This window comes from Dama dama, chromosome 31 (assembly GCF_033118175.1).
Source record: "Dama dama isolate Ldn47 chromosome 31, ASM3311817v1, whole genome shotgun sequence".
Taxonomy (NCBI): domain Eukaryota; kingdom Metazoa; phylum Chordata; class Mammalia; order Artiodactyla; family Cervidae; genus Dama; species Dama dama.
Window position 1 is genome coordinate 49,456,508 of NC_083711.1, and position 143,374 is coordinate 49,599,881.

The 143,374-nt window shown below is 41.4% G+C and overlaps 4 protein-coding genes and 1 pseudogene across 7 annotated transcripts; 3 read left to right on the top strand and 2 right to left on the bottom strand.

The window, feature by feature from the left end:
* Positions 1-5,298: 5,298 nt before the first annotated feature.
* CEP97 (centrosomal protein 97) lies at positions 5,299-28,675 on the top strand. Of its 4 annotated transcripts, none has more exons than XM_061134382.1 (12): positions 5,299-5,464; positions 7,351-7,464; positions 7,667-7,809; positions 8,549-8,707; positions 9,615-9,716; positions 11,116-11,229; positions 11,778-11,944; positions 16,089-16,253; positions 17,144-17,268; positions 17,933-18,710; positions 22,022-22,097; positions 23,751-28,675. In XM_061134382.1, the coding sequence occupies exons 1-12, from the start codon at positions 5,422-5,424 to the stop codon at positions 24,453-24,455; spliced, it is 2,691 nt and encodes an 896-aa protein (XP_060990365.1). In that variant the 5' UTR covers positions 5,299-5,421; the 3' UTR covers positions 24,456-28,675. The 4 variants fall into 4 exon arrangements, with proteins under 4 accessions (XP_060990365.1, XP_060990367.1, XP_060990366.1 ...); XM_061134383.1 differs by lacking the exon at positions 5,299-5,464 and adding an exon at positions 5,620-5,813; XM_061134384.1 differs by lacking the exon at positions 7,351-7,464 and having other exon boundaries at positions 5,303-5,464.
* An 8,642-nt stretch (positions 28,676-37,317) lies between these two features.
* On the top strand, positions 37,318-106,284 carry NXPE3 (neurexophilin and PC-esterase domain family member 3). Its single transcript, XM_061133938.1, has 7 exons — positions 37,318-37,447; positions 41,763-41,941; positions 45,821-45,991; positions 83,230-83,984; positions 87,104-87,177; positions 99,462-99,668; positions 102,742-106,284. Exons 3-7 carry the CDS (start codon positions 45,899-45,901, stop codon positions 103,290-103,292), a joined length of 1,680 nt encoding a protein of 559 aa, XP_060989921.1. The 5' UTR covers positions 37,318-37,447; positions 41,763-41,941; positions 45,821-45,898; the 3' UTR covers positions 103,293-106,284.
* Positions 47,460-47,895, bottom strand: LOC133050062 (non-histone chromosomal protein HMG-14-like; annotated as a pseudogene).
* LOC133049890 (ubiquitin-ribosomal protein eS31 fusion protein-like) lies at positions 71,588-72,052 on the bottom strand. The gene has a single exon (XM_061133909.1). The coding sequence runs from the start codon at positions 72,050-72,052 to the stop codon at positions 71,588-71,590; it is 465 nt and encodes a 154-aa protein (XP_060989892.1).
* A 22,897-nt stretch (positions 106,285-129,181) lies between the features above and the next one.
* Positions 129,182-140,390, top strand: NFKBIZ (NFKB inhibitor zeta). Its single transcript, XM_061134337.1, has 12 exons — positions 129,182-129,592; positions 131,780-131,919; positions 132,412-132,442; positions 132,559-132,668; positions 132,766-133,541; positions 134,342-134,447; positions 134,946-135,092; positions 135,288-135,351; positions 135,641-135,810; positions 136,726-136,836; positions 136,964-137,131; positions 139,003-140,390. The coding sequence occupies exons 1-12, from the start codon at positions 129,304-129,306 to the stop codon at positions 139,054-139,056; spliced, it is 2,166 nt and encodes a 721-aa protein (XP_060990320.1). The 5' UTR covers positions 129,182-129,303; the 3' UTR covers positions 139,057-140,390.
* Positions 140,391-143,374: the final 2,984 nt, after the last annotated feature.

Genomic DNA, 143,374 nt, shown 5'->3' on the forward strand with positions numbered 1-143,374 from the left:
CATCCTAACAGAAATCAGTCCTGAATATTCATTGGAAGGACTGATGCTGAAGCTGAAACTTCAATACTTTGGCCACCTGATGGGAAGAACTGACTCATTTGAAAAGACCCTGATGCTGGGAAAGAGTTAAGGCAGGAGGAGAAGGGGATGACAGAGAATGAGGTGGTTGGATGGTATCACCGACTCAGTGGACATGTGTTTGGGTGAACTCTGGGAGTTGGTGATGGACAGGGAAGGCCTCACATGCTGCAGTCCGTGGGGTCACAAAGAGTGGGACGCAACTGAGCAACTTAACTGAACTGAAGTCACAGGGAAATTTATAAAACATATTACATGAAAATACCAGCCCCAAATCCATGTACAATATATATCCATTTTTGTTAAAAAAAAAAAAATACAGAGGCAGGGAGGTCAGTGGATAAAAATAGTTTAAAAGGAAACACACTAACATGTTACCAGTGACTATCTCTGGATAGGGGAATTATGGAAGATTTTTGTATTTACTTTTTGCTTGCCTGCATTTTCTAAGATTTTTACAGTAAGTTTTTTTTTCTTTAAAGCTGATACATGCTACATTGTTTTAAAATAGAAAATATATCCTGAAGGACAAAGAGATCATCTAAAGATATATTTAGGTTCCTTTGGAGGTTATTTTTTGCACACTTTTGAAAATTTTTGCAACATTCTGAGCTCAAAACAACTATGTAGGAAAGCTAGTCCGATAATTACTATAGCTAGATCACTTATATCAGCAACACTGGCATATGCTGTATGTGAGAGACACATAATTTACGGTTACTCTGGATTTTCTTTCTCTTCAGAGGAATTTTTTTCTGAATTGGCCAAATGTGTCCTATATCTGGCTGATGTCAATGGAACTCCAAATGAGGTGGACCCTCATATATAATTACAGAATGAAGACTTAAATATTTAACATCTAATTGGTGGTTGAATACTTCTCTCTCCCCTTTACTAGTCAGGGTTCTCCATGTGCACAAATATAGGAAGAGGTTTCTTTTTAGGAACTGGCTCACGTGATTATGAAGGCTCGTGTTTACAGAATCGGCAGGGCTGGCGGGCAGGTTGGAGAGCAGGCAAGGAGCCAGTGTTGCAGTTCAAGTCCAGAGCCTGTCTGCCTGAGAATTCCACGCTGTTCCTGGGAGGTCAGTCCTTTGTTGTAAATATTTAGATCTTCAGCTGATTGGATGAGGGTGACCCACATTATGGAGGACAATGTGCTTTACTTAAAGTCTGCCAGTTTAAATGTAAAATCTTATCCCAAAACACTCACAGAAGGCACCCAAAATAATGTCTGATCATGGGCACTATGGCCCAGCCAAGTTGACATGAAATTAACAATTACACCACTTTAAAAAAAAATGAATTAAGTTGGGAGGGAGGGATAGAAAGTAAAGCTACCACTCTTACAGAAATGAACTTTTTGAGCTTTTAAGACCTTAGTCTTCCAAGTATAAATTAAAATTACATTTTATTTAAACATTTGCTTAATTTTCAACTGGAAATATGATAAATCACTTACATAAGCTTCACTGCCTTTTAGAAGCACTTCAAAAGAGATGATTAAATAAAACTGTCAAGGATTCCTTAATTATTCTTTAAAAAAAATTTTTTTTTTAAGTTTATTATTCTTTTCAAGAAAAGTCAGCTTCTTCCCAGTTTGGTAAAGGCACCTGAAAAGTATATCACAGTGACTTTATTTTTGAAATTTATACTTTCACCTCTTTTTCTCAGATTTTAGCTGATATGTTATATGGGAGGAATAAAAGTATTTACTATCTCATCAGATGGCAAACTCTTCTACATTATTTTAGCCCTGATATTTCATGCTATTTAGGACTGATGCTTTAAGACTGCTCTGATAGCCTTCCTGTAATCTCACTGCTTTGGAGAATGGTGAGCTGGCAATCATTCACTGGTTCTGAAACTGTGTAAATCAGATTGGGACTTGAACCCATGGTCTTTTAACTAAGACCACACCTGGTCTCAGGACATAATGAACCTCAGGTTCTTGATGTCTCATTGCATAAAGAATTCAGTGTGAGACAAAGTGATAAGTAAAACTTTATTTTCTTGGGCTCTAAAATCACAGCAGAAGGTGACTGGAGCCATGAAATTAAAAGGCAGTTTGCCTTGGAAGCAAAACTATGAAAAACCTAGATAGTGTATTAAAAAGCAGAGTCATTACTTTGTTGGCAAAGGTCTGTATAGTCAAAGCTATGGTTTTTCCAGTAGTCATGTACAGATGTGGGAGTTGGACCATAAAGAAGGCTGAGCACTAAAGAACTGATGCTTTCAAGCTGTGGTGTTGGAGAAGACTCTTGAGAGTCCCTTGAGCTGCCAGGAAATTAAACCAGTCAATCCTAAAGGAAATTAACCCTGAATACTCTGTAGAAGGACTGATGCTGAAGCTGAAGCTCCAGTACTTTGGCCACCTGATGCAAAGAGCTGACTCTTTGCATAGGAAAAGACCCTGATGCTGGGAAAGATTGAAGGCAGGAAGAGAGGGGACGACAGAGGATGAGATGGTTGGATGGCATCACCGACTCAATGGACATGAGATTGAGCAAGCTCCAGGAGGTGGTAAAGGGCAGGGAAACCTGGCGTGCTGCAGTCCATGGGGTCACAAAGAGTCAGACACGACTGAGCGACTGAACAACAAACCTTCACATAAATCACAAAAAATCACATTAAAAAAACATAACTCAGATTAAAAGCTTTTTATTGTAAAAAAGGCACATTTTCAAAATTTTTACAGTGTCAAAATTCTTTAGATTAATAACATCTTAGTTTTAAAACTTTGAAGTTGTTATACTTACTTCTTTCAAATATAAGTTCTCACCCCAATTAGAAAATCTCTTTTGTTTGTCAAGAGAAATGGCACTATCCAAAATGTTGTTCCAGTTTTTTGTCTGCCTAGTCTCTTAACTTTGTGTTATATAAACTTGTACATAATACTCTCCTGAAACTACTCTGGAAAAGGTTACCATCTACTATTCCAACAGTCTCCTTCCTACCACTACTCTGCCTTTCAATTCATCCTTGTCATATGAGCAGTTTAACCTTTCTGAAACACAAGTTTCATTTTGCCAGTCCCTCAATCAAAAGCACCAAGTGAAAACTAGTGGCATGAATAGTGGGAAGAAGGGTCAGGCTAGGTTATGGTTGCCCTAGAAAGTTACATTTCCAGAGGGAAGTTTTTGAGGAGGGGATCAATATGATAAAAGGTGTTGTTTTACTTAGATCATGCTAGTAGCAATGGGTAGGTGAAGAGAGATGGGGAAGATGAGTCAAGGCAATCAGCTGTTGCAGAGATCAAGTATACTGCGCTGATAGGAGGGAAAGTCTCTCTTGTGGTGTCTGGGCCGGCCAAAAAATGCTGCCTTGTTGAGAAGTTCATGGAGTTGTTCAGTAGAATTCTCCAAATTGCCTGGAGAATGCAGTGCAGGGTTTAAGGAATACACAAAATGAAGCAATTTAGTTAAAGTGCAGCAATTTGATTTTGGATGCAAAGGCTGAAGTACAGAAGTGTCTGTGGTATGATTATAAAGTGTTGCTGGTTCACTTGGGCATGTGAGACTATGCCCAGGGACTATGGCTGCTCTCTTTAAGACCTAGGACTATACTCAGTTAACCCCATAAAGTGAGTTCTTTGGCCCTTTTCTCAGGAAACCAGGTCAGACAAACCAAACAAAACTCTGGTTCTGCTATTTCTGTAAACTAGCAGAAACCTGCAGTCCTCAAGTACCTTCTGGGCTTCCAGGAACCCCCTCCCAAGTCATTACCCTGCAAAGTTGGAGAGAACTGTAAACCCTTTCTCGTTCCCTCCCTAGAGACTCGCCTCAGACTTCACCAACTGTTCCAGGGAACAAAGGTTAGTAGGAGAAAGAATTCAGGCTTACATTTTTCTTATACCTGTATCGTAAGACTGTGCTTTCTACATAAGGGGGTTCTTGATTAGAAGGAAAAAAATTCCTAGTCTTAATTCCCTCTTGAGAGCTAGGAAATTTGTCTTCAGACTAACACAGTGGGAAACAGGGTTTATTTATTTTAAGTTAAAGCAGCTGTAATCAGAGAGAAGGAGGATCCAGGAAGGAGGGAATGCTCACAGAGTCAATTGCCTGGAAACCTAGGAGCATGAGTGACGGGGATTTTTTTCAAACAGAAATTATCAGAGATGTTGGACACGGCTGTCTCAGAAAGACGAAATTCAGAATAAAGATTGCAAGAGGGGGTGAAGGAGTGGGTAGTGGGAATTGGAAGCGCCACATTGTCGGGCGCTATCAGATTAGCTTCATTACCACCTGTCTGCACCTGCAGTCTGTGCTGTCTTTTCATCTTCTACTTCAGAACTGTTTAGAGTCTACCCATCTTTTAAGCCTTAGCTCCATTTCACTTCCTCCTTCAAGTCTTCTCTGAAGATTATAGTTTCTGTTTCTTTCTCCATTCCCTGAAAGCTTATTGAGTTCATAGTTACAGTCACACTAGTTAGCATGTTAATAGTCATATAAAAAGTGTAAGCCTACTCCCTTACAGTAAGGCGGTGTAATTTTTTTAGTTTGGAGACTGTAAACTTCTTTTGTATACTGCTTGGAAAAATTCTGGGTTTTATACTTATTAAAACCGGCTTCCATGGTGGCTCAGACGGTAAAGCATCTGCCTACAATGCCAGAGACCCAGGTTCAATCCCTGGGTCGGGAAAATCCCCTGGAGAAGGAAATGGCAACCCACTCCAGTACTCTTGCCTAAAAAATTCCATGGACAGAGGAGCCTGGTGGGCTCCAGTCCATGGGGTCACAAAGAGTCGGACACGACTGAGTGAGTTCACACTCACTCACTCAATACTTATTAAATACACGTCTAGGTCTAAAGTTCTGTCAACTATTCAAGAACAACTACTTAAATATTTGATACTGTATAAAAGCTTCTATCCCAACATGCTTTAACTAAATTTTCATATAAGATGTATCGATTTTGACTATCTCAACAAAATCGCCTGTAGCAGAGTTGAACACTTTGAATTTATTCAGAAATGTCAAATAAAGGGGGCAGCACCTCCCCCCCCCCCCCATAAGTCCTCAAATTCGGTCTGCATTGAGTAGGGACCTTATAATCATTCCGATGATAAAAGTGTCAAATTCCGAAAACATCTAGAAAAGAGAGTGAAATGATCATTTAATAATAGTTTGCCTCTCTGCCAAATTAAGGAGTTGACCAGGTTTCCCAAACTCACTGCGACTCAGATTCTAACCCGGGTTTCGCATCATTAGCTGCAGGCAGCCAATTGGGCCGTTTGGGTGCCGTGCATCCTGGGAGCTGTAGTCTCAAGCTCGCTCCTCCCGACCACTAGCTCCGCCGAGCAGCCGGAGGACGGTTGCCTGGTATCATCAGCAAGCGGGAAGTATGGCGGCGGCGCGTGCCGCCGCGGCTTTGCCTACTGGAGAAGGTAAGGCGATCCCCATCCTTGGGTGCCAAGGTTTACTCCAAAGAACTGAATTAAATAGTTGCCAGGTGGCGAGAAGAAGACTAGGTTTAATGGATTCGGTTCTGGACCAGTTCTTTTGATGCACAGTTGTGGGCTTCGCGGAGGCGCGCTGCCCTCTGGGAGTTGTAGTCCCTTAGCCGCCGCCTCGCTCTGCGGCGTCGCGGCGCGGTCCAAGCAACGGACTACAAGCCCCCAGAGACCTTAGCGCTACCCGGCGCCGCGAGTCCCGCGCTCCTGAGGATACCTGGTCTGCGGATTTCTGGCTGCGGTGACCGTTCTTGGATGTTTACGTTGAGTTCTGGGTGCCCAGGTGAAAACTGTAGGATCTCCCCCTTTCTCTCAGTTCCTAGAACGTTCAAGAAGCCCTCTATCTAACAGTTCCCTAGATTGACGTTGGACCCTTTCTGGGAAGTGTCCCAATGGCCGAGATAAAATCTGGGGATTATTCAGAGCCCGCAGTTCACCACCCCTTGTTACGCAGACGGGATTCTGGGATCTAGTTTGGGCGCTGCCCAGCGCAGCGCGGGGCGCGGCTGCTTCCGTGGGTGCTGTGTGAGCGGAGCGCCTTTGTTTTGGTTACGGCTCGGAAGCTCTGGGTCACAGGCAGGGCGGAGGGTCGAGGCCCTTTCCCACCGCTTAGATCTGGCTCATTATGTGGGAGAGAGGGTCGAAGAGGTGTTTCGATCCCTTTGAATTGTGTGCGGAGGCTCTGCATTTTCCTGGGACGGTATATAGCTTTCATCAAACTCTTAAATACAATGACCACCTGTCCCCCCAAATGCTAGAAGCCTTTAGACAATGGAAAAACGTTGATATCCTTCAGGAGAGCTATCTTGCATAATTATTTCCCACGGTAATCTTAATCTGGGTAGAAATTTGAAATTGGCAGTTTCTCTGGCCCCTCCTCCCTCAGATATCTGCTACTCTTAAACTCCACCTCCCCAGTCCACCGAGGCAGTGAATGTACTGATGATAATAGCAGTTAACATTTATAGAGCACTTTTTATATGAGCCAGATTATGTTCTGAGTGTCTTTTTTTTTTTTAAACATTATCTCATTTTCTCTGTAACAACATTATAAGGCAGGTATTATTATCATTCCTATCTTAGCAGAAAAGTGAGCCCCAAAGAGATCGATAACTTGCCCAATAAACCACTGTGTTTAGTGGAGCCAGAATTTGAACGTCTGTTAAGTATACCAAATCATGTTATTGAATGCTGTGTGCCAGGAATGGGGTTGAGTGCTGTTCATAGGGTTTCGGTTTTCATCTCCATATCAATGTAATGAAGTAGGTATATTATTCCCATCTTGTAGATAAGTCAACATAACTATACTTTGATTTTCAAAATAGTTTGGGCACTTTATGGTATACTGGTAGTTAGACTGTAAGCAGGTTGATCTCTATCAAAAGATTAGTTACATCTAAAAAAAATACTGTCATTACTTAGGCATAAAATATGGAATAATAGTTCACATTTAAATGTGAAGAAGCCCAGAGTATTTAATAGCATGCAAACTTGAGTTGTTATTCTTCACTTGCTCAGTCGTGTCCCTCTCTTTGTGACCCCATGGACTGCAGCATGCCAGGCCTCCCTGTCCTTCACCATCTCCCAGAGCTTGCTCAAACTCATGTCCATTGAGTCGATGATAGCATCCAACCATCTCCTCCTCTGTCCTCCCCTGCTCCTGCCTTCAGTCTTTCCCAGCATCAGGGTCTTTTCCAAGAGTCAGTTCTTCCCATCAGGTGGCTAAAGTATTGGAGTTTCAGCTTCAGCATCAGTCCTTCCAGTGAATATTCAGGACTGATTTCCTTCAGTTTGATCTCTTTGGTTTGATCTCATTGCAGTCCAAGGGATTCTCAAGAGACTTCAACACCACAGTTCAAAAGCATCAATTCTTTGGCGCTCAGCCTTCTTTATGGTCCAACTCTCACATCCATACGTGAATATTGCAAGTCTAGGTATAATTTGATACTTCTAAGGGAAAGGGAATAATTCATTCTGTAGTCACTTAAAAATTGATTGCTTTAGTTTTAAAATCTTGATATTTATTATGCCCTAGTGTTTTCTAATTCTAAATGTTTAAGATTTTATGAGTATGATTTTATCTCTATGCTCAGCATTGTATTTGTGTTTTCTAATAATTCCCCTTCTCTTTTCAAGGGTCAGTGGTCAATTGGTCAGGGCAAGGGCTACAGAAATTAAGCCCAAACTTACCCTGTGAAGCTGATATTCATACTTTGATTCTGGATAAAAATCAGATTATTAAATTGGAAAATCTTGAGAAATGCAAACGATTAGTACAGGTAGGTATTGCTATGTGGGGGAAATAGTTATATAAGACCTGTTTATTATTATACAAAATAAAGCAGTAAGATAACAAATGTAACTCTGTAAGCCTAGAAAGTAGTAGGTATTGCCTTAAATTAAAAACAATTAATAGCTACAGTAAATTTAAAAATAAAATAAGTTAGTAAAAAATTTAAAAATTAATTTTTACAGGATGACTATTAAATGATAATTTTAAAATTTCTCTGGAAGATTAACATATTTTTGCCACCTTTAAAGTAGACTATACAAAGAGCATTTGTTAAAAAAGAAAACATTTTATGTTGGCTAAATAACATAACGTTTTATGTTACACATGGTGGACGTAAAGAGTTGATTCATTCGTTCTTTCATCATTTATTCGACCCTTCTTATGTGTCTGACATTGTTCTAGATTTTGATGGAGACAGTGTAAGGACTCCATTGTTGTGGAGTTTACATTCTCAAGTAGTTGCTGTGTTGAAGATATTTTCTTTTAGTACTTGGAAGAGGTGTGGGATTGTTCAACTTTATCTGTATTTTCTATTGCTTAGGAGTGACAGCAATAATAAATAGTTACACTGCAGAATATTTAGACAATATATGTGAAAAGTACAAGCTGAGTTTATATATTTGGGAATGTTTGACCATATAAACAAATCTTTTTAACCACCCTAATAAGAAAGTAATATTTATATTTTACTCCTAAGAATAATGATATGTTTTTTCTTTCCTCAGTTGTCAGTGGCTAATAATAGGCTGGTGCGGATGATGGGTGTGGCCAAACTGACCCAACTCAGGGTGTTGAATTTGCCTCATAATAGCATTGGCTATGTGGAAGGCCTAAAGGAACTAGTTCATTTGGAATGGCTGAATTTGGCAGGAAATAATCTCAAGGTGAATTCTTTCTTTCTTTTTTAGCAGTTTTTTTTTTTTTAACTTCACAAAAGTATTTGCTATGAAAAAGGAATTTAAGCAGTAGAGAATTCAGTAAAATACAAAATGAGAGTATCCACTCCCATTCCCCAGAGATAATTTCAGTTACCATAAACTAAAAAAAAAAAAAAACTCATTTTGAAAATTCATGCAGAATTAAGCTCTGTGTGCGTGTTTAATGGTACAGTGAGGAATATACTGTTTTAAAAGTCAGGAGCTCTCAATTCTGGTCCTGCTTCCACCACTTAGTAACTATCATTTTGGGTAAGTTAATCAGTATTTCTGTGTCTTTTTTTTCTTTGTATTTTTTGTTTTCTGTGTCTTATTTTTTGATACTGTAGACAAGAGAACTGTATTAAATGAAGAGAACTGACTTATCAAGCATGTAAGGTTTGCCCTTCTAACCACCTTCCCTGTTTTAAGTCACTCATGACAGCCTATAAAGCAGGTACAATCTTTATATGTGCTATATAGATGAAGAAGCTGAAGTGCAGAGAAGTTAAGTAACTTGCCTAAGCTCACACAATCAAGAAGTTGCTGAGCCAGGGTTTGAATCGAGGCAGTTTAGCCCCAGCGTTAACTTGTAAACTCTATGCTATATCAGGGGTCATGTGTCATCCCTGCTTCTTCAAGCTGTAAGTATCTGGCGTGATAGGATCGCCTGCTCTAGAGGGGTAATGAAGGTAGAAACTTGCTCTGTGACAGTATGCCAAATTCTGCTGTCACTGCCTTGTCTTTCTCTTGCTAAGCCCTGCTCCTCTGCTTCTGACAATAAGAAAGAAGGAAGAGGGTCAGCTACAAGGAAGTAGGGAAGACTTTCATTTTTTGATTTTGTGTGCATGAAATAAATTTCCTTTTCTTGTCATAGGCCATGGAACAAATCAACACCTGCACCTCTCTACAACATCTCGATTTATCAGACAATAACATACCCCAGATAGGTGATCTGTCTAAATTGGTATCACTGAAGGTAAGTGTGTTTTCTATGTCATTTCTGAAATTTTATACTAAAGTGCCAAGAGAAAGTGATCTAATTGATCTGTATATAGATCTGCAAGAATAAATTGTGTTCATTATGATAAAAATTCTATTAGTGTACCAGAAATTAAGTATGAAACTTTGTGTTGTTAATTTCTATTACTGATTTACTTTAGCTGAAACTGGTCATTGTAGTTAAAGTTAATGCTTATTTACTGTTCAACAAACAGGATGAAATTCCCTTCATGCCTAGTCTGTCATCATTAGTAGCTTTAGTTGTATAGCATCAATAGTGCATAACATGTTGGTGGGGTTGAGAGTAATCAGTCCTGTTTGACACTGAAGATGGTTGTTTCCTTTTAGTGGTAGATACTATTAAATTATCAAAATCTAACCTCACTTTAGAAAATTATAGCCTATTGCACTTTTTATGGAGGGGAATGCAGTAAAATAAATATGTAACAGTTGGAATCAACAGCTTCATAAAACATGAGTAGGCTGTTTCCATATTTTTACTCCTTTGGATATCATTAGCATGAGATGAATTCATTAAGCCTCAGAAATAGTATTATTAGCTCAACTTTTGCCATTTTTTTAGCAGAAATCATTTTTAGCAACAATTACTCTTAACAATTTGATGTAGTCAGATACTGAGATAATTCAAATGAACTAAAGATGATTGAAAGTTTTTTTTTTTTTTCTGGAACGGAGGCATGATTACTTTATCAGAATCCTGGTGTTGAGAGTCTTCAGTTTATTTTTCATTGTTGCTGTCTTAATTTGAATTTGAATCAGGTTTATCCAGTACCTTCTACCTTCCTCAAGAGAATATAGTTGTAAATCATAGTTTTTGGGTTATCTCTCGCTTGTGGAAAATTTGCTTTCTACCTGATTGTTTCTCTTTGTGTTGTTGTTTTGGCGGCACTCATGATATCTTATTTCCCTAACCAGGGATGGAACAGGTACCCTCTGCAGTGGAAACGGAAGCGCAGAGTCCTAACCACAGGACCACCAGGGAATTCCCTGTAGCTTTTTGTTTCAGTGAATGTTTTCTTTCACTTTTCTCACCCTCTATTTTGATGTTTTAAAAGGAAATGAACAAGTATGTTGAAAGTTGCTCAAGTTCAAATAACTTGCAACATGCCTTTTGCTAAACTAAGCATATGTTCTTTGGCAAATCTTTAAACTTTCTTGAACTTAGAATAAGGATGTGAAAAGAGAGCTGGACCAAATGGCCACCTAGGACCCTTCTAGCATTAACAGTCTTTGATTTATGTGTGATGAGAAGTTATAATAAAATCACTTTCCTTTTGTATACATAATTTTGGTTTTATCAAAATAGACCAGTTTGTCTATTTCTGTTTGTAATTCATTGCATTTTTACTTTCAAGACCCTGCTTTTACATGGAAATATCATCACCTCTCTTAGAATGGCACCTGCTTATCTACCCAGATGTCTTGCTATACTTTCTTTGGCGGAAAATGAAATCCGTGACTTAAATGAGGTAAAATTTGAGGGTATCTTATGGGATCCCGGGAGCTGGAAACTCAGGAGAGATGCAGGAAAAGGTGGTGAACTCACTTTAGATGAGCATCTTGGAGGAAACTGCTATCAGGATGAAACACTTGGCTCCAGAAGACCATTATTTTTCTTTCCACTTTTATTTACTGTCAGTAGGTTATTAAGGCTTAATTTCATTTGTAATGCTGCACTCTTCACTCCACTGGGAAGTGATTGTTGGTGGAGGGACATCTACATTAAAGCGGTTAATAAGGCCTACTCTGTACCTTTTTCTGGCTTCTATTATGTTTTCAAAATAGGGTTCTCTTTGCTAGGAAGCAGTGCTTTCTAAAGGACTTTGTGCAGCAAGAACAGATGGCCATATTGTTGGAATTTTTGGAGTCAGTGGATAATATGAGTGTTACTTGTCACTTTTCAAAACAAGAGGGAAATTGTTGCATTCTCAAACTGCCAGAGATGTGTAATCAGTGGAAGCCCTGTGCTTGCCACTGAGTAGTCCGTTTCATTCAACAAAGATGTCCTTTGTTGCAGGTCTCTTTTCTGGCATCCTTAACTGAACTGGAACAGTTGTCAATCATGAACAATCCATGTGTGATGGCAACACCTTCCATCCCAGGGTTCGACTACCGGCCATACATCGTCAGCTGGTGCCTAAGTCTCCGAGTGCTAGATGGATATGTGATTTCTCAGAAGGAAAGGTGAGCATGACCCCTTTAACGTCGCCATTTATCATGGAAATTAACTGACAAGCTCAATTCTAGCTTGCTACAAATTAAGAAGCTGAATATTGCTTGAAATATGAATTTAGAAATTAGTCACTAGTGCAGTTATATCTAGACTCTGTGCTGTTCATGTAGGATTTTCTATCTTTTCTAAAAAAGGATAATAAATAAGTATCAGTCTTAGAGGTTGGGTCTAGTGAGTTTAATTTCATGCCCCACATACAACAAATTGAGTTTTAATTCTTTTGTTATTCAGTTGTGTGGGGCTTGGAGCATTTCTGTATAGAAACCATGTTATGGGTGCTGTGTAGGATTTTAGATCAGTCCCACGGAAACCTGCATCCATCATATTGTAAAGGCACTATTAATAACACCTTGGGACCCAACTACTCTTTATGAAAGTGACTGTGGGAAAATGCATGCAGAGTTCCAATTTGGAGCTGGTAGCAGACATACTGATTGATCCTCACCTTCTAGCTATGAAGCAGCGAAAGTGGGAATCCCCTTTCTTTAGATCATTGATGATTTCTTCAGCTCAGAACTGGGAGCCCTGCATGATGAGGTTTCTGGAAGCTGGCACATGACCAGTGGGATCAGAGCTATGGGGGAGGTAAGGATCAAGGTTGTAGACAAGAAGCGGTGGAGTTAGAGAGGATAGTGAGAATCGAGATGACTTGATCCTCATCACTGCCTCCTTCCACCTCCTCTTTTCACTGCATGTGTATGTGCGTTCATAGGCTCAACACACGTTGTACTCTTCCTCACAGTATTGTCCTTCTGTTGCAGAGACTGATAGTCACTTGGCGGGGTTTCCGACAGGAGGAGGAGTGGTAGATACTGACAGGGTTTTCCTTGTCTTTCTCCGTTCTGTTTTCATCTCGTTGTGAACAGGGTGGGGCAGTGAGGAATGGCAGGCAGGAGCTACACCGTGGAGGTGCTGGGGAAGGCTGGTGTATGTCAGCTCTAGTTTGCCTGCGCACAAGTGTGGCTTTTCATTTTTCTTTCAGTGACTGCTGCTGTGTTCTCAAACACCTTGTTTTGTTTCAACCTTGGTTAATTCTAGAGCTGGGATATGGATTTACTTGGATTTTCTTTTAAGAGAAAGACGTTACCAGATTTTTCTAGGGGAATAGGACTGGTAACATTTTCATATGTGGGAGGTATCAGGGTGAGATGGGCCGAGAGAGTAGGACTGGTAACATTTTCATATGTGGGAAGTACCACGGTGAGATGGGCTGAGATAAGGGTTTGGCATAAAAAGAGACCTGGGAGGAGAAATGAGACCTGGTCAGGAGAGACAAGGGAAGGCTTCACATCTTTCCCTACTACCTGTTAGCTGTGTGGCCTGGGCAAGTGCCTTAACTTCTTTGATCTTTAGTTTTCTCATCTGTAAAATCTGGTACCTAACTTTCAAGTATGCCCTGAGGATTAAAGATTGAGGATTAAGGATAAGGATGCTTTAAGGATAAGGATTGAGGATTAAGGATAAGGATGCTTTCCCAGCATCAGGGTCTTTTCAAATGAGTCAGTTCTTCCCATCAGGTGGCCAGAGTATTGGAGCTTCAGCTTCAGCATCAGTCCTTCCAATGACTATTCAGAACTGATTTTCTTTAGGATTGACTGGTTTGTTTTCCTTGCTGTGCAAGGGACTCTCAAGAGTCTTTTTCCAACACCAGAGTTCAAAAGCATCAATTCTTCAGCGCTCAGGTTTCTTTATAGTCCAACTCTCACATCCATACATGACTACTGGAAAAACCATAGCTTTGACTAGATGGACCTTTGTTGGCCAAGTAATGTCTCTGCTTTTTAATGTGCTATCTAGGTTGGTCATAACTTTTCTTCCAAGGAGCAAGCGTCTTTGAATTTCATGGCTGCAATCACCATCTGCAGCTATTTTGGAGTCCAGAAAAATAAAGTCAGCCACTGTTTCCACTGTTTCCCCATCTATTTGCCATGAAGTGATGGGACCAGATGCTGTGATCTTAGTTTTCTGAATGTTGAACTTTAAACCAATTTTTTCACTCTCCTCTTTCACTTTCATCAAGAGGCTCTTTAGTTCTTCTTCACTTTCTGCCATAAGGATGGTGTCATCTGCCTATCTGAGGTTATTGATATTTCTCCCGGCAATCTTGATTCCAGCTTGTGCTTCATCCAGCCCAGCATTTCTCATGATGTACTCTGCATATGAGTTAAATAAGCAGGGTGACAATACACAGCTCTGATGTACTACTTTCCCTATTTGGAGCCAGTCTGTTGTTCCATGTCCAGTTCTAAGTGTTGCTTCCTGACCTGCATAAAGATTTCTCAGCAGGCATGTCAGGTGGTCTGGTATTCCCGTCTCTTTAAGAATTTTCCAGTTTGTTATGATAGCATGTAATTTAGAAATAGTTTAAATGTAGTATTTTAGAATATCTGTACAATCACCATTGAAAAGAAGACTAGAATGTAACCAGCACTGCAGAGGTCTTCTTTGTCCCACTCATCATAACTCCCCTCCCCACTATAGTGACTTTTTGATAATTTAGAAAGATTATTTTTTTTCCTTGTTATTGTGGAGGTCCTGCCAGAGTAGCTAAAATTAGAAGAGCAATATGTTTAGTTTTGATGGATATGTAGAGCAATTGGCACTCTCATTAACTGTTCTAGAAGTATAAATCATGCAGCCACTTTGATAAACTAACAGTATTTACTGAATTTAAATGTATAAATACCCTATGACTCAACACTTTGACTCTGCTATATACCCTAGAGAAATAGGAGCTTATGTATGCCAAAAAAAAAAAATGCATAAGCATGTTCATAGCAGCCTTATTCATAATCACTCCAAACATAATCACTCCAGCCTTATTCCCAATCACTCCAATTTGGGAGCTATGTGGGACATTTAGGAAATGTCAGTCTGTAAAGAAATAACTACAGTAGTGTTATCACATCTCAAAAAATTTAACAATAATTCCTTAATAACACCAAATATTAAGTGCTTACATTTAGTCCTCATAAATGCAGTTTTTAAATAGAGTTTTGGAAACTGGTTCCAAATAAGGCCATACATTGTAATTGCTTGACGTATTTAAAATATTTCTTTCTTGCTCTCTTTTTCAGTATCTTAAAAGTTTACTGTTTATTGCATGCTGCATGGGTTGGCTGTGCTGATTTGGTCGTTCTCGCTTGGGGTCTTGTGGTGTGATCACAGTCAGGGCTGGAGTCATTTGAAAGGTCAGCTTGGCTAGAGGTCCGAGACGATGCTTTCAGATCTCCCTATGGGCCCCCTGTCTCTTTGCTTTCTTTTCTCTTTTTGGTTATTGAAGAAGTCAGGTTATTTGTCCTGCAGAGTTCCTACTGTGCTTATTTTGCCATTTGCTGCGTCCCCACGTGCTTTGACATACTCTCCCCTTTTGTGTTTTCTGTAAATCGGTAGTTGGAGGTGGAGGTTTGATCAGACTTTTGTGGGGGCGAGGACAACTTTTTGGGTCCTGTTTCGAGGCACATGGTATCTGGTTGTCTCTTATGTTATGAGTATCTATTAACGATCAATGCCTAAATCCATTAATTCATTGAGAGTTGCAAAATGGTGAAATTTTAATTCTATCATTCATTTTTAAATAAGCTGGAATACTTCTATGAAGTAAGTATTTGGCTACTCATTGATATAGTTTGTATAGGAAAGATGGAATTAGTAATATTTAATTCTCCCCCCTTATCAGTTTTTAAAAATAATGAGATGGTAGCTCACTAGCATCCTTCAACTGTGACCAGTTGGCTTTAAAAAAAACTATCATTATGAACTAATGGATTTAAACACAATTTATGTATTTAGGTACTTCAGTTTGACAGTGAGTGGAGGGAATAGTTATTGCTTCTTTGAATGTAATTTAAAAATATTTGGAACCATTTAGTTCAAATCATTGGAAGTGCCCCTAAGCAAGAAAGAACGTTTAAAACACTACAGGAGTAAGGAGAGTGAAGCAGAGGATAATTTTTCTTTTTGACTTGAATGTTATTCATGAAAAACATCTGTTGATGCTGGAAAGGCAAATTAAGAAGTTAGATCATTATTGCTTGAAAATGTATCTTGTCTACCCCAGTGCCAGCCCTTCTTCTTTCTGTCCCCCAATTCCAGTTTAAAAGCTGAATGGCTGTATAGTCAAGGCAAGGGGCGAGCGTATCGGCCTGGCCAGCACATCCAGCTTGTCCAGTATCTGGCTACAGTCTGTCCTCTCACTTCTACACTGGGCCTTCAAACTGCAGAGGATGCCAAGCTAGAGAAGATTCTGAGCAAGCAGAGGTAAGCGTGTTGATCCGTAGCGGCTGATGAGACCTTCCTGCAGAGTTAGTAGGATTGGCGCGAGTGCTGCAGCCGCGTTTCTGGATCCCGGGGGCCCTGGTCACCGCAGCAGTCCTGCGGAGGAGCCAAACCACGCAGTGCCATCTGGCTTCCTCCCCAGCAGCTGCATTGCTTGCTAGTCATTTCCTGAGTGGGGGAGAGCCTAGCAGCCTGGCAGCCTGGGATTTAAAATAAGTTCACTTGTTCTTTTAACGTGGGTGTTTCACATGGACTTTAAAACACTCAGGTTGTAGAGACTCCCCTGGTGGTCCGGTGGTTAAGTGTCCGCCCGGCAGTGCAGGAGACACAGGTTTGATTCCTGGTCCCGGGAGATGGCACATGCGGTGGAGTGCTCAGCCTGTGCCACCACTGCTGAGCCCGAGCTCTGCAACAGGGGAGGCCGCGTGCAGCGAGCAGCCTGCGCCCCAGGGCAGAGAGTGGCCCCGCTCACCACAACCGGAGGAAGCCCGAGCGCAGCAACAGAGCCCCAGTGCAGCCAAAAATAAACGATAGCTAAAACTCTTAGAAAAACCTTAAAACAAAACACTAACGTTATATAGCTAGAAGCATTTTTAGTAGTCATTTCTTTCATCAGAGATCCTGTCTTTGAAGGTTTGTGTGTGTGTGTGTGTATGCTTGTGATGGTGTCTGACTATGTGATTTAAAAATAAACTGCTTAACACTTTCTACCCATGAGACTTTGTAATTTCAAGGTCATTAAAGGTATGTACTTTGAAAACCTTGTAAACGTCTCCCTTCTTGACATTGTTTTACCTGTCGAACTGTTGAAGGAAGCAGAGAAGCTTTCCTTTTTGATTTGTGTTAAATCACATGAGGTATTCTGATTTTAGATTTCACCAGAGGCAGTTAATGAACCAGAGCCACAATGAAGAGTCGTCTCCTGTTGAATCAAGGGCATCCCTTGTGCCAGAGCATTCCAGCCCCATTCCAGATGGCCAGGTGGTCCCAGAAAGCGGTAAGAAGTTAACTGATTTCCTGTCCCTTTTTGTTTGATCTATTTGGTATCATAAAACAGGAAACAGTACATATTTTCAGAATGTTTTATTTTTTAGCTCAAGTGAACATTTGGATCTTTTATTTTACATATAAATGTATATTACACAAACGGCAGCTTCCCTTTTGGCTCAGTGATAAAGAATCCGCCTGCCAATGCCGGAGACGTGGGTTCAACCCCCGGGTCGGGAAGATCCCCTGGAGAAGGAAATGGCAACCCACTCCAGTAGTCTTGCCTGGAAAATTTCAGGGACAGAGGAGCCTGGGGGGCTATACAGTCCATGGGGTCATGTCGCAAAAGAGTCAAACACGACTTAGTGGCTAAACAACAACAATATACACAGACATGTATAACTATTAAGTGTCTTAATTTTTGAAAACATTCAGAGGACTGCCACCTTTTGACTTGACATAGTACTTTGATTATTTTTATGATTATTGCAAGAATTAAGTTTCTTAAAAATATTTGGTTTGATATTTTAAGGCATTTTGGAAGAAATTACTGAAAGGATTTCACTGTCTTTTACTATATTTCAGGGATTAGATTTCATTAAAGGGATACAACTGAAAAAAAATCCCTCGTTAAATACTTAATGTTTCCAATGATACTCTGTTGATTGTTTTAGAACCCGTCATCCAAGTCAATTCTTGGGTTGGGACAAGTAGTCATGATGACCAGTCACATGCTGTTAAGAATAACTTTCCAACCTCTGTACACACTGCAAGATACTCTCGAAATGACCTGCACCTGGAAGACATCCAGACCGATGAGGACAAGTTAAATTGCAGTCTCCTCTCTTCAGAGTCTACTTTTATGCCAGTTGCGTCAGGACTTTCTCCAGTATCCCCTACAGTGGAGCTGAGGCTGCAAGGCATTAACTTGAGCCTAGAAGATGATGCTGCTGCAGATGAATCTGTGAAAGGGCCGGAAAACCAGGGCTTATCAAACAAGGAAGAGGAAAAGGCGTTGGGGGCTGCAAATGAGAATTCTGTTCAGATGACAAAAAGTGCAGTTGGTACAGAGGTAAATGAGAAAGATGGACTGTTGCCGTGTCCTCAGCCAGCGGTCACCAGTGCCGGCTTGAAGGATCACACCCACAATCTTACGTCTTTTTCTGAGTCAGTTGGGCACAGTGTCTTCCATATGCAGCCAGGCAGTGAAGAAGCCAGGTCTCAAACAGCTTCAGAGAAACTTCCCTGCAGGGTGTTAACCCAGAAATCTGTTCCTCTGGGACAGGATAAAGTTGCCCTCCAGAAATTGAATGAAGCAGCCACCAAGCTTCAGGCCTGTTGGCGGGGCTTTTATGCCAGGAACTACAACCCACAAGCTAGAGACGTGCGCTATGAAATCCGTCTTCGCAGGATGCAAGAGCACATTGTCTGCCTAACCAGTGAAATAAGGAGGTGGGTGAGAAGTCTGTTTTAAGGCTTTTACTGTGAAGGTGCTGTTCCGTTGGTCTGGGGGCGTCAGACTCTCAGCGTTGATTCAGAACACTGAATCACCGCTGTTGTGGCTGGGACACTTCCCGTAGCATGCTGCCACCCCAGGTTTGTCTCTGACACGGTCCTGAACGCAGCTTGAGAGCAAGCACTGCAATATGAGCCTGCGTATCTAGTGCCGAAACTGGAACATGGATGCAGCGTAGCAGTAAATGTCGGATGAGATCCATGCCTTCTGGACGTCTATGTACCTAAACACAAAAGCTACAGAAAATGTAGAAAAACCGAATGAGTGTAAAAATGAGAAGATGAGGATGTCTCCATAGAACCCAGTAGATGACATAAGAGTTAAGGAAAATAGTAGGAACTTAGAAGGGGTTAAAATTTGGGGGCTATGGTGGAAGTTATGTGTTCATTCTGTGGCTTACAAGCTATCATGACTGTCCCCCAGGGAAATGAGGATTTCCTAGATTTATTCTGAGTATCAGCACTGCACCTGTCAGTACTGACTGATGTTATAAGTGGGAGAGGAGGAAGAGTCAAAGAGACTGAGAAGGGACGGCCGGGGTGGGAGGAGAACTGGGGGAAAGTGTCCCAGCTCCAGCAGGGCCCTGTTTCAGGAGAGAGGAGAGGTGCTGGAAGAGGACCGAGAACTGTTAGGCTAGATTCAGCAACCCGCGGTGACTGTGTGTGGAGGGCCCCCAACACTATCCCCAGGTTTGATTTGCAAAAAGGACTCTTGACTCAAAAAAGCTATTCTTTATGTTCCTGTGTATTATGGTTGATTGGAGTGAAAGGAAATAGATGACAGTCAGCACAGGAAGGAGACACACAGGGCAAAGTTCAGGAGACCAAGCAGAAGCTTCTAGCTGTCTCCTTCCAGTGCCGTTTTACACGTGGGCTCAGTTCTCGAAGCAACAGTGTGTGAAAACATATGAAGTATCGCCAACCAGGGAACTAGCTCCAGCCTCGGCATCTGGGGTTTTTATTGGCGGCCAGTCACCTGGGTCAGTCCATATGACTGACCTTAACTCCTCAGACCTCAGGCCCCACCCAAGGTCAAGCTGATGCCATTGTAGCCCAGGGTCTCAGGTGAACCAAGCTGGTATTCCCCATAAAGCACATGGCTGGCATAAACCAACGGTCTCAGAGGTACAAAGGTGCTCTAATCAGGCAGGCTATTCCAAAGGTTTAGAGGTTATCTCATTTCAGAAGCTGGACAAGGCCAATCCTGTCTTTTGTTTGCACATTTCTGTCCTGCTCACTTATCCCTTTCCTGCCCAGTGAGCTTGCTAAGAGCAGCTTCAGCGGGTTAGTGGGATGCAGTCAGTTTGGAAAGGACCGAATAATGAAAGAGAGGTGAACAGTGAGCACGACCCGCTTTGGACGAGGGCTGCCGTGAGGAGGAGAAGGGAGCAGGTGGTTGCCAGAGGAGAATCTGGAGTTACGAAGATTATTTTTTAAAGATGGGAGACACAGAGGAGGTTTATGTGTTGGTGCAAGTGACTCAATAAGGAAGGAAGAACTGATGGTGCAGGGCAATGAAAGAAGCGCAGGACGGAAGTTTTTTGGGAAGATGAAAGAAGAGGTTCCGTGCACAAGCGGAGGGGGTGGCCTGAGGCAGGGCAGGCGAGGTGGGAGGTATCGGCGGTGGGGGATGGGGAAGTCCTGTCGGATGGGCGCGCCTCTCTTCTCAGTAATATACAAGATGCGGTCAGCACTTGGAAATGAGGGGGTGAAGATGTGAGGGGTTGAAGGAGAGAGGTGTGAGTATGGAGTATTTATCTTAAAAGTGAACTTACACAGGGAATGGAGAGTTGCTGGATAGTATGAGGAAAAACTTAAAAGTGTAAAGCAATAAGTCAAACTGTGTGATTTTTATCAGCAACTCTCAGCTGTTCTATTCTGACTTTGGACCCGGTTCAGCCAGGAGTGGGTTTTTTCCCCAGGTGAACATGGTAGGGGAGAGAGGGAAGATCAAGGGAGCTGCAGACATTTTGAAGGGAGATGATGATAGTGATAGATCTTGGAATTTGAATGAGGTAAAAGGAAAGACAGGAGAAAGACGTCGTTTGTATGGTGGTCATAGATGAGGACTGGACGTCCAGGTTGTTGCAGATTGTGGCAAGAACAAGTGAACTGAGAGGTTTGTGTTGGTGCTTGAAATCGTGTTTTTAAGTGGTGTAGTCAAAATACTTGAGTCTAGAGTGGGACTGACATGACTTAGCAACTACACCGCCACCCCTACCAGAGTGGGACTGAAGATGATTGTTAAATAGAGCATCCGTGTGAATGTCAAGGGCGCCAGAAACGACCAGGGGAGCAGGGCAGAGGAGAATACTAGTGCTGAGGCTTCAGTGGATGGAGGCCGCTAGTGGGGGGAGCTCAGTGCTTGAAAAAAGAGTTTGGGGAAATTTAGCAGGATGGCTGGAGTTCTTGGAGGAGGAAGGTTAAGAGTCATTTGTAAACAGCAGTGGGAAGCAGTGTTCTGACCCTGATGTGTAAGTGAAAAAAATAGCTGCCACTTGAGAGGGCTACAGTGCCCTTGGAAGTGCGTCTGATTTGGTCAAGGAAAAGTTCAGAGAAGAAGCTGAGTGTATATACAGGGGTTTGCTGATTTTAATTCAGGAGTCCCACATGGCGCAGTAAGAAGTCTTGAGGGGCTGGAGAAAGTAGGTCAGAGGTTCAGAACAAAATGGGGTGACTTTGAGAGATACTGGACAGCTAAGGGAACCCTAGGTTTGTGATAAGTTTTAAGTATGGAGGCGGGGACAGTGGGCCCACAGTGAAACTTTAATGAATGAAGGGAAGTTATGCACAGGAAAGTCTGTTGGTGATAGCAAGGAGTGTGTCAGGGCCTGGAGCAAACAGGGGTGTGAAATTTGATGGGATTAGTCCTGCTGGTCTCTTCAAAGAGGAGGCCAGTTCTCTTCTCTTTGAAGCTGTGATCCTGATCTTTTCTGCTGCTCTTGCTCCTTCTGTGTGTTTGGCTGCGAAATTGAGGCCAGATAAAAAAGAGCCATTTAATATTTTATTTTTCAGTACTGGCTGGCAATACTTTGTAGAATCAGTATAATCTGAATTTCAGTCACATCTCATTTGGCTTCTATGTTGAGTCATAGTTTAAAAGTAACATTTCACTTAGATACTCTAAAAGTGGAAAGCACTTATTAGATTATTAATCTGTTTACACTGTATATGTTTATTTGTCATAATAAGAAATATAATTCAAAGCCCCCTTTCTTGTGTCGGTAATGGACTTTGAATTATTGTAGATTAAGAAAAGAAAGAGATGAAGAACGGATTCAAAAATTTGTTCAAGAAGAGGCTGTCAGATTCCTTTGGAACCAGGTAAGCCCCTTCCTGCTGACTTACCTACTGTGTAAATGAAGAAAAATTCTAGATTTACTGAGATAATCATAGAACAGTTACAGGTAAGGTAGCACCCTTTCTCAAGGTTAAGGATGTGGTTTGTGTTCACTGCCACTAACTCTGAACTAGGACAGTGAATTTTGTTACATTTTATTTAATCTGAACAAAAATATTTTCATAATTTTGACCAGAAAGATAAAGAACTATAACACTGATGGAAAGTGCTAAATTGAAGGATATTGGACAACTATCCAATAGATATAAAAGGCCCAATTTAAGTTTCAAGTAGCTGTCTTGTTTTATCTTTTAAGACTATTTGAATGAAAGATGATTGAAACAGTGTGTGATGGCTACAATATGCATGTCCTAAAAAGTCCACATGACTTCCAGGTAGAGAGTTTGAATCCTGAAATAGCATGCTATGGGGACAGTTCAGACATCGGTTTTACTACTATTGTATTGTTCTCGATGATTATTCCTTGGAAGTATTTTTAGAAAAGGATTTGTTATAATAGGATTTTACCTATACTGTTATTTTTGAAAATACATAGTAAAAGGTCTGGGAAGATACATATCAAACTACTATCAAGGATTACCTTGAAGGATAGTCTAAGGGAAACTAAAAAATTCTCTGTATTGCTTTCTTGTTGCAGACGTTACAGTAAAATTCTGAGGTTCTAAGTATACTTTAAAAATGTAAAGGTCCGGGAACCCCTGACAGTCCAGTGGTTAGAACTGCACCCTTCCACTGCAGGGCCGCATGTGTTTGATCCCTAGTCAGGGAACTAGGATCTCACAAGCTGTGTGGCGCGGCCCAAAAAAAAAAAGAAAAAGAGGTAAAGGTCGTATTATCAAGAACTCCAGGAATTTTTAGGTATTTTAGAGTTGTGTATACTTCATTGTTAGGTTTTCTTTCCCTCTCTTTTTAAAATAATTAGTTTTTGGTGGTGCTGGGGCTTCCTTGCTGCAAGAGGGCTTTCTGTAGTTACAGGAAATGGGGGCTGCTCTTCATGGCGGTGCCCAGGCTTCTCATTGACGTGGCTTCTCTTGTCGCAGGGCACAGGCTCTAGGCACCCCAGTTTCAGGAGTTGTGACACACGGCCTCTGTGGGGTGTAGAATCTTCCCAGACTAAGGATTGAACCTGTGTTGCCTGCATGGGCCGGGGGATTCTCATCCACTGTACCACCAGGGGAAATCCTACATTGTTTGTTTTTAAAAACTCTTATCCGAAATGGGTTTCTAGCATGAGACTTCCATTTTCGAGAATCTGCTCATATTAACAGGTTCTATTGTTATCTTGCTAAATAGACTTCAGTGTATTGAGAACCTTATAGACCCCTTAGTCAGCTGTATGTGCGTTATTGTGCTTCTCATTATCTTTGTAGTAGGAGCAAGTGAATTGCTTTGGCCCATCCCTGCTTTCCTGCTTTCCAACAATGTGAACCACTTTTGCCAACCAGGTCTAAGCTAGGGGGGCTGTGGAAAGGATCAGGGGAGTCAGGACATTTCTACCTCCAGTTTTGCCATCTGCCATTTACCAACTTCCTGAGTGTAGGAAAAAACCTCAAAGGACAGTTGTAAAGTAGGCATGATTTATATTTTGTAGTGAAACTGTATCCTTTGGTTTGCAGGTAAGGTCTCTACAAGCTTGGCAACAGACTGTGGACCAGCATCTGAGTTCCTGCCATATTGACGTTCCCCCTATATCAAGTACTCTGGTGCCATCAAAGCCTCCTTTATTCACCCAAAGTCAGGAGCCATCTTCTGATCAGAATTCTGATTGGTTCATTGCTCCTGATGAAGCTCCTCAAGAGAAATCCTTACCAGAATTTCCAGACTCTGGTTTTCATTCCTCCTTAACTGAACAAGTTCACTGTTTACAGGATTCTTTGGATTTTGAAAAAAGTTCCACAGAAGGTAGTGAAAGTTCCATAATGGGGAATTCCATTGACACTGTCAAGTACGGCAAAGAGTCAGTCGTAGGGGACGTTAGTGAAGAACATGGTGAGTGGAGTAAGGAAGGCTCCAACAACGAGCAGGATAACAGTCTGCTTGAACAGTATCTAACTTCAGTTCAGCAGCTAGATGATGCTGATGAGAGGAGACATCTTGATGAAGGGACGGGAGATAGTAAGCTTCACCTACCTCGCTCCCCTGAAAAGCTAGACGTCTTATCTAATAGCGCTTCTGCAGATGTCGCTCGTGGCGTATCTCCTGCTTTGCAATGTGAAGTCAGCCAGACACCAGAGAGCTGTGAATTGAATGCGGAAATACAGGGGCAGCAATCAGAATGTGATTCTGCATTCCAGGTGTTGCATGTTGGTGTTATTGTGTAGCATGTCTGGTTGCTTGAAAAGCAGAAGTCTGTTTAATTAAAGAATATTTTCAGTTGGCTTTTTTTGGGGGGGGAAGAAGAATATTTCTCCCAATTTTGTTACTATTTTATTCCCCCCCCCGCCCCCGCAACCTAGGTACTGAGCTAAATCTTCATTTTTATTTTGTTAACTTTTTATTTAGGTATAATGTATCAAACAATATTTATATTGAAAGCCACATGCACTTTATTAACAACTAAATTGCATCAACAGTGTTCCTATGTTTTGATGTATTCATTTCCTTTCAGAAATAAACTAGAATACCTTAAAGGAGATAGAAATATTACCTTAAAGATACCAATAAGAGAATTTTAATTCTTCTGTATGTGAGAAAGTTAATTATGTAGTGAGGAATGCAATTTGCTACAGTAAATATAAATGACAAATACGAGGATTGTGAACTGTTGAAATTTGCCAGCCTCTTTGGGGAAAGAACATGTGTTTTTAAGCCTTTTTCCTCCCTATGAATCCACGAAAGACTTCTTGTAAGCAAATAGGAAGAAAAGGTAAGATGGTAGGATTTTTCAGTGGGGATAATTGTTTCATGGAAAACTGTAATGTTATGTATCAATTTTAACATATGAAGCAGAGTTTTCTGTCCAGAATTAAAGTGAAGCTTGTTTTAAAGGCAACACAAGAATTTCTGTAAGGTATAGACTCCATTCACTGGGGATAATATCCCAGCAAACATTTATTATCTTTTCATTTAGTGATTTTTTCACCCCATAGATAAGCATTCCCTGGTGGCTCAGTTGGTAAAGAATTCACCTGCAATGTGGGAGACCTGGGTTCAATCCCTGGGTCGGGATGATCCCCTGGAGGAGGGCATGGCAACCCACTCCAGTATTCTTCCCTGGAGAATCCCCATGGGCAGAGGAATCCGGCAGGCCACAGTCCTTGGGGTCACAGAGTCAGACGCAAGTGAGTGACTAAGCCCATGCCCAGATAAGCGTTTATGTGCCAATATATTGCCAGAAATTAATGTACACTTTCTTTGTTCATGCTTTATATTTGCTTATATATTTCAGCAGAGGCCCATGGTCATTTACTTCACTCTTGACCTCATAGAAAAGAACATTTAAAATAATACCAGTGGTAGAATAGGAATGACATTTTTTATAAGGACTATTTTCCATCTAAATCTGAAAAAGTGCCACATTTGGAAGACAGCTTAATGGTGGTAAAGAAAAAATAAACCTCATTTATTTCTTTATTCATTAAAAAGAGTATATATCTGTAACGCCAGGAAGAAACGATAATATTGTGTTTGAATGTTAATAAATGCATTTGCAAATCAAGGATAATTTTTGGAAGCGTGAGATTCTAATCTTTGAGAATGTTCTGATATCACTGAACACACATACCTGACCTCCCCCCAGTCTGTGTGTGCAGTGATTTAAAACTATGGCAATAATTAAGTGCTCTCTAAATTTAGGTGCTAATTATGTATTCATTATTCAGTTACAGTCACTAGGTCCCCTTCTTTGAAGTTACATAAAATAAAAGCTGATCCTTCCAAGAATAAAGAATAAAGGGATCACATGTTATACAATGTTGAGAGTTAGAAACATTTCTTCACTATGGGTAAGATGTACTTTTCTCGGTTTTTAAATATGTAGCACTCAGGTTGAGAAGACTTGGATTTCATTCTCAGAAATCCAGAATCTCTTGCAAAGGAAAGATTTTCTGTCTCTTATACACAAGCAGCAGTCTTACATTCAAAAGATTTTCCCTAGTGAAGCATGTGTAACATTGATGTGTGTTAAATAAAAACAGAATTTTTAACTTTGTGAATAATGCTGATTATCTTTTGTAAATGATTTTTAATTTCTTCTTAAATCTCCCCTATTTTTCTATTTTATAGTTAAGAGCCTCATTTGCTGCCCGTAGTTGGACAAGGGAAAACCAACTTGCACTGCACTAGTACCAAAGTGCTGCTTCATGGTGCATTAACTACTTGTTAATTTCTCATAAAAGCTCCTGAAATGCTGTGGTTCAGTATTACCTAGTAGGTTTCTGCCACCGTCTCCGCCCTCTTCTTTTTTGTTGAGAAATGGCAAAACACAACTGAATTCATTTGAGCATTAGCATTTACAAGCAAGATTCCCTTTTTTTTACCATTGCCTTGTTTTTCTAGCCCATAAATGGTATTCAGCATATTTTTCATTTGAAATTGGCAGAATATGATAATGACTAATATCCTACTCTTCATTCTGTTTAACTTTACTAGTGTTTTGAAGTGCAAGAATATTAAGTAGCCCCCAACCTTAACTGTACAGATTATCTTGAATGTAAATAGCATGAAAATAATGTATATTCGAATGCAGGAAAACTGTGGCATAGATAATATATTTTAATAGGTTTAAAGTGTAATTTAAAATAATTTATTTAACCAAACTTATTTGGTTTTAACTCTGTGGGCTTTTCATTGGTCTGGCTGAAGAGGGAACGGGCCTCGTATGGTTTGGGGAGTTGAGCTTTACCACAGTATTTGTGTTTTTCTAATAGGTGTTTAGTTCAGCTGTGCTATTTTTAATTCAACTCTCTTGATTTATGGCCAATTCAGTATATCAATTAAATATTTCTTCAGAAGCACAGAATCATACCATGTGAGAATTTTAAGGACCTTAGAGATTGTCTATTCTAATCTCTTTGTTTTAAAGATAAAACTAAAGCACAGAGAACTTAGATGACTTCTCTGAGGTTATAGCTAGTTTATAGGAAAGGAAACTGTGGGAACTTAAAAGTTACTGTATTCCAGAACTTCTACACGTTCTATTATTCCTTATTTTTAGTAAGTCAGTAGAAAGTCTGTACATATTTTTCATTTTCTTTGAAAGCGAAAAACTACTTCTAAGAGAGCTAGAGCTCTACCACTCAAGGCAGAGTTGCTTGTAGAAAACAACTGATTTGTTCAGAACCCTGAGTGAATTTTCTCCAAGAAATGTGATTTGATTAAAGTGGTTTTTAAAGAGTAATGCAGTAGAAACTAACATTTGGAAAGAATAATTACATCTTGGAGTCTATTTCATTGAAGACAAGAAGTATAACAGATTGCTGAGATATATAAAATTTTCTAGTGAAAAGCTAGTTTGATTATATTTCATCTTCAGTTTCTCAGAACAACAGATGTTAAAGTTTAACTCTCCTGATATGCAGAAAGCTTCAGTCATGACAGTTGATACATAAATAATATAGTTTGGTTTTATAAATTCAATTATAAAAGGCTTTATAATATGCATGTTTTTAGGAAAATATTTAGCCACACAGTTGTTAGTATATATGGAGAACACTTTATTCTTGAATATGTGGGTGCCATTCTTGAGCGTGTATTTATCTTTTGTTTTGGATTATTTTAAATGTATAAACACCATAACAGTGTATTTTCCTGTTAATCTACTTAAGATAGGTCTAGCTCCACTTTTAATAAGTATTTTCAGAAACAACATGGACTTAAGATATAACTGTCTCCCTTTAGTTAGTTAGTTTTTTTGGCACCAATTCTTCGACTTGGATTTATAACAATAATATAGAATATAAAAAAATTTTTTTTCTGGAGAATTAGGACATAATAAAAAGGGAAAATATAAAAAGAGTCTGGTCAGTTTCCCACTTGCAAGTGAAAAGTGAAAGACTTGATTATTTATTTTGCCACATATTTATTGTAATATTATAACTTTTAAATATATGACCTCCTGATTTATGAAATAAAACAAAAATGGTCTGTAAGGGACATTCTAAGCATTTTTAGTGATATGTTTTCATTGACCACACCTATTGTGCCATATTAAATTTAAAAGTCAAGTAAACAGAGTAATCCTCACAGCCCTGGAAAGAAACAGATAATTAGTTGTCTTTTAAAAATGAGGTGCTTTTTATTTGTGAATGAGTAGAAATCATACTATAATTTAATTTCTTAATTGATTTTAGTGGATCGCAGGAGTCACTCTGGAGAGGCTTTGTTCATTTTCTGATTAAGTTTGAGTGTTTTGTAATCATTTTACTGTTAACAATATGAGTTTAAAAATAATTTGACTTTTCACTATTTTTAGGTTTCTCTTTAATTTTATTGTAGAAATAGTAGATGATTTAAAGTGGTTGTGGATTGTTCATGAAGGTTTAATTTATATTGTACTTAATTTGTATTTGAGTTTCTAATTCTAAATAAAAATTTGCATATGCGTTTGAGTGATTCATTTGTTTGTTATAATGATTAGTTGTGTGGTTGTAAGAAGAGGAAGAGACTCGAGATTTTTTTCTTTTGGGCATGTCCAGCAGAAAGGCCATTTGAAGACACAGTAAAAAGGCGGCCATCTGCGAGCCAGGACGAGAGGTCTCATCAAACACCAATCCTGCTGGCACCCTGATCTTGGACTTCTAGCCTCCAGAAATATGAGGAAACAAATTTAAGTCACTCAACCAGTGGAATTTGTTTAAGTCACTCAGTCAGTGGAATTTTGTTATGGCATCTTAAACACTATGATATAGTTGGTTAATTAAGAATTGATTTGAGCAAGAAATAGTAAAAAATGATATACCTTAACATTAAAAAGTTCTTTATTGAAATATAATTGATATAAAAGGAACTGCATAAACAAAGGATTAATCTCAAAAATATACAAGCAACTCCTGAAGCTCAATTCCAGAAAAATAAATGACCCAATCAAAAAATAGGCCAAAGAACTAAACAGACATTTCTCCAAAGAAGACATACAGATGGCTAACAAACACATGAAAAGATGCTCAACATCACTCATTATCAGAAATGCAAATCAAAACCACAACGAGGTACCATTACATGCCAGTCAGGATGGCTGCTATCCAAAAGTCTACAAGCAATAAATGCTGGAGAGGGTGTGGAGAAAAGGGAACCCTCTTACACTGTTGGTGGGAATGCAAACTAGTACAGCTGCTATGGAGAACAGTGTGGAGATTTCTTAAAAAACTGGAAATAGAACTGCCATATGACCCAGCAATCCCACTCCTGGGCATACACACTGAGGAAACCAGATCTGAAAGAGACACGTGCACCCCAATGTTCATCACAGCACTGTTTATAATAGCCAGGACATGGAAGCAACCTAGATGCCCATCAGCAGACGAATGGATAAGGAAGCTGTGGTACATATACACTATGGAATATTACTCAGCCATTAAAAAGAATTCATTTGAATCAGTTCTAATGAGATGGATGAAACTGGAGCCCATTATACAGAGTGAAGTAAGCCAGAAAGATAAAGATCATTACAGCATACTAACAAATATATATGGAATTTAGAAAGATGGTAATGATAACCCTATATGCAAAACAGAAAAAGAGACACAGATGTACAGAACAGACTTTTGGACTCTGTGGGAGAAGGCGAGGGTGGGATGTTTCGAGAGAACAGGATCAAAACATGTATATTATCTATGTTGAAACAGATCACCAACCCAGGTGGGATGCATGAGACAAGTGCTCGGGCCTGGTGCACTGGGAAGACCCAGAGGGATTGGGTAGAGAGGGAGGTGGGAGGGGGGATCGGGATGGGGAACACATGTAACTCCATGGCTGATTTCATGTCAATGTATGACAAAACCCACTACAATATTGTAAAGTAATTAGCCTCTAACTAATAAAAATAAATGAAAAAAAAAATGAACTGCATATATTTAAAGAAACAATTTGATGCATTTTGTCACATGCCCATAAAACCATCACAACAGTCAAGAAAATGAACATACTCATCACCCCTGAAAAATTCCTCATATCCTTCATAACTCATCCTTCTGCTTTGGTTTCTTTTACTCAGCATAATTATTTAGAGATTCACCTGATAGTTCATTCCTTTTTATTGCTGAGTTGTATTCCATTGTATGTATTTGCTGTGATTTGTTTTTGAGTTCTTCCAACCTTAAAAGTTTTCCTCCAGCTTTATTGAGAACTAGTTGACAGAACACTGTGTGAGTTTAAGGTGTACAACGTTTTCACAGTGAGGTTAGTTAACACATCCATAACTTCACAGTTAGAGTTTTGCGTATGTGTGTATGTGTTGAGAACTTTTGAGATCTATTCTCCTGGACTTTCCTGGGGCTGCACTGGTTAAGAATCTGTCTGCCAATGCAGGGGACATGGGTGTGATCCTTGGTCCAGGAAGATCACACATGTTGCCAGGCACTAGACCAGTGTGCCAACAACTACTGAGCCCATGCACCCTGGGGTCTACTCTGCAACAAAATAAGCCACCTCAATGAGAAGCCCCAACAGTGCAACTGGAGCGTAGCCCCTGCTTGCTGGAACCAGATAAAGCCTGCACGTGGCAATGAAGACCCAGCAGAGCCATGAAAGTGAAAGTCGCTCAGTCGTGTCCAACTCTTTGCAGCGCCATGGGCTACACAATCCATGGAATGCTCCAGGCCAGAGTTCTAGAGTGGGTAGCCTTATCCCTTCTCCAGTGGATCTTCCCAACCCAGGGATTGAACCCAGGTCTCCCACATAGCAGGTGGTTTTTGTTTTTTTTTTAACCAGGTGACCCACATGGGAAGCCCAGCATAACCATAAATAAATAAGATCTGTTAGCAAGTTTCAAAGAGTTTTATGGTATCATGTTTTAACGTTTGAGCTAATTTCAAGTTAAGTCATTTTGAGTTAATTTTTGTGAGTGGTGTAAGATAGGGCTTTGATTTCATTCTTTGGCAAGTGGATATCCAGTTTCCCAACATCATTTATAGAAGAGACTGACATTTTCCTATTGAGTATTCTTGGTTCTCATCAAATCTTAGTTGACTGTATATGCATAGGTTTATTTCTGGCCTCTCAATTCTGTTCCATTGTTCTATATGTCTTTTTATGCCAGTGACATACTGTTTTGACTACCACTGCTCTGTAATCAGGAAGCATGATGCCTCCTCCTTTGGTCTTTTTTTCCTCAGTTTTGGCTTTTGGGGTTCTTTTGTCGGTCCATGTGACTTTGGGGATCTTTTTTTTCTATTTTTGTAAAATAACACCATTGGAATCTCATTAGGGATTACAATCTGGATGGCTTTGGGTAATTTATCATTTTTAATATTTATTTTTCTTTCTTTATTCGGCTGTGCCAGATCTTAGTAGCAGCATGCAGCATTTTCGATCTTTGTTACGGCATTCAGCATCTTTAGTGGCGGCCTGTGAACTCTTAGCTGCAGCATGTGAGATCTAGTTCCCCAACCAGAGATCAAACCCAGGTCCCCAGCATTGACTGCGTGGAGTCAACCACTGGACCACCAGGGAAACCCCGGGGATACATTTTTAATATTGTATATCCAATGAGAAATTTTCCTAGTTATGGTCTTTATTTTTTTGTTACAAAGCATTTAGTTTCTGGCATATTGTAAGAATTGACATTTCAAAATTAAATTATTCCATGGAACTTTTCTGGTGGTTCACTGGTTAAGAATTTGCCTGCCAATGCAGGGGGAAAGGGTTTGGGGCAGCTAGGCCCGTGCGCCACAACTACTGAACCTGAGCTGTCGGGCCCCAGAACCACACCTACTGATGCCCACATGCCCTAGAGCTCATGCCCCACAACAAGAGAAGCTACCACAATGAGAAGCCTGCCCATAGCAACTAGAGAGTAGCCCCTACTCACCACAACCAGAGAAAGCCTTCACACAGCAATGAAAGCCCAGAGCAGCTATAAATAAAATAAAAAATAAAGAAACCCAAACCTATACTGCACCATTTCAATTTTTATTTCTCTAAAGTGGAGACCCTAAAAAGCTCTTATAAAACCATTCAAGTACAAAATATGTCTGAATAATTTCTCCCTGTAATCTTCGATAATTTTCTTATCCATACCTAACTCAATAGCAGTTTTTTGTTTTATTCTTTTAAGTAATTCAATTCTGAGTCTTTCTAAAGCACTCAACTATTTGTTTTCCAAATATATTTTCTTTTTACACTTGATTTCAAAGGTTCATATAATAGACCTCTATATCATATCATTACATTGCATATATTTTAACATTTTAAGTGTCATAAACTGGTTGAGAAACCAAACTCAAGTTGGTGAAAGTGGAAGCACATGTTCTGGAGAGAGGACCAAAAGCAAACGGCAGAATAAGATTCTTCCAGATTTAGATTAACTAACAGGGCTGAGAGGATATCCTTTCAAAATGCAGTAAATTGAAACTGACTCTCAATTTGGTGATTATGTGGACATCGGTAATTGTTTTAGACATATCTGAATCAATAAGTGTTGTTGTTCCGTTGCTAAGTCATATCTGACTGTGACCCCATGGACTGCAGCGGTTTCCAAACTTTCTGATAATCAAAATATTGGGGGGGGGGCCAGTTCATATTGCATGATTCTACAGATATGACATTCTGAAAGAGGTAGCATTATAGGGAAAGAAAAAAGGATTTGTGATAGCCAAGAGTGTGGGGGGAGAGGGAGGCTGCAAGTGGGAATTTTTAGATAATGAAATTATTCTGTACGGTACTGTGGTTGTGGATACATGATTCTAGATATTTGTTAAGACCTCTACAGTAGTACACAAAGACTGAAGTTTCACTCTGTGCATTTTTTCCCCACTATATGCATATTTTACTCCCCAAATCTCAACGAGGATATCGGGGAGGGGGGTGTCTCAGGATGAGACAGGATGTAAAAATCTCACTGTATTATAGATGAATGACATAAACTCCCTGAGAGAGAAAGAGGGAAATGACGTAAGTAACTTCGGAAAATTGTTTTGTGTAGTGTAAATATCTTAGTCTGTTTGGGCTGCTATAACAGAATACCACAGACTGAGGACCTTATAAACAACAGAAATTTATTTTTCACAGTTCTGGAGGCTGGAAATACAAAAACAAGGCATTTAGTGTCTGGTGGGGGCTAGCTTCCTGTTTCACAAATGGCTATTTTCTCACTATCATCACATGGTGGAAGGGGTAGAGGAACTCTTTGGAAAGAGTGGAATAAAGGAATGGATGTTGAGTCTGAAAAAGGGAAAAAATATTCCCAAACAAGGCAAAAAATTGAGCTGAAGCTGTAAGCTTTTATTTCTTGGAAAGGAAGTGTTCCAAGCCAAAGCTTCATGTGTGAAAGACTGCCCTTCCCAACAAGAAGTAATTAAGGTTAAATGAGGTCATAATGGCGGGGCCCTAACCTGAAGAAAATGGTGTCTTTATAAGAGAAGAAGACACCAAAGAGTTCTCATTCTCTCCGCCATGTAAGGACACAGGTGTTTATTGTGTTTATCCATAAGCCAGGAAGGGAACTCTGACCAGGAACTGAATCAGCTGCATCTTGAACTGGGGCTTCTAGCCTCCAGAATTGTGAGAAAGTAAACTTCTGTTGTTTAGGCCACTCAGCCATGGTATTTTACTGTGGCAGCCTGAGCAGATTCATACAGGTACCAAACACCTCTTCTAGTCTCCTACCCGCAACATCCTCTCACTGTCCACGGTGTTTTGGAATAGGGTGGATGGTATCCAATGTGACAGCAGTCACTTATTTTGAACAATGGCTTGGTGGCTCTTGATGCCCAGCTTTTATGCACTTGTTCAAAAGGGGGAAGCACAACAAGTGAATTAGGAGCTGACGTGGGCTCAGAAGGACTTATGCTGCAAGTTTCTAACAGTGCGTTTCCAACTCTTCGTGACCCTATGGGCTGTAGCCCACCAGCATCCTCTTTCCATGCAATTTTCCAGGCAGGAACACTGGAGTGGGTTGGCATGCCCTCCTCCAGGGGATCTCCCCTACCCAGGGATCGAACCTGCACCTCTTACATCTACCTCACTGGCAGGCGAGTTCTTTACCACTAACACCATCTGGGAAGCCCCAGATTTGCTGGTGAAAATATCAGCAAATCTTGAGGGACCTCAAGTTAGCTGCATCAGAAACAGGCTTAATTTGCTTTTGTTTACCTAAATTTAGGCTCCACTCTTTGTTTCACTTAGAGAAATAAAGTTTAGTAACTAGCATCTAAACTGTTTCTGCAGGTAGGTCAGAAATGACTAGGTCCTTTGCTTTCATATCAAAAATACAAACGTTATGTTCTCATTTTTTTCACAGCTCAAAGTTAGATTATCATAAATTCAACATTTTGAAATTCCCTATGCTAGGTCATAACCTGAGATTAGGGAATTCAAGAGGAAGAGATTTGGGATACTCTCCTAGGTACTTTTCATTTGTTTTCTCACTTATTTCTAAGAGCACATAGTGTTGCGCCTAATTTACAGTTGAGGAAACAAACTCAGAGAAATTAAGTAATTTGTTTGGCATGGCAATGCTTGTAAGAGACAAAGCTGTGAATTAGACTCATACAGGCTAGGATCCAAAGTGTGTGTTTTTTGGTACAGTGGGATTCTGCCTTACACCCAACTAAACGCAGAGTTCCAAAGAACAAGGAGAGACAAGAAGGCCTTCTTCAATGAACAGAGCATAAAAATAGAGGAAAACAACAGAAGGGGAAAGACTAGAGGTCTCGTCAGGAAAATTGGAAATATCAAGGGAAACTTTTGCCCAAAGATGGGCATAATGAAAGATGGAAACAGCAGAGATCTTGTAGAAGCAGAAGAGATCAAAAAGAGATGGGAAGAAAGCATGGAAGAACTGTACAAAAAAGATCTTAATGAACCGGATAACCACGATGATGTAGTCAGTCACCCAGAGCCAGACATTCTGGAGTGTGAAGTCAAGTGGAACTTAGGAAGCATTGCTCTCAATAAAACTAGTGGATGCGATGGAATTTCAGTAAAGCTATTCAAAACCCTAAAAGATGATGCTATCAGAGTGCTGCATTCAATATGTCAGAAATTCTGGAAGACCCAGCAGTAGCCACAAGACTGGAAAACATCAAGCCTCATCCCAGTTCCCAAGAAGGGAAGCACTAAAGGATGTTCAAGCCATCGGACAATTGCACTCATCTCCCATGCTAGTAGGTCATGCTTAAAATCATGCATGCTAGGCTTCAGCATTATGTGAACCAAGAACTTCCAGATATCCAAGCTGGGTTTAGAAAAGGTAGAGGAACCAGAGATCAAATTGCCAACATTTGCTGGATCATAGAGAAAGCAAGGGAATTCCAGAAAAACATCTACCTATGTTTCATTGACTATGCTAAAGCCTTTGACTGTGTGGATCATAACAAACTATGGAAAGCTCTTAGAAGAGATGGGAATACCAGACCATCTTACCTGTCTCCTGAAAAACCTGTGTGCTGGCCAAGAAGCAACAGTTAGAACCCTGTATAGAACAATTGATTGATTCAGGACTGAGAAAGGAGTACAGCGGGGCAACTGAACAACAGTTCACCAGTTCTACATTGGGAGTATGGTGACTTTGCCGTCAGAGATCTTTTAAGAATCTAGTAGTGCCGGACAGGCATCTCTGGTCCTTCCCACTCTTTCTTCTGTCTGTAATAACTGTAAAATACTGTTGTTTTTAGCTGCTCAGTCGTGTCTCTTTGCGACCTCTTGGACAGCAGCACTCCAGGCTTCCCTGTCCTTCATTATCTCCGGGAATTGCTCAAACTCGTGTCCATTGAGTTGGTGATGCCATCCAACCATCTCATCCTCTGTCGTCCCCTTCTCTTCCTGCTCTCAGTCTTTCCCAGCATCAGGGTCTTCTTTTTCAATGAGTTGGCTCTTTGTGTCAGGTGGCCAAAGTATTGGAGTTTCAGTTTCAGAACCAGTCCGATTTTCCATGTCTGATTCTCAGACTGTAAAACATAAGATAACTCAAATGCCTTGGGGTTATGAGTGCCTATGTGATTGGGGGTTAATAAAGATCACTAAGGTGGTCCCAAACCATCTAGAAGTCAGTATGTCCTGTTTAAGTATTAATATTTGCCACTTGCCAGATAGCCAGACTGGGAAATACAGGCGTCAGGGAGTCCATGTATGGAACACAGGACTTAATCAGAACAGAAGTCTATCACTTTGGGCCGTGGATCCTTAGGCACAGAGGAAACGGAAATCACCTTTTATGAGTACGAAAGGCTGATTCTTGAGAAAGAAGAAAGAAATGGTTCCTCCAGAAGAGGTTGCCTCATGTAGAACCTCCTTTTATTTCAGCCATACGGGTCACTCATGCATACAGGCCTGCCTTGAAAACTTTTGAATGAGCACATAGAGTTCACTGTGGTCAGAAAATGTCAGATATTTTGACCTTGAGACAACAGTCTGGGCAGTCCGCTTTTGGAGCCTGCCTTTTGTTGGGATGAACTTGGTTAACCCCACAGCCCTGTGCTTCCAGCCCTGAGGAATACAGCGCAGCCCCGCCATCCCTTCGGGTTTCTTGAGCAATTGCTTCTGTCTTCGAAGCACTCCTTTCAGTTCGAGTTTCACAAAGTTGCTGCGGACGTTTTATGGCTTAGAAGAAAGTCCAAAATAGGATTACGTGGTTTTTCGGTGGGGGTGGTAGTGGTGGTGGTTAGTATTCAGGCCTTTTCGCTAGGTCACGTACAAGGAGAGTAAAAAAGAAAATACGTCGACTAATTTCAAGTAAGGGAAGATTCAAGGACCAGCCTGCTCTGTGCCCGAGCTTGGCAAACCCGTGAAGGGAACAAAACATTGCGCCGCTGAGCGCAAAGACGGCCCACGTAGGGGCATCTCCAGTTGCTCCCTGGGACACTCTGATGTCCGAAGCCGACAGGAGCCGGGTCCCGACAGTGGGCAGAGCTCAGATCAAAGGCGACAGCAGCAGGACGCCCTGGAGAGGGACGAAAGTTGCACGGGGCTCCGCGGAGGTCACCTCGGCGTCCCGGCTCTGGGGGACGCTCCGCGCTCGGAGGCCGCGGCTGTCAGTCAGCACCCTCGGCCCCGCCCCTCCCAGAGCTGGACCAATCGCAGCCGGGGGTCGGGGGTGAGGCGACGCCGCGGGGCCAGGAAGCCAGCGCCGGGCGGCCTGGTGCTGCGGCTGTTGAGCTGGGTGTCCGGGTCCGGGGCAGCTGGAGAGCGCGCGGCGGGAGGCCGGACCTGGATGGAGGTGAGTGCCGGCCTGCGGCTCGTGCTCCAGCGCCGGGATGGGCCCCTGCCGCCCGAGCGAACCACTGCCTGGCTCCTCCCGGACGCCTCTCGGCTGCTAAGACCCTTTTCTCCGCGCTTTGGCTCCCGAGCTCCCGGCCCGATGCAGACGAGCTGCAGCCCCTGGGGTCTTGGCTGGGGTACCTGAGCCTGGAACGCGAGCCTCCGGCCCAAGGCACGGTAGACTTGGGGCTGGTCCGGAGTAGCTCGAGCAGCAGCCGGTCCCGGGGCGGGGCAGGGCGCTAGCATCTCCATCCTCGGCTTTCTAGACTTGCCGCAATACCCGCGGGAGCAGCCGCAGCGCGGCGGAGCCCAGACTTGGGGGCAGCTGGAGACCCTTTCCCCTGACACCTTTTCTGAGCGAGTACCGAACACTTGGAGACGGCTCCCTTCTCAGCCCCTGACTCCAGTCTCATCGCTGCTTTGAGCCCCAGCTGCCTTTTGGCTGGGTGTCTTCTCAGGCGTTGGATTGTTCTGGTTTACTGTCGTTTTGGGACATCAGATTTATTTAGGTCGCTTGGGTAGAGTGTGACTTTAACAAGGTGTGATGTGGAGGCTCAGCCTGGCGTCTCCACCTGATCAAAGACCACCAGGGTGGTGGTAAGAGGGATTCTCAGGCAGGATTCATATAAAATTTGTAATTATAAAATTTCCCTTGTTTTCGTTATTTATTCTAAGGGAGGATTGTTGCCGCATTTCCTAAAAATAAAGGAGCACACTGTTCTGACGGGTCCCCCTCCTTACTGGGGTTAATTATCTGTTGGAACATCAGCGTGTGTTGAAGCTGGCGGCTCTCCCAGACCGTGATAATCAATTGTCTCAATCCACACAGTAAAAACAACACAGTGTTCCTCCATAGCGTTTGAGCTCCGCTTTCCTTTGACTGTGTTTAATACCTTCTTTGTGCCTGTTATCCTCACAGTCTCTCTGGGCCTAATGCAGTGCTATTATTTGTTTCGAGAAAGAAAATGAAGGGACATATCACTAAAGTAGGGTTGGCTGTCCTGCCAACCTGCCCCAAAATTGAATTGTCCTGGAGGGACGATGTAAGTTACAATCGAAACATCATTTCAGAAAGGCCATCCCGGACAATTTGTACAAATGGCACCCTCTGGCCACTCTGTACCAGTGATTCCCCTACCTGGCTGTGTATTGTAATTATCTGCAGATCCTAAATAAAAAGCTGTTTCTCTGGCCCTACTCTCATGGATTCTGATCCAGTTGATGGAGTGTTGTGCAAGCATTGGTATTTGTATAAGCTTCCAGATAATATTAATGGGCATGCAAGATTAAGGACTACCATGTTTTAATAGGGCATTAAAAACATGCCCTATTTTCTTCTTACAGCGTATATAGCTTTGTGACTTATTTGATTTGTGTACTTCTCTGTCCTGTGGTTACCCCCACCACCACCCCCCCTCCCTCCCAGAGAATTATGAAAGCATTAGTGCTGCTTTAAAAGGAGAAGAGAAGGCCTAGGTGAATCAGCATTTTGGACATGTGAAGTGGGGGTACATGGGAGAGAAAGGGGTCCGTGGAATGAAATCAGGAAGCAAGTCCTGTAGATGTCTGTCCTTGTGCAGACTTCTGTCTCTGCTTCATTTTTGTTCAAGGACGATCTCATTTGGTTGACCCATCATTTTCATGGTCTTGGATGAGTCTCCAGTTTTTTCTCTAGACATTGCCCTGTTAAGTTTCAAAGTCTTACTCAGTACCCTATGAAATACAGCTGCTCTTTGGAGAGTCTGAGCTAGGAGAATTCAAATATAGGTATATTCCGTGTAAGTTGTCTTTTGTATGGGCGTCCTTGTATTCCAAATTCTATTTCCAGATATCTTGCTCTGATAAGTACATTTATGTGGCCAGCAGGTCAGAGTATTTAGGATGAGGACTGTCCCAGAAACTGGATGTGTGGTTGTTCAGTAATACACTGTTTTTGTGAAATGGTTGTCTAAGAACATTTGCCCTCTAGAGTGTGGGGTTGCTGCCTCATTTTCTTTTTAGTACCAAACTCAAGTATTTCATTTGTGTGACTGACGATTGTAATTCCAAGTGAGATGGGAGTAGGAAGTCAGATGTCATTGTTGTTCAGTTGCCAAGTCATGTCTGACTCTGGGACCCATGGACTGCAGCACGCCAGGCTTCCCTGTCCTTCACCATCTCTTGGAGTTTGCTCAGATTCATGTCCTTTGAGTCAGTGATGCCATCCAACCATCCCATCCTCTGTCGTCCTCTTCTCCTCCTGCCTTCAATCTTTCCCAGCATCAAGGTCTTTTCCAATGAATCAGCTTTTCCCATCAGGGGGCCAGATTACTGGAGCTTCAGCTTCCGCATCAGTCCTTCCAATGACTATTCAGGGTTGATTTCCTTTAGGTTTGACTGGTTTGATCTCCTTGCAGCCCAAGGGACTCTCAAGAATCTTTTCCAGCACAGTTTGAAAGCATCAGTTCTTTGGCGCTCTGCCTTCTTTATGGCCTAACTCTCACATCCGTACATGACTACTGGAAAGATGATGCTGCTGCTGCTGCTAAGGCACTTCAGCTGTGTCCGACTCTGTGCGACCCTGTAGACGGCAGCCCACCAGGCTCCCCCATCCCTGGGATTCTCCAGGCAAGAACACTGGAGTGGGTTGCCATTTCCTTCTCCAATGCATGCATGCATGCTAAGTCGCTTCAGTCGTGTCTGACTCTGGCGACACCATGGGCAGCAGCCCACCAGGCTCCTCTGTCCACGGGATTCTCTAGGCAAGAATACTGGAGTGGGTTGCCATTTCCTTCTCCCAGAAAGACCATAGCCATGACTGTTTGGACCTTTCTGGGTAAAGTAATGTCTCTGCTTTTTAATATACTGTCTAGATTTGGAGAAGGAAATGGCAGTCCACTCCAGTGTTCTTGCCTGGAGAATCCCTGGGACGGGGGAGCCTGGTGGGCTGCCGTCTATGCGGTCGCACAGAGTCGGACACGACTGAAGCGACTTAGCAGCAGCAGCAGGCTCGTCATAGCTTTCCTTGCAAGAAGCAATCATCTTCTAAATTCTTGGCCGCAGTCACCATCTGCAATAATTTTAGAGCCCAAGGAGAGGAAATCTGTTACTGCTTACACCTTTTCTCCTTCTATTTTCCGTGAAGTGATGGGGCCAGATACCTTGACCTTGGTTTTTTTAATATTGAGTTTTAAGTCGGCTTTTCATTAGGTTGGGCTTCCCTTGTGGCTCAGCTGGTAGAGAATCCGCCTGCAGTGCCGGAGACCTGGGTTTGATCTCTGGGTTGGGAAGATCCCCTGGAGAAGGGAAAGGCTACCCACTCTAGTATTCTGGCCTGGAGAATTCCATGGACAGTCCACGGGGTTGCAAAGACAGGACTGAGCGACTTTCACTTACACTTTTCATGAGGTATCTGACTTCCTAAAGCAGAAGTGGAAGGAAGTCCAGTGCCTCCGACTAATGGCAGCCAGTATAGGTTTGCCACAGGTCATAAGGAATTTAGTTTGGCATGTAAACAGTCTTAACCAAAATTTGACAAAACACCCAGCAGATCATGGATTTCACTTTTTGCTTGTTCTTTGAACATACGTATGAAGCGTGAGTGACTGTGTTCTAACACTTCAGAGAGATTTGGAAGCAGAAGTGCTCAAGTTGAGAGTCCTCATGGAGTGATCACAACTTTTAGATGTGTCCAGTACCTCTTGTTTTCTCTAGTGGTAGGATGGAGCACTGAAGTGCATGATTATTCTAATCTTTAAGAAAAATAAGGACCTGCTGTGTAGCACAGGGAACTCAGTACTCTGTGATGAGTAAAGCCTATATGGGAATGTAAAGCCTATATGTAATGTAAAGCCTTTATGGGAAAAGAATCTTAAAAGGGGTGGGTGTATGTATATGTATAACTGACTCACTTTGGTGTATACCCGAAACTAACATGACATGGTACATCAACTATACTTCAATAAAATTAAAAAAAAAAAACCACACAGAAACATACAAAGGTTTTATCTGTGATTTATATTTTTTCCAATTATATTGCTATTGATAAGGTTTTGACCTTCAGCTCAGATCTGAGAGTAGTTTGCTCTGTGTAAGTTTGTGAATATAAATAGCCAGGTCTTTTTTTTTTAGTGCTAGGAAAGGAAATGTTCCTATCCTTACTCTACCCACTACTTTGTACTGAAGTTGTTGTACATCTCTTGCTTTAAAATTGTATCCTTGATTTCAAATATATTTTACTTTACTTCATTTTCAGTATCTTTAACCTGTGTTTCATGTACTTATCTCTGTTGCAGCAGGAAGAATGGTATAGAAATGAAAAACATCAACACGTGCTTCGAATGTGACAAGAAAAGAATAAAGGCTCTCATGATTGTTTGAGTTCAGACTTTACACTGGAAGGAAAGTAAACCTTAATTTCTTAGTTTCAATAAGTAGCTCTTCTTGGGAACTGGAAACTTCCAAAAAAAAAAAGGTAAATTAAAGTCAATTATATATTTTTATTTTGGATTTGATCTTGGAAACTTTTTAGAGTCATTCCTATCTAACAGTATTGTTCTTACTCAATTCTAAGGCAATTTGAGATACCAAATAATGTTTTCCTGCTCTCTTTGCAAATAGATTTCTTGTTATAATGCCTAGGTTTTATATTTATAGGAAAACCCCAAAAATCTGTTAGAGATTTCTTTTTTTCACTTTGGAATCTTTCATTTTAAATTTGTTTTCTTGTATCTGATTTAATGCTTTATTTCTCCTTATGGCTCCTTTTTAATTATTGCTTTTAGAAACCAGCTTGATTCTTTGTATTTGTGATTTCTGTTTCCTGGTGGAGATGAAGGAGAAAAACAAAACCTGCCCAAAGATGACAACTATCAACATTTTAGTATATGTCTTTTTAAAGAGCAGTCTGGCTAGTACACTGTAGGCTGTATCTGCTTAGGTGTACAGATGGATCTTTCAGTGTCAGCATTCCACCTACTTGTAGCAGGAAGTAGGTCTTTTCCTGGCAGGACCCTCCATGAGGATTTTCATCAGAAGTCCCTGCCCGTGAGGGGCTTCTTGCATATTTGCATTGCTGCCTGTAAGGCCTTTTGTCCCTTTAGCTCTGAGGTCTCCAGGCCCCACCATCCTTCTGCGCCATTGCTGTGCTGCTTCTGACCAGCTTGAGCCTTGCTGACATCCTCTGGCCTCCTGGCCCTCGTGCAGTACACAGAACACGGCTGCAGTGGTACGGCTGAGCTTCTCTGCAGTATCATCCTTGGTCTTCTCCCTCTGGCCATCAGGGGAACCTGTGGTTCTTATGGCCAACTCCTTGAGAAGGGTTTCTGCAGAGGAGCAGCTGGGGCCCTGGTGACAGAGTTATTTCCTTTATTTCACAGTCATTTCCTTCCTAGAATCTTCGGGCATTTCAGGGTGGGTAGGTAGCTGGGTTTTGGAGAGGGGCCGGTGTTGGGAGGCCATGAAATGCTTAAGTACAGTCTTTCACATTACCTGGCGTCTCTGTGGAGGTGGCCAGGAGTGGGAGATTTATTTCTCTTTAATTTAGGAGGGAAAGGCCTTTTACCTAATATGAGTGTAAGCTTTGCCAGGAGGATTTCTGGCACTTGGTACAGTGTGCAATACACAGCTGTTGTTCAGTTGCTCAGTTGTGTCCGACTCTTTGTGACCTCGTGGCCTGTAGCCACCAGGTTCCTCCGTCCATGGGACTTCCCAGGCAAGAAAACTGGAGTGGGCTGCCATTTCCTTCTCCAGGAGATCTTCCTGACCCATGGATCAAACCCTTGACTCCTGCATTGGCAGGTGGATTCTTTACCACTGAGCTGCCAGGGAAGCCCTCGGCCTCCATAATTATTCATTGTGTGGATTGTTGAATCAACATATATCCTGCAAAGAGCTGAGTACTGGGAAGGAATCAAAACGTATGGTACATTGTTATCCTTAAGTTGCTTTTCTTTGATATATAGTTTTTGTTTTTTTAAATATAGTCTTCATTGGTATAGTGTAGTTGGGGAGACTAGAAAGACATACAAATATAGACATCAGATGAGAAGTGGAAAAAGTAAGTGCTGTGGGAATTCTGAGGATGGAAAGCATATTGGAATAGCTTAACCTCATTTCCTTTATGACGCTGGGGTGAGGAAGGGTTGTTGTCTGTCCTTGTGGTGTGGGAATGGGAACAGATTAGATCAGAGGAGTAGGGGAGTGAGGGAAGAGGGGCTTGCCAGGTCTAACACAAAAGGGGGGAGTGTTGATGCAGCTGAGGTATCCTGAGGCCCTCTGCACTGGGATTATGCACCCTCTTCACCTTGACCTCTCTACCCTGCTTTCCACGGAAATCATCGCTGGGAACAAGATACTAGCGTCTTCACTGCTTACCTATACCATAATAGCAACTGGGGAGAGCGTTTTAGAAATGATTGAATGGAAGAATATTTAGGAGCAGCCTGCTCTCAAATCCTCTGCCTTCAGCAGGTGTGATGAAGGATTAGGGTGACCTGTTACTCCTCACGCTTAGCTTTCATCTCCTCCATCTTTAGGGCGGTGTCTTTCCTTTTATGCCTTGTTACTCAACTGAGGGGGCATCAGAGCTGCCTGTGGGGCAGGGGAGCCAGAAACCAAAGGGTGTTTGCTGTCTCTTGCCATCCAGAGGGATGGCATTCCTGTTTTCCAGAGGTTGTCAGAATGGTTTGCACCTAATCCCAGAACTCCTTATAAAATCACAGGTTTTCCTCTTGTTGTTGTTTAGTCATTAAGTGACGTCCAACTCTTTGCATCCTCACGGACTGTAGCCCGCCAGGCTCCTCTGTCCATGGGATTTCCCAGATAAGAACACTGGAGTGGGTTGCCATTTCCTTCTCCAGGGGATCTTCCCAACCCAGGGATTGAACCCAGATCTCCTGCATTAGTAGGCGGGTTCTTTACCACTGAGCCACGAGGGAAGCCCATAATTACTGTAGTAATGTAATAAAATATAAACTGGAAGGGAAGGGAAGTGATTTTATTCATTTAGACCTCTTTAGAAAATTAACACGTGAATTTTGTAATCTCTAAGAATCTGAAGATGTTCTTTGCTCTCTTAAAAGTTAAAACATAAATAGGAAGCAGGAGAAATATCTCTATTTACATGAAAACCTGGAGCTGGGTTTGAGTAAATTGTCCAAATGTGGAGTAGTTCCTACTGTGCTCTGGCTCTTTGCTTTCTCTTACCACTCTGGGCCTTGGGTAAGGTTAGGGAAAAGGAAATACAGTGTCTTTCCTTTTACTCCACCCTAAGCTGTCATAACTGGTGATCTGTTTGCTCATCTCTCCTCTTTGAAGGAATCCTTTGGAGAAAAATGTGCTTTTTAAATCCACACCAGTTGCTCTTCTATACAAAGAACTCTTAAAGAGATGAAACAGAAAAGAAGCAGATCAGACTGAAAACTCAGAAAAGCAAAGACATGGTTTTTTAAAATTTTTTATTGAACGATAATTGCTTACAGAATTTTGTTGTTTTCTGTCAAACCTCAACATGAATCAGCCATAGGTATACGTACATTCCCTCCCTTTTGAACCTCCCTCCCATCTCTCCCCCATCCCACCCCTCTACGTTGATACAGAGCCCCTGTGTGAGTTTCCTGAGACACAGAGCAAATTCCCTTTGGCTATCTAATTTACATATGGTAATGCAGGTTTACATGTTACTCCTTCCATACATCTCGCCTTCTCCTCCCCTCTCCCCATGTCCGTAAGTCTGTTCTCCATGTCTGTTTCTCCACTGCTGCCCTGTAAATAAATTGTTCAGTACCATTTTTCTAGATTCTGTATATATGCATTAGAATACGATATTTGTCTTTCTCTTTCTGACTCACTTCACTCTGTATAATAGGTTCTAGGTTCATCCACCTCATTAGAACTGACTCAGATGCATTTCATTTTATGGCTGAGTAATATTCCATTGTGTATGTGTACTACGACTACTTCATCCATTCGTCTGTCCATGGACATCTAGGCTGCTTCCATGTTCTAGCTATTGTAAATAGTGCTGCAGTGAACAATGGGATACATGTGGCTTCTTCAGTTTTGGTTTCCTCGGGGTATAAGCCTAGGAGTGGGGTTGCTGGGTCATATGGTGGTTTTATTCCTAGCGTTTTAAGGAATCTCCATACCGTCTTCCATAGGGGCTGTATAAATTTACATCCCCACCAACAGTGCAAGAGCATCCCCTTTTCTCCACACCCTCTCCAGCATTTATTGTTTGTAGACGTTTTGATGAGGGCCATTCTAACCGGTGTGAGGTGATAACTCACTGTAGTTTTGATTTGCGTTTCTCTAATAATGAGCTATGTTGAGCATCTTTTCACGTGTTTGTTAGCCATCTGTGAAGACATGGAGTTTTGAGAAGTGAGAGAAGCCATGGGTCGGCCATGGGTGATCAAGACACAGCCCGACAATGTGGATCAACTTCTTCAGACTGCGGCTGTTCTGCTGTCTGCTCGCAGCGCTGATGGTGGTGGCGCTGGTCATCAATGTCACTCAGGTGGAGGTGAGTCCTCAGCACGCTTCTTCGTAAGTAAGGGAGCCACACTGGGGGCTTTGGGGCTAATGAGTCTGGAAAATATTGATCATCGAGAAGCTAATCCTGGTCACAGTTCTTGTTTTCATTTATTCAGTAAGTATTTGAGTGCCTTCCATGGTTATATACTGTGCTAGTCACCAAGGGTACAGTGATTTCTTCACTATTGTTCTAATAGCTCATATTCTAAATGTGCATGGGAGAAAATATGAGTTATAAGTAAGCATGAAATATAATAATAAATGATAATTAGAAATTGTGAGACATACCGTAGAGAAAAGAAAGTGGGTTACTGTCTCCCACTCTTTGTGACCCCATGGACCGCAGCACACCAGGCTTCTCTGTCCTTCAGCATCTCCCAGAGCTTGCTTAAACTCATGTCCATTGAGTCATTGATGCCATCCAACCGTCTCATCCTCTATCATCCTCTTCTCCTCCTGCCTTCAATCTTTCCCAGCATCAAGGTCTTTTCTAATTAGTCGGCTCTTCACATCAGGTGGCCAGAGTATTGGAGCTTCAGCTTCAGCATCAGTCCTTCCAATGAATATTCAGGATTGATTTCCTTTAGGATGGACTGGTTGGATCTCCTTGCAGTCCAAGGGACTCTCAGTAGCCTTCTCCAACACTAGAGTTCAGTAGCTTTAGAGTGATGAAAGAAAGCCTTTTAAGGAGGGGACCTTTCATCTGACTCCTGGAAAAAAAATGAAGGAGATTTTCGGGGGAGGGAGTTCATGATGAGTGTTTTATTTATATATTTATTTTTTTCTTTTATAACTGAGATTTTATTGGTTGTTTTGAGGATCACTACACAGACATTTCAATTTGTACACAATTCTTCACATACATACCAGAAATCTAAAATATCATGTAGTTGTGATTCTTAACAGTTATTCCAGTGACTTTCCAGCTTAAAATTTGGAGCAAACTTTCCTTAATAGGATATCAAGTACCAATATCTTCAAATATTGATATATTGTTACATCATAAGTCCCACTGATTCACAATTTAATATTATATACACTATATACCCAAATTGTCAATTGTTCACAGCACATTAACCAAGTTACTGGGAAAACTGGACTACCAAGACCAAAGATGTTATAGTATAGTGCACAAAATTCTGACCAGGAGAGCCAAGATCAAAAAGTGGTTTGCTGAGGGAAATAATTCTACTAAAACAATATGGGAAGAGAAGTAATTTAAAGTGTTCAAGACATTAAATGCACAACTGACTCCAAACTGCCATTTAGTATGCTTTTGTATTATAGGCTATAAAAGCTACCCCCCATCTATGGAATGTTAAGCTGACACCCAAGACAATCAAAGCCTCCCATATCCAATATCCCACTATTTTCTGGTTGTACAAAAAAAACGACCAGCAAATGATTTCACCTCTTAAAAAAAAAGCATTTATGCTTAAAAAATGAGATGAGGTGGGATTCCCTCCTTTTTAAAAATGTTTCTAGAGCTACTAAAAAAACGTGCATTTACAAAATAGTTGATAAAAATATTCCCCTGGATTGTACAAGAAGGGAGACAGGGGCCACTGACAGGACTGAGTGTGTGGCTATTAATCAGACTTGGCTTCTTTCTCTTCTGCTGCATCAGAGGCTGGGTTCTCCTCGTTTTTAGTCTCTCCACTTTCTGCAGGCAAGTCTTCTTTAGTCTCGTGGTTGGCCACTTCCGCCTGTTTTCCCTTTGCTCCTCTTCCCTTTTGTTTGCACTTTTTTGTCTGAAGATTTATCCTTTCCCGCCGCCTCTTTTGGCTTCGTTTCCACTTTTGCAGGAGCCGGTTTAGCTGACCACCTCGCCGATCTCCTCTTGGGCTCCTCCTTCGCCGCCCCCTCGGCGGAGCTGACCTTCGTCTTGGGCATCGTGGCGGCGGGGCGGGCGAGAGCCGGGTGCCCGAGGGCCGCGGCCGCTCCTCCCGCCGCCCGAGCTGCTGGGACCCGCGGCGGCGGTGGTGGATGATGAGTGTCTCAAAGACTGTGTGGCTCAAGGTGGGGACCACATATTATGGAACCCTTACAGCGCCTGGTGCCGAGAAGGTATTTAGTAATAGTCCCCTTTCCCCTTCTCTGCTAAAAATTCCCTTCATGAACTCACATATCACCAAAATTTGTGGAGTGTTTCCTATCTAAAATGATGCTGTTCTTTTAATTTTGTTGGTTTGCGGTACTTCTCAGGTGACAGGTCCGAGTTAATTCTGGTATCTCTTTGCTCTTTGGATTCTGCTCTGCACCGACTGTTTGTCCAACATCCCGGCCCTGTGGGAGTTCAGGTTACTGGTCTCTTTCATCCTTTCAGGAGTTTCTTTCCCCGGCCTCCGGCAGTTTGATTACACACATAGGGCTCTCTGCAGATCTCCTGAGCTCTCTGTGTGTGTAGCTCTCTTCCCCTGTTACTTTCCTAAGGATTCTAATCAGCTTGAAGACTCTCAGCGCCATCTCCTCAATTTAGGGGGTTCACCAGGCTCCTGCTGGGTTCTGTCCTGCTGCTGCAGGCTGGAGATGCTCTCAAGGCTGTCAGCAGAGGGCAAACACTCACAGGAATCATCTCCTATATTTCCCATCTTTCAGGTTGTCAGCAAAGGGCAATCAATCATAGGAATCATTTCCTTTATTCCCCATCTTTCAGGCATCATTTCTTTTGTTGTCTAACGTATTGTGTCTGGGGAACCACTGTTTCAGGTGGAAGAGTAAATCTCACCATTTCTCTCTCTTGGTTGCAAGCAGAAGTCTGGGGGACTTGAAACTGAAGGGAAAGACTTAAGCTGGAGAGATTTCATGGACCAAGGGGAGCTGGAGAGGATGGGGCCCAGAGCACAGATGGAGCACATACGGTGATGTAGGATGAGGGACACGTTTGATAGTGTGTGTTCTTGTTATCATTTTATTATCAGCTGTGTACGGGGAGGTGTGTTCCTTCCCCTGACTTAAGAGGGAAGATCGTCATAATGGGTGGCAATGTGGATACATCTGTTGCTGGAAGGTGAGACACTGAGGGAGTTCTTGTCTAGAAGGGAGGTGGAAGGTGGGAGGAGGGTGGTGCCCAGAAGACTGGCACAGATGGGCTTGAAAGAATGGGAGTGGGGGATGGAGCTTGATCCTACAGGATGATAGAGGGATGGTGACTTCCAAGGTCACACGTGTGCGTGGTGCTTATCTGCATTGGTTTTGTGAGGGTGTGTGTTTTACCACATTCAACAGCCTGGGTGTAAGAATAGAGAAGATGGTTGTGTATGTCCAGGAGGTCTCAGATGCCTAGGGGGTAGGAAAAGGGAGAAGGAGAGACTTGAGAGGGTAAGCCATTCATTCGTGGGTGCTCAGGCCTGCCCGACTCTTTGCGACCCCATGGACTGCAACGCACCAGGCCTCTCTGTCCATGGAATTTTCCAGGCCAGAATACTGGAGTGGGTTGCCATTTCCTACTCCATGGATAAGCCATAGTCCACATCAATAATGTTACTGCAGTCAGAAAGGAATATTAGGAATTATTGTTACAAACCCTCTTAATAGTCCTGCTGTGGTTCCTAGAAACTTTTGGAGAATGTCCACTCACAGCTCCAACTGTCTGCATGAAGACAAACCAAACAATAATGGAGAAGGGAGGTGGCAAGTAAGAAATGATGTAGGATGGTTTTGATGTTAAAAATTATATAAACAGATCTTTTTGTGGAGTGTGGTGCAACACTTTGCCTTGTCTAAAGATGTCATCTTGTCCAGGCTGAGAATGTTGTCATGACTTTTAAACCATTCAGTTTATTACTGTGACGTTAATAGTTAAGCCTGGGGTGTGGGGTGGGGAGTGGGAAAGGCTTGGCCGTCTGCCATCCCTTAATCCCTAGTCCATCCTAGGCTTCTGATCGTGACTGTACTTTGCTTGCAATTAGAGTATCTGAGCATTTTCTAAAAAGTACAGACTCAATTTTAATTAAAAATATCACATAAGAAAATTAGCCATTACGGTGATGAGGGGAGAAAAAGTGTCTTCAAATGTGCCACATTCAGAGCTGGTTAAGATAAATGAAACACACAAATACTGAATGCAGCAAATAATCTTTCCATCGGTAACAGGTCTCCTCATGTTTTGTTTCACTCTCAAGTTAGTCTTCTTTATATTGTATATGGGGAGTGTTTTGCAATTTAAGAAATAAATATTTCCTTTGTCACAACGATTACATTTTTACTTAGTTTTCCAACATAAAATGTGATTAGATACTTTAAGCTCTTCCACTTCTGAAACATTAATAAATATTTATTGAATGAAAGTTGAATATATTAAAAATAATTCATGGGGCTTTTGAAAAATGCAAATCCTAAGACTTCTTGCCTGCTCCATCTCAGCTGTGTCATAACACAATCCCCACATTTCCTAAGATTTGGTCAAATTCGGTTATATAAGTATAGGGACAAATAAAACCCACAATCAAGCAAAACCCCTCTAGTGAAGTGATTGTGTATAGAACAACTACTATAGTAAATTCACAGATTTCTGAATTTCTAAGTCTCTGAATGTCATGTTGGTATAAATGGTAGGCAGAATAAGGCCCCCAAAGATGTCAGTGTTTGAATTTCCAGAAACTATGAATATGTTGTCTAATAAAAGGGACTTTGCAGATAAGTTGAATTTAAGGACCTTGAGGTAAGGATATTATTTAGGATTATTTGGGTGGGCCCAATATAATCATGTGGGTCTTTACAAGAAAGTGGCAGAAAGGTAGATATGATATGATAGGTAGATATATAATCTACCTGGATATTAGATATTAGAGTGGATATTAGAGTGATGTAGGTAGAAACCATCCTCTCATATCATATATGAGAGGGAAGTATATGTTTCGATATCTAGCAGAAGGTTGTAGGGAGAATTCCTTGTTATTTTTCCGATAAACTCTTATTGAGCATTGCCTGTATTTGTTTTTTCCTTATTTATTGATATTTTAAATATATATGTTTTCTGATTATGAAAACAGTACCAGTGTTTTAGGGCTTTTGGCTGCAAGTAAAGAAGGCTGGTTCAATCTGGCTTTAATATTAAGGAATAATATTCATTTAGAATAGAAGTCAGGAGGTAGGTTGGGCATAGTTTAGGCTCCGTTTCTCTGTAAGTCTCTCAGCTGTGCCCTCCTTCGTGCATTATCTGTGGCATCCACTTTCATGGTTGGATTTTACCTTTCTGCACAGCAGCAGGTAGTTGCTTTCTTACACACGTCCAGCTTGAGATAAAATTTTTTTCATTGGCAAGTAAAATCAGAGAGCTGTTCGCAGAGTACTGGTGATGTCTGGATTTGGGTGCATGCATCCTTCAGAATCCTCCAGCAGCTTTTCATAGAATACAACTGGGTCACAGGCCCATTGCTGAACCAGTCACTTGGGATTATCCTTTGCACAGTCAGGCCCGCCCCTGAACTGAACTGACAGGTCAGTAAATAGCAGTGAAACGAATGTGGGACAGGCAAGCATCGGGTTCACTCCAGTCCCCGCCTTAGAGTGGCTCCAGGAATGACTGCTGGTGTTTCCTCTGGGCTCTGAATTTTAAAATATGGCAGACCTTGATGTTGTCCTTGCCACTGACCTAGAGTAGAGTTATCATTTAGGAAAATTAAGCAAGTTGACCTTTTTGCATCCTTTTGTATTCATTCATTTTGGCTGCACTGGGTCGTAGTTGAGGCTTGAGGGATCTTCAATCTTCGTTGTGGCCTGTGGTATCTTTAGTTGTAGTTTGTGGGATCTAGTTCCCCGACGAGGGATTGAGTCTGCCCCCCTCTGCATTGGGAGCTTGGAGCCTTAGCCCCTGAACCACTAGAGAAGTCCCTCGTTTTAAGTAAAATCCAGGTGACTTGGGCTTCCCTGACGGCTCAGACAGTAAGGAGTCTGCCTGCAATGCAGGAGACCCAGGTGTGATCCCTGGGTCAGGAAGATCCCCTGGAGAAGGAAATGGCCACCCACTCCAGTATTCTTGCCTCGAGAATCCTGTGGACAGAGGAGCCTGGCAGGCTACAGTCCATGAGGTCACAAGAGTTGGACACGACTGAGTGACTAAGACTCTCACATTTCAGGTGAGTAGCACCAAGTGTATGGTGATTCTTGGACTGGGCTGCATGGGTCAGTCTTCTGGTCTTGAATTGGCAGCTTGTGGCTCCCCAAGGAACGAGAGTGACTGTGGGAGAGGAAAGGGGGAGAAACAAAGGAGAAGGGGGCATGTTGTGAGCACGCAGCACGTGGTTTGGTCCTCAGTGTCTTCTCATAGCCTCACAAGAACTGAAAAGGAGAGGGAGGCTGCGGTATTTCCTAAAAGGTAATCAAAAGGCAAGGGAACCTTTCCTGTTTTTAAAAAGTTGAGATATAATTGGCAGACGAATGGATAAGAAAGCTGTGGTACATAGACACAATGGAATATTACTCAGCTATTAAAAAGAATGCATTTGAATTAATTCTAATGAGGTGGATGAAACTGGAGCCTATTATACAGAGTGAAGTAAGTAAAAAAGAAAAATACCAATACAGTATATTAAATCATATATCTGAAATTTAGAAAGATGGTAACAATGACCCTCTATGCGAGACAGCAAGAGAGACACAGATGTAAAGAACAGTCATTTGGACTCTGTGGGAGAAGGCGAGGGTGGGATGGTTTGAGAGAATAGCACTGAAGCATGAATATTATCATGTGTGAAATAGATCACCAGTCCGGGTTCAATGCATGAGACAGGGTGCTCGGGGCTGGTGCACTGGGATGACCCTGAGGGATGGGATGGGGAGGGAGGTGGGAGGGGAGTTCAGTATGGGGAACACATGTACACCCATGGCTGATTCATGTCAGTGTATGGCAAATACCACTACAATATTGTAAAGTAATTAGCCTCCAATTAAAATAAATAAGTTAATTAAGAAAAAGAATAAAAGATCTGCAATTAAAAAAATTGAGATATAATTTACATATAATGTGTAAGTTTTAGGTGTGCAATGTGTTGATTTGATACATTTGTATATTGCAATATGATTACCACTACAGTGTTAGCTAGCTCTTCTTTCTTATCACTTAATTACCGTTTCTTTTATGGTGAGAACAGTTAAGATCTTGTCTCTTAGTAGCTTTGCAGTTTATTACATAAACTTACTTATAGTGATACAGTAATACAGTTTTGTTGACTATCCTCACTATACTGTGCCTTCCATCTCCAGGATTTATTTATAGATCCATTGCAAGTTTGTACCCTTAAACACTCTCTCCCCAATTTCCCCATTCCCTAGCTTCTGGTAGTCACCATTCTATTCTATGTTTTTATGAGTTCAGCTTTTATTAAAAACACTTGATTCCATTCCCCACCCCTACCCCCACCCCCCGCCCCGCCCCGGCCACACTGCCTTACAGGATCTTAGTTCCCCAAGCAGGAATCAAACCCAGGTTTCTGTTTAGAAATTCACTGAGAGACAAATGGGCATTCTTTTATAGATTACAATATTTTTTCCTTTGGCTGCTTTTTTAGGATTTTCTTTTTATACTTGTTTTTGACAGTTTCACTATAATGTGTCTTGGAGAAGATCTTTTTGCATAGAGATAATAGGTTGATCTATTAGATTTTTGAATTTGGTTGTCCAAGTATATCCCTAGGTTTGGGAAGTTCTCAACTATTGTTTCTTTAAATAATCTCTCTGCCCCCCCTTTTCCCTCTCTCAAACCATGATTATTCTAATATTTGTACACATGGTGGCATCCCATAGAACATGTAGGCTTTCTGTGCTTTTTTTCATTCTTTTTTCTCTTGTGTTCTCTTCTGATTGGGCCATTTCAGAGTTCCTGTTCCCTTATTCAGTCTTCCATTTGATCTCTTCTATTATAGATGCTCTTTATTGCATTTTTCATTTTATTCATTGAATTTTTCAGCTCCAGAATTTCCATTTGCTGCTTCTTTATGATTTCTTCCTCTGTAAATTTCAGATTTTATTTGTGTATTTTTTAAAAAGTTGTCTTTGTTGTAATATAGCCCATTGAGTTTCCCTGAACAGCTATTTTGAATTCTTTTTTTTTTTTTTTAATTTTATTGATTTATTCTTGGCTGTGCTGGCCTTTGTTGCTGTGAGGGCTTTTCTCTCGTCGGGGAGAGTGGGGCCACTCTAGTTGTGGTGCATGAGCTTTTCATTGCAGGGACTTCTCTTGTTGCGGAGCACCCGGCTCTTAGCTTGCAGATTTCAGTAGCTGTAGCTCCTGGGCTCTAGAGGGCAGGCTCAGAGGTTGTAGTGCACGGGCTTAGTTGTTCTGCGGCGTGTGGGATCTTCCTGGATCAGGGATCAAACCTGCATCTCCTGCATTGGCAGGCAGACTCCACTGAGCTACCAGGGAAGCCCAGCTATTTTGAATTTTTCATCAAAGGCTAAATTCTGTGCCTTTGAGCTTGGTTATTGGAGGATGATTGTTACCTTTTTGTGATGTCGTGTTTCCTTGATTCCTTATGTTCCTTGTACATTTGCATTGCTGCTTTCATGCTTGAAGTAGCAGACACCTTCTCCTGTCTTACTGGTTCCCTTCAGATGGGGTAAAATGTTCATCAGTCCTGTTTTAGCTGTGTGTTTTGCTTGCCCTCACATGGGTACACACTTACTTTCCACATCTTGCTTCTTGTGACACAATTCTTAAGCTTTTCTTAAGACCCACCAGGCTAGCCGCTGTTAACCTTTTGTTTTCCAGAAAGAGGCAGTATAGCTTAAATTTGTGTTTCTCTCTTGCCCAGAGAAACTGGTCTGTTTTTCTGATAGAGTTCTGTTTACAGAGTCTCACCTGCAGCCTCATTTGGCAGCGTACACAAGGAGCCGCTGGCTGCAGGGTGTGCGGAGGTGTGGGTTTAGCACACAGGGCGTTGGGGTTGCCGGTGGGCTCTGTTGCAAGATTGTTGGCTGAGGCATTAGGCTTGTGGGCGGACTTCCTGCCCAAGTCCTGAGCACACTTAGCAGGAACTGTGTCCCTTCGGTGCCCTTTGATGTTCTTACCTGCCTCTTTCCTGAAGCCCTCCCTCCCTGGGGTCCTGGAGGTCCCCCTTTAGTCCTCGGGGTGCTGCTGAGTTAAATGGGTTTCTCTCACAGCGGGGGTCAGTGGGCACGCACTGGCCACTCTCCTCATCCCTCCTGGATGCGGATGCTACTGGATGCAGATGCTACTGGATGCTATAGCTTTGGGCTTGTTGTGTTGGGGGAGGGGCAGTGCTGGCAAAGTTCTTCTTACCCTTTCAGTTTCATCCAGACTTGTATTTTTTCTTTCTTTCTGGAATTCCTCCTTGGAAAGGCTGAATTTCTACAGATTCTTTCTTATCCCTTGGTATTCTCCTGGGTCACCACTCTCCAGGGTCTCCCTGACTGTGGCCAGGAGGGGCTGGGACAGGTTCGCTGGCTGTGCTGACAGCCCCAAGGTTTATCTGCCTGTTACTAGATACGCATGTGGGCGAGACTCCAGCCAGGGCCCTGCGTGTGGTGCGGGATCCCACAGTTCCCACAGAGGCAGTTTTGGTTTTGGGTGGGTGCCACATTTGTTGTTAAAAAGGGGGACAGAAATGGAGGAGATGTCTTATGCCACATCATGATGCTGATATCAACTCTGCTAGGGAAACATTTTCAAAGTCATTATTATCCTTTTTTTTTTTTTTTTTAAATTTTATTTATTTATTTTTTTTATTAGTTGGAGGCTAATTACTTCACAACATTTCAGTGGGTTTTGTCATACATTGATATGAATCAGCCATAGATTTGCACGTATTCCCCATCCCGATCCCCCCTCCCACCTCCCTCTCTACCCGACTCCTCTGGGTCTTCCCAGTGCACCAGGCCCGAGCACTTGTCTCATGCATCCCACATGGGCTGGTGATCTGTTTCACCATAGATAGTATACATGCTGTTCTTTAGAAATATCCCACCCTCACATTCTCCCACAGAGTTCATAAGTCTGTTCTGTATTTCTGTGTCTCTTTTTCTGTTTTGCATATAGGGTTATCATTACCATCTTTCTAAATTCTATATATATGTGTTAGTATGCTGTAATGTTCTTTATCTTTCTGGCTTACTTCACTCTGTATAAGGGGCTCCAGTTTCATCCATCTCGTTAGGACTGGTTCAAATGAATTCTTTTTAATGGCTGAGTAATATTCCATGGTGTACATGTACCACAGCTTCCTTATCCATTCATCTGCTGATGGGCATCTAGGTTGCTTCCATGTCCTGGCTATTATAAACAGTGCTGCGATGAACATTGGGGTGCACGTGTCTCTTCCAGATCTGGTTTCCTCAGTGTGTATGCCCAGAAGTGGGATTGCTGGGTCATATGGCAGTTCTATTTCCAGTTTTTTAAGAAATCTCCACACTGTTCTCCATAGTGGTTGTACTAGTTTGCATTCCCACCAACAGTGTAAGAGGGTTCCCTTTTCTCCACACCCTCTCCAGCATTTATTGCTTGTAGACTTTTGGATAGCAGCCATCCTGACTGGCGTGTAATGGTACCTCGTTGTGGTTTTGATGTGCATTTCTGATAATGAGTGATGTTGAGCATCTTTTCATGTGTTTGTTAGGCATCTGTATGCCTTCCTTGGAGAAATGTCTGTTTAGTTCTTTGGCTCATTTTTTGATTGGGTCATTTATTTTTCTGGAATTGAGCTTCAGGAGTTGCTTGTATATTTTTGAGATTAATCCTTTGTCTGTTGCTTCATTTGCTATTATTTTCTCCCAATCTGCGGGCTGTCTTTTCACCTTACTTATAGTTTCCTTTGTAGTGCAAAAGCTTTTAAGTTTCATTATGTCCCATTTGTTTAGTTTTGCTTTTATTTCCAATATTCTGGGAGGTGGGTCATAGAGGATCTTGCTGTGATTTATGTCGGAGAGTGTTTTGCCTATGTTCTCCTCTAGGAGTTTTATAGTTTCTGGTCTTACATTTAGATCTTTAATCCATTTTGAGTTTATTTTTGTGTATGGTGTTAGAAAGTGTTCTAGTTTCATTCTTTTACAAGTGGTTGACCAGTTTTCCCAGCACCACTTGTTAAAGAGGTTGTCTTTTTTCCATTGTATATCCTTGCCTCCTTTGTCAAAGATAAGGTGTCCATAGGTTCGTGGATTTATCTCTGGGCTTTCTATTCTGTTCCATTGATCTATATTTCTGTCTTTGTGCCAGTACCATAACTGTCTTGATGACTGTGGCTTTGTAGTAAAGCCTGAAGTCAGGCAGGTTGATTCCTCCAGTTCCATTCTTCTTTCTCAAGATCACTTTGGCTATTCGAGGTTTTTTGTATTTCCATACAAATTGTGAAATTCTTTGGTCTAGTTCTGTGAAAAATACCGTTGGTAGCTTGATAGGGATTGCATTGAATCTATAGATTACTTTGGGTAGAATAGCCATTTTGACAACATTGATTCTTCCAATCCATGAACACGGTATGTTTCTCCATCTGTTTGTGTCCTCTTTGATTTCTTTCATCAGTGTTTTATAGTTTTCTATGTATAGGTCTTTTGTTTCTTTAGGTAGATGTACTCCTAAGTATTTTATTCTTTTTGTTGCAATGGTGAATGGTATTGTTTCCTTAATTTCTCTTTCTGTTTTTTCATTGTTAGTGTATAGGAATGCAAGGGATTTCTGTGTGTTAATTTTATATCCTGCAACTTTACTATATTCATTGATTAGCTCTAGTAATTTTCTGGTATAGTCTTTAGGGTTTTCTATGTAGAGGATCATGTCATCTGCAAACAGTGAGCGTTTCACTTCTTCTTTTCCTATCTGGATTCCTTTTACTTCTTTTTCTGCTCTGATTGCTGTGGCCAAAACTTCCAACACTATGTTGAATAGTAGTGGTGAGAGTGGGCACCCTTGTCTTGTTCCTGATTTCAGGGGAAATGCTTTCAGTTTTTCACCATTGAGGGTGATGCTTGCTGTGGGTTTGTCGTATATAGCTTTTATTATGTTGAGGTATGTTCCTTCTATTCCTGCTTTCTGGAGAGAGAATTTTAATCATAAATGAGTGTTGAATTTTGTCAAAGGCTTTCTCTGCATCTATTGAGATAATCATATGGTTTTTATCTTTCAATTTGTTAATGTGGTGTATTACATTGATTGATTTGCGGATATTAAAGAATCCTTGCATTCCTGGGATAAAGCCCACTTGGTCATGGTGTATGATTTTTTTAATATGTTGTTGGATTCTGTTTGCTAGAATTTTGTGAAGAATTTTTGCATCTATGTTCATCAGTGATATTGGCCTGTAGTTTTCTTTTTTTGTGGCATCTTTGGTTTTGGAATTAGGGTGATGGTGGCCTCATAGAATGAGTTTGGAAGTTTACCTTCATCTGCAATTTTCTGGAAGAGTTTGAGTAAGGTAGGTGTTAGCTCTTCTCTAAATTTTTGGTAGAATTCAGCTGTGAAGCCATCTGGTCCTGGGCTTTTGTTTCCTGGAAGATTTTTGATTACAGTTTCGATTTCCTTGCTTGTGATGGGTCTGTTAAGATCTTCTGTTTCTTCTTGTTTCAGTTTTGGAAAGTTATACTTTTCTAAGAATTTGTCCATTTCATCCAAGTTGTCCATTTTATTGGCATAGAGCTGCTGGTAGTAGTCTCTTATGATCCTTTGTATTTCAGTGTTGTCTGTTGTGATCTCTCCATTTTCATTTCTAATTTTGCTAATTTGGTTCTTCTCTCTTTCTTTCTTAATGAGTCTTGCTAATGGTTTGTCAATTTTGTTTATTTTTTCAAAAAACCAGCTTTTAGCTTTGTTGATTTTTGCTATGGTCTCTTTAGTTTCTATTGCATTTATTTCTGCCCTGATTTTTAAGATTTCTTTCCTTCTGCTAACCCTGGGGTTCTTCATTTCTTCCTTCTCTAATTGCTTTAGGTGTAGAGTTAGGTTATTTATTTGGCTTTTTTCTTGTTTCTTGATGTAAGCCTGTAACGCTATGAACCTTCCCCTTAGCACTGCTTTTACAGTGTCCCATAGGTTTTGGGTTGTTGTGTTTTCATTTTCATTCATTTCTATACATATTTTGATTTCTTTTTTGATTTCTTCTATGATTTGTTGGTTATTCAGAAGCGTGTTATTTAGCCTCCATATGTTTGAAGTTTTAACAATTTTTTTCCTGTAATTGAGATGTAATCTTACTGTACTGTGGTCAGAAAAGATGACTGGAATGATTTCAATTTTTTTGAATTTTCCAAGACCAGATTTATGGCCCAGGATGTGATCTGTTCTTGAGAAGGTTCCGTGTGCACTTGAGAAAAAGGTGAAGTTGATTGTTTTGGGGTGAAATGTCCTATAGATATCAATTAGGTCTAGCTGGTCCATTGTGTCATTTAAGGTTTGTGTTTCCTTGTTGATTTTCTGTTTAGTTGATCTATCCATAGTTGTGAGTGGGGTATTAAAGTCTCCCACTATTATTGTGTTACTATTAATTTCCTCTTTCATACTCATTAGTGTTTGCCGCACATATTGCGGTGCTCCTATGTTGGGTGCATATATATTCATAATTGTTATATCTTCTTCTTGGATTGATCCTTTGATCATTATGTAGTGTCCTTCTTTGTCTCTTTTCACAGCCTTTATTTGAAAGTCTATATTATCTGATATGAGTATTGTGACTCCTGCTTTCTTTTGGTCTCCGTTTGCATGAAATATTTTTTCCCAGCCCTTCACTTTTAGTCTGTATGTGTCTCTTGTTTTGAGGTGGGTCTCTTGTAGACAGCATATATAGGGGTCTTGTTTTTGTATCCATTCAGCCAATCTTTGTCTTTTGGTTGGGGCATTCAACCCATTTACATTTAAGGTAATTATTGATAGGTGTGGTCCCGTTGCCATTTACTTTGCTGTTTTGGGTTCACGTTTATACAGCCTTTCTGCATTTCCTGTCTAGAGAAGATCCTTTAGCATTTGTTGAAGAGCTGGTTTGGTGGTGCTGAATTCTCTCAGCTTTTGCTTATCTGTAAAGCTTTTGAATTCTCCTTCATATCTGAATGAGATCCTTGCTGGATACAGTAATCTAGGTTGTAGGTTATTCTCTTTCATTACTTTCAGTACGTCCTGCCATTCCCTTCTGGCCTGGAGGGTTTCTATTGATAGATTAGCTGTTATCCTTATGGGAATCCCTTTGTGTGTTATTTGTTGTTTCTCCCTTGGTGCTTTTAATATTTGTTCTTTGTGTTTGATCTTTGTTAATTTGATTAATATGTGTCTTGGGGTGTTTTGCCTTGGGTTTATCCTGTTTGGGACTCTCTGGGTTTCTTGGACTTGGGTGGCTATTTCCTTCCCCATTTTAGGGAAGTTTTCAGCTATTATCTCCTCGAGTATTTTCTCATGGCCTTTCTTTTTGTCTTCTTCTTCTGGGACGCCTATGATTCGAATGTTGGGGCGTTTCACATTGTCCCAGAGGTCCCTGAGTGTTTTTGATCTCATTCATTGCATTATTCATTTTTAATTGACTCTTTTTTATTTCTTCTAGGTCTTTATTAAACATTTCTTGCATCTTTTCAATCTTTGTCTCCAGGCTATTTATATGTAACTCCGTTTTGTTTTTTAGATTTTGGATCATTTTTATTATCATTATTCTAAATTCTTTTTCAGGTAGATTCCCTATCTCCTCCTCTTTTGTTTGACTTGGTGGGCATTTTTCATGTTCCTTTACCTGTTGGGTATTTGTCTGCCTTTTCATCTTGTTTAGATTGCTGTGTCTGGAGTGGGCTTTCTGTATTCTGGAGGTCTGTGGTTCCTTTTTATTGTGGAGGACTTACCCAGTGGGTGGGGTTAGACGATTGGCTTGTCAAGGTTTCCTGGTTAGGGAAGCTTGCGTCAGTGTTCTGGTGCGTGGAACTTGATTTCTTCTCTTTGGAGAGCAATGGAGTGTCCAGTAATGAGTTTTGAGATCGGTCTATGTGTTCGGTGTGACCTTGGGCAGCCTGTATGTTGACATTCAGGGCTATGTTTGTGCGTTGCTGGAGAATTTGCGTGGTATGTCTTGCTCTGAAACTTATTGGCTCTTGGGTGGTGGTTGGTTTCAGTGTAGGTATGGAGGCTTTTGGACGGTTACTTATTACTTAAAGTTCCATGCAGTCAGGAGTTTTGTGGTGTTCTCAGGTTTTGGGCTTAAGTCTCCTGCCTCTGGATTTCAGTTTTATTCTTCCTGTAGTCTCAGGACTTCTCCTACTATACAGCACTGATAATAAAACTTCTAGGTTAATGGCGAAAAGATTCTCCCCTGTTAGGGACACCCAGAGAGGTTCACAGAGTTACATGAAGAGGAGGAGATGGAGGAGGGAGATAGAGATGAGCAGGAGGAGAAAAAGGGGGACTCAAGAGGAGAGAGACAGATCTACGCAGTTGTCTGTTCCCAGAGTGTTCTCCGTAGCCCAGTCACCTACAAAGATTCACAGAGTTGGATTGGGAAGAGAAGGGGAAAGGAGGAAATAGAGGTGTTCTGAGGTAGAAAACAGAGAGTCAAGATTGGGAGAGAATAATCAACACACTCCTGAATAAAAATGGGAACTGAATTTCGGTTTAAAAATAGGGCTTCTCTCTCTTTTTTTTTTGGTAAGGTTATAGTGTATTGAAAATGAAAATTAAGGAGTAGTAGAGGAGTACTAGAGGACTTTGAAAGAAATAAGAGAAAAAGAAAAATAGAAAATAGAATAGAAAAAGGAAAAAAAAAAAAAGAAGAAAAAAAAAATTTTTTTTCCCCTAATTAAAAAAATGGTAAAAATCTATGAAAATGAAAGTTAAGGAGTAATGGGGGAGTAATGGGGAATTTTAAAGGAAAATGAAAAAGAAAAAATAAAAAAATAAAAAAAAAATTTTTTTTTTCCTTACTTAAGAAAAAAAAAAAAGTAAAAATATATCTAGGAATTTCTCTGGAGCTGTTGCGGTCAGTGTGGGTTCGGCTCAGTTTCAGATAGCTCCTCGTTCCAGCTTACACTTCTCGATGTCTACAGGCCCCTTCCGGTGTAGTCGGTGTTTTCTACAGGGATTTTAATCTGTTGCACCGGTCCCTTCTGAAGCGGTTCCCTTTGTTTATTTGGCTTCTGTTTGCTGGTCTCTTCAGAGCCTCATTTCCGCCCTGACACAGGCGGGCGGAGGTGGACTCTTATTCAGGTAGCTAGTTCCGTCGCTCTGCGGGGCGGGGCTGGCGCTGCCGGGAGGGGCCGGCGCTGTGGGGAGGGGCTGGGGCTGCCGGGAGGGGCTGGTGCTGCGGGGACGGGCTGACGCTGAGGGGCGGGGCTGACGCTGAGGGGACGAGCTGGCACCGCGGGGAGGGGCTGACGCTGCTTTCTCCATCTGCGCTGCTCAGGCTCCCGGCTGTTCTATATGGAGCGCGCCCCGCGCTGCGCGAGTTTCCAGCCCTCGGGTGTTCCACAAAAGCGCGGAAGGAAAAGCTGCGCCTGCTCTCTGTGCCTTCCCCGTCAGAGCGGTCCAGGCAGCCAGGGGCTTGGTGGGCGCACTCTCCCCAGGTGTGGCGCGCCCCCTCCCTTCCGCGGACCCAGTCTCAGTTTCCGCCGGCGCCAGTCGGGTGCACGCGCCTTCTGCCCCCCGCGTCCCCAGCCCCAGTCCCGCCCGCGCCGGTCGGGTGCCTGCGCCCTGTGTCTCGCCGCGACCTTCCCCTCCCCCCTGCCTCCTGCCTCCGGCGGGGCTGGGCCGGTCCGCAGCCTGCGAGCTCTTCTCTGGATTTTCTCGGTCTCTTTGTTCTGCGAACAGCCGGCAGTGTGTTCGGGCCGGTTAATTTACTCTCTCTCTTTTGGACCCCCACAGTTCAAGTTGGCAACTCACAGAAGCTCCCTCCGATTGTCCTCAGGGCACTCAGGCCCGGACCCTACCCCAAGCAATGCCGCCTAAGACTCCCTTCCCCGGACGGATCTCCGTCCTTAGCTCTTTTGTCTCACTTTTTATCTTTTATATTTTGTCCTACCTCCTTTCGAAGACAGTGGGCTGCTTTTCTGGGCGCCAGATGACCTCAGCTAGCGATCAGAAGTTGTTTTGTGAAGTTTGCTCTGCGTTCAGTTACTCTTTTGATGAATCTGTGGGAGAGAAAGTGGTCTCCCCGTCCTACTCCTCCGCCATCTTGGCTCCTCCGTGTTCTATTATCCTTTTTAATAAACAAATAATACTGGGTATTCTTTTAAAATGGAGGAGCCTAATGAAATTTCTTCCAGTTGAGAGCGTCTGCATGTACACATAGAATGAAAGAGAAGTACAGGATCTAAGAACATCATTAAAAACCCGTCGATATTTTGGGATTATTTTTTACTTTGAGATTACGTTGACTGTGCGTAGCCTTTTGAAGTGGTTTGGCACAGATGGGAGCCTGAGGGCTTGTTTAAGTGGTTTGTAATGGGTAATAGGTTGAGAGTAATTGTTGATTTTGTTTTCCTTTTGTTTTCTTGTGCAATTTAACTTACTGCATAATGTGAGAAGCAGTTTCCTGGGTTAGGTAACTAAAAAGGTTCTGCATCCAGTGTGTGTGTGTGAGGTACACCAGGCAACTCTTGGACACCAGCAGCGTGACCTATAGTTCTACTCAGTTCTGACGCTGTAACTGAGCAGGACCCTTTGGGGCCTTTCTCGCAGACCCCGCCACCTCATGGCCTCTGCCTACTTCCTGTCTGCAGAAAAGCTGTAGTCTTCCTGGCCTTCGCTGAGTCACAGAAGTCTGGCCCAAGAATTAATGATTGAAAGGATGGGAACACATAGTGATAGATGTAACTGCTGGGCCAGGAGAACTGATAACAGCCTTAAGTAAATTGGCCAGGTAGCAGTCACAGAAGTTTTAGTTCCTCTCTGAAATACGTGGATAACACGTATAACAATCCGATAGGCATTCCTGAGCTGTTTTACAGATTGCTTAAAACCCCCTCCAAATGGAAGAAGTTGACTATTTGATGACCGTGGGCTTACTGGAGCCTGGAGGTTGATAATGTTAACTGCTGTGACACCACCCTGCTATCATATCATCAACCAAGCGGAGAATTGTGTATGAGCTGATAACATCCCCTGTGACTCCCTTCCCCCAGTTTGCCTTTAAATATTCTTCCCTGAAATCCATCTGGGAGTTGGGGTGTTTTTGAGTATCAGCTGCCCTGGACTCCTAGTCTGGCGCCGTAACAATAAACACTGCATTTTCCTTCCCTGCAATCTGATGACAGTAGATTGGCTTTACTGTGAGCGGGCGAGCCTGAAGATAGCATCCAATCCCACAAGTTAAGGTCTTAGTCCTACAAGACTCCCCCTCCACCCCCTACTTGAAATGCCAGTCACCAGACTAGGTTGTGACCTGTGCTTCTAAATGACTAGCTGTAGATTGGAAATTCCAACAACTCCTGCCTTGGCTTCAGTTAATTTTGCTAGGACAGGTCACAGAAATCCGAGAAACAGTTTTTTAAATTATTTATTTTAGTTGGAGGATAATTTCATGACAGTATTGTGGTGGTTTTGCCACACATCAACAGAATCAGCCATGGGTGCACATGTGTTTCCCCATCCTGAGCCCCCCTCCCCACCCCACCCCACTCCACCCTACCCCACCCCCTGGGTTGTCCAGAGCACCAGTTCTGAGTGCCCTGCTTCATGCATCGAACTTGCACTGGTCATCTGTTTCACATATGGTAATATACATGTGTCAGTGCTAGTCTCTCAAATTGTCCCACTCTTGCCTTCTCCCATAGAGTCCAAAAGCCTGTTCTTTACATCTGTGTCTCTTTTGCTGCCTTGCGTATAGGGTCATTGTCAACATCTTTCTAAATTCCATATATATGCATTAATATACTGTATTGGTGTTTCTCTTTCTGACTTACTTCACTCTGTATTATAGGCTCCCGTTTCGTCCACCTCATTAGAACTGACTTAAATGTGTTCTTCTTTTATAGTTGAGTAATGTTCCACTGTATATATGTACCACATGCTTATCCATTCATTTGCGATGGACATCTAGGTTGCTTCCATGTCCTGGCTATTGTAAACAGTGCTGTGATGAACATTGGGGTACATGTGTCTCTTTAAATTCTGGTTTCCTCGGTGTGTATGCCCAGCAGTGGGGTTGCTGGCTCAAATGGCAGTTCTATTTCCAGTTTTTTAAGGAATCTCCACACTGTGGTCCATAATGGCTGTACTAGTTTGCATTTCCACCAGAAGTGTAAGAGGGTTCCCTTTTCTCCACACCCTCTCCAGCATTTATTGCTTGTAGACTTTTTGATGGTGGCCATTCTGACTGGCATGAGATGATACCTCTTTGTGGTTTTGATTTGCGTTTCTCTAGTAATGAGTGATGTTGAGCATGTTTTTATGTGTTTATTAGCCATCTGTATATCTTCTTTGGAGAAATGTCTGTTTAGTTCTTTGGCCCACTTTTTGATTGGGTTGTTCGTTTTTCGGGTACTGAGCTGCATAAGCTGCTTGTATATTTTGAAAATTAATTCTTTGCCAGTTGTTTTGTTTGCTATTATTTTTTCCCATTCTGAAGGCTGCTTTTTCACCTTGCTTATAGTTTCCTTCATTGTGCAAAAACTTTTAAGTTTAATAGGTCCCATTTATTTATTTTTGTTTTTATTTCCATTACTCTGGGAGGTGTGTCATAGAGGATCTTGCTGTGATTTGTGTCAGAGTGTTCTGCCTATATTTTCCTCTAAGAGTTTTGTAGTTTCTGGTCTTACATTTACGTCTTTAATCCATTTTGAGTTTATTTTTGTGTATGGTGCTAGAAAGTGTTCTAGTTTCATTCTTTTACAAGTGGTTGAGCAGTTTCTGAGAAACACTTTACTCATTTTACTTACAGGATTACTGGTCTATTAAAGTAGATGAGTAGTTATGGATGGGAATATAGGTTTGTGAAAATGTGGATTGACTGCTAATGTGTATAGAGTTTCTTTTCGGGGTATGAAAATACTATAACTGTGGTGATGGCTAATCCAAATTATGAATACACAAAAATCTCATAAATTGTTCACTTAAATAGGTGAATTGTATAGTATGTGAATTATACCTCAATTAAACTTAAAAATAGAAGAGAAAAAGATTTCTGGTCTGTTACAAAAAGCTGTAATTCAGAAACAGCCAGAGAAAGAGCTATACAGGGCAAGGTGTATGGGAAGGGCATAAGGGTGCCATCATGGCCTGAATGTACCATTCTCCTTGAATCTCCACGTGTTCACCAAGCTGGAAGCTCTCCAAACCCCATCCTTTTGGGTTTTTATGAAGCTTCATTCCATAGGCATGTTTGATTCATCTGTGACTGATTCAGGCTGCAGCCACACTCCCTTTCCTGGAGGTCTGGGGTGGAACTGAAAGTCCCAACCCTCTTATCATGGTCAGTTCTGACAACCAGCTCCCATCCCGAGGTATTTTCCAAAAGCCATCTCAGTAACATGAGCCCCGTTGTGGTGGAAAGGGGCTCGTTAGGAGTAACAGGACACACATTCCCCTTTTATGACTCTAAAGAGTTTTTAGGAACTGGACACAAAACCAAATATTATAGCAAAAGATTTCCCATTTGTCTTATCATTAAAAGTCTAAGGATTTTGGGAGCTGTGGGCCAGGAACTGTGGATGAAGACCAAATATATATTCCTTACAGATCACAATATTGGAGGTACATAATTATTTTCCCTGTCCATTTGTTCAACCACCTTCTGTTTATTAGGAAAATAATTAATGAAAAGTATAAAACACTCGAAAGACTAGAGAGTACATAAGTACTTAAGTATGCAATTGAAATTCCTCCCCAGTCTTCAGAGTGAGTGTAATTTCTTGGATGTAACTGCTTGTTTGTAATTATGTGGGTGGTTAGCACTGATTACACATTGCATAGTTACATCTTGATTTGTCAGCTTTACACTGTACCTGCTGACCTTTCCACATCAGGCAGTGCAGTGTGGGTGGTTAAATAAAAACACAGGCTGAAGTCAGATTGCTTGGGTTCTGGTTCAGGTTTGCTGTTTATAACCGGTGTGACCTTGGGCAAATTATCAAGCCATTCTTTGCCTCAGTTTCCTTGTCTGTCAGATGGCCTACTATCAAGACTTACCACATGGGATAATTTAAACATTGTATTAAAAGATTTTCATAAAGTCTTTAGAAAAGAGTGTCTGGCACTTAGGTGCTTAGTAGATGTTGGTCGATGTTGCTGTCCCTATTAAAGATAATGGAAGATGAGGTCTTCTGCTGACTCACACTTTCTGTCACTCTCTTTCTAAAATTTGTAAAATATATTTTCTTCTGTGTATTAAATAATGTACTTAGGCCTTTTCTTTCCCGAATAGTGTTAGATAGTACATCTTAACTTCCTCCTGTAAGTGAAGAAGAAGGGCACTTCTACATTATGTTACATTTGACTCCTGTTAGCTATCATATTACTTCTGCATCATCAGGCTTTGTAATCTTTAGTTTTATTGCTTTAACTATAATTAAGGATAACATGCATTCTTTATGGATTGATTCTTATTCTTAAAAAAAAATACGGCATTCTTATGATCATGTAAATGTTACCCAGGATAGAACATGATCCTTTGAGACCAAACCTTTATCTCTTGATGGAGAATGTCCCAAGCATCAAGGTCAGATGGATCCTTTTTACCCAGTACATCAGTTGCTTATTCATGCTGCATTTTAATTTGCTTTATATTTTAACCATGACTTTCTTATACCTCTTCTTGCCTTTTTTTTTTTTTTCCTGATGAGAGGAAATACCACCTTCTATAGCATATCATGAGGATCTTCCTTCATATAATTTGTTGAATCCATTTGCTTCTTCAGGGCATTTTTTTTCCCCCTCAGAGCCCTCTGTCTTCCTGTTTCAATGTTCACTGATTATTATCTTGACCTGTTGCCCAGCTGTTGTTCTGAGTTTGGTTTTCATTAAGTTCCTGGCTCATGTCTTTCACTTCCTTGGATTTTTCTTTCCAATTTACTGGACTAAATCTTCAAATAATGTTTTTCTGAAAGGGCACATGGGAACTAAGCTTAGATGTCTGAAATGGTCTTTATTTTGCCCTCTTCTTTGATTTATATCTGGGTTTAGAATGCTGTATTCAAAACCCTTTTCCCTTAGAACCTTACAACTTTGCTCCACAGTCTTCTAGCATCCTGTGGGGTAAAAGACAAGGCTAATGCCAATCTAATTTTTGTTTTTTTATTTAAAAATATTTTTTATTGGTAATGTTGTTCTTCTTTCTGAAAGACAGAAGAACTTTTTTTCTTTACCTCTGAAATTTTACAAGGCTCTAATGTGAGGTCTTTTTTTGGGTATAGAACTTTATTGTTAAACAGGCAGATCTGTTTACTAATAAGAAAACAGTTTAAACATCTGAATTTTAGAGACAGAGCATAAAATTTTGAGATACAAAATACTAGAAAGCCATTGTATTTTACAGTGTGTAGAGCAAAATGTCACAATATAAATGACAATTAATGTCCAAACTAGAAAAGACTGACGTGCTTTTAAGGTCTTGTCTTCTAAGCAGGAAGGCCAAAGTGAGGATTAAGAACCATTTCTAAGAGAGTGTAAATCATGGTCTTCAGGAAGCCCTGGAATTCTATTAAAGTACTTTCATATATACTTGGGATAAATCCTATTTGGTCATGGTGTATAATTCATTGTACACATTGTTGGATTTGATTTGTTAATATTTTGTCGATGATTTTGCATCTGTGTTTATGAGGGAAATTTGTCTGTAGTTTTCTTACAGCGTCTTTGTCTAGTTTTTGTGTTAGGGTAACGCTGGAAAGAGTTAGGAAGTACTCCCTCTGCTTCTGTATTCTGACCGAGACTGTAGAGAATGGCTACAATTTCTTTCTTAAATATTTGATGGAATTTATCAATGAACCCCATCTGGGCCTGGTGGTGTCTATTTTGAAAGGTCATTAATTATTGATCCAATTTCTTTATTAGAGATAATAGGCCTGTTCGGGTGATCTGTTTCTTCTTGCATGAATTTTAGCAGATTGTGTCTTTCAAGGAACTAGTCCATTTCATCTCAGTTATCAAATTCGTGAGTGTAGAGTTGTTTATAGTATTCCTTGATTATCCTTCTAATGTGTATGGGATCTGTGGTGATGTCTCTTCTTTCATGTCTGATAATAATGATTTGTGTCCTGTCTTTTTTCCTTAACCTTACTTCAGGCTTATCAATTTTATTGATCTTTTCAAGAAACTGGCTTTTGGTCTCATTGTCTTTTCTCTATTGATTACCTGTTTTCAGTTTCATTGATTTCTGCTCTAATTTGTAATTTCTTTTCTTCTGCTTACTTTGGACTTGATTTGCTTTTCTGGCTTCCTAAGGTGGATGTTTAAGTGATTGATTTTAGATCTTCATTTCTAATAATGTGTATTCAGGGCTGTAAATTTCCCTCTAAGGCCTACTTTCACTGCATCCACAAATACTGAAAAGTTGTTTTTCCATTTTATTTTAGTTAAAAAGATTTTAATTTTTTTATTGATGTTTCTTCTTTTGACCCTTGTGTTATTTAGAAACGTGTTGTTTAATGTCTGGGTATTTTGGAATTTTCCAGCTGTCTTTCTGTTATCAATTCCATCTTTCTTGTTTAATCCCATTGCAGACATTATATGATTTCTGTATAATTTCTTTTCAGTTTTTTATAGTATATTTTATAGACCCAGAATATGATCTATTTTGGTGAATGTTTCATGTGAGCTTGAAAAGAATGTGTCTTCTGTTGTTGGATAAGTGGTTTATAGATGTCCATCATATCTAGTTGGTGGTGGTGCTGTTGAGTTCATCTAAGTCTTTACTGACTTTCTGCTTTTTGGCTCTATCCATTTCTATTTTTTGTTTGTTTTTTTGGTCATGCTGTGTGGCATGTGGGTTCTTAGCTCCCCAACCAGGGGATCGAACCCATGTTCCCTACAGTGGAGGTGCAGAGTCTCAACCACTGAACCACCAGGGAAGTCCCAGATCTGTACATTTCTGATAGTGGGGTATTGAAATCTTCAATTGCAACTGTGAATTCATCAGTTTTTTTCTTTCAGTTCTATTAGTGTTTACCCTACATATTTTGACTTTCTCTTGTTAGGTATATACATGTTAAAGATTGTTACGTCTTCTTGGAGAATTAACCCTTCTATTATTATGTAAAATACCCCTTTTTTTAAAATTTATGTTTTGGTTGCACTGGGTCTTTGTTGCTGTGTGTGAGCTTTCTCTAGTTGTGGTGAGGCACTCTTCATTTCTGTGTGCAGGCTTCTCACTGGTGGCTTCTTTTGTGGAGCACAGGCTCTCGGCCTCAGCTGCTCTGTGGCATGCAGAATCTTCCTGGATCAGGGATTGACCCGCTGCATTGGGCAGGCAGATTCTTACCCACCGTATCACCAAGGAAGACCCTGTGATACCCTTGTTAATCTCTGACTTTCCTTGTTCTGAACCCTACTCTGAGGTGAATGTAATTCTTCTGATCTCTTTTGATTAGTGCTGGCATGGTCTATCTTTATCCATCCATTTTCTTTTAATCTATATATGTCTTTCTATTTGAAGTAGATTTCTTGTAGGCAACATATAGTTGAGTCTGACAATCTCTGTCTCCCAATTGATGCATTTAGATCATTGATGTTTAAGGTGATTATTGATATAGTTGGATTCATAGCTGTCATACTTGTTATTGTTTTCTATTCATTGCCCTTGTTATTTGTTCCTGTTTTTACCTTCAGCTCTTTTTCTGACTTTTGTGGTTTTAATTTAGCATTGTATAGATTCCATTCTGTCTCCTTTCTTAGTCTGTCAATAACGCTTCTCGTTTTAAGTGGTTGCACTGGAGTTTGCAATATGCACTTATAACTAGCCCAAGTCCACTATCGAATAATACTGTACTGCTTCATGGGTAGTGAAGGTACCTTATTAATAATAAAATGTTATTAATTCCTCCCTCCTGTCCCTTGTATAATTGCTGTCATTTATTTCACTTATAAATAAGCACACATGTACACACACACACACACATATAAATGTACATGGTCAAATACACTGTTGCTGTTATTACTTTGAACAAAGTTGTTATCTGTTACAGTTAAAAATGAGAAAATAGAAGTTTTTTATTTTACCTTCAGTTATTCCTTCCCTGATGCTCTTCCCGTCTTTGTGTAGATCTGAGTTTCTGACCTATATAATTTCCTTACTTCTGAAGAGCTTCTTTTAACATTTCTTGCTAGACAAGTCTACTGGCAACAGAGTCTCTTAATTTTTGTTTGCCTGAGAAAGACTTTCTCTTTCACTTTTGAAGGATAATTTTTCTGGGTACAAGATTCTAGGTTGATGACTTTTTTCTTTCAATGTGTGAAGTATTTCACTCTACCCTGTTCTTGCTTGCATGGTTTCTGAGAAGTCAGATGTGATTCTTATATTTGCTTTGCTAAAAGTAAGGTTTTTTTTTTTTTTTTTCCCCCCTTTTGGTTTCTTTCAAGATATTTTATGTTTGATTTTCTACAGTTTGAATGCAATATGCCTGGATATAGTTATATTTTGTATTTATCCTGGTTTATGTTCTCTTTGCTTCCTGGATCGTTGGTTTGGTATCTGAATTTTTCTTTTTTTAATGTTAGCTCATGTCTTTATTCACCAGTATACAGTTACTTGTCTTCTGGTTTGTTGAAACAGTAGGTCAGACAACATTTGTCACAATAATGGCTGTCAAAATGACTGGCCATAAAAACTCCAGTACCACATTCATCTGAGGGACACTCCCGGCGAAGATGACAGATTTTGCCACGCTCATCCACCTTATAGTATTTCAGAACAGCCAGTTTAACCTTCTTCCTCTTACGCTTGTTCTTCTTGTGAGTGGTGTAAGACGTCTTCCTCTTTTTAGCACCACCACAAAGTTTCAACACAAGATGAAGAGTGGGCTCCTTTTGAATGTTGTAGGTCAAAGTACATCCATGTTCCAGTTGCTTGTCAGCAAAGATCAGTCTTTGCTGGTCAGGAGGAACTCCTTCCTTATCCTGGATCTTGGCCTTTACATTTTCTATTGTGTCCGAGGGCTCTACCTCAAGAGTGATGGTCTTCACTGTCAGGGTCTTCATGAAAATCTGCATCTTGGTGGTGGTTCCACTGCAGATAGCAGATCTGAAAGGGTGTCTGACTTTAATTTGGGGGAATTTTCAGTCATTATTACTGCAAATATTTCTTCTGTTATGTTTTTCTGATCCTTTTGATATTCCTATTTGGCATATCCCACCGCTCTTGAATATTCTATTCTCATTAAAAAAAATTTTTTTTTCTCTTTGCTTTTTAGTTTTGGAAGATTTCCTCAAATTCAGAGATTCTCTCCTTAGCTGTGTCCATTCTGCTAGTGAGCCTTTCAAAGACATTCTTCATTTCTGTTACCATGGTTTTACTATCTTGATTTCTTTCTTTGCTTTCTTTTTCCCCAGTATGTCCTTTTCTTTCTTTCTTTGGTTTTTTTTTTTCTTTTATTGAGGGGAGGGCCTTGCTGTGTGTCTTTTTGAATCTTAGTTTCCCAACTAGGGATTGAACCCAGGCCTTCAGCAGTGAAAATGTGGGGTCATAACCATTGGACATCCAGGTAATTCCCTTGAATTTCTTTTAATTTCTATTTTTCAAAGAAAAGTTTTATATTTACAACAAAATTGAGAGGAAGTGTTTTATATCTGGATCAGCCTATGAATAACCAGTGTTGTGACTGAACTGGCCCTTGTGGCTCTTATGATTGCAGGGTGCCCTCAGCATTAACCATCAGGAAACTGGGGGGAAAAAAAGAGCAAGGTGTATTACTCTTAGGTCCTGGAGGATACATGGCATGCCTGGGGCCACACACCTAGGTCATGGGAGAGAAAAAGAGAGAGAACATGGGCCTGAGGTTGTTTTTATTGGGCTCAAGGGTGGGCGCCTGGAATTTCATGGGTTTATTCTTTACTGGTGAACTTAAAACATGATTAGGAATTTAAAGCATGGGAAGAGAGAAACAAGTGGCCCAAAGGGTCATTTCTCTCAGTCAACCAAGATCCCTAAAATAAAGAAGCCTTGGGGGCAGGGGAAGAGCATGGCTCTTTATATCTCATCATGTGAATGTCTTGACAATCAAAGTTGAAGTCAGACACTTGCATTACAAAAGAGAAAATACAACTCTTGGGGCTTACACTGCAGAAGATTACAGGTAGTTACCATACACTCTGTCTTGATGTATGCATGGCCTCCCCTATTATTAACATCACTCACTGGAATGGCACTACTTTTTAAATTTTAACCAAGGCTGAACCTACACTGACACATCATAATCACCCAAGGTCCATAGTTTACTTTAGGATTCACTCTTCAGTTCAGTTCAGTTTAGTCGCTCAGTCGTATCTGACTCTGCAACCCCATGGACTGCAGCACACCAGGCCTCCCTGTCCATCACCAGCTCCTGGAGCTTACTCAAACTCATGTCCACTGAGTCAGTGATGCCATCCGACCATCTCATCCTCTGTCATCCCCTTCTCCTGCCTTTAATCTTTGCCAGCATCAGGGTCTTTTCCAATGAGTCAGTTCTTTGAATCAAGTGGCCAAACTATTGGAGTTTCAGCTTTAGCATCAGTCCTTCCAATGAATATTCAGGACTGATTTCCTTTAGGATGGACTGGTTGGATCTCCTTGCAGTCCAAGGGACTCTCAAGAGTCTTCTCCAACACCACAGTTCAAAAGCACCAATTCTTTGGTGCTTAGTTTTCTTTATAGTCCAACTCTCACATCCATACGTGACTACTGGAAAAACCATACTTTTGACTAGGTGGACCTTTGTTGGCAAAGTAATGTCTGCTTTTTAATATGCTGTCTAGGTTGGTGATAACTTTTCTTCCAAGGAGCAAGCGTCTTTGAATTTCATGGCTGCAATTGCCATCTGCAGTGATTTTGAGCCCAAAAAAATAAAGTCTGACACTGTTTCCATTGCTTCCCCATCTATTTGCCATGAAGTGATGGGCCTGGATGCCATGATCTGGTCCCAATTCTCTGAATGTTGAGTTTCAAGCCAACATTTTCACTTTCTTCTTTCATTTTCATCAAGAGCCTCTTTAGTTCTTCACTTTCTGCCATAAGGGTGGTGTCATCTGTATATCTGAGGTTATTGATATTTCTTCCAACAATCTTGATTCTAGCTTGTGCTTCCTCCAGCCCAGCGTTTCTCATGATGTACTCTGCATATAAGTTAAATAAGCAGGGTGACAATATACAGCCTTGATGTACTCCTTTTCCTATTTGGAACCAGTCTGTTGGTCCATGTCCAGTTCTAACTGTTGCTTCCTGACCTGCATGCAGATTTCTCAGGAGGCAGGTCAGGTGGTCTGGTATTCCCATCTCTTTCAGAATTTTCCACAGTTTATTGTGATCCACACAGTCAAAGGCTTTGGTGTAGTCAGTGAAGCAGAAGTAGATGTTTTTCTGGAATTCTCTTGCTTTTTCTATGATCCAGCGGATGTTGGCAATTTGATCTCTGGTTGCTCTGCCCTTTCTAAATCCAGCTTGAACATCAGGAAGTTCCCAGTTCACATACTGTTGAAGCCTGGCTTGGAGAATTTTGAGCATTACTTTACTAGCGTGTGAGATGAGTGCAATTGTGCGGTAGTTTGAGCATTCTTTGGCCTTGCCTTTCTTTGGGATTGGAATGAAAACTCACCTTTTTCAGTCCTGTGGCCACTGCTGAGTTTTCCAAATTTGCTGGCATATTGAGTGCAGCACTATCACAGCATCATCTTTTAGGATTTGAAATAGCTCAACTGGAATTCCATCACCTCCACTAACTTTGTTCATGGTGATGCTTCCTAAGGCCCACTTGACTTCGCATTGCAGGATGTCTGGCTTTAGGTGAGTGATCACACCATCATGATTATCTGGGTTGTGAAGATCTTTTTTGTATAGTTCTTCTGTGTATTCTCGCCACCTCTTCTTAATATCTTCTGGATTCACTCTTCGTGTTATACAGTCTATCAGTTTGGACAAATGTATAAGGATGTCTGCCAATCATTATAATTTCAGCTAGAGTATTTTTCCTTACTTAAAAAATCCTCTCTGCTCTGTCTGGCTTTTTTTTTGGTTTTTGATTCCTTCTTGGGGTTTTTACCTCTTTCTTTACCTTGCCCATTATTTCTTGCACGTTGTTTGCTTTTTCCATTAGAGCCCCTTAGCATATTAATCATAGTTGTTTCAAATTCATGGTCTGATAATTCCAACATTCTTGCCATTTTTCAGTCTGGTTCTGATGCTTGATCTGTGTTTTCACACTGTTTTTTTTTTTTTTTTCCTTTTAGTATGTCTTGTAATTTTTTGCTGAAAGCTGGACAGGAGGTACTGCCTAAAAGGAACTCCAGTAAACAGACTTTTCATGATGTGGAGATGAAATGTGGGGGAGGTGAAGCATCTTATAATCCTGTGATCTTCAGTCCTTTAATGAGTCTGTGAACTTCAGAGTTGCTTCTTAGTCTCAGCCCCCCACCCCTCCACCAACTCTTAAATTGGATGGAATGTTTAGAATGGACTGGTGTTGGGTATGTCCTTTACCTCAGTTTGGTTAGGCTCTGATAAAACCCCAGTAGGTTAGGCTCTGGTAAAATAGTTTTTCTTGGGGGCAGGCCTTGTTAAAAAAAAAAAGAATAGAATCCTCTGACATCCAGTAGTTCCCCATCCACAGTGTCACCTTCTGTGGTTTCAGTTACCCCTGGTTAACTGTGATCCGAGAATATTAAATGGAAGAAGTCCAGAAATAAACAACTTACCCATTTGAAATTGTGCTGAGCTGCATGATAAGCTCTTGTGCCGTCCTGCTCTCTCCCACCCAGCATCCTCAACCACTGACATCATCCTGGCTGAGTACAGGATCACCTGAAGCAGATGACCCTGCTTCTGACATTATTATCGTCAGAAGGTCAGTAGTAGCCTGACGCTGCGTCTCGCTGCTTTTGTCCTTCACCTCGCCTCCTCTCATCACATAGGGATTTTAACCTTTTACCTCATCATGAGAAGATGGAAAAGTACACCACGATTGGATATTTTGAGGGAGAGAGAGAAACCACATTCATGTAACTTTTTTTTTCCCCCCCTGGGTGATGATTTAAAAAAAAATTTTTTTTTCATTTATTTTTATTAGTTGGAGGCTAATTACTTCACAACATTGCAGTGGGTTTTGTCATACATTGACATGAATCAGCCATGGAGTTACATGTGTTCCCCATCCCGATCCCCCCTCCCACCTCCCTCTCTACCCGATTCCTCTGGGTCTTCCCAGTGCACCAGGCCCGAGCACTTGTCTCATGCATCCCACGTGGGCTGGTGATCTGTTTCCCTATAGATAATATACATGCTATTCTCTCGAAACATCCCACCCTTGCCTTCTCCCACAGAGTCCAAAAGTCTGTTCTGTACATCTGTGTCTCTTTTTCTGTTTTGCATATAGGGTTATCATTACCATCTTTCTAAATTCCATATATATGTGTTAGTATGCTGTAATGATCTTTATCTTTCTGGCTTACTTCACTCTGTATAAGGGGCTCCAGCTTCATCCATCTCATTAGAACTGATTCAAATGAATTCTTTTCAACGGCTGAGTAATATTCCATGGTGTATATGTACCACAGCTTCCTTATCCATTCGTCTGCTGATGGGCATCTAGGTTGCTTCCATGTCCTGGCTATTATAAACAGTGCTGCGATGAACATTGGGGTGCACGTGTCTCTTTCAGATCTGGTTTCCTCGGTGTGTATGCCCAGGAGTGGGATTGCTGGGTCATATGGCAGTTCTATTTCCAGTTTTTTAAGAAATCTCCACACTGTTTTCCATAGTGGCTGTATTAGTTTGCATTCCCACCAACAGTGTAAGAGGGTTCCCTTTTCTCCACACCCTCTCCAGCATTTATTGCTTGTAGACTTTTGGATAGCAGCCATCCTGACTGGCGTGTAATGGTACCTCATTGTGGTTTTGATTTGCATTTCTCTGATAATGAGTGATGTTGAGCATCTTTTCATGTGTTTGTTAGCCATCTGTATGTCTTCTTTGGAGAAATGTCTGTTTAGTTCTTTGTCCTATTTTTTGATTGGGTCATTTATTTTTCTGGAATTGAGCTTCAGGAGTTGCTTGTATATTTTTGAGATTAATCCTTTGTCTGTTGCTTCATTTGCTATTATTTTCTCCCAATCTGCGGGCTGTCTTTTCACCTTACTTATAGTTTCCTTTGTAGTGCAAAAGCTTTTAAGTTTCATTATGTCCCATTTGTTTATTTTTGCTTTTATTTCCGATGTTCTGGGAGGTGGGTCACAGAGGATCCTGCTGTGATTCATGTCGGAGAGTGTTTTGCCTATGTTCTCCTCTAGGAGTTTTATAGTTTCTGGTCTTACATTTAGATCTTTAATCCATTTTGAGTTTATTTTTGTGTATGGTGTTAGAAAGTGTTCTAGTTTCATTCTTTTACAAGTGGTTGACCAGTTTTCCCAGCACCACTTGTTAAAGAGGTTGTCTTTTTTCCATTGTATATCCTTGCCTCCTTTGTCAAAGATAAGGTGTCCATAGGTTTGTGGATTTATCTCTAGGCTTTCTATTCTGTTCCATTGATCTATGTTTCTGTCTTTGTGTCAGTACCATACTGTCTTGATGACTGTGGCTTTGTAGTAGAGTCTGAAGTCAGGCAGGTTGATTCCTCCAGTTCCATTCTTCTTTCTCAAGATTACTTTGGCTATTTGAGGTTTTTTTTAATTTCCATACAAATTGTGAAATTCTTTGGTCTAGTTCTGTGAAAAATACCGTTGGTAGCTTGATAGGGATTGCATTGAATCTATAGATTGCTTTGGGTAGAATAGCCATTTTGACAATATTGATTCTTCCAATCCATGAACACGGTATATTTCTCCATCTGTTTGTGTCCTCTTTGATTTCTTTCATCAGTGTTTTATAGTTTTCTATGTATAGGTCTTTTGTTTCTTTAGGTAGATGTACTCCTAAGTATTTTATTCTTTTTGTTGCAATGGTGAATGGTTTCCTTAATTTCTCTTTCTGTTTTTTCATTGTTAGTGTATAGGAATGCAAGGGATTTCTGTGTGTTAATTTTATATCCTGCAACTTTACTATATTCATTGATTAGCTCTAATAATTTTCTGGTAGAGTCTTTAGGGTTTTCTATGTAGAGGATCATGTCATCTGCAAACAGTGAGCGTTTCACTTCTTCTTTTCCTATCTGGATTCCTTTTACTTCTTTTTCTGCTCTGATTGCTGTGGCCAAAACTTCCAACACTATGTTGAATAGTAGTGGTGAGAGTGGGCACCCTTGTCTTGTTCCTGATTTCAGGGGAAATGCTTTCAGTTTTTCACCATTGAGGGTGATGCTTGCTGTGGGTTTGTCGTATATAGCTTTTATTATGTTGAGGTATGTTCCTTCTATTCCTGCTTTCTGGAGAGAGAATTTTAATCATAAATGAGTGTTGAATTTTGTCAAAGGCTTTCTCTGCATCTATTGAGATAATCATATGGTTTTTATCTTTCAATTTGTTAATGTGGTGTATTACATTGATTGATTTGTGGATATTAAAGAATCCTTGCATTCCTGGGATAAAGCCCACTTGGTCATGGTGTATGATTTTTTTAATATGTTTTTGGATTCTGTTTGCTAGAATTTTGTGAAGAATTTTTGCATCTATGTTCATCAGTGATATTGGCCTGTAGTTTTCTTTTTTTGGTCATCTTTGTCTGGTTTTGGAATTAGGGTGATGGTGGCCTCATAGAATGAGTTTGGAAGTTTACCTTCATCTGCAATTTTCTGGAAGAGTTTGAGTAAGATAGGTGTTAGCTCTTCTCTAAATTTTTGGTAGAATTCAGCTGTGAAGCCATCAGGTCCTGGGCTTTTGTTTGCTGGAAGATTTTTGATTACAGGTTCTATTTCCTTGCTTGTGATGGGTCTGTTAAGATCTTCTGTTTCTTCCTGTTTCAGTTTTGGAAAGTTATACTTTTCTAAGAATTTGTCCATTTCATCCAAGTTGTCCATTTTATTGGCATAGAGCTGCTGGTAGTAGTCTCTTATGATCCTTTGTATTTCAGTGTTGTCTGTTGTGATCTCTCCATTTTCATTTCTAATTTTGTTAATTTGGTTCTTCTCTCTTTCTTTCTTAATGAGTCTTGCTAATGGTTTGTCAATTTTGTTTATTTTTTCAGAAAACCAGCTTTTAGCTTTGTTGAGTTTTGCTATGGTCTCTTTAGTTTCTTTTGCATTTATTTCTGCCCTAATTTTTAAGATTTCTTTCCTTCTGCTAACCCTGGGGTTCTTCATTTCTTCCTTCTCTAATTGCTTTAGGTGTAGAGTTAGGTTATTTATTTGGCTTTTTTCTTGTTTCTTGATGTAAGCCTGTAACGCTATGAACCTTCCCCTTAGCACTGCTTTTACAGTGTCCCATAGGTTTTGGGTTGTTGTGTTTTCATTTTCATTCATTTCTATACATATTTTGATTTCTTTTTTGATTTCTTCTATGATTTGTTGGTTATTCAGAAGCGTGTTATTTAGCCTCCATATGTTTGAATTTTTAACAATTTTTTTTTCCTGTAATTGAGATGTAATCTTACTGTACTGTGGTCAGAAAAGATGACTGGAATGATTTCAATTTTTTTGAATTTTCCAAGACCAGATTTATGGCCCAGGATGTGATCTATTCTGGAGAAGGTTCCATGTGCACTTGAGAAAAAGGTGAAGTTGATTGTTTTGGGGTGAAATGTCCTATAGATATCAATTAGGTCTAGCTGGTCCATTGTGTCATTTAAGGTTTGTGTTTCCTTGTTGATTTTCTGTTTAGTTGATCTATCCATAGTTGTGAGTGGGGTATTAAAGTCTCCCACTATTATTGTGTTACTATTAATTTCCTCTTTCATACTTGTTAGTGTTTGCCGCACATATTGCGGTACTCCTATGTTGGGTGCATATATATTCATAATTGTTATATCTTCTTCTTGAATTGATCCTTTGATCATTATGTAGTGTCCTTCTTTGTCTCTTTTCACAGCCTTTATTTGAAAGTCTATATTATCTGATATGAGTATTGTGACTCCTGCTTTCTTTTGGTCTCCGTTTGCATGAAATATTTTTTCCAGCCCTTCACTTTTAGTCTGTATGTGTCTCTTGTTTTGAGGTGGGTCTCTTGTAGACAGCATATATAGGGGTCTTGTTTTTGTATCCATTCAGCCAATCTTTGTCTTTTGGTTGGGGCATTCAACCCATTTACATTTAAGGTAATTATTGATAGGTGTGGTCCCGTTGCCATTTACTTTGCTGTTTTGGGTTCATGTTTATACAACCTTTCTGCATTTCCTGTCTAGAGAAGATCCTTTAGCATTTGTTGAAGAGCTGGTTTGGTGGTGCTGAATTCTCTCAGCTTTTGCTTATCTGTAAAGCTTTTGAATTCTCCTTCATATCTGAATGAGATCCTTGCTGGATACAGTAATCTAGGTTGTAGGTTATTCTCTTTCATTACCTTAAGTATGTCCTGCCATTCCCTTCTGGCCTGGAGGGTTTCTATTGATAGATTAGCTGTTATCCTTATGGGAATCCCTTTGTGTGTTATTTGTTGTTTCTCCCTTGCTGCTTTTAATATTTGTTCTTTGTGTTTGATCTTTGTTAATTTGATTAATATGTGTCTTGGGGTGTTTCGCCTTGGGTTTATCCTGTTTGGGACTCTCTGGGTTTCTTGGACTTGTGTGGCTATTTCCTTCCCCATTTTAGGGAAGTTTTCAGCTATTATCTCCTCGAGTATTTTCTCATGGCCTTTCTTTTTGTCTTCTTCTTCTGGGACTCCTATGATTCGAATGTTGGGGCGTTTCATTTTGTCCCAGAGGTCCCTGAGGTTGTCCTCATTTCTTTTGATCCTTTTTTCTTTTTTCCTCTCTGCTTCATTGATTTCCACCATTTTATCTTCTACCTCACTTATCCTATCTTCTGTCTCCGTTATTCTCCTCTTGGTTCCCTCCAGAGTGTTTTTGATCTCATTCATTGCATTATTCATTTTTAAATGACTCTTTTTTATTTCTTCTAGGTCTTTATTAAACATTTCTTGCATCTTTTCAATCTTTGTCTCCAGGCTATTTATCTGTAACTCCATTTTGTTTTCAAGATTTTGGATCATTTTTATTATCATTATTCTAAATTCTTTTTCAGGTAGATTCCCTATCTCCTCCTCTTTTGTTTGACTTGGTGGGCATTTTTCATGTTCCTTTACCTGTTGGGTATTTGTCTGCCTTTTCATCTTGTTTAGATTGCTGTGTCTGGAGTGGGCTTTCTGTATTCTGGAGGTCTGTGGTTCCTTTTTATTGTGGAGGTTTTACCCAGTGGGTGGGGTTGGACGATTGGCTTGTCAAGGTTTCCTGGTTAGGGAAGCTTGTGTCGGTGTTCTGGTGCGTGGAACTTGATTTCTTCTCTTTGGAGAGCAATGGAGTGCCCAGTAATGAGTTTTGAGATGGGTCTATGTGTTCGGTGTGACCTTGGGCAGCCTGTATGTTGACATTCAGGGCTATGTTCGTGCGTTGCTGGAGAATTTGCATGGTATGTCTTGCTCTAAAACTTATTGGCTCTTGCGTGGTGGTTGGTTTCAGTGTGGGTATGGAGGCTTTTGGATGGTCTCTTATTACTTAAATTTCCATGTAGTCACGAGGTTTCTGGTGATCTCAGGTTTTGGGCTTAAGTCTCCTGCCTCTGGATTTCAGTTTTATTCTTCCTGTAGTCTCAAGATTTCTCCTACTATACAGCCCTGATAAGAAAACTTCTAGGTTAATGGCGAAAAGATTCTCCCCTGTTAGGGACACCCAGAGAGGTTCACAGAGTTACATGAAGAGGAGGAGAGGGAGGAGGGAGATAGAGATGAGCAGGAGGAGAAAAAGGGGGACTCAAGAGGAGAGAGACAGATCTACACAGCTGTCTGTTCCCAGAGTGTTCTCCGTAGCCCAGTCACCTACAAAGATTCACAGAGTTGGACTGGGAAGAGAAGGGGAAAGGAGGAAATAGAGGTGTTCTGAGGTAGAAAACAGAGAGTCAAGATTGGGAGAGAATAATCAACACACTCCTGAATAAAAATGGGAACTGAATTTCGGTTTAAAAATAGGGCTTCTCTCTCTTTTTTTTTTTTGTAAGGTTATAGTGTATTGAAAATGAAAATTAAAGAGTAGTAGAGGAGTAATAGAGGACTTTAAAAGGAAATAGAGAAAAAGAAAAATAGAAAATCGAAGAGAAACAGGAAAAAAAAAGACAAGAAAAAAAATTTTTTTCCTAATTAAAAAAATCATAAAAATCTATGAAAATGAAAGTTAAGGAGTAATGGGGGAGTAATAGGGAATTTTAAAAGAAATTAAAAGAGAAAAAAGAAAAAAGAAAAAAAAAAGTAAAAATATATCTAGGAATTTCTCTGGAGCTGTTGCGGTCAGTGTGGGGTTCGGCTCAGTTTCAGATAGCTCCTCGTTCCAGCTTACACTTCTCGATATCTACAGGCCCCTTCCCATGTAGTCGGTGTTACCTCCTTTTGAAGACAATGGGTTGCTTTTCTGGGCACCTGATGACCTCAGCTAGCGATCAGAAGTTGTTTTGTGAAGTTTGCTCTGCGTTCAGTTATTCTTTTGATGAATTTGTAGGAGAGAAAGTGGTCTCCCCGTCGTATTCCTCCGCCAAATTGGCTCCTTCCCCACATTCATGTAACTTTTATTACAGCAAATTATTATAATTATTAGTTTTATAATTATTATTAGTTATCATTGTTCAGAGCTTCCCTAGGGACTCAGATGGTACAGAATCTGCCTACCATGTGGGAGACCCAGGTTCAATCCCTGGATTGGGAAGATCTACTGGAGAAGGGAATAGCTACCCACTCTTACTGTGCCTAATTTATAAATTAAGCTTTATCATAGGTATATATGTATAAGAAAAAGCAGTATATACGGAGTTTGGTATGACCCACAGTTTCAGGCATCCACTGGGGGGTCTTGGACATATCCCCTGAGGATAAAGGAAAACTACTGCACTTCAGAATGATTCCTTTCCCCCATCTCCTTCTGGAAGCACCAAAGGGGTTTTTCTCTGATATTTGCTGTGAGACCCTTATAAAACTGGTGAGCTGTGGTTTTTTTTGAAACAATGTCGTCCCAATAAAGTTTTTTTTTTTCCCCCAGTAAGTTTTATTAAAATATAAACTGAAGCAGGGATTTATTTGGTTGGCATAGGGAGATTTGTCATAGCTGTGGTTTCTGTTTTTTGCGTTTTTCTCTGCAGTACTTGGACCACGAGACCGCTTCAGCCACGTTCATAGACAGTGGTGGACAGTTCGTGTCCTCCCAGGTGGTAAGAAGCAGCCGGAATCCTTACTGCGGCTATGAGCGCCAGATCCTGTCCAGCCGGGAGCGCCTGGAAGAGGACTCCTTGTTGGCCGCCTTGCAGTGGCAGGAGCCGGACGTGGGCCCAGTCCCCTTTCTGAAGAGCACTGATCCTTCTTCCAGCTATTTTGTCATCTTGAACTCTGCAGCCTTCTTCAGGGTGGGAAGCCAGCTAGAGGTGCTGGTTCATGTGCAGGATTTTCAAAGAAAGCCCAAGAAATATGGCGGAGACTACCTGCAGGCCAGAATCCACTCCCCTAGGCTCCAGGCGGGGGCCGTGGGCAGAGTGGTGGACTACCAGAACGGGTTTTACAAGGTCTTTTTCACTCTGCTCTGGCCAGGTCAAGTTAAAGTGTCCATATCTCTGGTCCACCCCAGTGAAGGGATCCGAGTTCTTCAGAACCTGCAGGAAAAGAAACCAGATAGGGTCTATTTCAAGAGCCTCTTCCGCTCAGGGAGGATTTCTGAAACTACGGAGTGTAACGTGTGTCTTCCTGGGAGTCTTCCCCTTTGCAACTACACAGACCTCTACACTGGGGAACCCTGGTTCTGCGTCAAACCAAAGAAGCTCCCTTGTAGCAGCAGAATTAACCATTTCAAAGGCGGATACCTGAAGGGCCTCCTCACTGCTCCAGAGAATGCTTTCTTCCAGAGGTATGTGCTCCTTGTCCTAGGTGGGGATTGAAGAGTCCCTTTCCACTGTCTTTGTCCCACTTAGGAGACTTTCTTATTTCGGTTATGTGCTTCTTACATCTCTCTCAAACTTGGCCCAATTCAGGAGAGGTGGTAAGAAAATAAAGGTTGATATTTTGTGATTAGTATGTTTATTTCAGGGACTTCCCTGGTGGCTCAGATGGTAAGGAATCCGCCTGCAATGCAGGAGACCTGGGTTCAATCCCTGTGTTGGGAAGATCCCTTGGAGAAGAGAATGGCTACGCACTCCAATATTCTTGCCTGGAGAATCACATGGACAGAGGAGCCTGGCAGGCTACAGTCCATGGGATTGCAGAGAGACATGACTGAGTGACTAATACACATACACACATATGCTTATTTCAGTTCAAATTAAATACCTTAAATTTTTGTTCTTGTAGCTTAACATCTTTTGCTTCAGAACTACATAGCATGTCTGTAGCTGTATAAGCAAGATCACTTATTCACAGAACAGATAAAAAAATCATCTAAGAACAGGGCTACTAGAGGTCTTACAGTCAAGCTAACGTTTTAGCTTCATGTCTCAGAAACTGAAAAAAGTCTTAAGTGTCACATTATTTGTTATTAAAATCATATGAACATTTATTGATAGGAAAAGGTAGGAATATGGTAACATTGCTGGATTGATTTAATGATAAGCATGAAGATTGAAGGCAGGAGGAGAAAGGGACGACCGAGGATGAGACGTTTGGATGGCATCACTGACTCGCTGGACGTGAGTTTGAGCAAGTTCCAGGAGTCGGTGATGAACAGGGAAGCCTGGTGTACTGCAGTCCATGGGGCTGAAAAGAGCTGGACACGACTGAACTACTGAACTGAACTGAACTGATGGGAAACCAGGAATATCACATCGAATTTTATTTTTCAAGTTAATAGCTATTGAAATTTTTGCATTATTGAGCACATATTCCTATTTTTGAACATAGGTATGAAACTTTTTCAGTATAACGATCAATATATGGCATAATATGCAGAAGGAAGTATATAGAACCAGTATGAGGTAAAATTTCCATTTTCTTCAACATTACACGCCTGTGTGTGTGCATGCTCTGAAGCTTCAGTCATGTCCGACTGTTTGCGACCCTACAGACAGGACTGTAGCTCCCCAGGCTCCTCTGTCCATGGGATTCTCCAGGCAAGAATACTGGAGTTGATTGCCATACCCTCCAGGAGATCTTCCCGACCCAGGGATTGAACTTGAGTCTCTCACGTCTCCTGCATTGACAGGCTGGTTCTTTATCACTAGTGCCTAAAATAAAATAACATTCCTAAGAAATAAAAAAGGTAGAAAAATTGCATAGTCAGAAAGTATAATTATTTGAAAGAATGTAAAATGCTTTTTATCTTTAAATGATATATATACTTTAAAAATATTCCCTTGTAGAGGTGGTTGTTGTTGTTTTAGTTGCTAAGTGGTATCCATCTATTTTGTGACCCCATGAACTGTAGCCTGCCAGGTTCCTCTGTCCATGGGACTCTAGGCAAGAATACTGGAGTTGATTGCCATGCCCTCCGGGGGATCTTCCTGACCAGGAATCAAACCCACGTCTCCTGTATCTCCTGCGTTGGTAGGCAGATTCTTTACCACTGAGCCACCTGAGAAGTCCGTGTAGTCTGTAGCAGCTTCAAAAATAAAGTTCTGATTTTTTGTTTTTCCCATGGTCAGCTTTTGGTGGCAGAAGTTTAAATCCATTATTTGCTAGACCCATGCCATGCTTTCAGAAGCCCAGCAGAGGGCGCACTGCTCCCAGTATATTTACTGTACTAGTCTTCCTAGGGTTTTTGTGTGTGTGTGTGTGTAGCTCAATACAAAAGGTCTTTGGTTTTATTTTTTAATTAGGCACATTATTTATCAATAGGAGTGGTAAGGAACCCACCCACTAACGCAGGAGACATAAGAGATGTAGGTTTGACCCCTGGGTTGGGAACATCTGAAGGAGGATGTGACAACCCACTCCAGTATTCTTGCCAGGAGAATCCCATGGAAAGAGGAGCCCGGTGGGCTACAGTTTATAGAATTGCACAGAGTCAGACTTAGCTTTTACACACCATGAGCAGATTATTTTATTTCTGTGTACTTTTTGCCTCTGTATAAAGAGTGTCCAGTTACCCCCTTTTAGGAGCATGTTGTCAATCTACCTACGGGCTTAGCAGAGTGGAAGAAGCATAGCTTGTAATTTACTGAAATGCCACGTGGAAAAAAAGTGGGGAAGAGTTTAGAGAAGTAAGTTAGTGTAAACATTTTTAAATGTTCCTAACACCAAATCCTATTATTAAAACCAGAAAACACCTGTGAATCCAGAAGGATAAAATAATATCTGTCCTTGCCTTTACTTGCATATCCTGGATGAGGCTGGCTGATGTAGTAGAACCAGCCAGATCTGTAGTAGAATCACATAAAAAATTCTACTTACTTAGAAGTTTGCTGGGAAAGTGTTTGAAGTGGCATAGGTTTTTTAAAACAAAACAGTTGACAGAATCCTGATATAGATTTTAATTTTTACAATTTTACTCCGTTAAAAATCCGAAATTTTGCATTAGGCTAACTAAAAAGAAAAAGAGAAAGATTGACATTGATCGTTTGAGGGATGGATGAGTCCCCAGTTAGGATTCCTCTCTAGGCAAGGCCTAAGGGATCTGACTTAATGCTCCATAGTCTTGTAGCCTGAAAACCAAGTAGTGACAAAGTAGGCATGGTCATCGGTGTGAGCCGTTCTCTGAGCCCAAGGGATTAAGTGATTCAAATAGAATCTGTTATTTTGGAGTTTTCAACCTAAGGGTGAAGCAGTGAAAAATTAAGAACCTGTTTTAATTCTTATTCAGTTTATGTGTCCATATAACCTGCTTATTATAAGATACCTAATTTATTAATTATCAGTTGTATGAATTAGCATTTATAAGGATTTTCATCTTTAGAAAGCTCTTTGAAATCCCATCTATTTAAAAATTTGCAAATAAAGATGCATGTTGAAAAATAAATGTTCCTAAATTTAAATAAATAAATTAATTCCTTAAATTAAATAAATTTGAGCTTGTACTCCTTTTATTCCTCTTTCAAGTGGTGTCAATATCAAAATGCCAATCAACTCCAGTGGACCTGATTGGGTGACGGTGATCCCCAGGAATGTAAAAGGTAAAGAGGAGCAAATGTGATGATTTGTTATTTTCTTGCTCAGTGTGTTGAGTCTCTGTAGTTTCCCTGAAGATATAAAGCCCCCCTTTAATTTGCCCTGGTTACTACTGGGCGTGGTTTGTGTTCTAACAACCTTTCCAGGTGATTCTGATCCACTGGTCCAGGATATTATTAAGATATTATTAAGAGTAAGAGGATGAAATGTAGAAGATGAAATATATGTGTTTTGTTTTTTGCAGAATAGTTATAATGAACTATAGTCACTTGTATAAAAGAAGGGTGAGCATTATTTTTTTTTTAATTTATTTATTTGGCTTTGTCGGGTCTTAACTGAGGCATGTGAACTCTTAGTTGTGGCATGTGGGATCTAGTGCTCTGACCAGGGATCGATCATGGGCCCCTTGCATTGGGAGCGCAGAGTCTTAGCCCCTGGACCACCAGGGAAGTCCCAGGGATGAACATTATTAAGGAGCTTACGTATTGGAAGGTGGTCACCCCTTTGGCTCCGATCAGGTGCAGAGGGAAGGTGAGGTCCTTTTAGCTATTGAAAGCTTGTATGTGGTATCCCACAAAGCAGAGAGTGCAAGCGCTAGTGCCACAAGGATGAGGTGTGGAATACACGTGAACCTACAGTGTGAGTATCAGCCACACACACAGCTTGTGTAAGTGGTGGGGAGGAACTGCGGAGCCGGGACCGTCTAGAGGTGGCAGCCTCTCTGTTCCTACACGTAGCCGATAGGCAACAGTGTGGACCCAACAGAGCCGGGTCAGAAGGTTTTTTTTTCCATCAAAAACCTGAAGTCTTAATTTTTGAATGTGCATCTCCAGATTTCAAAACATTGGCATCCCGTTAAAAGCTTAAAAAAAAAAATATTGTGTGGGCTAAATAAAACTTGTGGTCTCGATGCAGGCAGGACCCTGCCAGTCTGTATTTCTGGTGTTCACTGTCAGTTGCCACAAGAAATCCCCATCTTTTCCTCATGAAGAGCTGTATTCGATTTACTTGAACCCAATGAGTTCCTAATTTTAGAGGATGCAAATGTGAAACATCATGAATGGAAATTGCTTGCCTTTTATCGGCCAGGCCTTCCATTCCACAGTCGAGATGTCAGTAAACATGATATCCCCCAGAGTACTGTATCCCTACACACTCACATCTGTCACTTCTGGAGGCTCTGACCCACCAACACGTCTGACCCTCTGTTCCACAGCCCTGGTTGTCTAGCTCACTAGATTCAGTCACTAGTGAGGCTTTTGATGGGTTTTTAGAAGACGAAAGAAGTCATGAATCAGTAGGAGCAGGGTACCCTGGCTTGGATGGGTGCCCTGTGACCCTGTGATGTCCCCAGTTGTCCAGTGGGATGGTCAGTGGGAGGAGCTTTTAGATGGTTTGCTTGCACCTGACTGGTCTTAGAGTTCAGCCAGGAAGTGGTCGTGGCTTTGTGCAAGGAGAAATAGAAAGGCCTTCTTAAATGAACAGTGCAAAGAAGTAGGGAAAAACAATAGGATGGGAAAGACTAGAGATCTCTTCAAGAAAACTGGAGAGATCAAGGGAATATTCCATGGGCAAAATAAAGGACAGAAATGGTAAGTACCTAACAGAAGCAGAACAGATTAAGAAGAGATGGCAAGAATACACAAAAGAACTGTACAAAAAAGATCTTAATGACCTGGATAACTGCAATGGTGTGGTCACTTGCCTAGTGAAGTGAGTGTGAAGGCAAGTGGGCCTTTGGAAGTATCACTACAGACAGAGCTAGTGGAGGTGATGGAATTCCAGCTGAGCTATTTCAAATCCTAAAAGATGATGCTGTGAAAGTGCCGCACTCAATGTGTCGGCAAATTTGGAAAACTCAACAGTCGCCACAGGACTGGAAAAGTTCAGTTTTCATTCCAGTCCCAAAGAAAGGCAATGCCAAAGAATGCTCAAACTACTATATGATTGCCCTCAGTCTGCTTGCTGATAAGGTTATGCTCAAAATCCTTCAAGCCAGGCTTCTAACAGTATGTGAACCGAGGACTTCCACGTGTACATCTTGATTTAGAAAAGGCAGAAGAACCAGAGATCAAATTGCCAACATTTCTTGGATCATAGAGAAAGCAAGGGAATTCCAGAAAAAATCTACTTCTGCCTTATTGACTATGCCAAAGCCTTTGACTGTGTGGATCACAACAAATCGGAAAATTCTTAGAGATGGGAATACCATACCACCTTAGCTGTTTCCCGAGAAACCTGTATGTAGGTCAAGAAGCAACGGAACTGGACCTGGAACAATGGACTGGTTCAAAGTTGAGAAAGGAATAAGAGAAAGCTTTGTATTGTTACTCTGTTTATTTAACTTATATGTTAAATCATGTGAAATGCACGGCTGGATGAAGCACAAGCTGGAATCAAGATTGGGCAGAAATATCAACAACCTCAGATATGCAGATGGTACTGCTCTAATGACAGAAAGTAAAGAGGAACTAAAGAGTGTCTTCATGAAGGTGAAAAAGGAGAGTGAACAAGCTGGCTTAAAGCTCAACATTCAAAAAAACTAAGATCATGGCATCTGGTCCCATCATTTCATGGCAAATAGAAGGGGAAAAAGTGGAAGCAGTGACAGATTTTCTTTTCTTGTGCTCTGAAATCACCACAGATGGTGACTACAGCCATGAAATTAAAAGACACTTTTAATTTCATATTAAAAAGCAGAGACATCACTTTGCCAACAAAGGTGCATATAGTCAAAGCTATGGTTTTTCCAGTGGTCATGTATAGATGTGAACTTGGACCATAAAGAAGGCTGAAGAATTGATACATTTGAATTGTGGTGCTGGAGAAGACTCGAGAATCACTTGGACTGCAAGGGGATCAAACCAGTCAGCCTTAAAGGAAATCAACCCTGAATATTCATTGGAAGGACTGATGCTGAAACTGAAGCTCCAGTCCTTTGGCCGCCTGATGTAAAGAGCCAATTCATTGGAAAAGACCCTGATGCTGGGAAAGATTGAAGGCAGGAGAAGAGGGGGATGACGGAGGATGAGATGATTGGATAGCATCACTGACTCAATGAGTTTGAGCAAATTCTGGGAGATAGTGAAGGACAAGGAAGCCTGGCATGCTGCAGTCTGTAGGGTTGCAAAGAGTCTGACACGACTGAGCCACTGAACAACTAAGATTTTGTTTAGAGAAAAGAAAGATTCAGTAACCAGTGAGGCTTTGATGGGTTTTTAGAGGAAGAAAGAAACCATAAATCAGTAGGAGCAGGGTACCCTGGCTTTGAGAAAAGTGTTTCAGAGCAGGTCAACAACTGGAAAGAAAAGAGGACAGTTACTTTGTGTAATAACGAAGTCCAGCATGGGGCAATGTCATCGATGTTCAGCTTAGTGACCAGCAGAGGGCGCTCAGAGATCCTCAATGAAGGGCTCCCAGTCTTAGAGTTTCATTCCTTTTCCCTCCCTCCTTGCCTTCCTCCCTAATTCCGCCATTCCCTTTGTCCTCTTTTTAAAATGTCTTGTTTTCTGTTTGTTTGAGACTTAGATAAGAGTCGTGGAAATAGTGCCAAGCTCCTATGTAGACGCCACCCAGTTTCCCCTTACCCTGACTTCTTAAGAAATCACAGCTGTGCTTGGTCGCTTAGTCATGTCTGACTCTGCGTTCCCATGGACTGTCGCCCTCCAGGCTTCTCTGTCCATGAGGATTCTCCAGGCAAGAATACTGGAGTGGGTTGCCATTTACTTTCCCAGGGGATCTTCCTGACCCAGGGATCGAACCCAGGTCTCCTGCATTGCAGGCAGATTCTTTACCCTCTGAGCCAGCAGGGAATCCCAAGAATACTGGAGTGGGCATCCTATCCGTTCTCCGAGGGATTTTCCTGACCCAGGAATCGAACCTGGGCCTCCTGCGTTGCAGGCGGATTCTTTACCAGTGAGCTACCAGGGAAGCCCAAGAAATCACACAACACTTAACGAAAATAAGAATGGAACATCTGTGTAACATTATTGATTAAACTATTGGGTTTTATTTGGATTTCATCAGTTTTCCGACAGATGTCTGTTTTTTGGTTCCAGAATGCAGTGCGGACCCCACATTGCTTTTAGTTGTACGTTTCCTTAATCTCCCCACTGGGGCAGATCCTCAGACTCTTGTCTTCCATGACCTTGACACTTCTGAGGAGCACTGGTCAGATATTTCTTTTTTTTTTTTTAGGTGGTTTTTAGCTTATGTTTTATATATGAAAACAATTAGGTCATGTCACACAAAACAAAAGCAGGTACAACAGTGAAGATGAATCGTGAAAACCAGATCAATTATTTTTAGCATGTCTCTTAACTTTTCGTTCCCCTGGCTTCTTGTCTTCTGTGTTTGAGTCTTGAACTTGAGGTAACCACTTGAGGGGATGCCGGCGATAAATGGGCCATGGAGGAAGTATCAGTGAACACGAAAAAGCAAATCCAGCCATAACTATATAGACAGTCCACCCGAACTGTTCAGCCAGATACCTGTAGATAAATCCAACTATTGCAGAAAAAAGAATAATTCCCTGAAACATCTGTTCAGCTAGCTTCTGGCCCTTGTAATCCATTTGCGTGGGCAGTGAGCTCAGATGCTCCAACATGTCTGGTTCTGAAGGCGGGCAGCAGAGCAAGAGCAGCCAGGACTCAGGGATGCTAGGGTCCGGGGTCAGCTTCTGCTGACGGGTCCAGTTCCGTGGGCCTGACGAGTGGAGGGCTCCAGATATTTCTTAGACTCTGCCTGAATTTGATTTTGTTTCATGTTTTCTTATGAGTGGGATGAGGTTATGCATTTTTGGAAAGAATAGGACAGGCATGATGTTGTATCCTTCTGCGGAGGTACATGATGTCCATATTGCTAACGATACCTTGATCACCTGGTCTAAGTGGTGTCTACCAGGTTTTCCACTGTAAACTAATTATTTTCATCTTTGTATTTACATGGTATTCTGGGGAGATACTTTGAGGCTGTGGGAGGCTAAATAATGGCCCCTAAAGACATTGTTGTTCAGTTGCTCAGTCATGTCTGACTCTTGGCGACCACGTGTCCATCGAATCAGTGTTGCCATCCAACCCTCTCATCTCCTCGGTCGTCCCCTTCTCCTCTGCCCTCAGTCTTTCCCAGCATCAGGATCTTTTCCAATGAGTCGACTCTTCCCATCAGGTGGCCAGATTACTGGAGCTTCAGCTTCAGCATCAGTCCTTCCAATGAATATTCAGGGTTGGTTTCCTTTAGGATGGACTGGTTTGATCTCCTTGCAGCCCAAGGGACTCTCAAAATGTCCAGATCTTAGTCCCTCAAATTTGTGGGTGTTATGTGTTATATGGCTAAAGAATGTGTTATATGGCTAAAGAAACTTTGCCAGTGTGATTAAGTGGAGGTTTTTGGGCTGGGGAGAGAGTATCTGGATTATCTGAGTGGGCCCTAAACGCAGTTGAAAGTGTCATTTTAAGAGGGAGGCAGAGGGAGGCTTCCTACAGAAGACAGAAGGCCATGTGAAGATGGAAGCAGAGAGAGATTTGAGGATGTCATGACCTTGGCTTTAGTAATGGAGAAGGGGACCATGAGCCACAGAATGCAGCTCTAGAAAAGGCAAGGAAATGGATTCTTCCCTAGAGCCTCCAGAGAGAGTGTGGCTCTGCCCACAGCTTAGTTCTGGCCCGGTGGTACTGAATTTGGAGTTCTGGCCGTCAGTTCTGTAAGACAATACATTTGTGCTGTTCTCAGCCAAATTTGTGGTAATTTGTTACAGCAACCACAGGAAATTAACAATACAGAAGCTCTGTAAAACATTCTGTGCTTGTTTAAACTTTCATCTCCTGACTTTAGCATTCATCACCCCATCGTCCCTGTAGCAGTTACTTCAGTTCTAATGATGACCTGTGCTCTCTCTCATTCTTAAGACCTTTATTAATTGGAATTTTTTTGTAAGGAAGAGTTGTCCCTTCTTTATCATTTATTAATTTCATCAATATAGGCTCATGAGTATTTCAACCATTTCTTTGAGTTATAATCCAATTCAATTGTTGTTCAGATTGTTCCAGTTTTGGTAATCAGGAACTTTTTTAGCTTGACTCTGTGCCCTTTTGACAATGCTTTCATTCTTTTAATTAATTATTTCTTTTTTTTTTTTTTTTGAGTGCTTCCTTACTCTCCGAAGGCACTGCAAGATATTTCAGGCCCATTTTGTATTTTCTTTGCCTAGGCCATGGAAGGGCTCATAGTCTTTCTACTTTTATTATGTCCACCTATGAATCCTATACTTTGAAGATTTTATTTTCCCTGTGACATGTTGATATTTATTTATTAATTATTACTATTATTTCGACTGTGCTACAAGGCTTGTGGGATCTTTTTTCCCCCTCTTTTGGTCTCGCTGCACTGCGTGCAGAATCTTAGTTCCTGCCCCAGAGTTCAAACCCTGCTGACGGAGTGAAAGGACCCTAGCCACTGGGCTGCCAGGGAATTTCCTTCTCTATGTGTGGAATTAACAGTCCCTTAGTTAATTGATTTTCCTCCTCAAGCAGTCCCGTGGATTACTCGGGATTGCCAGTGCCACGCCCCTGCACAGACCTGATTCCAGCACAGAAACATAACTTTCAGTCAGACTAGACTACCTTATTAAAGCCAAGCGTCTGATTTCTGACAGGCTTTCCCAGGGTCAGAATTGTTGCTGGATTTTTACAAGCACCAGCATTGTGGTCCTCAGACCACTAGCCTAATGTCTCGGACACTGTGATGGCTTCTAACCTCATCAACAACTTAACTAGAGCTCATGTGTTAGGGGGAGCGTAATGAAAGTTTAGTAAATAACTAGGTCTAATAACAATAGAATAAATATCAACATCTTTATAGCTTTCTACTGTTTTTCTCTATTGAAATTTGTCTTACAGGCAATAGGGCACACAGATATGAGGCATATAGCACAGTGGAGTTTACATCTGTGCGTATCTTTGTAGGGTGACTCCCAGTGATCCGTGCCCTTCAATTGTATGACAAAGTTGACTTAAAAAAATGGGGGAGAGAGATTATCCTGGGTCGATCTGACCTAACCATATAGGTCCTTAACAGTGACCTGGTTCTTCTAGAAGAAAGAAATTGAAAGCGTGAGAAGGATTTCAGGTGGCAGAGATTCTTCATTGCTGGTTTTAAAGATGAAGGAGGCTACTGGGCAAGGAAGGCAGGCAGCTTCTAGGAGCTGAAGGTCATTCCCTGGTGGACAACCAGCAAGGAAAAGAGAAACTCAGTCTGACAACCGAAAGGAACTGAATTTAGCTAACAGTTTGAGTGAACTTGATAGCAGATTCTTCTCCAGAGCCTTCAGAAAGGAGTCCAGCCCTGCTGGCATCCTGATTTCCATCTGTGACATCCTGAGCAGAGAACCCCGCCATACGCACAGCCCAGACTCCTGACCTGCAGAGCTGTGGGAAGATAAAGGATCCTTGTTGTGAAATGTAATTATTAAACTTTTGTGCTGGGTCTTCGTTGGTGTGCACGGGCTTTCTCCAGTTGTGAGCAGGGGCTTCTCTTGTTGCAGTGCTCGGGCTTCTTGTTGCAGAGCCCTGGCTGTCGGCGTGCGTGCTTGGCAGTTGTGACACATCAGCTTAGTTGCTCCACGGCACGTGGACTCTTCCCGAGAGAACCTGTGTCCCCTGCACTTGCAGGGATCTCATCCACTGTACCGCCAGGGAAGGCTGCCCCTTCTTTTTAAGCCATTAAGTTTGTGTTGATTTCTTGCATACATAGCAATAGAAAATGAATTAATCTACTACCCAGATCAAGATATAGAGTGTTTATAGAATGTCCAGCATATTTCTAGCACTCTAGTATAGCCCCTTACGGTGAAAAATGCATTTTCGCACATCGTAGTATTGAATTTTCACAACAACCCAGTAAACCAAGGTCCTCAGATATATAGATGATACCACCCTTATGGCAGAAAGTGAACAGGAACCAAAGAGCCTCTTTAAAGTGAAAGAAGAGAGTGAAAAAGCTGGCTTAAACCTCAACATTCAAAAAACGAAGTTCATGGCATCCAGTCCCATCACTTCATGGCAAATAGATGGGGAAACAATGGGAACAGTGACAGACTTTATTTTCTTGGGCTCAAATTCACTGCCAATGGTGACTGTGGCCATGAAATTACAAGATGCTCTGCTTGCTCCTTGGAAGGAAAGCTATGGCAAACCTAGACAGCATATTAAAAAGCAGAGACACTACTTTGCTGGCAAAGGTCTGTCTAGTCAAAGCTATGGTTTTTCCAGTAGTCATGTATGGATGTGAGAGTTGGACCATAAAGAAAGTTGAGTGATGAAGAATTGATACTTTTTAACTGTGGTGTTGGAGAACTCTTGAGAGTCCCGTGGACTGCAAGAAGATCAAACCAGTCAATCCTAAAGGAAATCAGTCCTGAATATTCATTGGAAGGACTGATGCTGAAGCTGAAGCTCCAATACTTTGGTCACCTGATGCGAAGAACTGACTCATTGGAAAATACCCTGATGCTGGGAAAGATTGAAGGCAGGAAGAGAAGGGGATGACAGAGGGTGAGATGGTTGGATGGCATTACTAACTTGATAGATGTGAGTTTGAGCAAGCTCCGTGAGTTGGTGATGGACAGGGAAACCTGACCTGCTACAGTCCATGGGGTCACAAAGAGTCGGACATGACTGAGCGACTAAACTGAAACCAAGGTCCAGGTCCATTTAACTTAGGAAATCAAAGGACTCGTATCCTACACATTGTTTAGTCTCAAAGTTGTGTCTGATTCTTTTGCAACCCCATGGACCCTATCCCGCCAGGCTCCTCTGTCCACGGGATTTCCCAGGCAAGACATAACACCCAGCAAACCTGCTATCGTTCGGGGAACGGAAGCCCACTCCTACCACCGTTTCAGTAACAAAATGTAGGTCTCTATAAATGGTGCCACCTCTGCCATCTCCCATCTCCTCAGCTCCCTAAGAAACCTTGGCAGGTCACTCTGACTTGCTTTGTTTACCTTGAAGAGATATTTGGACTAGCATTCTCTGAGGTCCCTTTCAACACCTGAATCTACAGGTATTTCTACCTCAGATGGCATTCTTAGCCTTCCTGTGTAAGATGCTTAGCTTTTAGGGAAAAGAAAGAAAAATCAAATTCTCAAGGTTTTGTAGGGAGAATTCAAGGTCCAGTAAAACCTTTAACCACCGGAATCAGTAAGGAGCTAAGCCCTCCTGAGTTCCCAGCCCCGGACAGGATGTGGCCAGACAGCTGGCCTCACCTCCCGGAGGCGGCTCTCCTAGAGTTCCTAGGCGGGAATCGATTGCCTCCATTTCTTCTTCGTCTTGTCCTTCTTTCCCCTCCTTAGTTCCAGTTCCCTGCCAGAAAAATAAAGGGACCTGTGTTTGTACCTACGCGTCCCCACCCTGACTTCACACAGCGTGCCTCTCATACCGCTCTTTTAAATGGTTTAGGGAAATGTATCTCTGCCCATATTTCTCATTTGGTCCCATTTGTGGCCCAAATAGCCCTTATTATGGCTAATGAATGATATGGAATGATGCTCTTTGGAGGAAAATTTAAGCTATGGGCTTTTAAAGAGAAGCCAAGACATTTTAGAGAAGTAGGGACCTTACTTGCAAATAATCAAAACCATCCCTTCTGATTTTGCATAAAAATCTTTATGTCTGCTGTTACAGCCACCTCCGTATAAATTGCCTTCACCATCAATGTTCAAGATAAACATAAAGTTGAGCAATAACTTGCTTATGTTTTTTAATTATTTTTATTCCACTTTTACAGTACATTAAGTGTTATATTATGAATTTAAGGGGCTTTTATATCTCAGATAGCTTACGTGAAAATTCTTTCTGAGCTCCAAGAAACGCTGACCTTTTACACAGTTCAGACTGCTTGAAATCTAGTTAGTCAGGAATGTTTTTGTCCCAGTTGACCATAAGAGGGCAATGTAGGTACACACATTTCTCTTTAAAATTACCTTTTGTTATCTAGTGCTGCATGTTTAAAGAATTAATGTGAGGTTCAGTAATTGATTTGCTTTGCTTGACTTAACTGTGATAGTAAATATAATTAACATTTGAATGGAAATGGTAATTTTTTCCGGTGTGATATACATGTTTCTTTGTAACACTTACTTGACACAGAATGGCTGAGTGTAACCTGGCGAAAATTGTGACTTTAAAATCACTTTTGATTCCCTTTCCAGTAGATATTTTCTTTGGGCCCCAGGTGTGTGCCCTGGCCTGTGTAACCTTGATGTGTTGATATAATGAGGAGCTTTGAGCAAGATGTGATGACATGGTAACCATCAACACGTAGCATGTTGAGAAATGGCTTTTGAATAAGCCAAACAGATGTTTCTTTGATAATCACATTTGCCAAAAAAGCATTCACAATGCTGTTTGCTTTTCAGTTTAGACCTTGAGCCTGCAAAAAATTTGCAGATGCCTAAGAAAAAGGATTAAATATGCACCCCCCCACCCCCCCCCGTCAATAGGGCATCTTCTTTGAAGGGAATAAAACCAAAATAACTTTAACTAATATAGATACTATCAAGAAGTCAAAGAAGGGGGGTGGCTCACCATGAAAGAGCCCACGTATGCAGGAGACGTGGGTTCAGCCCCTGTCCTGGGAGGATCCCACATGCCACGGGGCGGCTGAGCCTGTGTGCGCCAGAACTATGGAGCATATGCTCTAGGGTCCAGGAGCCAAGCTAGAGAAAAGCCCGTGCAGCGGCAAAGACCCAGCACTGCCATAAATAAGTAAATAAAATAACAAACGAACTGGAGCAAGCAGATAGGCATTGGAAAGAGGTCGAATTTTTTTTTTTTTAATAAAAAAATCAAAGAAGCTGAAAATAGTCACGAGCAGGAGACTTACTTAAATTTCCATTTCTAAGTCATATGAGCACTTGGATTTTGAATTGTGGTTTAACAGGTCAGACTATAGAATTGCTGGATTATGATCAAGATTTGAACCTTGGGGTGTGTAAGAGAGTGATATAAAATGATTGGTGGTTTTTGGAAGATTATAAACTTGAATGATAAGTGTTAGAAATGAATAAATGGACACTTTCCGGGGAAAAAACCTAAAAGAAAATGGCCGGTATCCACAGACACCTTGTTTTGGGAGGTGATGTAGCACAGAGGTTAAGAGCGTGGGCGTGGGGGCTCACCGGCTTGGATTAGATCCTGACTTTGCTACTTGCTGGCTCTGGAACTGAGGTCAAGTTACTTAACTGTTTTGAAAGGTAGGGCCTATCTTGAAGGGTTCTCATGAGCGTCCTATGAGATAATACATTTAATTGCTCAGAACAGTGTTTGGTGCAGAGTAAACTTGCAGGAAATATCAGGCATCCCTGTGGAAGCATGTAAAGTGCTCTGTTTCCACTGAAAAATTCCAGTGGCATTTTCTGAGGGAGGTGTTTGGTAAGAAGGGTGTTGGCTGTCACTGTGAAAGGTGTCCTGGTGCTTGTGTGATCGTGTGTAACTATGCTACAACCATGAGGACACACTGCTGATGCAATTTCTTTTTTTTTTTTAATTTGGCCACACTGGATCTTAGTTGAGGCATGTGAGATCTAGATCTAGTTCCCTGACCAGGGATGGAACCCCAGCCCTCTGCATTGGGAGCACGGAGTCTTAGCCACTGGACCCCCAGAGAAGTCCCTGATGCAATTTTATTTTATTTTTTCAATTTTAATATTATTCATCGTGCATAAGGACTTTTGAACCTTTTGTGTGGTGGAGAGTAATTCTTTGGACCTTGTGTCATTGGTTTGTTTTCTGTGTTCAGTGATGGTTTTCTGAGTTAATATTTGATTGTGGGAGCCATTGATTGAAACTTCTGAATGAGCTGAGAAACAGTAAGGACTAATACTGCCATGCGTATGTAAAATATGAATTTAAGTTATTACTTGCCTCACAGGCATTTGAGTGAGCCATAACCCCAGGCAGTGCTTAGATCTACACATTTCCTTGGTTTTTGCCTGCTTTTATTTTGAGAAAAACATGCTTCATCAGAGGGAATGCTCAATGTCTCCTTTCCCCTTCTGCCCACAAACATCCTCACACCCATTTTAGATCTTCCTGTTTTTGTGCAAAGGAGAACTTTTTGTAGGAGAGGGAAAGTCTGGGATTTCTTTGAGATGTGACAGCTGGAAATGTCACCCATAACCAGCAGGCTAACAAACATAAGAGCATAATTGTGTTTTAACTTGAAATATTTTTTATGTATGATTTGTTGGAAGGGAATTTCAGAATATCTTCTTTTTTTTCTTTTTTTCCAGAAACCAACAGCCTAGGACTATCTCAAGGTTTAGGAACTTTTCCTTCTGGTTATTATTACAAAGATCAGTGGAGGCCCAGGAGGTTTAAGATGCGCCAGTTTAATGACCCTGACAACATTACCGAATGCTTGCAGAGAAAAGTGGTACATTTCTTTGGTGACTCGACAATCAGACAGTGGTTTGAATACCTCACTACATTTGTTCCAGGTTGGTACTTTGCTTTTCGTTTCGTAACTCCCACACATACAAGATCCAGCTCTGAAATAAGCAGACCCAGCCCGGTCCCTGCAGAAAGGCATCAGGTGAGGGAAAACTGCCTTCTCCGAAGGACTGAAGGCGGGTCCTAATGCTGGAGAGATGAGAGAGTTCCTGACCCGTGGCGGGGCTGGCGTGCATCCACGCAAGCCCTGGCTGCCTGTTGCAGTTCACACCGCTGACAAGCCGTGTGACCCCGGACAAGTCATCTGCTTCTCAGGGCGTCTTCCTCCAAGCGTGCGATGCGGCGCCGGACACTCACCTCTCAGGTGTCGTCCCTTCTGACCTTCTAGGCCGTGAGATAGGAGCGAACATTTCCAGTTGTTTCTCTCCTAGTTCTGTTTGGTCCTGCTCCAAGTTTATAATCGATTTAAGTGGAAGGAGGCGGACAAACTGTAGTCCGATTTACTGTACCCAGGCAACAGAGTGCCCCTGTGTCCCCACTGGGAGGTCCACGTGTGACCCTGGGATGAGCTGCCTCTCACCAGGGGAGTCTGGCCAGTCCAGCCTTCCTAGCTTCCTGGTCTCGCTGCTGGGCTCTGGGCAGCTCTTCAGACTTGGAATAAAACCCTGCTTGTTGGAGGGCCGTCCCTTCCTCTCAGGAGGCCTTTTCCTCTTCCCAGAAAGGGTGTGGATAGAGCGAGGAGGGGCGGATCCAGGGCAGCAGGACTGAAAATCCTGCTCGGAGTTTACAGAGCTGACGAACAACTTTGTGGGAACTGTTTTTTTTTTTTTCCATTTTAAATTAATTTTTATTAGAATAGAGTTGATTTACACTGTTTCTATTGTACAACAAAGTGAATCAGCTATAATGGACACACATCCTCTCCTTTTTTAGATTTTTTTCCCATTTAGGTCCCCGCAGAGCACTTCGAGTTCCGTGTGTTATACACTAGTTATCTATTTTATTATCTATTAAATTTACTATTTTATTATCTATTGTCACTAATTATCTGTTTTACACAGGTAGTGTATGTCAATATATATATATTTGTCAATCCCAGTTTCCCAGTTCATCCCACTCCCCCATCCCTCCTTAATATCTGTAAGTTTGTTCTCTGACATCTGTGTGTCTATTTCTACTTTGCAAATAAGTTCATCTGTACCATTTTGTGAGAACTATTTTTGATGGCTGTTTGTGGACAGGACGTTTCACAAAACAAAATCCCGCAGTTGTGAGTGGTTGTGTGTGGTGTTTTTCATTTTTCTCTTCTGTTTATTACATCAACTTAGTTTCAAGTTTCCTTTGAAGGAAAGGAGGAAGTAGATATGATCCCCAAAAGTAGAAAATTAATTATGGTTTTGCTTTGCTTTAAAAAAAAAAATTGAAACAGACATAGCAGAGTTCTAGTTGATAAAGGACCAGTTAAGCAGAAGGGAAACCGTTTGTATGCCGTGATGCTAGGCACAGTTTGGTGCTAACCAGGCGGGGCCCCCCAGCAGCTGGTATTTAATGCTTGGTTCTTAAGTTCTGATGAGCTCAGTATTTCCTTTAATAGCAGTGATCACATTGACTGTCTTGATCATTTTCCATTGTAGCCTTTGCAGACAGATTTTTGCCTGATAAAGCCTTGTGTCAGGGCTTGATCTTAATCTGAAGAAAGAATGGTAAATTGAGCTTTTATGCAGTTTAATTGGGGCCAAATGCTACGTAGTAATGAGAATGAGAATTAGGTATGAGAATCTAGAAGAAGAGCCTGGGTGGGACCTCATGGAAAAAAAAGTGAAACCTTAACTTTAACCCTTAAAAGTAAATAATAGGGGACAATTATTGTTTGATGTTACTTCTTCAGAATTGATTGTAAACTCCTTGAGGGCAAGGACTGTGATTTACCCATCTGAGCATTGCTGACTTTTTTTTTTTAAGCTAGGAAACTTATTTATTATTTTACTTTTTTTTTCTTTTTGGCCATGCCATGCAACATGTGGATGTCAGTTCCGCCACCAGGGATAGAACTCCTGTCTCCTTCGGTGGAAGAGTGGAGTCTTAACCACTGGACCACCAGGGAAGTCCTGCCTTGCTGGCTTATAACACATTAGTGCTGGTACAGAACAGATGCTTAGGCAATGTTAATTCAATTGGGTTGCCAATGGCTGCTTAATCTGGTCTGTGTAAGGCACTTGTAGTCTCTTTAGGGATATGAGACAGATTCTCTTTACTCATAGGGCCAATGTTCAGCTGTGAATTATACAGCTTTTTTTAGGGGTAATAAGGGAGGATCATCACTGATTCCTGGGATCATCAGAGGACCTGGACTTGGAAACCCAACCTAGATAAAGGGGAGGGAGTGAAGGGAATTCTCACTTGTGCTTCTGTCTTTGTTATGACACAGAGAGAAGTTTTCTAAGACATTAACAGAGTTTTCCATGCATAGGGTGAAATTGAAAGTCAGAAGAAGCAAGGTTGCTTCTTTTTTTTTTTGCTTATTATAAAAAGAGGTATTTGGTTACTGTTATGTGTTTGTTAAAAAGCCAAAAGTTATAGTTTTTGACCTGGAAGAAATATTTATCTGTTAGAACAATAATGTGTAAATGTCAAATTGATGTTTAGATATTCAACAGTCAGTCAATGCAAACAGGAAGATTTCTTGGCCTAACAGTTAGAGGTAAACAGGTTATTTTGCTTCTGGGGCCTAGAATCTGTTGCTAATGATATTACTTGTAATTTCATGCTTATGGAGAGACTTAATAAATACGTTAGAATAAAGGTTCATTGAAGCCAAGGCGGGGGCACCAAGGTGAAGTGAAATAAGTGTTTACATTTGTATTGCACCTTTTTGTTGTTTTACTTTTAAAAAAATTCTTTTTTAATTGAAGGATAATTGCTTTATAGAATTCTGTTGGTTTCTGCCAAACATCAACATGAATGAGCCATAGGTATACACATGTCCCCTCCCATCTCTCTCCCCATTGTTGTTTTACTTTTATTTAAAAAGATTGTTCTTTGAAGCCACTAACTAAAGAATAATAAAAGTATATGGCTTTGTTTAACCGTTCTTATGCGTCTGGTTTTTCCTTGTTTCAGATTTAGTGGAGTTTAACTTGGGTAGCCCCAAGAATGTGGGTCCTTTCCTGGCAGTGGACCAGAAGCACAATATCCTGCTCAAATACCGCTGCCATGGCCCACCCATCCGCTTCACGACCGTCTTTAGCAGTGACCTCCGTTACGTGGCCAACGAGCTGAATGGCATCGTGGGAGGGAAGAACACAGTGGTCGCCATAGCCGTGTGGTCTCATTTCAGCACCTTCCCCTTGGAAGTGTATATCCGGCGGCTCAGGAACATCCGTCGGGCTGTGGTCCAGCTCCTGGACCGAAGCCCTAAGACTGTGGTGGTCATCCGGACAGCCAATGTCCAAGAGCTGGGGCCTGAGATTAGCCTTTTCAACAGCGACTGGTATAACTTTCAGCTGGACACCATCCTTCGGAAGATGTTCTCAGGGGTTGGAGTATATCTTGTTGATGCCTGGGAGATGACCCTGGCCCATTATCTACCCCACAAGTTACATCCAGATGAAGTTATTGTGAAGAACCAAGTGGACATGTTCTTGTCCTTTGTGTGCCCCTTGGAGACCTAGCCTGCCAGAGGGGACTGGAGGAATCACTTTCAGTGACCTTCTCTCTCACCTACACTACAAAAAGATAAACTTTTTTACACAGGTGGCCCTGTGGAGAGATGGCTTCTATATGTATTTAAAATTTAGAAAGGAGCTGAACTTCATATAATCATTGTAAGGAGCTTAGAAAATGCAGATTACACTTATATCTACCTATAGGATTTTTTTCCTATCTTGACTTAGCCACGGGTGAGCCATTATTAACAGCATATACACACTATACTGCCCTTGTAACCAAAGATACTAATGAGTGTGTCTGAACTAGCTTCTCTTGGCAGGGGATATTACTGTGCTATGAAGTGTGAAAAATGTTCTGACCTAAGTGGAAGGGGCAAGTTTGGTTGGCAGTGGACTGTAGTTTATTTGGTAAAGGAGCATATTTGCATGAATAGCATAATTGGCCCATCTTCAGCGGAGGTGAATTTAACCCCAGGCTTGCAGTCAGCGGCTCCTGTGATACATTGAAGACAGCTGTGTCTCAAGAGTTTCTTTTGATGATCCAGTTTTTTTTCTGAATTACTTGAAAAGGCCAGTATCCTTGGTCAGAACTTTCTAATGAGAATATTTACAGTGTCCGACTTTAATCTGGAAAAGAAGCAAAAGGGAAAGCTGAAAGCAGTATATATAAAATTGATATTTGCATTGGGTGATTGTTACTTACTTGATTCAGCTAAGGATGAATACTTATTCTAAAATAACCACTTTTGGAACTGAAAGGGAAAATATATAAAGGCAGCTTTATTTTTGTGTTCTGAAGTTTGAGGGTTTTAAGAATTGACTTTTATGTAAAGATTGCTATTGTTTGTTATAAAGTTGTGCAAAGTATTTCCAGCAATACTGAGTGTTTCTTTTTTGGTTGTTATTTTGAATTGCATACCCAAATTAGAAATTAAAATCTAATTAAAAATTAAATTTAGATATTGAAACCTGTGAAGGGTTGATATGGGCATGAGGTAATGCTTATGCTTGGAAGTAAAAGGTGCTATTCTTACTGGCTACCTTAAAATAATTGAATTATCAATTTTACCTTATTAATTTTAAATAAGTTTAAGTTAATATGTGGCCACTTAGTCCTCTTTTCTTTTTGAAAAGAGTCTAGTTTTATTTATCCCTAAAGGAACGTGTGATGGACATGGATTTGGGTAAACTCCGGGAGATGGTGAGGGACAGGGAAGCCTGGTGTGCTGCAGTCCATGGGGTTGTGAAGAGTTAAACACGACTTGCAACAAAGGAACATATGAAGAAACTGGGGGGGGCTTCAGAAGTGAAGAAAAATGCCTAATGCATGAAAAAATAAACTCAGAGAATGGGTCAAAAAATCTGAGTTTTTAACTTAAAACAGAGATACTGAGATCTTCCTTTCCTAGCCTTGAGGGCCAGCTTCCAGTTTATAAAATAAATAAATATAATTTTAAATTATTTTCTGAGTCTGAAGTAGGCCAGGTAGTTAAATATATTAATATAGTTGAATTTTAATGGTCTTTAAGCTTTAGAGTGTTTAATGACCATTTATTTGATCAAAATGCAGAATTAGGGAAATTGTGGAGTCAGCCTTAGTGGCAGACATCTGAGGATTCTGATGCAATGGTGGTCTTCTACATTTTGAGAAACACTAAGGGAAGATAGAACTAAGGAAATAATATTTTTTTGTCTTATTTTAGGGGCTTTTCCCATAACATTTAGTTCTGATCAGGATCTAATACTGCAGGTAATATTAGCTCCCTTTTATAGATGAAGAACTTGATTTTGGATTTGAACTAAGGTGCATGAGAGTCCATAGCCCTTTTCAAAAGGAACTTTTTGGACTTTGTAAACTTTTGTTTTTCATGAAAGAACTTTGGAGCATTTTCTCAACTGTCACTGGAAAAGGCTGAGTCATGTCTTCCTAGGAGAATTTCAATTTCCACTGCCCCTGCAGAGCTTTGGAGTGATGCTACTTATTTGTATAAATGATTTCATGTGATCTCATCTAGTTATTTTTTGATTTAGTGACATTATGTCCTAAAGATTTGATGACACAGTTTCTTAAAGTATGCTCATTCATTCTGTCCTTCTAATTTGTCTTTATATACTCATGTGGAAATTTAAAAAAATGTCTAAGTGGGGAGTTTGGAATATTACCTAGGCCATTTCTAGATACAGTATTTTAATTTCTTCTGAAAAGTTTAACTTAAGCCAATACCACAGAGTTGTGACTGTTAGCATGCCAATCAAATAATATAGTTTATTTTAAATATATATTTTCCATTGTAAGTATAAAGGATGTTAAATATTGAGTTGGCCATGGAAAAACCTGAACGAACTTTTTAGCTAACCCAATATAAAAAATTATGAAATCTAGAAGAAAAAAAACCTATGGATAGGGTCCATAATTCTATCATCTGAATGCAATGAGCGTTAGCAGTTCGGTTTGATGTCTTCTAGTTTTTTTAAGTCACATAGCTGTAATCACAGAGAACATGTACTTTGTATCTCTTTTTAAATTTCACATATAAATAGTTTCCATGTTGTCATGACTTAATTATAAAAGTCTACCTAACAGTGTAGCTGAGGGATATCATTATATACCTAGCTTGGCCATTCAGGTTTATAATAAAATATTAAAACAGTGGTTTATATATAGTTTATGTATGTATGTGTGCTTAGCCGCTCAGTCATGTCTGACTCTTGGCGACCCCAAGAACAGTAGCCCGCCAGGCTCCTCTGTCCATGAGGATTCTCCAGGCAGGAATGCTGGAGTGGGTTGCCATGCCCTCCTCCTCCAGATACATATGTGGCTTATATATATAAGTGGGGCTTATATATAAACAGTGGGTTAAAATACTGATTTTTATTTTGGAATGACAGTGTTAACTTCATTTGTTGGGTCTTCTAATACTCTAGAACTCAAATGATTGATTCCATGCTACTTGTGAAGGGGAGACTCCATAATAAAGCCCTTCTATGCAAATTATATCCTATGGACGTTAAGAGTAACTTTTCTTTAGCAAATATGTTTGGTGTTCCAGTATGATCCATTTTTTTTTTTACCATTCTGAACAACCATCATTTTATTAAATACCAATTGACTGATCCTTCCCAGCTTCAGGTTTTAAGTGCTGCATCAGGGTGCTTGAGAAGCACGTGGAAGGGAAGCCTCTATATCTGTGTGTTACATGCCAGAGGTGAGTCTGTTTCCTGGCTATATTAAAGGAAATAGCAGTTACCCAGAAAGTATTCGGAAATAAATACCCAAGGGAAACAACAGAAATTAGACCTGCCCCTTCTGAGCCTGCGGTCCTCCCTGCCCCCCTAAAAGCTGCTCAGCATTAGCATTATCTTCATAGATCTAGCTTGTTGCTCAGGCCATAAGTCCACTTGAAGTGTATTCTTTCTCTTGTGTTAAGCAGTATTCTCTCCAGGGTTTATGCCTACAGTGGAGTGCATTTGTCTGCTCAGTATGCAGTAAAGAAATAAGATATGGAAGGTGCTTTTTTCCTCTTTGAAAGTGAAACTACGGCCCCAGAGTTCAAGGGGCGCCTCGGAACCCTGGGGGAGGTGGGGGGTGGTAGAAAACAGGAGGGTGGTCCAGGGCAGCAGTTCGTGGAATACAGAAGGTACAAGGGCACAAGATACACTTCAATTTCACTTTGTCTCCAAAGTGCACTTACAGTCTAACTTTCTAGAGAAAGTGTGAACTTAAGTGTGTTATATTTTGCTTTTTATTCCCAGCAGTAGAGTCCCCCTGCGGATGCAGCAGACAGTTTGATCCTTGAGTGGGAAAGATCACCTGGAGGAAGAAATGGCAACCCACACCAGTATTCTTGCCTGGGAAATCCCATGGACAGAGGAACCTGGAAAGCTAAAGTCCATGGGGTCACAAAGAGTCTGACACGGCTGAGCGACTGAGTGCGCACATGTGCACACACACACACACTCTCTCTCTCACACATTCTTCCTGAGATGAGAGGAAGTCGGGCTTCTTTCAAGCTCTGCTGTCTTATTAAAGTTTTGAGGACCTTCTGGTGGTTAGGTCTAGATGCCCATTCCTGTTGGAGAACCAGACATTTCCTGTCTAATTCTAAAGCTGGATGGTAACACGGCGTTGTGGGGTTGGGGGTGAGGTTGGCCATACCCAGATGACAGTAGAAAGTATCCCTCAAGAAAAAAAAGCCACAGTGAAACCAAACGTCCAAGAAGAAATCCTTTCAGAGTTGCCTAATAGCTCACTCTCTGTTTAAATTCATTCCGCATGAAAATGGTCCTGTGAGAGGAACACTTTTACTTACATCTCAGGTTCCTTGTCCTTTAATGTGTCAATGAAGGCGCACAATAGGGACACTGCTTTCCGATTGCCCTGTTTGAAAAGCTCGGTTGTATAAAGCACCCCCCTTCTCCCCCACTCCCGGCCCATTCAGGGGGCTGTTCAGAAAAAGCCAAAGAATAAGAGAAGGTGGATTTAAGGAGGTAACTCTAATGCCCGGCTGTAACTTCACTGAGACGTTTTCAAAAGGCATCCCCAGGACAAACGTTTTATTCACAGATCTGTTTCTGATTCCCCTGCGCAGTTCCAGTCCAGGTCTTGGAGCCTGCCCTCGAGGGGAATGTCCGTGACTTGGGTCAGTACCTTTCTGGCCTGGGAATTTCCAGGGTGCAGAAAAAAAGTCCACGAACTGAGTCCTTGCTGCTCCCTTCCTGCCTCCTCTGCCCCTCCTCTGTGCCCACGCAGCCCCCTTTTGAATGAGCGTCTGACCGTGTTCTGTAGTTTAGAAAACTGGTCCTTCGCTTCCCCCGCCCCCAGCCCTTTCTAGAGCAGTGAGCGGCAAGCCAGCGCTATAAAGGGGGCCGGGAGAGGGGCTGGCCGCCTCCAGCCAAGAGGTCAGCCACCGGGTCCTTAGAGAAAAAGGCTGCTTTAGCTGCTGCTGCTTATTGTAACCTCAAAAGGAAACTGATCATCTTTCTCATGCTCTCACGTACTTGGGTTATTATCGCTGATTACAGCTGGAAACAGTTGATTTGCCTTTACGTATTTGTATGCCTTGACTCTTCAAACACAAAGGTATATTTTTATTATTTGATATTTAATATGAAAAAGTCTCTTAAATGATGATTTTTTTTTTTTTTTTAATTCTTTTCCCCATATCCAGATTCTTTACTTTGGAGTCACTTTCTGATACTTGTTTGGGGGCAAAATATTAGGGGGCAGGTATTTTGGGGAAGGACAACCTGGAATGTCTTTTTAGTTTGGTGATGACTATGAATTGTGTCTGTTCGTCTTGAAGTCAGGAAAGACTAAGATGCTGATGGAGGAGGTGGATAGAATGGGTGATGAAAGTATCATAAATCTAATGTACAATCATTTAGTTAGCCAGTGAAATACAAATATGATACTCCAGGGTAGCAATCTCCCAGGAGGTTTGAGTGTGGGTTTAATGGTATATTTCTCACCAAGGGTAGGCATAGAGCTGTATCTTTATGGAAAAAATTTTCTGAATAGATCAGAATGTTATATAGTATGTAATTCTTAAGTTACCTTTGTAAAATGAAAGACACGCATTTCCCATTTTATGAATGAAGGAAACCTTGAAGTTTGATAACTTGGCGGTTCCTCCAGATCTATTACACTCTGGGAATTTATATGAATAAAAATGCATTTCTAGGTAGGATGGATTGAGAGTCTCTTCATGAGGATTAGTGAACTGGCCATTATGGGGTGGGGGTGTCTCAGAGGATGACATTTATTACATAAATTTTAAGCACTTGGAAATATATATATTCCCTCACTTTAATCTGGCATCTAAAAAAATACATTATTGATCAGGTGGGATCAATTTTTGTTTGGGTTTTTTTTTGTTTTGTTTTTGCCTCTCCTGTCAGTAAGTTGTTTAGACAGTAAAAGGAGAGAAAAATTTCTGAGGCTTATTCACCACCCTCCACAATCCTTGATAGAGGAGATCAGCCACACAGATCATCTAAATGTTCAGATAACCCTAAAGTCTTTTTATTTGGCTTCAGAGCACAGTGTCTGGTCCGCCACCCCCCTCCATTATAGTATCATTTTGCTTTGGCTAAAGATGCAGTTGGTTAGGGTACAGACGCTGTAGAAGAGACAGTCTGGGAAGAGTTAGCACAAGAAGTGGGCCCACAGGGGTTCTCTAGTGGCCTGGTGGTTAGGATTCCAGGCTTTTATTATTGCGGGGGGGGGGGGGGTGGTGGGGGTGGGCCTCAATTCAATCCCTGGTGGAGGAACTGAGATCCTGCAAGGTGCACAACACGGCGGAAAAAGGGAGAAAAAAGAAGTGGGCGCACAGCAGAACATCATGTTCAGCGATCAGCGCTGTCCATCCTGGCAGGGAGGTGATGACCATGCTCGGCACAAGTTAGTGGTCCAACTTCCGACCTTTCCTCATTGAGGCAAGCCTCTATCATTCTGTTTTGTCCTGAAAGGAGTCCAGAAACAACAAAAAAAAAAGTCCTCTGAGACGTTAAGGACCTGCTGAGAGCCCTGCTGAGGGGGAAGATTTTCGAATGATTCTGAGATCCAGGGTGAACTGCTCCTGAGACAGCCATTTCCCTTTGGCTCTAAGATGACACTGATCTGGTGGCCTCTTGATTTTCTCCCCAGGTTAACAGGAAGATCAGGAGGCTGGCTTCACCTTTTGGCTTTCTTGACCTGATGATGAACTCCTGATGGTGAGAAAGGTGGATATTCCTCATTCCAGATGTTACCTGGGTCTTGACTGATGTAGTCAAAGTGGGCAGTGGGATGTTTTCTAAAGTCTCTGTGATTCTTGGATTTTTGAGCTTGCCTCAAAGTTATTATGAACTTTTTAGGCGTTTTACTGTGATTTCTTGTGAACTAAGATTTTTTTTTTTCTTTTTTGGTGGTTCAGCATCTTTTTAATCAATTTAAATTTCCACTATTTTCCACGAGAGGAGGACGCATGCATATATCTAAGAGGGGAATTCAGCTCTCTGATGACTGGCAGTTTCGGGGTTATGTAATCTCACAGATTCAGAGAGTACCATGCTCCATACGGTTTTGGTGAAGCCCGTCATTAGAGCTAGCATGCGTGGTTTCTGATTAAAGCACTTCCTGTTCCTTTAATTTGGGACGCACTATGAGGTAAAACACTTTCCTTCCAAACTAAGTGAATGAAAGTATTTTACTGCTGCTTTCGGGGAGTTCGTGGATGGGGAATTAACATTTATCAAACACTCATTTAGGGAGAGGACCAACAAGGTCTCATTGAGCTGGCAAACTAGAGAAAGCCCTAGTTTGCTTTCTCTATAGGGTCCATAGCATAGGATGCTTCAGTTGTGTCTGACTCTTTGTAGCCTTATTTTATAGGTGAGGAAAGTGAGGCTCAGAGGGATGGACCTTGGGTTCAGGGTCACCCAGATCCTAAATGGCAGAGCTTGAGTTGAATCTGAGGGGCCTTGTCCCCACAGCCAATGCACCAAGCCCCTGGGATATTAGCGGAGGAGTAATGGAAAGGTGTCAGCCTCTTTCCAGAGTCCTGACTTCCAAGGGTCCTTCCTTTTCCTTCACTCATACCTGGCTACCATCCACTCCCTGTCCAGATCTAACTGCTCATTAGTTATGGTAGTTGATAAGCGCCATGACCCTTTATGTTTTAAGAAGACCACAGGAAAATCCTTCAGACCTCAAAGAGCAAAGCAATAGGGTGGAACTGATGGGAGTGGTTGGACTACAACTTGGAGAGAGGCAGCGTCTTACTTATTGAGCCGTTTTTGGACACAGCAGCTGGAACTGTAAAGGAAGTGGAATCCAGCTGCCTGTTCACGGGGCTCCTCTCAGGATGTTTCCTGCCCTGCTGTAAAGCTAAGGCCTGGAGGAGCATTCCGAGTCACACTTCTGGTGAAGGGCCCTCTGCTGCTGCTTCTGAAGACAGAAGCTGCGGGCACCTGGCGAATCCATTCACCATCCCTGTCATCACAGAGCGAGTTAACTACCTGAACGGACTTCTTTGTATGTGGGGGTAGCCCCCAGGGTGGAAAATTCCATGCTTTGTATCTGCTTTTTCTTTTTTAATTTTTTTGCATGACTCTTTTCTAGTTTGCTTTCTCTATAGGGTCCATAGCATAGGATGCTTCAGTTGTGTCTGGCTCTTTGCAGCCCTTTGGACTGTAGCCCACCAGGCTCCTCTGTCCATGGGGTTCTCCAGCAAGAATACTGTTGTGGGTTGCCATGCCCTCCTCCAAGGGATCTTCCCGAACCAGGGATCAAACCCGTGTCTCTTACGTCTCCTGCATTGGCAGGCGGGGTCTTTGCCACTAGTGCCACCTGGGAAGCTATAAGTATAGGATGAGTGGAGTCATAAATAAATCTACTTGGATGGTTAAAAAATAAAATGCTGTGATGAATGGAGGAAGAATTTCAATAGCTGTCTTTTAAGGCAGTGTTTCTCAAAATGTAACGTGCGTAAGAATTACCTGGCGATCTCACTGAACTATAGATTCTGTTTTGGGAGGTCCGGGGTGGAGCTGGTAATGCTGCCTTTTTTAAAAGCGTGGAGTACAGTTGTTTTACAACGTGTGTTAGTTTCTATTGTACAGAAAAGTGAGTCAGTCACATGTATATGTATGTCTCCTCTTCATTGTATTTCCTTCCCATTTAAGGTACTCCCGAGAACTGGGTAGAGTTCCCTGTGCTATAAAGCAGGTTCTCATTAGTTACCTGTTATATACATAGTAGTGTATATATGCTAATCCTAATCTCCCAATCCCCCCTCCCCCTCCCCCCTTGGTGTCCACATGTGTGTTCTCTATGTATGTGCCTAATTCTGCATTTTAATAAACTTCCACGTGATGCTGAGGTTGCCAGTTCCACACTCTGAGTTGCAAAATTATAAGACTCCTTAAATTATAGGTAATAGAAAAATTATAGAGTTTGTCTGTAAAATCCACCTATGTCATTTTACCATGTATAAAAATAAATTATTTCCTGGTTATGTTAAACAATGGTAATGCTACCTACTCTGTGCATGATACCCAATATCTGAATTAAACTTCCTCAAAATCCTGTTAATCAATTAGATGTTATATCATCTATACAATGGCAACTTCTAGATACTCGAAGACATTGAAAATGAATTTCTCACTTTTTGCTTAGACGTTTAGTAGCACCGGTGAGCCTGTTGCACTCCCAGCCCTCTGACTATTTCAGTCAAATTTGCTGGTTATCATGGCACCCATTTTTTAGAGTGGCTAATACTGCAATTATGCCTCTTCAAAGAGGATGATGTTGTATACAAGAGGGCAAAATAGATTTTTGTGGGGAATATTTCAGGTAGCACAATGGTTTGTGACCACTGTACATAAACCGACTGAGAGTATACTTGTGGTTTTAAACTTTCATCAGGAGATAATTAGGGCAAAAATATCTGTAGAGTTCCGTAGTGGGTATGATGAAGAAAGAAAGGTTGCGACACATAGCTGCTAATGGTCTTACACATATTTATTCAGTTGAGGTAAAAAAAGCTTTCCCCTGACCTGTTGTCTCTTTGTGTCTGCACCAGTGCCATGGAGTGTTAAAGCACCAGCTTCCAGAAAAGAGAGGATTCCTTTTTTTTTTTCCCATATTTATTTATTTTAAGAGCCTTTTCTTTTATTATATCATGAAATGTTTTTAATATTTTAAGAAATCGTGATAAAATATACATAACATGAAGTTTATAATCTTAACCATTTTTAAGAGTACAATTCAATGGCATTAAGTACCCTTACACTGTTATACAATCATCTCTGCTATTCATCCTTAGAAATTTTTCATCTTCTCAAACGGAAACTTCACATCCGTCAAACCATGGCTCCCCGTTTGCCATCCCTCCCGCAGCCCCTGGCAACCTCCATTCTACTTTCTGTCTCTATGAAATTAACAACCTTAGATACTTAATATAAGTGGAATCATACAATATTTGTCCTTTTGTGACTTGCTAATTTCATTTCCTGATATCCTTACGGTTCATCCAAATTGCAGCCAGAAATTCCTTTTAGGCTGAATGATGTTCACTTTTATGTACACACGCTATTTTGTGTATCCATTCTTCCCTGATGGATCCTTGGGTTATTTCCACGTTTTGGTTACTCTGAATAACGCTGCAGTGAACATAGGCATATAAATAATCTGTTTTTAGTCTCTGCTTTCAACTCTTTTGGGTGCATACCCAGAAGTGAAATTATTGGATCATATGCTAATTCTGTTTAATATGACCATTTTCTATAGCAACAGTACCAGGATAACTTTTAACTCATGTTGTGCAGTGTTTGGCCAAGTGCAGTGAATATGACAGAAAGGGATATGAAGTTCAGAGTAAATAATCTTCAGAATAATTCAGCACCATGACTATTACATCAGCCTCTCCAACACACTCGCCCTTACATGTTCACATATTACAGTGTGTGTGCTTACAAACAAGTGCACGGCTGGGTATTTAACACACATGGATCAGATCTTTTTGCAAATGTGGACCACTTGAGTGGAATCCTACATTTAAAAGAAACCTCGGAAGGCTTGTGGGAGATTTAAAAGGATCAGAGCTACAAAGGCAGTCTACAGATGTGAATGGAGACTAACCCAACCGAGGGTAGGAATTACAGGAGTTTGGATTTTCATTCTCCTTTCCTTTCTTCCATCTCCTTCTCTCACCTCTGCAGCATATGTGTGCAGTCACTCTATGAATTTTGGTTTAACAAATAAACCAGAATGGAAAGAAAAATGAAAGAATTATTTGTTTTCTAACCTTTGAAAAACTATTTTGAAGGCTGTAAGAACTTGCTATCTTATATCTCTGTCCAGGGTAAAGGAGGTGGGTTTAATTAGGGGTGGAAGACAAGGGTTGGAGATATGGAAAATGAGCCCTAGGCAAGGCTGCTGAATTTACCTTTGGCATCTCCAGTGTCAGGACAGAGGAATAGAACTATCTGAAGGATGGCACATGCTGATGTACCTAATGTCAGAATCTAGGGATGGCCCCAGATCGCAGCCAAAATGTTTGTAGCAGAAGGAGGTAGAAGGTGTGATGACAATAGTTGCTAAAGAACATGCTCTCTTCATCCCGATCCTCACTTATGTGTTTGTCAATTATCTGGGTTTCATGTCATTCATCTTGTGGGAGAGCGTTCTTAAAATGAAGATAGCCTTTTTAAGAAAGGTGACTGTTTATATCTTAGTGTAAATTAATTTTGAAATCCCTTCTTGAAATTTTACTGGAGGAGGAGGGCACCGAGACTGCCCTGATCAGGTTGCAGACATGGGGTGAGATGCAGCGGCAGGAGAACAATAACTCCCACGTTCTCAGGTGCCATCCTGTCCTCTAGGCTAGGGCTCCAAGTGTGACTCCATGAGTCTCCTCCTCCGTGCTCTCTTCAAGTTGTGCTGCTGGCACAAACAGGCCACCAGCCTATCATTGATTGAATGATAACCAATCAACGGAGCTTTGGAGCTTTGAAGATGGAGCTTTGAAAAATGGGTATCAACTGCAACTATCACAACTGAATGTATGCCATGTGCCAAGAGTTGTGCTAGACATGTCATATATACTACCTCATTTAACCTACATGCTGACTGAATTCAGTGATGTACCCATTTTATGGATGAGAAAACAGAGTCGTAGAGAAGTTCATTAAAGCTTCATGGCTATTAGGTAAATGAAGCTGGGATTTGAACCCAGGTTTGTTTGCGTTATGCTTTCAAGCAAGGGGTGAAGAATATCACAGGCAAGAGTTCTAGCTTGGATAAAAGTCTGGGATGAATTAGTGTGCTGTTTTCCAGCATCATTTTTAAGGACTGCATGTTGAGTAGTGGATAGATGTATGAACAGACAGTGCGTTAGTCTGCTCGGGCTGCCGTAACAATACTACATCCTGGGCAGCTTAAATAACAGAAATTTATTTGCTCACAGTTCTGGAGGCTAGAAGTCCAAGACCAACGTGCCATCAGGTTTCTCCTGAAGCCTCTCTCCTTGGCTGGCAGAGGGCTGCCTTCTCATGTGTGCATATGTGGCCTTTCCTCTGCACACACGTCCCTGGCGTCTCTTTCTCTTTTAACAAGGACTTCAGTCAAATTGGATTAAGGCACATCCTAATGGCTTCATTTTAACTTAATTATCCCTTTCAGGGCCCTTATCTCCAAATACAATCACTGTAAGGTCCTGGGGTGGGGGCTTCAGCATAAGAATTTGGGGAGTACATAATTCAGCCCATAACAGATCTGCTGCAGCTGGATTTTTGATGAAAACCAGGCCTAGGGATTTGGTTTTGATGTGGGAGGTCATGGGGTCCAATTGTGGTTGAGCAGGGCTTTCCCAGACAAATTTTCAGCTGCTCTTCAATGTGATACTTGTGAGAATTAGGACTATAGGATATGTGGGGAACATTTGGAGAATGAACTATTGGTACTTTTTTTTTTTTTTTTAACAGTGGAATGAAGGAGCAGAAAGAGTCAAAACATTAAGTCCTCTAGATGTTTCCAGAAAACTGATGAGAGTCTTGGTGAGGGCTAAAGGAGTCCAGGGGGCGTTAGGTTGGTTTTAGTTTTGTTGATTTTACTCTTGTCATCATGGACTTAGAACTCAGAGAAGTTGGAGCTGGAGTTAGGAATCTGGAGTTTTTAATACAAGTCAGTGTTGACCTGTGGAGTGGGGAAGCTTGCTCAGAGTTCAGGACAGGAGACAAGAACTCTCAGATTGCAAACTGCTTTGCTGTCACATAGATTTGGAGGATAATACAGAAGTTTTCCAGGACCTCTTTGCCTAAAATAGCATCTCTGGCTCTCTCCCTTTGCCTTGCTATGTTTTTCCTCATAGCACATTATCACAGCCTGGCTTATTTTTCAATTTTTTCTTTTTTGGTTGTGCCACATGGCTTGTGGGACCTTAGTTCCCTGACCAGTATAGAACCCTGGCCCCCAGCAATGGGAGTTTGGAGTCCTAACCACTGGACAGCCAGGGAATTCCCCTTTACATTTATATAGCTGTTTTATTATTGTCTGTCTTTTCCAGTAGAATGTAAGCTCCATGTGAGCATAAGCTATTTTTGTCCAGGACTGAATTCTCAGTACCTGGAAGAGGGTTTAGAACATGGTAGGTGCCCAATAAATATTTGCTGAAAGAAGCTATAACTAAGTTAAATTTCATGTCTAATAGAATTTAGATTGATGACAGATTGCTAAATATTGTCTTTTTTATCTTTTCTTAAAATATTTTTCCTTAACAAGTATCTTTAGATAAATGTACACACTGGCACATATATTTGAGAATCTTGAAATATATAGTTTAAAATTTTAGTTTTCTTTGTGTTTATCCTTAAATTCTACTCTCCCCAGATCATGATCACGTAGTCCCTTCTCTGCAGTGGCATCCCTTTATGAGAAAGTAGGTGTGACTTTTTTAAAAAATCCAAGTGTTTCAGCAGTCTGGTTCCTCTTATCAGATTATCTGCTTGCATCTACTCTCTCTGCTGTAATTTTCATAGAAGGTTCCTGTGGAGTCTTTGGCTTCTGTCATCATCTCTTTTCCTTTTACTCATCACACCTGTATTTACAGATTCATCTCTCGGTGGACCTATGTAGGTGCCAACAGTCTGTTCAGACTTCAGTCTATTGCCTTTCTCTACAATTTTCTCCAGAAGGACTGCTGTTCACGGTACTGTGTCTCATAAAATATAGGTCGGCACGGCATTTAAACCAAGTCCAGCCTACTTCTCTTTTTTAAGAAATCATAAGTCAAAGGTAGCTGAATCTGCCTGTATTTTATACAGATGAAGTCTTATTAAATCTAGTTCCTCTTTTTTAGGTAGTCTGAGTGGTATAAATGGCACTAGAATTATTGGGTAAAGTAATTTAGAGTGATAGTTCTCCAACAAATCAGGAATTCTTCCCTAATGGTCTATCAAAATCACTGGGGAGGTGTTTTCAAGGGCCATGCAACCCCATTTTGAAGACTAGTTTTCAGAGAACACGTTACTAGTGGGAGTATATCCTACCTCTCAGGTGTGCTGGGGAAGGAAGGGGTTGAGAATCAAAGATTCTGAGGGTGAAAACATTCAATAATAGTAGTTAATCTTATCAGTATGTAAAAGTATTACTATATTGGGTCTATGATTATTTTTTGTTTTCAAGGGTAATGATGTCTTTCCCTGACACAATCTAGGTTAAAGTCTCCTTCTCAGTTCTTAAACATTTTTATAATTAATCTTTCTATCTGGTACATACTATTGTCCTTATTATAGAAATTCAAAATAAATCCCTATAAATGTATGTGAAAAAACCAAGCCCCCAAATCTTTTCCCTCCCCAGAGCCCCCAAACTTTAAGTTTTAAATTCTGAATCAAGAGTTCTAGAAGTAAAATTCTTCTTGATAAAATTCTTCCTCATAGAAGACCCTAATCTAATTTGACAGATATGTCTCACCTATGTTTAAAAGGGAAGAGAAGATTATGGCCATGAAAATTTTAAAAAAGATAAGTCAACATATAAATCCATCCTGTCAACATGTTTATTAAACAGCTGTGTACTAAGCACTTAGAAGTATGGTATCCTATTTCTCTATTAACAAGGCATTATTAAGCTCAAATTAACTCACCTTTCAAATTTAACGTTTTCTTCTAGGAAAAGAGAAGGTTCAAATCATTACCTAAAAGAAAGTGGAATAATGTTTGGGAGTCTCTTAGCTTCACATCTTTGCAGATGCACATGGGCCAATACCTTACACAAAGGAAGAGTGAAGGGTTTTTCTCTCAAAAGTCTTTTTTGCTTAATGACTTCAGATTCCAAAATTCAACAATGAAATGTTCAGTTCTTTGGGCTGCATTGTCTTCAGATCTTTTTTTTCTCTTTAAAAAGTAATTATTCCCATGAAAAGAAACAAAGTTATTTATTTATATTACAATGTGAATGAGTTTATCAGGATATTTTTAAATTTTTACTTTATATTGAAGTATCACTGGTGGCTCAGATGGTAAGAATTGGCTTGCAATGCGGGAGACCTGGGTTCAATCCCTGGGTTGGGAAGATCCCCTGGAGAAGGGAACGGCTACCCACTCCACTATTATTGCCTGGAGAATTCCATGGACAGAGGAGCTTGGCAGGCCACAGTCCGTGGGGCTGCAAAGAGTCAGACACGACTGAGCGCATCTCACTTCACTCCATCATTGATGAACAACGTTGTGTTAGTTTCAGGTGTATGGCAAAGTGATTCAGTTATCAGCATTTTCTTTAAAAAATTTTTTTATTTTAGTTTTGGCTATCATGAGTCCATATTGCCTCCTGGGCTTTCCTCTGGTTGCAGAAAGTGGAGGGCACTCTGAGCTGCAGGGTGGGCGTCCCACTGTGCTGGCCTCCCCTGTCTGCAGCGTGGGGTCCAGGGCATGCGAGCCTCTGTCTTGCAGCGTGCGGGCTCGGCAGCTGCAGGCTCCAGGGCGCGGGCTCAGTAGGAGCTGCACAAGGGCTCAGACACTCCTGGGCGTGTGGGGTCCTCCCGGACCAGGGATTGAAACCACGTGTCCTGCATTGGCAGGTGGATTCTCTTCTACTGAGCCACCAGGGAAGTCCAGTGTTTTGTTCTTAAAAGCTGAGCTAACTTCCCAGAACATGAAAGTTTTTTTTTTTTTTTTTTAATAGTAGGAGGATATATAGGGGAGGATAATTCTGGACTATGTGTTACTGTCTGGAGTCTATAGATTTGTGCAGGAAAAGAGTAGCAAGAAGGAAAATGGAGAGAAAAAGGGGAGTTTGGCGAAGACTTCTTTCTTCATCGTTCTGTTTCAGGCAGCTCAGATTTTAGTAACTTTCAAGCAGGCAAGAATGGACAATAGTCCTACATCCACTATGTAGGATGGTGGTTTCTTTCATATATGTGGAAATGAAATATCTGAGTTGTTGAAAAGGCAGAGAAAGCAGAAGCAACCACAGAATTGGTAATTCTCTGTCCTTTTAGACAGAGCATACCTTATATTTCTATTTTGGGTAAAGTTCTATTTTGTGTGTCTATTTTGGATAAAGTTCATTATTATAAATAGAAACCAGGAAACACCCTCATGAACTAAGAACAATTTATGGGTGAATTTCAGGAGAGTGCCCTTGCATTATGTGAGTCTGGATCATTACTTATTAGATACTATAGTATATCGGCTGAGCCCTTCAGGCCAACACTGAGCATTACTCCATCGTACACAGCAGATAATTTAGCACGAATCATACACACATTTATAGCATGTGAATATCTCCTCAAAGTCAGTGGAAAAACATTTCATTTCTCTGGAAATGAAGTGTTCAAGGGGAAGACAAATTTGTTTCATCTTCCAGTTTACATACTGGAATTTCACCCTGTTGCTGGCCTGGAAGGCATTTCAGGGCATTGTAGCACTGCTGTGATTTAACCTCTGTCACCGGTGTCTAAATTGGCAGAGATGTTTAGCTGTGTGACCTGGCTTTGCAGAGAAGCCTCTTCTGCCCATCTCTCAGAGACCAGGCCTCGGGTACTCACGGGAAAGCAGTAGAATTACTTTACATCATGGACATCGCAAGTGCTCAGAAAATATTTGTGAGACAAAGTGGAACATGGCACCTTCTATATATACTTTATGTAAGAGAAAGTCCCAGGGAGATGTCTCCAGGGACACTCCAGCATTAATTTTTCCTGGACACAATCAGTGCATAATATGCAAAGTTGTGCATACTGCACATACGGTACTTAAAGGTGTTCCAAATTCATTCCGTCAGCATTGAGGAGTGTTCCAAGATGTGCAAATGTTTCACTAATTCATCCTCATGATGATTAGGTTACTAGACAGGTAGGTTTGCCTGCTTTGAGAAGTTTCCTCAAAGGAAATATAAAGGTGTACTATGCTTTGCTATCAGATGTTAATAATTTGCTGCAAACAGGACCCAGGAAATTATCTTCAGAGCCAATTTTTTCGTCTTCCCAGGCCAAAAGACACAAAATAGTGTTACGTCATTTGTAAGGAAGTAGCTTGTGGCTCTCCATAACTCTAGCTCTCTGGGCCATAGCCTGGTAAGTCAGATGCCATATGGGTGATCTATTGGGAAGTATTATGAGTCTCAGTAGAACTGAGAATATGCATCTCAGTAATAGTATCTTGAGTATATGATACTACCAGATAGAATGTTCATGTTTCTGGATATAAGCTCCATCAAGACAGGACTTTTTGTTTGAAGCACCTAGTGCCTAGAAAAGTGCCTTCCATTTAGAAGGCAGTATCATATTGAAGAATAAATGAAAATTTAAAATATATGGTCTAATTTATTCCTCTGCATCAAAAAATCTATTGAATACCCAGAAATTTAGATGTTTCTTGAGATGTTCAAAAGTGTTTTACATTGATACAGAGATAATACATTGCTATTTTCAGAGAAATCATAAAAAATCACCATATTAGATAATATGATATCTGTTTTGAAAACTCCTGAAAACATTTTATATTCTTTACAAAGTTGATATGAACCAAAGAATCCTGGGCTCAGACAGCTGAGTTTTTTTCATTTGGAAGATACATGAAATAGTTTTATAGTAACCCAGATGCTGAGAATGAAGGGGCCAAAGCATCTATTTTGATGTCTGTGATGGTCCACAAAAGTAATTTTGGAAGCACTTACATTTGTTTCTACTGATCAATTAATGTACTATGTAACAGGTTATTGGCTGCTTACAAGGGATACATGTCCTGGGAATTTATAGTGGAACAGAAGGGACAGACTCACCCAAATGGATGATTTCAGCACAGCTTAAGAGCTGTGATGGAGCTCTGTGCGGGAATGCAGAATAGGAGTCTTTATGCCAGTCTGGGAGTGAGAGTGAGGGTGGGAAGGAGGGAAAGTCAAGGAAGGTTCCAGGGGTGTTGGATATTGATCTGAGTGTTGGCAAAGATGAGTATGAGTTGGCCAGGTGAGGAAGAGTAGAGAATTTTGTGCAGAAGGAGCAGCGGAAGCAACGTCCCAGATCTGTGAGTGACTATATTCAGTTTGGGGCTTCCCAGGTTGGCTCAGTGGTCAAGAATCTGCCTGCCAATGCAAGAGCGTTAGACGCTCAGTTGTGTCTGACTCTTTGTGACTCCATGGACTGTAGCCCACCAAGCTCCTCTGTCCCTGGGGTTCTCCAGGCAAGAATACTGGAGTGGCCAGTGCAGGAGACACAGGTTCAATCCCTGGGTTGAGAAGATCCCCTGGGGTAGGAAATGGCCACCCACACCAGTATTCTTGCCTTGGAAATCCCATGAGGAAATCCCAGACAGAGGAGCTTGGTGGGTTACAGTCCATGGGGTCACAAAAGAGTTGGACACAACTTTGCAACTAAACAACAACAACAACAACAACAACAAATATTCAGTTTGGGGATGCTGCAAGTAAGGAGGAAGACGAGACTTGTAAGCAAGGCAGGGCTTGGACAGCTGCCATCCTAAGAAGACTCAACTCAATGCCAAAGATGACTGGGAGCTATTTGAAGCATCCTTAAGTGGAATAAAGACCTTTTTAGATTTGGGTGTTATATTGCATGCTGATGGCAGTCTGGAGGATGGATTTTAGGTGGACAAGGCTAGATGGGTAATCATTTGGCTCAGGTGAGAGACAAAGTCCTGTCTTGGACAGTTTAAATAGAGATGAAGAAGAGAGGAATGTTCGAGAGTCAGGGGTTCAACAATTATTTGTTCAATATGGAACTATTAGTTTGAATGATATATTGCCTACATCCTACTAATAAAACAAAAAATCTTTACTTACTAATTTATGTTAAAAACTGTAATTTCTATACTAGAAAAAATAGTATTTTTAAAAATTGTTGATTGATTGATTGATTTGACTTTTGGTTGTACTGTCTTCCCTGCAGTACACGGGCTTCTCATTAGGGGGGCCTCTCGTTGTGGAGCATGGGCTCCAGGGTGCATGGGCTCAGTATTTGTAGCTTGTGGGCTCTAGAGCACCAGCTCAATAGTGGTGGCACAGGGGCTTCGTGCCCCATGGCATGTGGGATCTTCCTGGACCAGGGATCGAACCCATGTCTCCTGCATTGGCAGGTGGATTCTTAGCTAATGGGCCACCAGGGAATTCCCAGAAGAGTAGTATTGTTTTCCATTTTTGTAAATCTCTTAAATCTGACTTTACAGAAGACAGAGTCTCATAGCTTTCTGCAGTTATAGAAAGGAAATTTGTCTTCATACAGCTATGTAGTTGGAAAAGGAAGAAGTGTTTTAATAGTCATTTCAGGTAATTGTAGATATTCTTTTTTAATATTATACCAAAATAAGTGGTAACTCCTTAAAGGATAAATGCAATGTGGAATCTGAAACCATATCATGAACTATATTTTGTACTCTGATACAATTAATATCCATTGGTCTTTCTTTCACCTTGAATGGATCTTCTACCCATGTGTGATTTTCTAAGTTTTGTAATGACAACTTCCATTGTTCATTAGGAAAATATTAGTGAATTGAGTTATACAAATTTTGTAATGTTGCCACCTTTCATTATGTAATACATAAAAAATTGTATTTGTTAATAACATATCATTATTGACCTCATCAAAAATGTCTTCAAATATTGGGAAGTTCTCATGCTCAGCTTGTTAGAAGTTTCCCAAGTTCTAATTTTCTTTTGCAGGCTTGAATTTTATCACTGGGAAAAAATACTGTTAGTTGTTTCTTGACAGTCTTGCTTTGTTCATAAAGAAAACATCTGACAAATACCCAAATCTGAATAACCTGTTTGTCAGTCAAGTAAAATTGGTGTTCCATGTGAAACAGTGACCAATTACTCAACTCAAGCAGTATTTGATTAGAACGAATGGCAACGTCATATCATTTCATTCAAACTAACAGACCAAATGCCTTTTAGACAACTGTCATAAAATATTAAGGGATACATGTATTTCAAGGGTCAAGTTTCTTTTTTTTCCCATGATCTTTTTTTATTTAACATACATAGTACATGATGTAAACAACTAGCATAAAATTCATAAAAATCCAATTACCCTATGCATGATCAGTTTACTTCTGATACATTCTTTCATTTACTCCTTAGTATCATTTTTCTATTTTAACACTACACTGTTTCTGCTAAGCACTTAAGAGGCTTATCTTTTTATTTAGGAACACTGCCCCAGTCTTTTTTTTTCTTTCCTAATGTCATAGCAATAGCTATTTTTATCACTGTCTTGCCCATCCTAACCTTCCTCACACTAAAGCAAAAATATTTTTAAATGCTAAAAATGCATAAAATACTGAGCTCTAATACTGTCTGTCATGTATATCGAACCTACTACTCTCCTGTGTTGCCATAAAAGATACTTATAACCTACTGCACCAGCTGCTACAGATGTGACCAAGGCCAAGTGTGCAGTGTAGCCCAGGGCATCTGTTCTAAACTGACAGGCCTAAAACATAATCATAGCTTGCTGGTGGAGCTACATGAATAACTACTGCTATGAAAGGAGTCTTCTGAAAACAAAAACAAACTAATTTGACTACTTTTTATCTTTTCCCAGCATATAAAACAGTTATAACACTATTTTAAAGTTTTTCCTATGTGAAATTTCAAATAATTACATGTAAACTTACTGGGAAGGGAATAATTTAAAGGCGGGAAAAATAGAGGATAAGTTTAAAAGTAAAATTTGAAAAACTAGTAACTGCTGGATGTACAAAACACATTTATGGGCGAAACAGTGATAAATAAAGCAGAGCACACACTTCCCCTCTTCCCGCCCAAGTTTTAATAAAGTTAGTATTTATTACTGTTTCATCTATGACTCCTTAAGTGAAACTGGCTTCTCCCCCCTCCCTTTTTTTTTTTTTCTTTTTCTCTGCAAATGGGTAGCGGTGAAGAATACAGTGATGACTAGCTCATTTTGTTGTAAGGCACCATTAATTTTACCCACCATTGCTTTTGTACCATCAGTCCCAATGTCAACACAAATGTTCCAGGATAAATGATGAAATTAAAACAATTATCGTATACTTCAAATGACTTAGCACCTCATGTTTGTTGTCATCATGTGTTCATATGAAAGATCTTTGATGATTAACTGGTGCTGATTCCCGATGAATATATTCGAGATAGCAAGTCCAGACAGTTGGCAGATCTGTCCATTTCTGAGACAAAAAATGCAATTCTGCAGAAAAGGATCAGTCTGCAGCCAGATCTTTAATTTGATGTCACTATAACATTGGCAAGTGGCCGAGCCATGGTTTCTTTTGCTGACTTCTCATCTAGAAGGTACCCAGCAAGCTAAACTCCACCAGGCTTTATTGTTCTCTCGCTTCTTCAGCTGGTGCAGTTACAGTAACTTACTCTGCAAGATACTTCACTGGCTTTTTCCCTCCAGGTTTGAAGAGGTGCACCGAATAATTTTTTGGCTTTTCAAAAGTTTATTACATCTACATTTAAAAAGTCACTGCCTCTTTTTAAAACCCTGAATGTCTGGTCTAAAAATAGTAGTAAAAAAAAAAAAAAATAGTAGTACCACTTAACTGGCACCACATTACTATGCAAAATGCTCTATCGTATAAGACACAATCAGGTAAATTATTAACATCTATAAAGTCAAAGAAAAGACAGCACCATCAAGTTTTTCCTTTTTTTTTTTTTTTTTAACTTACAGATCCTTCCAATTGCTTTGGAATAGATTTCTTCCTTCCATGAGAAAGGGAACTCTCTGATCTGTCATTTTCACCTTTTTCTGTATCTTCAGATGTAGACAGTGCATCTGAGCCTTGAGGAAACGTCTTCTGATCTCCCTTTCTAAAGCAAAAGAATGGGCTCCAGACTCAGACAGATAAGGATTTTGATTTCTTCTCCACCTATGATGAGTCATATAAACTAAGCAAATTCTCAAGGGCTCATTTTTCAAATACTGTTTCTGTGGTCAGGAACCTGGGAGTGGCTTTGAAAGAGGGGTTTCTAACTTGAGGTTACTCATACAACTACCTTCAAAATGCTGGTCAGTGCTGTGGTCATCTGAAAACCAGACACAGAGCTAGATCTGCTTTTAGAATGGCTCACTCATATAGCTAGCAAGTTAGTGCTGACTGCTGGCCTCAGCGGACTTTCCCAGAAAGTCCTCGTATGTATCATGGTTGGCTGTCTTCATAGGGTGCATGTTCCACTGTATTTGATCAGAACAGTGGCAGTGTCATATAACTCAGCCTAATAGACTAAACTTGAGTTTATATTTCAAAATTTAAATAAGCATTTAAAGTTAATTTTTGTAGTGAGTTAACAAATAACCATTCTTGATTGTGTGTTGGAGGTTGTGGTCTTTTAAAAAAATTTATTGTATTATTTAATTTATTTATTATTAATATTTATTTGGCCGCACTGGGTCTTCGTTGCCGTGTCTGTGCTCTGTCTAGTTGTGGTGAGTGGGGGCCACTCTGTCGCCCTGCATGGGCTTCTCTTGTTGTGGAATGTTGGTCCTTTAATGGACCGGAGCCTGGTGGTGTGGAGTCGACGATGAGAAAGTGAAAGAAGGAAAGAGGCTAATATTCCCTGGGTTATGCAGCCAGCTTTCTTTCGTGTTCCAGGGAATCAGCCAGAAAGAGAGAGAGAGAAAGAAAGAAAGAAAGACACGGGGACCCAAGCTCTGATGGAGCAAAGGTGTTTTAATCAACATGGCGTGGGCATATATACTGTCTTACAAGGTAGTTATTCTCAGCAAAGATAAAGATTAAAATTCCAGGCTTACAAAACATAAGGCGATCCCTATTAAAGAGAGAGGGTTGTAAACAATCACTTTTACTGTAATGGTTCATAAGAAGGAAGAGGGTACTTATCACCGTATTGAAAAACTAATGAAGGAAATGCCTGGATTCCTCAGCCCAGGGAAAGGCGTGCCTCTCCTCTTAATTCCTGAATATTCAGGAATTAATAAGGAACAGAGGATTCATGTCAGATCCAAAACAGCACACAGGAAGCCTCCTGTGAAATGCTTCCAGACAGTGGGACACAGGCTCTAGGGAGCGTGGGCTTCAGTAGCTCTGGTCCAGGGGCTTAGCTGCACCGAAGCCTGTGGAATCCTCCTGAACCAGGCATCGAACCAGGGTGGTGGTCTCTTTAAGCAGTATGATTGCTTTGATGTTTCATAGAAAACTTTCAACGTTTATTTTGAAACATTAGTCTACTGACCATATTTATCTATATTAATTTCCCCCAGAGGCCATGATTTTGAAGCTTGAATTTTTATATATCAAGTGAAATGGGAAATGAATTTAAGGGGAGAAACAATTTTGTAAAAAAAAAATTGCCATGCATTTATCTGGATGGCCATTTATGGCCTTTATGATACATAAAATTTTAGTTGGAAGGAAAAAAATGGAAACATTTTATTGAGAAAGTCTGATATCTCAGTTGAAACATCCTTTAAGTGATTTTGGTTTCTGAGGAACTGCAGTTACTGAAGCCTTGTCTTTTCTTTTTTTCATGGTAATTAAGCATAGTCGAATTTATTTTTTTATTTTTTTCCATTTATTTTTATTAGTTGGAGGCTAATTACTTTACAATATTGTGGTGGTGCCTTGTATTTTCTGCAGCTACATTTAAGGGAGTTGTTTCCTTTGATTTTTTAAAAAAATTTACCAAAACCCCAAAATTGGCAGGAGAGAAAGGCAGCAAGAAGTTCCTGGGACAATGCAACATCCGGGAGAAACAAGGAAATGTTTACTTTGGAGCGCCCCCCGCCCCAGCCCCAGGTCTTACAACAATTCAACAATTGAGTTCAACAATTCAAGCCCAGTGTCTCCCTCCTCCCCCGCCTCCCTTACTTCTTCCTCCTGGGACCCTAACATCCTACTTTCCCTGACTTCCCTGTGATCTGAGGCTGGCGTCCCTCTTCACATGATCATCTGGCCCCAAACCATAGCCTGGCGGGGGACCCCTCCATTGCTGCCCGTCTCCAAACAGCTCCATCCTCTGCCTTCTGCCCTAGTAACGCTGCCTTGCTCTCTGTTTTCTTTCCATCTACTTTCTTTCTCACTGCCTCTGCTCTAGGGTCAGGCTGGTTCTCTCTTGGGCCATTACAGAGGTTTCTAATCGCCTCTGGGCCCCTGAGTCTCACCTCCTCTGACCTGCTCCTGGATTAATTTTGCCCGTCCCAAATTCCTTCATGTTCATTCAATGTTTATTAAATAAAGACCAAGGGTGCCAGTCTGTCACTGGAGGTGCAGCACCCAAAGGCACCAAGTTACCGCTTACATTTAATGTTAGCATCTTCCCTTGACTATCCGAAAAGGGACTCTCTTTTTTCATCTGACTTCTGTTCTTAATTCTTTGCTCATGTTGGTCCCTCTTCCAAGAAATGCTGTGAGTTGAAACCTCACTCATTTTGGGGGGTCTATCTCAGATGTCACCTTCTTTTGCAAAGATTTTCCTGATGACCTTACTTTTCCCTTCACTAGATATTGTCTTTCTTTTTAGGATATTCACTGAAGTTAACTTTGTATCCCTCATATTTAACCATAATCAGTTTCTTTTAATATAGTGTGTACTTACCTTATCATTCTTTCAGGATTATAATGTACTTGAAAGGTCAGACACAATCATTCATCTTTTGCTTGCACTAACGCCTAGCCACGGTTTTAGCAAGTAATTGGACTTCAATTTAAAAAAAAAAAAAAATTGGGCTTCCTCGGTGGCTCAGTCGGTACAGAATCTGCCTGAGATGAGGGAGACCTGGGTTCAGTTCCTGGGTTGGGAAGATTCCCATGGAGGAGGAATAGATTACCCACGCCAGTATTCTTGGGCTTCCTGGGCGGCTCAGTTGGTAAAGAATCCACCTGTAATGAGGGAGACCTGGGTTCGATCCCTGGGTTGGGAAGAGCCACTGGAGAAGGGAATGGCTGCCCACTCCAGCATTCTTGCCTGGGGAATTCCCATTGACAGAGGCGCATGGTGGGATGCAGTCCATAGAGACCCGAAGAGTCATCCACGACTGAGTGCCTCAGCGCAGTACAAAAAAAAAAAAAAAAGCTGTGTAACTCCACTGAAGTATTTTTAAGACAGGAAAGAGCAAAGTTCCTGTGTTTATCCGACACAGTGGACACTTAGGCAACATAAATGTAAATACAGACAGATACAGGCATGTATATTTATCACTCTGCTAAGACGTCTGTGTCTCAGGACTGAAGGATACAGGGGTGTAGGCCAATGCTTTTTTTCCCAGTCGGCACCAAAAATGTTGCCCAGATTATAATTTGAGGACGGAAAAATGGCTTCAACATCTCTTTCCGTCTGGGATTGGAGACCCGGCCAAAGGCATGTTGGCAAACGCTAAGTTGGGCAGAGGCGGGCCCGTGTGCACCTCCCGGCGGCGCCGGGGTCGGGGCTGGCGCGGGGTCGGGCGCTGGGCGGCCGGAGGGCTGCGTGGCGCGTTTCTGCCGGCACTTCCTACTCCGCGGAACCGGGCCGACCAGTTCCCAACGCCGCCTCCGGCCTCTTAGCCCCGCTTTGCGGGCCAGGCCCACGTCGCGCGCCCTCCTCCCCGGCGCCGAGGCAGAGCCGGTCCGGGCCTCTCTCGGCGGGCGGCCCGGGCGGGGGGCCCCAGGGCAGGGGACGCGGGCCGGAAGGCGGGAGACCGCCCCCCGGCCGGGTTTCTAGGTGAAGGGCAGGAAAACAACCGGCCGGGCGGGCGGGGCGAGGGCGGAGGGCACACGTTGCTTCATCCTGTACATTTTACTGGAAACCGGGCGCATCCGGAGGAGGGGCCGGGAGGCGGTCCCGACGCCGCCAATGGCCCCGCGCGGCGCGGGAGGCCGGCGAGGCGGGGACCCCGTCTCTCCGCCCCTGGGCTCGAACGCCGGTTAAATAGTGGGGCGCTCCGGGTCCGCGCCCGTGCCCGCGCCGCCCTCCCTCCGACACCCGGACCCCCTTGGAGCTAGTGCCACAGCCACAAGCGGGAGGCAGCCGCGCGCAGCGAGCCGGGGGCGCAGCCGTCTGGGGTCCCCGAGCGCCGAGCCCGGGAGCATGATCGTGGACAAGCTGCTGGACGACAGCCGCGGCGGAGAGGGGCTGCTGGACGCGGCCGGCGACTGCGGCCTCATGACCAGCCCGCTCAACCTGGCCTACTTCTGCGGCCCGTCGCCGCCCGCCGCCGCCCCCGGCGCCTGCGACGGGGGCTGCTCGGCGTCCGGGCCCTCGGCGCCAGGCTCGCCCGGCTCTGACTCCTCCGACTTCTCCTCCGCCTCGTCCGTGTCCTCCTGCGGGGCGGTCGAGTCCCGGCCGAGAGGCGGCGCCCGCGCCGAGCGGCTGCAAGGTACCCACCGGCCCCGGCGGGGCGACCCCCGGACCCCCGTCGGCCCGCGCCCGGGGAGCGGGGTGGTCTGGGCTGCCCGGATGTGAAGTACCCCGGCCAGAGTGTAGCGGGGGTTCTGCGCCTGCCTTCGCGGCGGTGCATGATCACACTGGTCGTCATTCTTAGGTCACGACTGGATGCCTTGCCCTGTGCTGGGCGTTTAATATCCCTCGATGCCCTTTGACCGTCTGTGAAAGCCGGCTGCCATCGGCTGGCCTGTTAGCTGGAAACACACGGCTCTGATATGGGGGTGGGGGGTGTAGAAATGGGCCACCTTGGCTTTTCTCTTTGTTTTCTTCTTTTAAAAAACACCTTTATTAAGCTATAATCCACATACTCTGGCGAGGTTTTGGAGCCGATGTAGGTGTACCTTTTTCTCGTGGCTGTTTTAGTGAAAGGCTGTAGCGGGCAATAAGGGTTTGAGTGCAAGGTTGAAGGTCTTGATTTATTTCTTCCTACGTACGTTATCTGTGAAAATTTTTACGTAGAAGGACTTTATAAAGAAAAGAAACGGATATTATCAAGATGTGAGACGAAGCTGGGCTGAAAACCAACGTACACCTTGAGTTTGATTTTCCGAAGCCTGCCCCGAATTTCTGCGGTCTTGTTTTTGTTTTCTGTGTTTTAGAGTGGTTGAGTTGTATGTAGCAGAGAAAGGCGTAATGTTTCCGGTCGTCCGCTGTGAATTGTTCGTTTCTTTTCTTAATGAACGGAGTTGCATAATTTGGGGGAAAACAGGATGCCACTGTGGGTAAACCAAAGAACGTCTCGATAATCTCACATTTTGGAAAATGTAATCAGCATGTTTTAAAGAACGTTCCCTTTCAGGTGTTCCCCGCTGCTAGCCATTCCTGTTTTGGTTGCGTTTTAAAGTGTGATTTGTCATTTTCATTTAAAAAAGTGATTCAAACCGCTCGACTTTATAAATGCTTTCTGTATTTTGAGTGTGCAGTAAATGCTAAAATTGTGTGTTTATGTAAACCTTTTCCCCCCTCCTCATTTGGCCTTCATCTGGCTGAAACTATTTTACTAGTTCTTTGGTTTACCATAGGGGATTTCTGAAACTGAATTTTTCTCCTTGTGACGTTGAATTTTTAACTCTGTCATTCCAGAGAGATGCTGTGTTAGATTCTGGCAAAGTATTTCTGGACTTAAACGTAAAGCTGGCTGTTTAATTTACCCTTTCATTGAGTTGTTTCTCTCATATGTTTGATTACACACACACATATATATATATGTTTAAATTATGCCTTGTTTTTTTTCCCATTTTACTTTTTCTACTCTCGGTGTAATTGCTGAATTATTCATTTCCTGATCTGTGTGTGTTTACTCTGTGTTCAGCTCATCCCAAGAGGTTGTGACATGGTAGTGGTCAGAGTGGAATGCTCTACTCATGGGCTACGTTTTAAAGTGTATTTGAAGCTTAAATATGAAATGAGATTATTTCCTTTTTACTTAGAAGGCCTATGTGAGCAATTCTGTAAACAGTCGGTGAGGGGAAATCCTGTGTGTGTATATGAAAATGTGTTTAAGCTTAGTGAATTTAAAGCAGCTTTCTTGGCATAGCTGAACTGAGGGAAGTAATAAACTAAGACTATTAATTGTTAGGCTTTGGTAAATTGTTTTGTGCCTTCTTAGGTGAGTGGAATTGATAGACTTTAAAATTTCTGTGTGGGCAGAAACCCTTTGGTTTGGAAAGCTAAAAATTCATCATTTAGCCATTGCTCTCCCAGGTTTTTTTTTCTTTTCTTTTCTTTTTTTTGCTCTTCCAGGTTTTAAAAAAATCTAGAATAATTACAGATTTACGAGAGTCAGGGTGGCAAAATCTGCAGTCTTCTCTCATGCGTATTTAGGGCTGAGAGACAGAGAACTAATTTGGGTTTATCCCTTGTTTCTGGGGACCCCTGAAATGACATTTTTATGAGCTTTAATTCCTTAGGGTGCCTGGTGGGGAAAGGTATCAGGCAACGTAGAATCCTTCAGTAGGGCTGGGGGCTGACATTGCAAGGTCATCGGCCGGGGTGAATTGAAGAGGCTTTGTGGTCTGTCAGTTGGGAACTTTATCACGTTGGACAGCTGTGCGTTTGAAGTTACTAATATTCATGTCTTTGAAGACACTCACTTGGGATATGTTTTTGTTTTTATCAGTTGAGCCCCATATGGGGGTTGTAAGGCAGCAGAGAGGACCCTTTCAAGGTGTTCGTGTGAAGAACTCGGTGAAGGAACTCCTGTTGCACATCCGAAGTCATAAACAGAAGGCTTCCGGACAAGCTGTCGATGATTTTAAGGTGGCACCTAATCTTATTTGTTTTGGGTTGGGTGGCAGGGGGTCAGTCTGTTAGGGTTATTACTTTCATAGACCACAGAGCACAAAGGACAGAGAGCATGTTTGTCCTGCTCTCTGCTAGATTCCTGTCGCTGGGCCCAGCGCTGGGCACTTGGCATGTGTGCAAGAGAGATTTAATGAATGTGTAAATGAAGGCAAGTTAGGGGCAAGGAAATTAATGTGGTTCAGTTAAATGGAACATTTTGATTAGAAAGGGAAAACTTAAGTGGCCTTATTAATTTTATCTTGACCCAGGTTGAACGAGGTGAAAATGCAAATGGGGGAAGTTGTAAGGTCAGATGGAAATTAACATAGAAAAGAAATACTGTTAGAATGATGTAGCATAGGTTCATGGCAAACCACAAAGAGTGGTAGAGATATCTGTTTATTGATATATGTTAATCAGGAAACCATTTATCACAAACTAAATTGGAAATGTTTTTTTTCCTTATAGAACCAAGGTGTGAACAGAGAGCAATTCACAGGTAAGGGTTACCTCTATTTATAATATTATGGAGGCTCTAGGGTAAAATAGTACACTGTGATTAGGGGCAAAATTTTGTGAAGTAAAATGGTCACAGATTCCATGTTCCTTTCTCAGGTACAGAAGTGAAGAACACAGTATCATATAGTGGGAAAAGGAAAGGCTCTGATCCTCTGTCTGATGGACCAGCTTGCAAAAGATCAGCCTTGTTACATACCCAGTTTTTGGTATGTATCTCACTGTTTTCCTCTGAATACCCTTCAGAAATTATTTTTGGAATAATTTTGGAAGAGAATGTGCAACTTCCTTTTTCTTGCTTTCCAGACACCGCCTCAAACACCCACACCCGCGGAGAGCATGGAAGATGTCCATCACAGCGACTCCAAGCAGGACAGCTGTGCCGATCTGCTTCAGAACATTATCAACATCAAGAACGAATGCAGCCCGGTCTCCCTGAACACTGTCCAAGTTAGCTGGATGAGCCCCGTGGAGGTCCCTCAGGGGTCCCCCCACGAGCAGTGTCGGGAGCTCCACAGAGGGCCGGTCTTCTCTCCACCTCAGAAATACCAGCCCTTCCAAGTCGGCAGCTCCCCACACGTGATGGATCAGGCTCCCGTGTACCAGTATTCACCACAGAACCCGAGCGTGCAGCCGCCGCCCCAGCACTACGCCCACGGTCCAGCCCTGGAATACAGCCCTTATTCCAGAACTGCCCAGTCCCCCAGCTATGAGCCACACTTGTTTGGTCGAGAACCACAGTTCTGCCCGGACCAGAGTTTTGCACCCCTCCTAAGTGATCCCCGGGAATCTGAGAATATTGCCGTTCCCCCTCAGACTGTTCCCAGCGTTCAGCAGCCAATTGACACCCACCTACAGAATTTCAACCTGATGCCACCAGGCACCTGTGAGGCCCTGGCAAGGCCGGATGCAGGCTCTGCCCCTTTAAGCATGCCGCTGCCCTTCCCGAACCTCGGCGGAAATCCAATGAACACCACACAGTTAGGGAAATCATTTTTTCAGTGGCAAGTAGAGCAGGAAGAAAACAAATTGGCGAATATCTCCCAAGACCAGTTTCTTTCAAAGGATGCAGATGGTGACACGTAAGTATATCCTTTTATGTCACTGACCTAATTTGGTAAGCCTTGGTTGTTGGCCAAGGTGGGCACAGGGGTATGCCAACTTATGTCTGAGTAAGTGATTGGCTAATCTAGGTGACTAGTGGAAGCAGAACGATAGCTCATATTTCAATGAAGAGTTTTCTTTATGGGTTTTTTTTTTTTCCCCCTGGTTGAACAAATTACCTGTTCCAAATTAGTAAAAATGTATTTGGCCTCTTTAAATAATTGATTTTGAAAGATTAGCACAGATTATGTCTGTAGAGCAGTCAGTTAGATCATAGTTGGTTTCAACCGTGAGTTGATTTGTAGGTTGATTACGGATCTGTCCTCACATCTTTGTGAACCTGGGCAAATTGTTTAAGCTCTCTGTACCTTAGTTTCTGGGCATGTAAAATGGTACTATCTTCCCCATTGGGATTTGATGAACATTAAAAATGTTGGATTTAATGCAATCAACATGGTACTTGGCGTACTTCTTTCTGGTAACCTACTTCATCTTGTCACACAGATGGGTATTGTCAGCATAGCAGAAAAGACAAATTATGCTCTGTACTGTTTCATTTTTCATGCTGTTTATGGGATTCAGGAGATAGTGAAGGATAGATAAGCCTGGCAAGCTGCTGTCCATGTCACACAGTTTAGCAATGGAATAGCAATAGTAGCAGCTGTTTCATTTGAGTATACCAGCACATCAAGAAAGGGGCTAAAGGAAGAATTTTTTTTAAAAGATAAGCTCAGTGAAATCAGAAATAATTTACCTCTTTTCCTTTTCTTTCCCCCAGGTTCCTGCATATTGCTGTTGCCCAAGGGAGAAGGGCTCTTTCCTATGTCCTTGCAAGAAAGATGAATGCGCTTCACATGCTAGATATTAAAGAGCACAATGGACAGGTGAGGATGTTTTCTTTTTTAAGTAATTTTTTAACTGGAGGGAAATAGCTTTCAATGTACTGAAGTCTTTACAGGAGGCTTCAGTACTTCTTGAGCCTTCCTCCCCTCCCCCAGGTAAGGATCTCAACAGAGGGACATGGCAAAGGTGTGGTCAAGATGATAGCTGGTCTCATATTCCAGTGTAGATTATTTCAGAGTTCCAGACCAAAAGAGTTGAGTTAATATTAACTTTGGGATGTTGACTTTGTCACTGCCAACCTTGAAGTTATTAACGTTAACTTTGTAGTCATTTGACCAGAGACTTAAGGAGGTGTAATAAAGCCTCACCCTAAGCTTATTTTAGTTTCCTTGTATGACAGTATCCTACAGCTTATTAATAGGATTTATTTTTTCTATGTGGGTCTTTTCCCCTTCAGTCCTAGTTTAGGTTCATATTCCTTGTTGTGATAGTTTTATAATTTTCAAAACATCTATTTTTTTCCCTCTGCACGTCCTCAGAGTGCCTTCCAGGTGGGAGTGGCCGCCAATCAACACCTCATCGTGCAGGACCTCGTGACCCTCGGGGCGCAGGTGAACACCACCGACTGCTGGGGGAGGACGCCCCTGCACGTGTGTGCCGAGAAGGGCCACTCCCAGGTGCTTCAGGTAAGAGGCCGCAAGCCAGGCCCCCATGACCACAGGGCCACAGGGGCAGGGCTTAGAAACCAGAAGCTGGGTGCAGGTTGCCTGTTGCAATACTGTCTTCTGAGTGGACCTGTTCCTTTCTTGGGACACTTGTAGATAAGTATTTGGGAGCACTTGTCTTGTGCTGAGTTAAAAGTCTACTTTTAAATCCTGCAGGCAATTCAGAAGGGAGCAGCAGGGAGCAACCAGTTTGTGGATCTGGAGGCAACTAACTATGATGGTAAGCAGTGGGCATGTTACTGGGTGAAGAAGCATTCAGAGTGCGGGGCCCTGTAGTTCCAAGGGCATTAAGTTCAATACCAAGAAGGAAGGGAGTTAATGAAAGCTCAAATATTCTACAGATAAAGTTAGCGCTAAGACCCAATGGAGGAACTCCTCAGATTTCCCTAGTGGTTCTTGTGGAGCCCATACACAGGTCACATAGATGCTACCCCCAAGGTGAGTAATTACAGAACAACTAAAAGAGTTGATGGGAGGCTTGACCTCTGCTTTCTTAAACTTTTTTCTAGGCCTGACCCCTCTACACTGCGCAGTCTTAGCCCACAATGCTGTGGTGCACGAACTCCAGAGAAATCAGCAGCCCCACTCGCCTGAAGTTCAGGAGCTTTTGCTGAAGAATAAAAGTCTAGTTGATACAATTAAGTGTCTGATTCAAATGGGAGCAGCAGTGGAAGCTAAGGTAAATTCACAGAAGAGTTTAGACATGGAATGTGGGAGAGAAGTGGTTATAGCAGAAGAGCTTGTTCCCAAGTAGAGATTAAAACGTTTTCCTCTTTTTATTTTCTCCCCCCACCTTTTTAAAAAATTAATGGAGTGAGTAGCAATGTATGGATAGTTAAGGAGCTTAGATTTTAAAAGGTCACCTCATTTGCTTTCTTGATTTGTGTTTAACCTATGGCTTCTTATTCAGAAAATCATTCAGCTGTGTAATGAATTTGTCTTTATTTGAAAGGAAAAGAATATGCCTGAAACTGATATTTTCATCTTGGCTTCAGTTGTCATACACAGATAATAAAGGCATTGCATTTCGTAGGGGTTTCTTCATTGTTGTGGAATCTGGACTTAATCTTCTGTTGTTTTAAACTGGAAAATATTTTGTTATCTTTAAATCTGAGGTTTTTTTTACTGAATATCTGCTGTGTGTAAGACACAGAGTTAGGGGCTCTACGGGAAGATGCCTAAATCATAAGCCCCTTGGGTCCTTGGGGAGCTTACTGTCTAGTAGAAATGGTGAGAGAGATAGCTAACTATAAGTCTACAGGATGGCCACCTGGAAACACAGGCAGATACGCAGTAAATGGTTTCTTGTACTATATTACTGCACTCGATAAAACAGTGTAGTCTGTTTCTATATTTTATGGCCACCTGGTGTAGAAGGGTAGATGTGATAAGAAGCATGTAGGCAAATGGAAGGGAATTTCAAAGGAGAAATGAGATTTCCTGGAGCTTGGGATGAAAGAAGGGTTTGTGCAGAAGGGCTGACTTCAAGGGAGTCTCCACGGGTGAGTCAGACGTAGGTGAGACTGGGTGAGAAGCGCGTGTCTAGGGCGTGGTGTCAGATGTTCATTTTCTTCCGCCTCTTGCCTTTGACAAGGACCGTAAAAGTGGCCGTACAGCCCTGCATCTGGCAGCTGAAGAAGCAAACCTGGAACTCATTCGCCTGTTTTTGGAACTGCCCAGCTGCCTGTCTTTTGTGAATGCAAAGGTACTTTTAGGAATACTCGAGAGCTGCACGAGAGTTGGAATGACCTTCTTTATACGTTCTTCAGGCTTTTGAGCTGCTTTTGTGAAAGTCTCCTATCCTCACGGGTGTCCTTTCTCTTGGTCTTCAGGCTTACAATGGGAACACCGCCCTCCATGTCGCCGCCAGCCTGCAGTATCGGGTGACGCAGCTGGATGCAGTCCGCCTGTTGATGCGGAAGGGAGCAGACCCAAGTACTCGGAACTTGGAGAATGAACAGCCAGTGCATTTGGTTCCTGATGGCCCTGTGGGAGAGCAGGTGAGGGCCCCAGAAGGGAAAGACGTACTTGCAGGCACTGTCCTGAAGCGTAAGAGCGGTGGGCCAGCTGGAACTCTTCAGGTGGCCTCTGTCGGCACGTGTGTCTCAGCAGTTGTCGTTGTTGCACTTTGGAGTCAACTGCTTTGTTTCCAAAGGAAGAGTAAGACCTTTAAGGGTGTATCCGTGGACCCCAAATGCTTAGAAGTCAGGCAGTCTTTCCTTTTCTTCCAAGATACAAACTTAGGTTTGAACTAAGTCAGAATGGTTTGACATCTGGCAGTTGATAAAAGAGGAGGAAGCAAGGTTCCTGTAGACACTAAGGAGATAGAAACTAGTTTTGTGAGTAAGTGATGAACCTTCAAATAGTGTGGGTATTAGATGAGTCAGTATCTGTAGAGTGTTCAGAATACTTCCAGACACCTGAGTGCTCAGTAAATGTTAGCTGTTAACAATGATTTCTGTCTGCTAATTGATCCTAAGTAAAAAGTGGGAAAGTTATTTATGTAATTTTGAACCTAGAAATAGTTTATACTTTAAATAGAATTATGCTTTACTTATCATATGATTCTATATTACATTTGGAGATTGAACAGTTTCATATGACTAAACTTTTCCTGATAATAAGAGCTGACTCTTTAAGAACTTAAAAGGTTTTTGATGAAACTTTTCCCCTGGAGGAAATGAGGTGATTGTGGCTGTAGGTCATAATATATTGTAATAATCACAAAATAAAATATATGGAATGCAATTTAGCCTTTTCTTTGATTTACAGCTCTCATTGTGGCCACAATGTTTTGGTAACTCATATTTGTAGATTTCTTGATAGCTGAAAACAAATCTCTTGATAAGTTGTAGAGTTATCTCTTGATAACTTGTAGTGGTATATCATACCACCTAATAGTTAGAAAAACTTTGCAGGATGAAGGTTAAACTGGAAAGAATGAGATTCAGAGTGGTTCCAGGCACAGGAACCATCCTTAAATAGTAAATGACAGAGTCCTAAGTGTTATCCTCTGCTTCACTGTTTGTGGTGTGCATTCATAGAGTGATGTTCTCAGGGAGTATCGAGCATGCAAAGTTGCTTAACTCTTTGCTAAATACATGTTCTCAGATGATTCTTCTTTCTGCTTTTGTATTTTTCTTTCTCTCTGTTTGGAGAGAGGATCTTTTCCTTTGCTTTTATTGTCAGACTACAGTCGTTGTGTCTCCTTTTGGTAGCTATCAATTGCATCCCTCACTCCAATCTTCTTTCTTTTGATTCGTTGCTTCTAATCTCCTGTGGGCTGAGAGACATGATGAAACTTGTCAGGCTGGGGTATAAAATCAATGATTAGACTCTCAGTGAGCCTAGGGGCTTTCCTGTGATCCATATAGTCATGCACAGATGCTTTCATTCTTGGCTATCTTGATAGCTATCTTGACTCGAAGGACATTATAATTTACTTATATCTGTAAGAAAGACTCTGGGTTCTTGGTTGAGGCTGACATCAAGGTAGGTGAGATATTATAATCATGATTACTGCCTTGTTTTACATGTTCTCACAAATAACAGAAGATTAGGAAAGGAATATAGGTCTTCGTTAAAAACAGTTGGAGATGTTCAGCTTCAGATAATATTTTTCATGGAGATGCTTTACTTTCTTGTACTCAAAGATCACTATAGGAGACCTGTAGTAAACCTTAAAAGAAGTTGTAGTATTTTTTTTTTTCAAGTCCCCTTAAAATCTTGACACATACTGTTGGGTATTTCTTCATATACTTACTTATAAGTAGGCAGGAATTACATACAGAAGAAAGGAAAGAAACTCTGAAGAGGTGGTACTTTGATTGTAAAAAAGAAACCTCACAAATCCTGTTGGTTTCCTTTCCAGATCCGACGTATCCTGAAGGGAAAGTCCATTCAGCAGAGAGCTCCACCGTATTAGCTCCATGGGCTTGGAGCCTGGTCGGCAATACTCACTGTCAGTTAGGCAGTCCTATTGTATCTGTACATAGACCATTTGCTTTGTATTGGCAAATGTAAGTTGTTTCTATGAAACAAACATATTTAGTTCACTATTATATAGTGGGTTATGTTAAAAGAAAAGGAGAAAAATACCTAATTCCTCTTGGCAGATTTTAATATTTCATGCCCAGGTATCTGGGATCTAGACATCTGAATTTAATTATGGTAAAATCAACTTCAATTAACAGTAGCTTTTTGGCCCTGATTTGTGATATCAGGTACTACTCATGTAGCTATCACCAGTTTAAAAGGAGAATCGTTAACTTTTTTTTTGAAGAAAAATGAAAGCATTTGAAAGTTAAAAAGTAAATCTGGACATAGCCTTGAGGCTTCGTTTGGCCTGATACATACAGTACCTGATGGTTACCGGTGTTGGAAAGTCTCTGTAGTAACTGGACTGGATGAAAGGTACCATGGTTAAAGTTTGATCTTTGAAGACTGTATATAATTGTTATTTTTGTCTTTTAAAATATTTTACATATATGGTCATTAACATGACCACATTTGAAATGTGTAAATCAATAAAATAGAAAAAAAACAAGTGGATTTTCACTGTTTTTAAAACTTATTTGCCTTCAAAGGAGCTGTGTAAGCACCACCTCTGTAGATGAAACGGAGAATTGTTCCCTTAGTGGCTGGCAGAACTCTGGCTTGTAAACATGCTTTCAGATGAGATATATTATTTGTAGGGAATTGCATGCTATTAAAGAGAACACCTCTTTAAGACTCACTTTCTAGAATTTTGACTTCCTGCTCTGTTGGAATTTTTGTTTTGACTTTATAAGAACAACAGAAAGTCAATGTTGAAACATGTTTTACTGGTTTTCTGTTGTCAGATAATGATAATGCACCAAGATGTTCTATATTACCATTCAGAAAAAAATGTTTTTTAGTAACTTGAATTATATTAATATTATTTTGCTTATCTCTTGCATACTCTGAGTAACATATTTGGCTTTGATTGCACATTAATTCTTTGTAATAAATTTGATTTATGAAAAACCTCTATCTTTTTTTCTTTTAAATGAGAAGTGTCATAAGCAATTGACTGACTAGTCATCTTTGTAGTTCAGTACTTAAATCCTTTTAAAATAGATAACCTTTGGATCGATCACATTGTTTGACCCAGTATGTCTTGTGGACAAAAGTTAGTTATGGTTATTTGGTATCTGAAAGTATGGCTGTTATGTGAATCTGTCCATTCACAATGGAAATACTCATGCATTGCTTTAAATAAATGTTAATTGAATAATACTGTTCTTAAGGATGTGAATTTTCTTTTCCTAGACCTTATATATATATTTCCCAAGGTTGAAAAGAGCTGTTAATCACTAATCTTAAACCTTTAAATGAGTCAATATATATTAATTTGGGTTTTTTTTTCAGAGTGTGTTTCCTAGTTATATAATCTTTAACATGAAAAAGCTCTTTGTCAAGTTCATTAGTAGAGATTTACTAGGTTCTGAAAATATCATGGATGTTTACTAGATACTATTGATCATTTAGAAGTTTATGTGTTAAAAAATATTAAGTCTTTATGACTGTTTTTCATACTTTATTTTGTGAGAACATAGAAAAAACGATTTGGAGATTACCAGGATCATTCTGGGAGATGTAAATGTGGGGACAGCAGTAAATGGGGTCCCTCCCTTTCCCAACATGTCATTTTGATCAGTGAGAACAAACGCATCAATGTCTGTCAACATCAGTCAATCACTGCACATACATTCTAGATCTAGTTACCCTCCTTTGAGAATGTGATGTGCATATACACACAAATTAATTAACTGAAACAGAACTTAGCAAGCATGTGATAGTGTGTGTATCTGTGCGTGCAAAGCTGTCTGATAGATAATATGAGGTATTCAAAGACATATTTCTTAATTAAGATACGTATGTAGGAGACATGACATGTACATGATTAGCAAAAAGAGGAAGAAATATAAAGATTCCAAAGAGAAAAACTTTATATCTGAATGGAGAGAACTAGGGAGACTTCAAGATAAGAGCATTTGAGCTGTATTTTCAGAAGAGCTGAATTTGAATGTTCATGCAAGCGGAGAGTGAGGAGAATGAAACAGAAAACGACATGAACCAAGGCAGGATTTGGGGGAACCACAAGGGGTTCAGTGTAGCTTGACTAGCCGAGCTATTTGGATGGCCAAGAAGTTTCATCTTGTGTTCTACCTCTATCTGGTAATATGAACAGCATATTGAGAAAGATCTTCAGGCAGTCTAGGGGCTTTGGCAGGAGAGGGTACTGTAACTGATTATCAAATATCGGCTCTATGGGTATAGAGGGTGGTTCTTGATGGAATGTTCCTCAGAGTGACCCCCATGGAAGCCAAGACTACGAGCTCGTTGTTGCAACCTCTGCCCAGCAAAGTGCCTGGCATAGAGTAGGAACTTACACTGGTTAAATGAGTGAATGAAGGTATGTCAATCCTGCTTGGGATTCATGGGTTTTGGGGGGGGGAACTGGTGTTTCAAGCCAGACATAAAGTACTAGCATAAAATACTAGTGAGTTAATGACTATCACACTTCTGACTTAACTCAGCTGTGTAACATAACAATGATACGTTAATGAAAAATGGCATACCTGGCACTCTAAAAAAAAAAAAAAATCAGTCCTGTGCAAGGGATTAATTCTCATACTGTAGTTTGGTGTTTCACTAAGGAATTCCTTGAAGTATCAAAGACCAAATCCTCCAGCTCTATTTGTTAATCAAATCAGTCACATTTAATATCCTTTCTATATTTTTACTTAATCAGTAGTGGAGAATTTCCTCAAATTCCTCTCAGTTCAGTTCAGTTCATTCGCTCAGTCGTGTCTGACTCTTTGCAACCCCATGAATCACCAGATGGTCAACACCGAAATCAAATTCCTTTAACCTTTGGTAAATGTCAACTTCTTGAACTCAGTACCACTGACTCATTTTCTGATAACATCAGCTCTGTATTGAACATGACTCCAGGGGAGAAACCAACTTCAGTGACTAAGTTCTTGTTGGTCTCTCTGAGATATGGCCCAGGTACAAGGTTTTATACATTAGTTGCAACCAGATGACTGGGTTTTTGGTTTTCCTGCTAGTGCCCAGGATTTGTCCTTGACAGGAGGGGAGGGGCCATCTTACTCCTTATCAGAAGCTCCACACCTAGCACAGTATCTGACACGTCGGACACGTTCAATAAATACTTCTTAAATCGAGTTTAATTTCATGGCTTCCTTTTTAGTTTGTATTTTCTCTATATTTTATACCTCAGTGTACAGACATTTTTTCATATGGCATTTATGATTTAATTCTGAAAGACGTTTTTCTTCAGCTGTGCACCAAGTCTGGTTTAGCTTTATCTTCTCAGCCCCCTCGTTCCACCCTTGGTGTCTGGGTAGACTCAGAAACATCGCATGGATGGCACATTTCCTGGAGGACTAAGTGGAGATCACTCTCAAAATGTGTCTAGCTTTCTTACATGTGTCCTTTGTCCTCCAACCCCTTATCCCCTGCTCCCTCCATCACACTATTCTCCTTGTCTATAAGCCCAAGAAGATTTGGGGATACGAGTACCAGGCAGCTAGCCCAGCTGCTAAATGCCCTAGGTTCAGGGTTTCAGTCTTTTTTTGTTTTTAAACTTAGTTTTGTATTGGGGTACAGCCGGTTAACAAACAGCGTTGTGATAGTTTCAGGTGAACGGCAAAGAGACAAAGCAGCCACACATATACGTATGTATCCATTCTCCCCCAGACCCCCCTCCCGTCCAGGCTGCCACATAACACTGAGCAGAATTCCCTGAGATATGCAGTAAGTCCAGGTTGATTATCCACTTTAAATACGGCAGGGTTTACATGTCCATCCCAAACTCCCTATCCTGTACCCACACCCTTCCCCCTAGCAACCATATATTTGTTTTCTGTGAGTCTCTGTTTTGTAAGTAATTTCATTTGTATCATTTCTTTTTAGATTCCGTAAGTAAGGGCTGCATACAATATTTCTCCTCTGTCTGACTTACTTCACTCAGTATGACATCTCTAGATCCATCCAAGTTGTTGCAAATGTCATTATTTCATTCTTTTTAATGGATGAGTGATCATCCATTGTGTCTGCCAATGCAGGATATGCAAGAAATGTGGGTTTGATCCCTGCATCAGTAAGATCCCCTGGAGGAGGAAATGCAACTCGCTCCAGTATTCTTGCCTGGAAAAATTCCATAGAGGATCCTGGCAAGTTACAGTCCGTGG

Bases quoted from the DNA above. Each gene is read 5' to 3' on its own strand.
- LOC133049890 (XM_061133909.1), bottom strand. From the start codon at position 72,052: ATGCAGATTTTCATGAAGACCCTGACAGTGAAGACCATCACTCTTGAG.
- CEP97 (XM_061134382.1), top strand. From the start codon at position 5,422: ATGGCGGCGGCGCGTGCCGCCGCGGCTTTGCCTACTGGAGAAG. The intron at 7,810-8,548 runs GTAGGTATTGCT...TTCTTTCCTCAG, and splicing joins AATGCAAACGATTAGTACAG to TTGTCAGTGGCTAATAATAG. The intron at 16,254-17,143 runs GTAAGCGTGTTG...TTCTGATTTTAG, and splicing joins AAGATTCTGAGCAAGCAGAG to ATTTCACCAGAGGCAGTTAA.
- NXPE3 (XM_061133938.1), top strand. From the start codon at position 45,899: ATGTGGATCAACTTCTTCAGACTGCGGCTGTTCTGCTGTCTGCTCGCA. The intron at 87,178-99,461 runs GTAAAGAGGAGC...CTTTTTTTCCAG, and splicing joins GATCCCCAGGAATGTAAAAG to AAACCAACAGCCTAGGACTA. The intron at 99,669-102,741 runs GTTGGTACTTTG...TCCTTGTTTCAG, and splicing joins CCTCACTACATTTGTTCCAG to ATTTAGTGGAGTTTAACTTG.
- NFKBIZ (XM_061134337.1), top strand. From the start codon at position 129,304: ATGATCGTGGACAAGCTGCTGGACGACAGCCGCGGCGGAGAGGGGCTG. The intron at 136,837-136,963 runs GTACTTTTAGGA...CTTGGTCTTCAG, and splicing joins TGTCTTTTGTGAATGCAAAG to GCTTACAATGGGAACACCGC. The intron at 137,132-139,002 runs GTGAGGGCCCCA...TTTCCTTTCCAG, and splicing joins ATGGCCCTGTGGGAGAGCAG to ATCCGACGTATCCTGAAGGG.